General features: G+C 39.3%; 2 long non-coding RNA genes across 2 annotated transcripts; one reads left to right on the plus strand and one right to left on the minus strand.

Annotated features, from left to right (window-relative positions):
* Positions 1–6,833: 6,833 nt before the first annotated feature.
* On the minus strand, positions 6,834–78,087 carry LOC309660834. The gene is made up of 4 exons (XR_014263662.1): positions 78,037–78,087; positions 46,190–46,257; positions 11,662–13,146; positions 6,834–11,220 (listed from the first exon to the last, which is right to left on the minus strand). It is a non-coding gene; the product is annotated as an uncharacterized lncRNA (long non-coding RNA).
* LOC309660851 lies at positions 19,200–87,117 on the plus strand. Its single transcript, XR_014263679.1, has 3 exons — positions 19,200–23,372; positions 23,404–30,954; positions 84,417–87,117. It is a non-coding gene; the product is annotated as an uncharacterized lncRNA (long non-coding RNA).
* Positions 87,118–113,707: the final 26,590 nt, after the last annotated feature.

Genomic DNA, 113,707 nt, shown 5'->3' on the forward strand with positions numbered 1-113,707 from the left:
CCAGCACTGCAGCGACGGGGTGTGACACCAGAGAGGGGTGAGTGAAAGTGCAGTGTCCCAGCACTGCAGCGACGGGGTGTGACACCAGAGAGCTCGTGGGGCTCACATTCTAGGAAAGGGACAAAGGCAAGAGATAGGCACGCAAGGGGAAGATGTCAGATGTTGTAAGTACCAAGGGCAGCAACGACTCGGGGCAGGAGCTGGGGACAACGTACTGGGACAGTGTGATGACTCTTAGAAAGAGGGCAGTCAAATGGCATTTGGGAAAACACCCGCAGGAGGCGAGGGGTGAGTCGCCTGTCTACTCCAGACAGAGAGACAAGCAGTCTCAGAGGCCCTGCGGGGGAGCACGCGTGTCAGGTTTGAGGGTTCCCAAGGCTGACGGAATGCGTGGAGCAAAGACAAGGGAGGGGGCATCGGGGGCCACTCAGAGAAGAAACTGGAGCAAGTGGCCCACGGAGGAACCGGATGGGCACCGTGGACATCGGACTCGACTCTGCGTAAAGCAGGAGGCGTCACAGGGCTCTGTACTAACAAGTGCTGTCCTCCGACTCCAGGGTTTACCAGGATCCCCGGGCTGCCGTGTTGCAGGGAGGGGGGGCCCGGGGAGCGCTCACGTGGAAGACAGTGTGGCCGGGAGCGGGGTGCTACTGCTGGTGTTGACGAGCCGGTGCAGGACTCTGCGTATTTTGAAAGCAGAGCCAGACAGGACTGACTGAGGGATTGGATACGAGCGTCAAACTGTGTGATGTCCTTGAGGAAATCTGACGTCAGACCAGGTTAGGACCTCCCGGTACACACTCCCAGGGGCCTGACCCCTGTCCTTGTACAGGATGCACCCTTTCAGTGTTTGTCTTTGTATCTGTGTATCTTCTCTTGTAACCCCAGCTGTTAAGGTAATGCCTTTCCCGTACTAGATGCCAAATGATATTCTATGAAATTATTAAGAGAAGGAAAAACTACAGCATTTGTACATTTTATTTCTATGTGTAATGCTCTATGGTAACTTGCTGGCTGGATAAATTCCTATTCACCCATCAAAACCTAATGCAGATATCACCTGAATCTTTCATCTGCCACTTCCAAAAGCAGAGTTAATTACTATCACCCCTCTGTTTTTGTATCTTGTACTACTGCATTTATTACCATGTCTTACAATTGACTTTTGTAGTGTAGTAAAAAAAATTTCAACAGATGTGCTCTTAGCAAACAAAGATATCTAATAGCCAAGGGTTGTGTTTCTACAAAGTAATAAACTCTCCCAACACACCCTGGCCTCCAGAGTATGTGCTATGTACACAAATGCCAGTATAAGTGACTTTTAAAGGTGAGAGCAAACAATATATTGAGTATTTATGTGTCACATTCTAAGTTAAGTACCAAACGATCACATTTACTTTTCATAAAACACTAATAATTAAAACAATTGTTATCCTATTTATTTTACAAATGAGAGAATTGAGGTAAAGATCCTTGGCCAATTCACACATGTTGTCAGGGCCACAGCCGAGACCTCAGGTCTTGAGCGGAGAGACTGTCACCTACCAAGCTGTGTGCACTGCCGTCTTTCTGAAATGAAAGGGCTTGAGTTTTGTGCCCCGCCCTTGAGCTGACAGAATAGATGCAGGAGATTAAATTTAAGCTAAATCAAATGTTCAGAAGGAATAGGAACTCAGACCCCAAACCTGAAGCCAAAACTGACCATGTTGACGTGTATTTCCCAGGAGTATCCAGAAATAGGAGAGGCAGGACCTTTCCCATGGGATGTGACAGGAGGGGCCTGAATCCATTTAATTTCATTTCTTAGGGCTTGGACGTTCTTCAGGAGACACAGGCGCTACGTTTATTTTCCTGTTTATCTCTTCTCAGAGTTCACATTTTCTGTAGGTTGTGCTCTCCCTTTCCATTTTATGACCTGCTACTGAGCAAGTTCTTCTTTGACTTAATGAAAGAGACTCATTCAAGTCTCCTACTCTCAGGGGGGAGCCCACTCAAACCTGAAGAGACTAAGTGGCTAGACCATTATCATACAGGTAATTTGCAGCAGGAAATCTGCCTGTCTTCTGACTACTGGTCAAGGACTCCATATCACACACCACATTGAGTCTCACGAAACAGAGTCACATGCAAGAAAATGCAGACACAGAAAGGAAGAAAGGAAGGGAGAGTTTATTATCTTCTCTTAAAACTTACCACAAGCTCGAGACGCAGGTTGTTATTAATTCCATTTAGTGGAAATGCTCCTTCTTACTGATACTGCAAAGTCTATGTCAGCTCTTAGGTGGACAGTATTTTCATCTAATAGTGCTTTGCAATGTGGTCTCTGTCCTGCCCATAAATTATGTCCTGCCCATAAATCATTCAAGTCTGGCACTGCATTGGGACAGTTTAGTCATCTGTGCTCCACTGAATGTCCCTATCCTAAGGTGTGATAGTAATAACCTTTCATGCAAATGACCATTATTAAATATTTGGCAAGTGCTCCTCCTCAGGTAGACACATTAGAAAAGCAGAACTTTTTCTAGCCAAGAATAGCCAGGGAAGTAGATATATACTGTAAAACATAGTAATGGTAATGATAAAGTCAAGCAATAACCAGATTAACTGCCATGGATTCTCAGGTATGAAGGTTTTTCAAATGCAGAGTTTCAAGTTCTGGCAAATTCTTAGAAGGAATATATCTCACAAGTTATGGACCCTCATCTCCAGCCTCCACTTCCTCCACAAGAATAAGCTCCCCGTTGCATCTCTCCTGCCCTCCTGCTACCTCACATGTCCACACATACTCCGTGAAATTTCTTCTCCTGTGTTTAATTAATTGACTTGCAGTTGCATTGCCCTCAACACTAAATCTTTGCCTGAAACAGGCTAGACGTTTTCTACAAACAGTTACAGGCTGGATTAAATGCAAGCATTAGTTCAATGTGCTACCACTTCTATGAGGACATCTTGTTTTATGTGTCTGATAATGACACGTTGAACGATGAATTTCATCGGGTCCTCAGCTAATCTCTGAGACTTTTGGCTACATCCCAGGGCTATTCCTCTCAATCATATACTCTTCAGTCAGATGTACCTGTTTTTGTCTTCTGGGAGGACTATTTGGGGAATAGTCCTGAGCATCTATTTTTCTAGACTCTTAGTTTCTCTGCAGTCAGGATTCCAGCCTACGTAGATCAGACTGTGCTCTCTTGCCACCAACTCAGCCCTGGAAGAAAGAGGATTCAAAAGCACTTCTGAGAAGGGCCTATGGGCATAGTCACTGATGTTCTTTTCTGGCCTAGTGCCTCATGGGTTCACCTTGCTACCACAGAGGAAATCCAGAACTACCACTTAAGGACACGTGTAAACGAATTGCTGACCATGGCTCTCTGAGGCCAGCTATTCTCCGATCCACCCCTCCCTCAGCTCAAAGACATGGCAATCCCAACCAAATTTGATAACAATATCCCCAACACACACCAGTAGCTTTTAAACCATAAGGAAAACCAGAATCACATAGGAAAGCCTGTTAAATGCAGATTCCTGGTACCAGCCACTAGAAAACATTGAATCAAAGGATTTGAAATGATAAGAAATCTAAACTGTTTAAAAGTACCACGTATTTTTTGAGACAGGTAGTCTTTGGATTACAATACTGTGAAAACTACTGGCCTTCCACCTGTAATTCATGTCATCATGTTTTTCTTAGTTTGACACTATTATTCTATGAATTAGGGCGATCAATAGAGGCTCTATCGGGAAAGGCTCAGTGGAGCTTTCTTTCTCAAGTCGCTGGAAAGGAATGTCGAGGAGAATACATTTTCAGGGTACAGTTCTCTACTGTCCTATCAGCACATGTACTGGCAATAAATTGTTTACTGATATTTACTTCCTCAGTTTATAATTACTGCATAATCATGCTCCTAATTAAGTCATATCCTACAGATAAAATTTTTAAACGGCATTAATTTGCATATAAGGCTGGCAGAATTATCACAATATAGAACAAGCCACAAATGAAAATACATAGTAGATATATATTAGTCAGGAAGGAAAATAAGTGTAAAATCATAAGACATTGAGAAACAATGACGCAACAATTTGACCTTTCCCTCATATGATAACCTGACCTCAATTTTATTCTCTTTGATTAAAACGAGACAGCTTCTTGAAAGCTGATTCTCTGCTCTCCTATTTTATCCAAGTTGCTGGGTCAAGAGATAAACCGTGAGGCTAAGAGAAATGGCTCCAACACTGAGATGCACGTCAAATCTTCCAAGAACCTCCAGCATTTACTGAGCCTGCAGGATGGCTTTTGTGATCTTTTTGTGTGAAATCCAGTACTGCGTCAGCCTCCTAGGGTCTAAAGTGTGCCTTTCTTGAAAGACCTCAAGATTTAATCATCCTAGCTCTGAATGAGTGAAAATGTGCTTTGTTGAAACTTCCCAAGAAATAACTTCATTTACTGTGGAATCTTGCGTTGTTTATGGGCCTGATGAAAGTGTTTGGCACTTATTGATTCCCAGAGTATTTCAACTTAAAAAAAAAAAGAGAGAGAAGAAGAAGAAGAAAGAAAAAATGGTGGAAGCTGAATATTTTGAATGCTAAAAACAAAATATGTGGTTTCTAAACACTTACAAATAAGTTAATGCAAAGATTTGCCTACATGTTAGGAAAAGTCCTCATGACTGATGACCTGCTCGATGAGAAAATGAAGCATGAGAGAAAGTGACAGAGAACAAGAGACCCAGGCGGCCCTCTGAAATTCGAGTCTGTTGCTATTAGCTCTGGTATAATTATCTTCCGCTCCCTTAAATTTTCCCCCAAATGCTAATCCTCCCCATGAAATCTCAGCCTTTGCTTCCATCAACACTCTAAGAAGTAATGTATTCTGCTTAACATCTAGCCAATTAGAAACACCATACATGGCACATAGTTACAAGAGGTAGCTTTTGAATAGTTACACATATTTTTGAAATGTATTATAATTAGAGAAAAAATTAACTTTTACGCTTTTCACAAAATTACTGGGGGGTGGGACTAAAGGGTAGCTTTTTCTTACCAGATGCCAACAATTTACAATTGGCTTCAAAATGTTTATTTATATGATAAAGGTGACAATTTATGTGACTGTAACACTTAAATCTCTTTATTACTGAGATTAGGTTATTTCTGAACTATGGAGACGTTTCATATACATTCTGTTGAAGAATTTCATCATCCTAATATGTCCTCACATGTAAAAATAAAATGTCAGGCTTATTTGCAATACTAAAGATTCCACTTTATTAAACAGGAAAGCTGATAGAATTTACCCAATTACGTTGTCAAAATTGCTTAACTTTCAAAAAGTTAAAACAACAAAAATTCTGGAGTACACCGTTACAACCCACATTCTTTTTATTCCTTATTTTCTCATTGCCAAATTCAGAGAATTATAGAACTCTAAATGCACAGGCTACAAGGGCTCATTATTTACTATTTGATAAGTATCCGAAATGCAGTGCAAGAAAAATACACAGGATTTCTCTGGGGCTCTTTCTAGCAACTTGCTGGTTATAACAAATTTTGATTTTCATGCCTCCCTTATTCCTTTCCTCCACCTCTGGTTCCCAAATCCACGGGGTGTCTCCATACTCCACTCAGTTTCTTCAAGATCCCCAATCCAATGGGCTTTCCAGAAATACCCTCCCTGGACAATCACGTATGCCCCATCACCCTCTCCCTCCACTTCTCCTCGTGACAAATGCCCTGATCAAGGAGTTTAAGCCAAAAGAGAATTTACTGGCTGTTTTAATTGGGAAATCCAAGTGACTGTATAACCTTTATGCACAAATGGATCCAGAATTTTGAATGACGTTGTTAGGAATCTCCCTCTTGCATGCATCAATTATTTTATCATTTATTATTTATTTTTAGGCAGGTTCTGCCCATGAAGAGCAAAAATGGGTCTGGAAAGCTGTAACTTTATATGGCACTTATTATCTACAATCACAGAAGGAGAAAGACCCTTTCTCTTTCAGCATACATATAATTTTCCCCAAAAGGGCCTTGACTGGTTCTGCTTGGATCATGTGACCAAGCTAGACAGTCCCCAGGGTTAGTGGGACACGACTATGATTAGTCAGCAATGACTGGTTTCCCACTCCCATGGCAGAGAAGATGTCATGATTGATAACATACCATCTGAGTGAATGGCAGTTCACAAAAGGAAAGAAAGGCCATTTTTTTGTGTCCACCAAGGATTGAATCCACCATATTAGAAGTGTTTTTATTCTTTAAGGATTCTTAATAGTAAAACTGTATTCTAATAGTGGCATTGATGGTAATGTGATTGGGGTGTTGAAAAAAATTATTTTACTAAAGGATCCTTCCAGAATCCACTTGAGGATGGCTCGTCTTAATTCGCTTTTTATTGTACGTCCAAGATGTCCTAATTTCCAAGGTTTGCTGCTCCCTGAAAATATATGTGCACCTATTCCTTTCCAAAAGAAACATGAGAGGTGAATCGAAGGTCAGAAAACCAAAATATGCATGTACTTCTAATACAAATTGTAATCCATACAGACAAATTTACTGAGAAGTTTGTCTCCAGTTCGTTTCTGAAGCATTGTTATAAACAAAACCATTCTCAGTAAATGTAAAATCACATTATTGTTGAAATAATCAGGTAAAAAGGAAAAGAAATGGAAAGAATAGATTTTTTCTCAAAATATAATTCTTCAACCTCAACTCTGATACCCCTGATGAAAGATCATCTTAACTTGTTAAAATGAGACAGAATCTCGGAATTACCTCATACAAAATTACCCTCAAGGTCTCTTTGAACCTAACATAGTCTATACTATATATTTATGATTTCTTGACAAGGAATCATAGCTTGCAGACATATGACATCAGGTAGTATCAGGTAGTATCTTGTCCAGTTTTTTTTTCCTAAAAGACCATGAAATCTGACATTTCACTATTTAGAATCTTAGATTAAAAAAAATACTGTTGTCAATAAATTTTCTCATTGAGCATGTGTGTTGAGCTTGAGTTGGAAGGTGCTATGGTAGCTGAAAAGTCTACAGCTGCTCTTGCCCTGAACAAAGCTGGAGGTAACATGCTCCCTGATTTCAAATTACACTACATAGAAATAGTAATCAAAACAGTATGGTACTGGCACAAAAACAGACACATAGATCATTGGGACAGGACACTGTAGAGTTCAGATATAAACCCATACTTATGTGGTCAATTAATTTACCACAAAAGAGTCAAGAATATATAATGGTGAAAAAAAAAGTCTCTTCAATAAATGGTGTTGGGAAAACTGGACACCTACATACAAAAGAATGAAAGGAGACCACTTTCTTGCACCATATACAAAAATAAACTCAGAATACATTGAAGACTTAAATATAAGACCTAAAAGCATAAAAGTCCTGGAAGAAAACATAGGCAGTATGGTTTGGCATCAGTCCTAAAAGTATTTTAGTGTCTCTGTCTCTTCAGGCAATGGCAACAAAAGCCAAATTTAAAATATGGGACAACAAAAAAAGCTTTTGCACAGCGAAAGAAACCATCAACAAAACAAAAAGGTAACTTACTAAATGGGAGAACGTATCTGCAAATGATACGTCCAATAAGGAGCTAATATCCAAAATATATTTTAAAAACTTACATAACTCAATACCAAAAAAAAATTTAAAACACCAAACAATCCAATTTAAAATGGACAAATAACCAGAATAGACATTTTTCCAAGGAAGACATATGGATGGCCAACAGACCCATGAAAAAATGCTCAACATCACTAATCATCAGGGAAATGCAAATCCAAACCACAATGAGAGACCACCTCACACCTGTCAGAATGGGCATCATCAAAAAGAACACAAACAACAAATGCTGGTGAGGATGTGGAGAAAAGGGTACATTTGTGCACTATTGATGGGAATGTAAATTGTTACAGCCACTATGGAATACAATATGGAGATTCCTCAAAAAAATTAAAAATAGAACTAACACACAATCCACCAATCCCACTCTGGGTATTTATCCAAAGAAAATGAAAACACTGATTTGAAAAGATACATGCACCCTTATGTTCATTGCAACATTATTTACAATAGCCAAAATATAGAAGCAGCCTACATGCCCATTAATAGATGAATGAATAAGGAAGATATGGTTCATGTATATATGTATACATATTTGTAGGAATACTACTCAGCCATAAAAAAGAATGAAATCTTGCCATTTGCAACAATATGGATGGACGTAGAGGGTATTAATGTTTAGTGAAATAATTCAGGTAGAGAAAGGTAAATACCATATGATTTCATTTATATGTGGAATCTAAAAAACAAAACAAACAAATAAATAAAACAAAACATAATCAGACTCATAGATACAAAGAACAAAGTGGTTGTTACCAGAGGGGAGGGGCGTGGTGGGTTGGGAGAACTAGGTGAAGGGGATTAAGAAGTACAAACTTCCAGTAATAAAATAATCACAGGGATGTGATGTACAGCTAGGAAATATAGTCAATATCTCAATAACTTTGTATCGTGACAGATGGTTACTAGACCTATGGTTATCAATTCATAATGTATATAAATATCAAGTCACTATGTTGCAGGCCAGAAACTAATATAATGTTATATGTCAACTATACTTCAATAAAAAAAAAAATTAGTTTGCACCTGGAGAATCATAGAAAGATTCTGGGGATGATATACTACCATGACATAGTAAGTAGTATTAGGAATTCATTATAAGATAAAGCAGTAAAAACATTTAAAAAATTAGATTATTACATTTGTAATTTGAATTAATATAATAGAAAGCTAAAACTTTTCAGTACTCTTCAAATTCTATACGCTGATAAACTATATGTTTATATTTTAAAAAATTAATTTTTTGAAATGTCAGAGTAGTGTTAAAACATCCCCAATCCTCTGGACAGTCACCTTCTCTGCCAACTTTTCTGTAACCACCCCTCACCCTCCACCTCTCTCTTTCTTCCTTTCTTTCTCCCTCTCTGTTTTTCATTGTCTGTGCACACACACACACACACAAACACACACACACACACACACACACACACACACACACGAGGCTTGCATATGCAAAAATGGGTTTCCATTGTATTTAATGGAAAACCTTCTCACACCACATAGGGCTTCAGACACAATCCCTTGAGCAGCTTTGCATTAGACCTGGATCTTGGTGTCACATAGGTTCAACACTCTGCAAAACTTCCCCAGGCTGTGTGGTTCTTTAGTAATCCATTCTCTGCATAGTTGTCAAAGAGCCCAGGTGAAAGAATGCCATGGCAGCGTTCAGCTCTGGATTGTCCATAAAAATATTTGACCATGTGCAGAGTGCAGATGAAAGCAAGAAACCCTGGCAGCTATTGTAAAGCAAGTTGAAGTGAGGCAGATCATAACTTTTAAAGAGTCACTGGGACACAGCCTCGAAAAATGAGGCTTAAAAGTGGGTGGTTGGAAACCACAGCAGTTGCGGGACCTCTTCATTTAGCTTTAAGGGAACTTCATCTTTTTGAGCAAAGTCTTCAGGCTGTCTGGAATTCCTGAAAAGGAAAGTGTGCATGTGCTCTTCAGATGGTGGAGGGGATGCTAAGTAAAGAGTGTTTTATTTGTTCTCACATTTTATCATGAGGTGATGGTGTCATGTTTTTAAGTATATTTATGGATCTTAATTTTCAGTCATATTTCCTCCAAAACTAAAGGGCAAGAACAAATAGTCTAAGGCAAATATGTGTATAGATATGTAGAGAATGCATGTGTGCACGACAATATCTAATTCAGTGAAAAATATCGAGGAACTGGTTAGTCTATTTAAGTGAATATTTTAGATAATAAAATTGAGCCTCTTCACGTATGAAGAATTTTTGAAATGTTTTCCTTTTTATAAGCAAAGTGTTATATACATCACCACATTCAAAAGAAATTTTAATATAATTTAACCTTTTCTTAATGACAGATTGGTCTTAAAATCCATTTAGATGCCTACAACTATTTTTCCATGTACTTTATGTTTTCCACTGCATTCATAATTAATTAGCTTGCTGTAAAATCAACATCGTCGCTATTATCACTCTGCCTACTTCTGCCCAAGGTCACTGCCTCCTTCCTTTCAGCCCTCCTAGTAGTGTGTGCAATGATAAACGAGGTCATCTAGCTATTTCAAAGTGTCACTTAAGGAGACTTTCAAATCAAAAAACAAACAAAAATCAAAAAACGGGCTAGTTATCCCCAAAGCAGCTTCTCCCAACTTCCCAGCACATTGCCTATGACAACTCCAAAACGTATGAAACCCAGAATGAAAGAGATTCCAGGCACCCCGAGGCAGACTGGATGGAACTAAACACACACCTACCTAAAGGAAGGAGGGAAGACCCTTTAGCTACGTTCACAGCCCTGCTCACTGGATCAGTTACACAAGATACATACCAACAAGAAAACAAAGCAGTTGCCCTCCTATTGAATAGATGTCACAGTTTGCTTAGTTCAGAGTTCCCTTCGTGCTCTAATTAAACTTAATCCTACCCTCCACCCCAATACCCCAACACACACATACGCACACACACTCATTAATACCTTCTTCATTCTTTTAGAAATTAAAGCTTAAAGGAAACATCTAGGCAAGGAGAGAGTAAAATGCTTTGGAGGAAAAGGGATTGGGTGTTTGATGTCACTTTGGAAAACATAACCCCTCAGTTAAGGGTTGTAAACAGCAGGAAAAGGCTTAATAAATCCAAAAGTCTGGCGATTATAATTTTTATATATTCCATTGCTTTGCAACCTAATGGCTCTATGAAAGATAGATTTTAGTGCCCTGAGACCTGGGCTAGGAGCTGTGCACAATGACACAGGACAGCACTGGAAAAAAATGCATGTGACATCAGTGAAACGAGGGCACAGGCAGTCGACAAAGCTTGTCCGTGGAAAACACGAGTTCTAGAGAGATCTCTGCTCAGTCAAGTAAGAGTGAGAAAACACTTGCAAATCACTGCAGGGCAAGAAAAAGAGAACCACTTTCTGAAGGCTAAGCAGCTGAGAAGCCAGGAAAATTTCTAGGAAAATATGGCATTCTCAGGAAAACACAAAAAAGATGAACTTAAGGCCCACGAGAAACAGGTGTAAAAAAATTTTTAAATCCTTTTGTTTTAAAAAGATCGTGTATTTTGAAAGATCCTCGACCTATTAAAAGTGCCATGAGTGCTCGCTTCGGCAGCACACGTACTAAAATTGGAACGACACAGAGAAGACTAGCATGGCCCCTGCGCAAGGATGACGAGCAAATTCGGGAAGCGTTCCATATTTTTGAGACTCTGCCTGCTAATGCAGGGGACACGGGTTCGAGCCCTGGTCTGGGAGGATCCCACGTGCCGCGGAGCAACTGGGCCTGTGAGCCACAACTACTGAGCCCGCGCGTCTGGAGCCTGTGCTCCGCAACGAGAGAGGCCGCGATAGTGAGAGGCCCGCGCACCGCGATGAAGAGTGGCCCCCGCTCGCCGCAACTAGAGAAAGCCCTCGCACAGAAACGAAGACCCAACACAGCCAAAAAATAAATAAATAAATAAATAAAAATTAAAAAAAAAAAAGAAAGAAATCGTTTATCATTGAAAGCTCCTAAAATATATTTTAAAAGTGACATGGGTTAGACGAGAAAAGATCACAGTAGCATTAAAAAAGTGCATATTGAAGGTAATAAATGGTAACATTGACAAAGAATAAAAATAAAATCCTAATGTGAAGAGTAAGCTAGATACATCTCTGAATAACACAGAGGAAAAATGGCCCAAGGAAAGGAAAGCAGTAAGTAAAAATTCATAACTGAAAGACAGAAAATGACAACCAGAAATTAATAGAAGTTACTGTGGAAGAAAGCACAATACCTAAAGCAGAAGCAATAAGGAAAGATGTAGTGAAATAAAATGTTCCTATGCTAATAAATGGCCAACGTATAGATCAGAAAAGCTTAGTCATCTTCGAGCATAAGAATTATGGAGAGTTAAAGTATGTTTAGAAAAATGGTGTTAGAATGATAAAAAAATACTAAAAGCACTTGAACATTTTTTTTTATTTACTAAAAGTCAGGTTAGCCCTTATTTCTTCCAAATGGTAAATGGAAGAAAAATAAAAGTAAATTTCTAGAGTCTGAGGCAAAAAAAGTTATCCCCCAAACTGCATTTCCTGTCTAGTTGTCCTCTATGGGTGCAGACCACAAGAAAAAGAATAGTTGCAAATATGAAAAAACTCAGAAGACATAACGCTAACATGTATAGTTTGAAAAAAATAATAGAAAACAGTATCTTAATTAAAGAAAACTGTATCTTAATTAAAAACACAGTATCTTAACATCTAGAGATGATCAAACATAATTTTTAAACAGATGTGTCATCACATAAAAAGACTGACAGTAAATATTAAATATGTTTCAATGGCATATGTTCAAATTTGAAATATTTAAACTTTTTCTAAAAAGAAGATATATGACATAAATAATATTTTAATAATAATCTAGGTAGAAATCTCTAGATCGATGATCACAATTTCACGTGACCATGGGGCCTGGGATAGAAGGCAGATAAGGAAAGAGGCCCCGTCTTGATGGACAGAGAGTGGGGGAAGCCATGCTGAGCTGGGGACGTGTCTGCCAGCCAAAGGCAGCAGACGCTGCTAGAACCACTCACACCATTACCCCGCAATACAGGCAGGTCAACACATTTCAAGGGACGCCAGATATCTATATGCAACATTGCAATTTTTTAATATACAAAGACAATCCAACTATTGAAAAAAAGCACTGGAGGGTGCTAAACAAAATGCGTTTGAGATTTGAGCCAGGGCTAACCAGGTCTTAGCCTAGACATTCAAAAATACTGGAACATCTTAGAATTACAAAGGGAAATAAAGACCAGAGATGGTAGGTGGGAGGTTTGGAGGGCAGAAATGTCTTGCTTTCTGGGTTAAAGGGGGTCCAAAACAAATGTGTGATTGGAAAATTAGTATTATAGAGAGTCTAAATGTTTGGAGAAAAATATACCAACAAAATTTGTAACATTTAAATAATTGAGTAAGATAAAGCAAACAAACCATGGCTAGGCAGCAATGTCCAGCTGTGCTGATTGCAGAATTCAAAAGGACACTAAAATTTAAAAATAAAATAGTGGTTAATTCTTTTTATACAAATACTATAAAAAGAAGGCAGGAGAGGACAACAGTTCAGAAACTGTAATAAGTAGAGTGGCAAGATAAAATGCAGTAGGTAAATCCAAGTAAGTTACTTTATTTTGAAATATGATTTAGTTAACTTTAAAAATAGAATAACCCATTTGCAAAGTAGAAATAGAGACACAGAAGTAGAGAACAAACATATAGACACCAAGGGGTGGGGAGTGGGGTAAATTGGGAGATTGGGATTGACATGTATACACTAATACGTAGAAAATAGATAACTAATAAGAACCTGCTATATAAAAAATGAATAAATAAAATAAAATTTAAAAAAATAAAAAGTAAAAATAGAATAACATGATGTGGTACAACATAATTACCAATAAAAGGATAAATTAATAATTATTAATAAAAGGATAAATAATTAAGATACAAATTTTGTAATAACTTTTGAAAATACCTGTATAAATATAAGCATCTGAGTAAATGTTAGTCCATAAAGAACATATCAAGACATTTTTTTATAGCACAACTTGTACAGCCTGCACTTCCTACTATTAACGTAGTGTAATTGAGTCAAAGAAGCTACCAAAACTTCAAATGTAGGTTATTTAGAAAGTAACAATGCAAATGTGCTTATTAAACATATGGGGTGTGACAAAAGTTGTAGTCAGTGGCAACTGTATACCTTTAAATGCTTTCTTAATATTAACAGAAGGATGAAAATAAGTAACAAATGAAATTGACAGTCAAAGTAAGAAAGAAAACAAAAGTAGACTAAAGTGGTACAGATGAAGAAAGAAAAAACATGAAATTGAGATGTTAGAACAGATTTTTTAAAAAGCTGATTTTAAAAACCCATAAAACCTAAGGGCCAAGCAAATCAAATGATGAGAGGTACACACGAAATTTTGAATGAAATAATTAACAAATAGATATGGCTAAACATTTAAAAAATAATAGTATGTGCAATTCTGTGTTAATTCACTTGAAATTCTTGATGAAATGTATGTTTTACTAAGAACAGATAAATTACGAAATGGTTATGCTTTCCAGTAGTTGAACCTCTGGTTAATAAGAAAAAGTAAACCAGTTTTACAGACAGAACACAAGAGTAACACGTCAAGAAAGCTGCCCTCCTGCTCGGCCATTTTCCACACAGTGACCTTGGCCAGGTCAACTCATGCCATTGTCCTCCTCTTCTCCACCATTAATTGAGAACTTGGAAAGTGGTCACCGTTGGGGTCTCTCTAAGCATCAGAATTCCTTGCTTCTCCCACATGCTAATCTGCACACAGGCATGAGTATGTGAAAGGCTAGTAAAATATAAAAGTAAGCAAAACCTCAAAGCACCATAATTATATTGCAGATCGACCCTCTGCCTGATGCCGCTTTCATCCCTTCACCTGCTATATGTCCCTATTAGTTCAAACACCAGAGCTAAGGGGAGATATACAAACCAAAGAATTTAGTTCAATATTTCATTCATTCACTGTCTTGTCTTGGAATTCTTTCTTCTCTTCCTGTTTCTTAAAATATGTCTCTTTTCCCAAGTAACAAGTCATGCACTGTCTTTTCTTCTGGGGCTGGTTTCCAACACCGAAGTCTCCCTCCAACTCATACTTCAGGTTTGTGGCTTCTTTTTATATTGTTTTATGGAAAATGGCCAAAGTGAGCATCTGTGAGCCTTTCTTCCAAAACTTCTATGTCTCACGCTTTCCTTGAAATTTCTCTGTAGGTTTTCATATCATTTGACATCTCTTTTTTAGTGAGGGTGACACTCTAAATCTTTAGCCATGGCTCCAGTATTCATATAAATTTTACTCCACTCCTGCTGCCAATGTATCAAACTGGTCAGATTTTGAAATACCAGCTGGTTATAATTTGACTGTAATAGGCCCTATAAGTAAATCTGTTCATCATATTTTTTTCAAAATTATTATTCCAACTAATCACAGGCTATCACAATAGCCATGAAATAAACCAAACAAATAGCAGAATTCCCTGTCAGCATGCCTGTGGAGGACGGAGGGGGTAGGGGGAGAGAGCAGAAGAGGGTTCATTCAAATATATCAAGAACTTACATCTAACTAATTTACAGTTTTTACTCTTCCTAGGATTTCCCCCACTGCTAACAATTAACAATATGGTATAACCTAAGTGGTTGTGGTTCTCTTTCGTATCTACTGAGATTAAATTTTCCTTTACCCTGTAACCTTTACACATTTGTTTGCGTTCTGAGAGAAGCTATCTTATAACTGCATTGGGCTCTCAGATGTGACAAAACTATTCATCTGTCACCATGGGTGACATTGACTGGACACTCATGATATACTATTTTCTCTAATAAGTACTTTAATACCCTAAGCTTAAAGTTCAACACTACATCCATCACAGGAAACTAGGAAGAACATCAACTGACACAAGGTAGGCTCTCAATAAATAGTACTGAATGAATGCACGAATACATCATTTCATTAATCTTTACAACACAAAAAGAGTAAGTGCTGAAATCCTTATTCTCACACACAAGGAAACCAAGGCTTGGAGAGGGTGGGCTTCTTGCTTGCAGTCACTTTGCTACTAAGTGGCCAAGTTAGAATGTAAACCCAAGTCTGACTGAGTCCCATGCCCTCACTGTTTTACTGCCCTAAATCCACCACCAATGTATTAAAGTTCTTCACTTGCTTCAGTGGATGTGGGACAAGGTAGCACTTTACAGGCATCTCACTGCATATTCTAAGAATGTCCCAAAACTTCTGGAACAATCTTGGCTGTGTTTGAGCCAGAGAGTTATACGTGTCTGAGAAACAAAGAAGAGGGTCACAGAAAGGGTCATTACATACAGTTTGCACCCTTCAGACCATGGATTCTGACCATTATTTAACATTCATGAGTAGTAAATTCCCTGGACATTCTAAGGATTTTAGGTCATTTCCTGGGCCCTTGCTAAAAACCTTTATCTTTTACACTTAGAAAAGCAAATCTAAACATAAATGAAATTGATATTGTTATAGAAAACATTTGGTGTTTTAACGATCAATCATTATAAATGAAAAATCAAACATTAAAAGATTTTAAATGACTTAAAAATCAACTAGAGATTTGTCTGTTTCAGAGCACACACACGTACATAGAAAGAAAAATCCAGAAGTGAAAGGTAATATATGACTCGTGTGGCAGTACTCGGTCCTGATAGACCAGACCACAGCAAATAAAGTCCACCTGAGTATTCTTTCATTGTTAGAACTTATTCAAACACTATGGAACGAAATAATCAAGATGCAATCTAAGGTAAATCATTGCCTTTCTTCAGAATAAATGTTATGCATCCTTTCCATAGGCAGAAGCCAATTCTGTCTTAAGTACTACCCATGTTACTAAGGATTTTAAAAGGTCCCTCTTCATCTGATGAGAGATATTAGTCATTCATCATAACTCCACAGTATATCCAAAAATATTCCTGTGAAGAATCGTTGTTATATTGCTATTAATATTACAAATGTATAAGTAGCTTTTCATCCAAAAAGGTCAGATTATTCATATATATATATATATATATATATACATATATTATACAATTTATGGAAGCAAATCACGCCTTAGTATCATACATGTAGTAGTTTTGCCATTCTGCATTGATCATTTTTTTAATATGTCGTGTAATAGACATATTATCCTCCATTAAATAAGTTGGATTCCTAAAATAAAAACTTGAGTGTACATCAAAATTGCAAGTAAATATTTTTAAGTTACTCACAATCAAGATCTAAAACCAGGTGATTCATGATCCTAGTTGGATTTTCTCTTGTATAATTGATAGTGATGCCTCACTTACCTGGTTTATAATCTTGACACTCAACAAATTAATAAGTTATTGACAGATTTGCCCCACTTTTCATATATAAAAATATATGAATATATGTATATATTCATATATAAATATATATTTCATACATATAAATATAAAGATTGACAAAATCTAGAGTCAACTTCATTCAATGGGTGAATCAAAATTAAAATTAATAATTCTTTTCACTCACCTTTGCTTACCCTAAGAGCTACTCTGCACATACATCAAATTAGCAAGTACTGGCCCTCAGAGCTTTCCTTAGAGGCCAAGCAGGTCTGGGTCTTTCATTTTTGGCTCTTTGCTAACTAACCACCATAACCATGAAGTTTTAGAAAGACCACTCAGCCTATAACTGGGGAGAATTTGATGTCATCCACACCAGCAGACTCACATTTTACCCTGGGGACAGGACCCTGATGTGGCTTCACATGGTCGCCATCACAATCCTGCGTTTCTCTTGACCTCAGTCTCTGGAAGGGTCAATCCTGGCCAAGCCAGAACGGTCAGTGACCACTTTCTGGCTCTTTGTGTGTCACCAGGTAGAGTGTCCAGCATTCCATATTCTGAAAACTAGCAAATAAGGGTCAATACATTTCTATTCCTATGGAATGCCAGTTTCCATAGATAAATTTGTTAATGACTGCTAGAATTATTCATTATAATTTGGAGGTCTTTTAAGACCAGTTAGACTTCACATTTATCTGTTTAAGTTCAAGCACTGGAAAGAATGAACTATTACCTAAAGAAGGACACCTCACATGACAGACAGAATCTCTGGGGTTGAGCAGATGTCACCTCAATCCCTAATTCCGCTTCTCGTTGGCCATTCACTAGCCATTTGCCCTAGAGGTGACCACTGGAGCCTCAGTCTCTCATCTCTAAAATGGGGCAGTGCTAGTCCCAAGTGCAACCCCTACTTCATGAGGTTATTTGTGGGGATTAAATGAAAAAATGGAACCAAAGAAAGAACGTAGCAGGTACCTGGCACATAGGAATGGCTCAATACATGCTGTCTATTATTTTTATTTCTCCCAACACAAATACAAAAATTGCCTTGATTTCAACAAATATTTATTGAGTATCACTATGTGCCAGACATCATTCCAAGCCTGTGATACATCAGTATACACAACAGACAAAGATCCCCGCCCTTCCTGGTGGGGGGAAACCAAAAATATACAATGAACGTGATATATGAACAAAACTATGGAGATTTAGAAGGTGAATAACACAATGAAAAAGAAAGAAAACAGGAGTAAGGGTGACTAGGAGTAGTTGGTGGGGCTGATTGTAGGGTGGTCGGGGGAGCCTATAAAATAAGATTTGGTTTTCTGAGTTTCTCAGTTTAAGAATTATTAAAATTGTACTATTTTTCCTTGTAAACTGCATGCATTTAACTAAAAACTCACTGGTCAGAGTTACTCAGCAGCATATATTTTTCAAAATCAGAAGCCTCCCCATATGCCATCAACCCTCCTTAAAACTTGCTGAGGTGACAATTGCAGAATCAATTGTTGACAACAGGTTGCACAGTCATGTCTAATGTTATGTATAGGTCAATGTTGTCACAGAAAGCCTCACTCTGATTTTATCATGACTTTTCACACATATTTCTCCTTTCCCAAACTAAAGCTGTTTTCTATCAGAGTTGTGAGAGCTCTGAGATATTCACCTGGCAAACAAAGCCCTTCTGCTTTCAAAAAAGAAAAAATTACCCCCTGTGTTCCAAAAAGTCTATGAAAGTCTACATGTTAAACCAATAAAATACAGGCAGTAGCATATGGAACATTTTTCCAATTATTTTCTTTCTAAAAAATTACTTTCTGCAGGTTAAATCTCAGGTGTTTTAGATATTGCAGATTCGATAGCTCTTTAAACTTTTAATTGGTTCACAGCCTTGTTGTGGAATAAATAACAAACTTGAGAAAGACTGACACTTTTTTTTTTTTTTTTTTTTTACTTATTTCTTTATTTATTTATTTTTGGCTGTGTTGGGTCTTCTGTGTGAGTTGGGTTTCTGCGCAAGGGCTTTCTCTAGTTGCGGCGGCTTTCTCTAGTTGCGGTGAGTGGGGGCCACTCTTCATCGCCATGCGCGGGCCTCTCACTGTCGCAGTCTCTCTTGTTGCGGAGCACAAGCTCCGGACGCACAGGCTCAGTAGTTGTGGCTCACGGGCTTAGTTGCTCCGCGGCATGTGGGATCTTCCCAGACCAGGGCTCGAACCCGTGTCCCCCGCATTGGCAGGCAGATTCTCAACAACTGCGCCACCAGGGAAGCCCCGACACTTTTTAAAATATCTTTTTTGGAGGGAGGAGGAGGATTCCTTAGGTAATAGAAGTTACTCCATTAGATTCTGAACACAAACAAGTCACAGAGTCTGAGTATTATTTTGAAAATGGATATATGTTTCAGTTGAACCTACAGAAATGTTGAGAACTATACAATTTACATTTTTAGAAGAAAAAAAAATGCATGGATCTATTCTGTTTTTCTTCTTTTTTGTTTAATTACTTACCTCTTACTTTGTCTCCTACTGAAAGGCCTCGTGTTTCTGAGGAATAAAATTTAAACAACTTTCCACTGGAAACGCTACCTTCTCTCATCAAAGCAAATATCTTGGAAGCCTGATCCTCAGAGAATACCCTCTAGCAATTACTTCATTTTAAAATCGTTTTTAATTAAATGCCTGACTTGTATTTTTGTTTTATTTCATTAGTAATATGAATACAATTCATTTTCTGTGGAATTATTTAAGTGTGAAAGAAAATGTGACTATCCCAACACACACTGAATTTCCATTGACACACTTCCCTGTGAATGTGATGTTTGATCCGGAAATAGTAATCAAAGGTTTTATTCATTTGCATAAGCTCTGAAATTTTGAATTTTCACAACATATATTTACTAAGAATGAGTATTCTGGAAAAATAGTTCTTCAGTTTTTTATACCACAATCTCCAGCAACTTTTCCAATTACTTTTTAATCTTCTTCTTGCTTGCACCCTCCTTTTCTCCTCAACCCAAATATAGAGCACAACTTAGAAGAAATATAAGCATGCATATGTATACACACACACACACACACACACACACACACACACAAACACCCCTACCTTGATTTCCTGACTGACGATTTTGGAGAAGGCAGTGATATGTAAAAAAAAAAATGAGAGAAATATATGTCTGACTCTTGAAAATATGCATTAGGAAGAATGGTTGGATACATGTTAGCCAAAGGAAAAAAATAAACGTAATGCGAGGAGGTTCGGTTAATGGATCTGACCGCCACCAAAGTGTGCTTGAAGTTTCCATAGCTCTGGTGTTTGCAACCTTTTAGGGATTTGCTCTGATTCTCTAGAGACCTACAAATATCAATTTAAGAATCAGTGTTCCTAAACATTCCACGCAGCCAATAAGGTCAGAAATATCGGGATAAGCTTCTAGAAACAAGGTATCCAACCCAAATTCCACTAATCTCTAAAGAGATCATTGGTTAAATTTTAACTCCAGGATTTACGAGTAGATTCTATTTTTTTTTAAAAAATACACCTCTGCAGTAACCAATAGTTGGCCGCTATGAATGAGTCTTTTCAAAACAATGCATTATTTAGAAAGTCAGATGGGTGGCTGGAAGGTTCGTCAGAAGCAGCTGGTCACATGTAACAACGTTTGCAAACTTGACACACATGTAAATGCAAGTTCCTCAACTGTACAGAGGGACCAGATCATTAGGGTAGATATCATTAGGGCAGGGAAAGGTGTTCCCTTTCCTTGTCTCAGGACAGGCCAGACACGCTGCGCTCATTCCCCCAAAGCAGTATTATTCCCTAAAATAATGATTCTCAAGGAATTTTATTAGAGAATTCCAAAAATGCGGAGCCAGCCTATCTCTATTTTAATCACAAATCCCTAGCCTGTAGAGAAATTCTCATGAAGTTATATGGGATAAAACGATAACATTTTTTATAGGTATGTTCTCACATTCACACATAAAGCTGTCCAAAAGCCTAATGTGGTTCAGTTTCCACAGTGCAGAATCTGTTAAATGGATCTGCCTATGTTTTCCAACTCACAGCATCCTGCAGTGCGAAGTATCTAATATAAACACTCCCCACTGAGACTCCTCATAAACCCTGGATTTTTTTTCTTCCTTGAAGTCAGCTGGTGAATTTAGATGGCCTAAATGCTAAAAATAAACTTGGTTTTTCATTCTTTACTGACATAATCCAACCCCGCACAGAGAGTTTAATAACGATTATCCTCTTTACAATCTTCCCCAAAAGACTAATGCAACGTTCATGTAAAAAGTCCAGAGAGAGGAGGGCAGAACAATGATTTGGCAACCTCAGATATCAACTTCAAGAAATGAGTGCATTTTCTCGTTACAATTTTTATAGTTGTTGTTTTAACTTTAATGCTTACTGAAATAAGCATATATACAAAGAATGCAAGTCTTAAATGTATAGTTTGATGGATTTTTACAAGGTCATCACACACATACCCACCACCAGATCAAGAGGAAGAACATCGCCAGTGCCCCAGAGTACCTCTTATGCCACCATGGAATCATTGTCTCATACCCAAAGTAACTGCCATATTTACCTCTGTCACCACAGATTAGTTCTGCCTGTTTTTGAAGTTTATATGAATGATGTCACACACTTTGTACTGTTAAGTATTTAGCTTTTTTCCTTGCTATTCTCTCTGTGAGATTCATCCACGTTATACAAAACAGTAGTTTGCTCTTTTGTTATTGTATAGTTTTGTGTTACATAAGTAGTTTTAACCATGGATTCAGTTTCTTTAAAAATACAGGAGCATTGAGATTTTATGTTTTGTGTCAATTTTTGAAAGTTGTGTATTTCAAGATTTGCCCACTTCAACTTAATGACACTTGCTTATTACCTTTTCCAGTCTATGAATCTATAATAATATATTTTTGTTCCTTATACTAGCATTGTATGTTTGTTTCCTGCCCTTTGTTTTTTATGACTTGTATTGCTAGAGTGTTCATCAATTTTATAACTCTTTCCAAATAATCAAATTTTGATTTGTTGGTTTTTTTCTATTTGTTTCACTAGGGGTTTTATTGGTTTCTGCTCTTTTATATTTCTTTTCTCTTAGGATTTTTAGCTTTAACTTGCTATGGTTTCTGTTGGACCTTGAGAAGGCTGCTTGGATAATTGTTTTCTAGAATTACTTCTTTATTAATGTATGGTTTAATTCTGTGGTTTTCTTCTCAGCTTTTGTTTAGCTGCATACCACAAGTTTTAATATTTTTAACTAAATGAAAATCATATATTTCCTGACTGCTATTGTGATTCACCTTTGACCAAGGTATAATTTAGAAAAGTACATTTTTATTTTCAACCATTTTTACAGATTATCTACTTTTACTTTTGCAGTTGATTTTGAGGTTAATTCTTCTGGGGCCAGAGAATATGCTATGAATATTTTCAAAATTTTGAATTTTGTGATGATTTGCTTTGTGGTACAGCATATGTTCTCTTTCAGCTAACACCAGTGGGAGACAATTCTCTGTGCTTCTGCAAGTCCTCGGGGCAGAAGTCCTGACTCTCCTTAGTCTGGACTGTACTTTGAAGAATGTCTGTGCAGAGATCAACTTTGGAAGATGAGATAGTATCTCCCTCCAGAACAAAAGGCAGGTTTTCCTGCACACTGGGAAGACTGTCTCTCTCTGGAACAGCAGGCAGGCATGTTTACTATCCAGTGTAAAAAGCTCAAGTTTCTAAGCCCTTTCTCTTCTCCTGTAACACAACTCACGGCATGTGCAGATATTACCTGGCTTTCCTGTCATCCTGTATGAATTGTAGCTTAGGGACCTGGCACAAAATACACTGATGTGTGTGCAGCTTGCTGTTATGTGAGTAACAAAACCCACTGTTTCTGGTTCAAGAAGAATCTCACATCTTCTGCAGGCCTTCATGAATCATAGCACACTAACATTTTAGGTTAAAAAAATGGATAAAATTGAGATGAAGTCAGCAAGACAGTAGAAGAGGAACTCCTAGAACTTCCTTCTGCCAGGAGACACTGGCTCAAAAACAACACAGACCTATTCCCTTCATGAGAGATCCAAGAACTAGTTAAGAGACTCCTGTACCCCCAGGTAAGTGCAAAACCAGCCACAGCAAAGCTGCTAGGAAGATTCACTCACCTGCTGTAGCCCCACCCCCCAGCTCAGTGTGACATAATTGAGAGAAAACTCCCAGCCCCCAGCTTCTTTCTGGGGAGAAAAAGAGAAAGCTGAAACATATGTCCAACATTTTGAGGGGCGCTGTCCAAGGGACTGGTTTCTGTCTTCCCTGTCTTCCCTGTCTTCCCTGTCTTCCCTGTCTTCTCTGTCTTCCCTGGAGTGCTAATGGGACCCGACACACTCTGGGTGCAGGGGTGGGTCCTCCTCCAGAGGACCCACAATATAGCAGAGAGAAGCCAGTACAGCTCAGGAGACAAAACGGCAATAGTTAAGTCCTTCATTATCAAAAACTATTCTAAATGTAAATGGTTAAACTCCCCAATCAAAAGACATAGCATGGTTGAGTGGATTAGAAACAACAGCAATGAGATACAAACATATGTTGTCTACAAGAAATGCACTTTAGATTGAAGAGCAAACATAGGCTGAAAGTGAAAAGATGGAAAAAGATATTCCATGAAAATGCTACGTGGTAACCAACAGAAAGTATGGATGACCATAATCATATCAGACAAAACAGATGTTAAGCCAAAAACTGTCACAAGAGATAAAGATGGTAATTATATAATTATAAAATGGCAAATTCAGCAGGAAGAGCTATCTTTTATAAATATATATTCAGCCAACATCAAGGTCCCAATATATGAAGCAAACATTGACATAACCGAAAGGAGAAATAGACTGTAAAACAGTAAGAGAAGGAAATTTCAATACTTCACTTTCAATAGTGGATAAAAAATCCAGAAAGATGATCAATAAGGGAACAGGAACTTGAATGACACTATAGATCATACGCATTTAATAGATATATACAGAACATCCCCAACAGCAGCAGAAGATGCTTTCTTCTCAAGCATGCACAGAAGTATCTCCAGGATAGATCACACGTCAGTCACAAAACAAGTCTTAACAAATTTAAGAATGTTTAAATCATACAAAGTATCTTTTCTGACCACAGTGGAAGAAAAGTAGAAATCAACAGAAACAGGAAAACTGGAAAATTAACAAATGGTGGAAATTAAACACAACTCTTGAACAACAAATGGATCAAAGAATAAATCATCCAGTAAATTGGAAAATAAGTTGAGACAACCAAAAAAGAAAAAATAAAATACCAAAATTTATGGGATACAGCAAAATAATATTAAGAGGGAAGTTTATACTGATGAACATGTACATTAAAAAAGAATTATCTCAGGCTTCCCTGGTGGCGCAGTGTTTAAGAATCCACCTGCCAGTGCAGGGGACACGGGTTCAAGCCCTGGTCTGGGAAGATCCCACATGCCGCAGAGCAACTAAGCCTGTGCGACACAACTACTGAGCCTGCACTCTAGAGCCCGTGAGTCACAACTACTGAGCCTGCGTGCTGCAACTACTGAAGCCTGCGTGCCTAGAGCCGGTGCTCCACAACAAGAGAAGCCACCTCAATGAGAAGCCTGTGCACCACAACGAACAGTAGCCCCCGCTCAACGCAACTAGAGAAAGCCCGTGCGCAGCAACGAATATCCAGTGCAGCTAAAAATAAAAATAAATAAATTTATAAAAAAAAAAAAGAATTATCGCAAAAAAAGAGAACAACCTAGTTTTAAAGAAGAACAAATAAGGAAAAAGCAGAATAAAGAATATAATAAATATTAGAGCAGAAGTAAATAAAATCAAGAATAAAAAAAATCAAAATTGAGTTAGTTTTTTGAAAACATCACAAGATTGTCAAACTTTTAGCTAGACTAAGGAAAAGAGAGAAAAGACTCAAACAAGATGAGAAATGAAAGAAGAGACAATAACTTACACCACAGAAATAAAAAAAGATTGCATGTCACAAAATGTTTCACCTAGAAGAAATATAAATTCCTAAAAATATGCAACCTACCAAGACTGAATCATGACGAAAGAGAAAATATGAATAGACCTATAACTAGCATGGTGATTGAATCAGTTATCAAAAACCTCCCAAAAACAAAAACAAAAAAGCCCCAGACTAGTTGGATTCACTGGAGAATTCTACTAAACATTTAAAGATTTAATGCCAATCCTTCTAAAACTCTTCCAAAATATTGAGGAGGAGATCATTTCCAAACTCACTTTATAAGGCCACACTTACCCTAATATCAAAGCAAGTGAAGGGCACTACAAGAAAAAAAAATAAAACTACAGGGAAGTATTACTGATGAATATAGATGCAAAAATCCTCAACAAAATAATAGCAATATGAATTCAACAGCACATTAGAAATATCAGACACCAAGACCAATGGGGATTTATTGTGGGGATAAAAAAAATTGTTCAATATCTGAAAATCAATGTGATGCACCACATTACCAGAAAAAAGGATAAAAATCACATGATCATCTCAATAGAACAGAAAAAGCATTTGACAAAATTCAACACCTTTCATGATAAAAACATTTAACAAACTAGAAATAGAAGGAAATTACCTCTCTAATAAAAGCCCAGAGATAAACCCACTCAGCTATGGTCAACTAACCTATGACAAAGGAGGCAGGAATATACAATGGAGAAAAGACAGCTTCTTCAATAAGTGGTGCTGGGAAAACTGGACAGCTACATGTAAAAGAATGAAATTAGAACAATCCTTAACACCACACACACACACACACACACACACACACACACACACACACCCACACAGTGGATTAAAGACCCAAATGTAAGACAGGACACTATAAAACTCTTAGAAGAAAACATAGGAAGAACACTCTTTGACATAAATCACAGCAAGATCTTTTTTGACCCACCTCCTAGAGTAATGGTAATAAAAACAAAAACAAACAAATGGGACCTAATGAAACTTAAAAGCTTTTGCACAGCAAAGGAAACCATAAACAAGATGAAAAGACAACCCTCAGAATGGCAGAAAATATTTGCAAACAAATCAATGGACAAAGGATTAATCTCCAAAATATACAAACAGCTAATGCAGCTCTATATCAAAAAAGCAAACAACCCAATCAAAAAATGGGTGGAAGACCTAAATAGACATTTCTGAAAAGAAGACATACAGATGACCAAGAGGCACATGAAAAGCTTCTCAACATCACTAATTATTAGAGAAATGCAAATGAAAACTACAATGAGGTATCACCTCACACCAGTCAGAATGGCCATCATCAAAAAAATCTATAGACAATAAATGCTGGAGAGGATGTAGAGAAAAGGGAACTCTCTTGCACTGCTGGTGGGTATAGATACTGATACAGCCACTGTGGAGAACAGTATGGAGGTTTCTTAAAAAACTAAACATAAAATTACCATATGACCCAGCAATCCCACTACTGGGCATATACCCAAAGAAAACCATAATTCAAAAAGACACATGCACCCCAATGTTCATTGCAGCACTATTCACAATAGCCAGGTCATGGAAGCAACCTAAATGCCCACTGAGAGAGGAATAAATAAAGAAGATGTGGTACATATATACAATAGGATATTACTCAGCCATAAAAAGGAACAAAATTGGGTCATTTGTAGAGACATGGATGGACATAAAGACTGTCATACAGAGTGAAGTAAGCCAGAAAGAGAAAAACAAATATATATTAACGCATATATGTGGAATCTAGAAAAATGGTACAGATGAACCAGTTTGCCAGGCAGAAATAGAGACACAGAAGTAGAGAACAAACGTATGGACACCAAGTGGGGAAAGGGGGTGGTGGGATGAACTGGGAGATTGAGATTGACATATATACACTAATATGTATAAAATAGATAACTAATAAGAACCTGCTGTATAGCACAGGGTACTCTACTTCACTTGGCTGTACAGTAGAAACTAACACAACATTGTATAATAACTATACCCCAGTAAAAATTTTAAAAATTAAAGCTCACAACTGCCATTGTACTTAATGGTGAAAAACTGAAAGCTTTTCCTCTAAGATCAGGAATAAGACAACATAGTACTGGAAGTCCTAGACAGAGCAATTTGACAAGAAAAAGAAATAAAAGTCCTCCATATTGAAAAGGAAGAAGTAAAATTATCTCTCTTTGCTGATGACATAAATGTTTTATGTAGAAAACCCTAAAGATTTCATTAAAAAAAAAAAAAGTTAGAACTAGAGACTTCCCTGGTGGTCCAGTGGTTAAGACTTTGCGCTCCCAATGCAGGGGGCCTAGGTTTGATCCCTGGCCAGGGAACTAGATCCCACATGCCACAACTAAGAGCCTGCATGTGACGATGAAGATACCGTGTGCCACACTAAAAAGAAAAAAAAAAAAGATCCTGCATGCAGCAACTAAAAAGATCCTGCACACCACAACGAAGACCCTGAAGGTGGCAACAAAGATCCTGCATGCCACAACTAAGACCCAGCGCGCCACAGCTAAGACTCAGCACAGCCAAATAAATAAATAAATAAATATTTTTTAAAAAATTTTTTTAAAAACTGTTAAACCTAATAAACTGATTCAGCAAAGTTGCAGGACACAAAATCAACAAAGAAAATTTAGTGGCATTTCTGTCACCAACAATCCCATTTACAATAGCATCAAAAAGAATAAAATATTTAGGAATAGACTTAATGAAGGAGAAAGACTTATACACTGAAAACTATAAAACATTACAGAAAGAAATAAAGCATGACTAAATGGAAAGACATCTTGTGTTCATAGATTGGAAGACTTAATTTTGTCAAAGTGTCCACATCACTTAAAGTGATCTTAACTTCAAAGTAATTCCAATCAAAATCCCAACAGCATTTTTTGCAGAAATAGAAAAATAAACCCTAAGATTCATATGAACTACTAAATAACCCTGAGTAGCCAAAATAACCTTTTGAAAGATGAACAAAGCTGGAGGCCTTACACTTTCTAACTTTGAAATATATTGTATACCTATAGTAATCAAAACAGTATAGTACTTGTATAAAAGAGAGTAGAGAGCCCAGAAATAAACAGACACATATACAGTTAGATAATCTTCAACAGGGTGCCAACTATACAATAAAGAATAATCTCTTCAACAAACAGTTCTGGGACTACTGGGTATCAACATGCAAAAGAATAAAGCTGGACCCTTCTCCTAAACCACACACAAAAAAATCAACTCAAAATGAACTAAAGACTTAAATGTAAGAACCAAAACTCCTTAGAAGAAAAACATAGGAGAAATGCTTCACAACATTACTCTTGGCAATCATTTCTTTCTGCATTTTCCCACTAATACGAGGTATCTAAAATAGCCAAAATCTTAGAAGCAGAAGGTAGCATGATAGTGGCCAGAGGCTGGGGACAGGGGGAAATTAGATCAAGTATGTTAGTCATTCTGTCTCCTATATCTCTATTGATTTTTTTGCCTTTTGTTCTAACAGTTACTAAGATGATCTACCTATGATATCGATTTTTTAAAATTTCTCCTTTTATTTCAGTCACATTTTGCATTTCATATTTTGAGGCAATGTCAATAGTTACATATCATCTTATTACTGCTCTGTCTTCCTGTAAAACTGACCTTTTATTATTATAAAATGTTGCCCTTTATATTCTGTAACACTTATGTCTTTGAGTCTGTAACACTTTGTATGAGCTTAGTTACACTAATTTTCCTGTAGACTGAGAATCAGCAAAGCATGACCTAAGGGTGAAGCCTAGCACACAGCCTGCTTTACAGTCTGTGAGCAAACACTGATCTTTAAATTCTTAAAGGGATACGACAACAACAATAGCAAAAGACTCATATGTGACAGAGACCATATTTGTCCCACAAAGCCTAAAATGTTTATAATCTGGATCAACCGCTGCTTAGATGATATTTGCATAGCACATCTTGTTCTATGACTTTACTTTTAACTTTTCTATGCCCTTATGGATTAAGTATGCATTTTTTACTTTCAATCCAGTATGGTAAGCATCGTCTTTAATTGATATATTCAAATTATTTATCTTTAATGTAAATATTTATAGATTTTACATACATTATCTAAGTATCTTTCAAATTGTCCCATCTACTCTTTGATCCATTTTTCAACTTGATTATCTTCTATGAGAGGAATCACGTTTTAGTATTAAATTTTCCCCTCTACTAACATGTTATCATTACATGTCTTTATTTTATTTTATTTTTTTAGTTGTTAGCCTGGATATTATAATTTGCATGATTAACATACTGAGTCTATTTTAACTTAGTACTCTTATCCATTCCCAGACAATGCTCATGCTTTGGATTCCTCTGCTCAGGCTGCCATAACACAAGACCACAGACTGGGTGGCTTAAACAACAGAAATGGGTTTTCCCACAGTTCTGGAGATGGGATGTCCAAGGCCAAGGCACCAGCGGGGTTGGCACCTCTGATGAGGTTTCTCACCTTTTTCCTCTGCATCCTCACATGGCCTTTCCTCTGTGTGTACGTGGAGAGACAGAAAGCCCTGGTGTCCTTTCCTCTTTTTACAGGGATACCTGTCCTATCAAATTAGGGCTCCACACTTATGACCTCATTTAAGTTTATCTCCTTAAAGGCCCTATTTCCAAATAGTTACATTGGGGTTTAGGACTTCAACATATGAATTTTGAGGGGGACACAATTTAGTCCATAACAGACTCTATAACACTTTAACTACAATTACTCTTCCTCTCAAACTTGTGCTAATTTGCCATATATTTTAATCCAGCCCCACACAACATTAGTATTTACTTGTTAATAGATGATATTCAGTCATAATTATTCCCTAATATTTACCCTTTCCTTTACTTTTATTCCTTCTTGTGTTTCATTCAGGCTTCCATATACAATTCTTATTCTTCTGTGCAAAATATCCCTTTAGTATTTCTTTTAGTGACTGTTGGCTCACACAAAAGTATCTGATATTATTCACAACAGCCAAGATTTGGAAACAATCTAATTGTCTATCAGTTGAGAAATGGATAAAGAAAATGTGGTGTATATATACAATGGAATATTATTCAGCTTTAAAAAAAGAAGAAATCCTGCCATATGTACTTATGTGACATGGATGAGGCCGGAAGCAGTCTTGAGTGAAATAAGCCAGTCACAGGGCAAATATGGTGTAATTCCACAGATACAAGGCATTTATAGAGGCAGAGGGTATGATGGTGGTTTGCAGGGGACAGGGAGGGGGATTTGGGGAGTTACTGTTGAAACAGTCTGCAACTTTAGTAATGCAGGATGAATAAGTTCTAGACATCTTCTGTACAAGATGGTAGCTATAGTCAACAATACTGTATTGTCAACTTAGATATTTGTTCACTTGTTAAGAAGATAGAGCTCATGCTAAGTGTTCTTACCACTCATTTAATTAATTAATTTTTAAAATATCTGATAAATGAAAATATTTTAATTTTACCTCTTTTGGGGTTTGGGTGGATAACACAAACAGCAAGAATAAAGAAGAGTTCTACCTTAGTATTGTTTAAAAAATCAACACATTTGAGTCTTCAAATTTCTTTTTTTTTTTAATTGAAGTGGAGTTGATTTACAATGCTATGTTAGTTTCAAGTGTACAACCAAGTGATTCAGTTATACATACATTTTTTTTCAGATTCTTTTTCATTATAGGTTATTACAAAATACTGAGTAGGGTTCCCTGTGCTATATAGTAGGTCCTTGTTGTTTACCTGTTTTATATATAGCAGTGTGTATATGTTATTCCCAAACTCCGAATTTATCCCCACCCCCTTTCCCCTTTGGTAACTGTAAGTCAGAATGGCCATCATCAAAAAGTCTACAAATAAGTGTTAGAGAGGGTGTGGAGACAAAGAAACGCTCCTACACCATTGGTAGGAATGTAAATTGGTGCAGCCACTATGGAGAACAGTACAGAGGTTCCTTAAAGAACTAAGAATAGAATTACCATATGACCCAGCAATCCCACTATTGGGCATATACCCAGAGACAACCATAATTCAAAAAGACACATGCACCCTAGTGTTCACTGCAACACCATTTACAATAGCCAGGTCATGGAAGCAATCTAAACGTCCACCGACAGACGAATGGATAAAGAAGATGTAGTACATACATACAATGGAATATTACTCAGCCATAAAAGGGAACAAAATTGGGTCATTTATAGAGACATGTATGGATCTAGAGACTGTCATACAGAGTGAAGTAAGTCAGAAAGAGAAAAACAAATATCTTATATTAACACATATATGTGGAACCTAGAAAAATGGTACAGAGGAACCGGTTTGCAGGGCAGAAATTGAGACACAGATGTAGGGAACAAACGTATGGACACCAAGGGGGGAAAGCGGCGAGGGGTGGTGGTGGTGGGATGAACTGGGAGATTGGGATTGACATGTGTACACTGATATGTATAAAATGGATAACTAATAAGAAAAGAAAGAAAGAAAGAAGGAGAGAAAGAAAGAAAGAAAGAAAGAAAGAAAGAAAGAAAGAAAGAAAGAAAGAAAGAAAGAAAGAAAGAAAGAAAGAAAGAAAGAAAGAAAAAGAAAGAAAGAAAGAAAGAAAGAAAGAAAGAAAAAGAAAGAAAGAAAGAAAGAAAGAAAGAAAGAAAGAAAGAAAGAAAGAAAGAAAGAGAAAGAAAGAAAGAAAGAAAGAAAGAAGGGAAGGAAGGAAGGAAGGAAGGAAGGAAAGAAGGAAGGAAGGAAGGAAGGAAGGAAGGAAGGAAGGAAGAAAGGAAGAAAGGAAGGAAGGAAGAAAGGAAGGAAGGAAGAAAGGAAGAAAGGAAGGAAGAAAGAAAGAAAGAAAATTTTTAAAAAGATACAGATGAACTTATTTACAAAACAGAAACAGGCCCACACACATTGAGTCCTTAAATTAGTTATTCAAACAATGACATGGTATGACTGAGAATTTACTTTTAATTTTGAAAATTATTTTTCCTGAGATTAGAAATAATAGAATAAGCAAGGGTCTGGGAGGGGTCCTCAAAACTTTTGTTTATATTATATTATACATATTTTATGTTATATTATATTAGGGGGTCTTTTTCTAGTATTTTTCAATTGTTTGAAAATGAACGTGTCGTCTACACCTTATTTTTTAATGAAACCTCTATGGCAACTCTCTAATGACAATACAGCAGAGAGCTCCGAGGATGCATGACAGCCTTGCCAGTATGAAGCGTGCTATTGTACTTATGAAAATGTGTCTGCTATTAGAGTCTCCAGGTACATAGGTAACAAGGAATCACTAAGAAGTCAAAGAAAAGGCAAAGTCACATTCCCTTCCCCCTGTGTCCCCGCGCCACTGCAGAAAGGCCAGCAAATCTGCATTTTGCCTCTTCGTTTCCATAAGCTCTTTTGTTCACTAAAATTTATGTCAATGACTGAGGGAGGGGCTCCCAAGCACCAGGAAAACAACTCCCGTTTTAGTTTAAATACTAAAATTTAGCAGTAACCATTTTAATCATGATCAGATTCTACCCAGATACATCACTGAAAATGCTTGCCATCATAAGTACATTCTTCAGCGGGTTATACAAATGGAAGACAGACAGTAAGAAGAGATTCACAGTTAACCAGGGAAATTCAAACTAAAAAGTTACAAATTTAACATAAAATTTTAGAAACTCCTTGAATCAGAAAAGGCTTATTTGCAATTTTAAGGAGTCAATGATTTTAATGTACATCAAATTCGTCTTCTATTATAAGAATTTTAATTTCATTTTTAATTTCCAATATGCTCTTACATAGGCAAGCTTCATTCACTCCAAACAATGCTTTTTGTTCCACTTTGTTACCTCACTTTTATATTTTCCTTCTATTAGACAGTTCCTCTTACTGGCCACCAGACGGTTCAGTGAATCTATTAGATCACTTGTCTAGAATAATTTGCACCAAAGAAGTGGCTTCTAAATTAAACACTTGAAATTGTTTCAAGTGTGTGTGTAGGGGAGTGCATTGCAGAGAAAAAATATATATTAGGACAATTAGAAGGGATGGTAACCTTAGAATCTCTTTAACTAGGGTCCCTGGAGGTTAGTTACATTGCTTTAGGTCACTCATCAGCTCAAGCCTTAAACAAAAGTTTCCTACCCCTGCTGGTGCCTCAAGAGAAAAGGTGGTGAGGGATAGATTGGGAGTTTGGGACTGTCATGCACACACTGCTATATATAAAATAGATAGCCAGCAAGGACCTACAGTGTAGCACAGGGAACTCTACTCAATACTATGTAATAACCTAAATGGGAAAAGAATTTGAAAAAGAACTGATACTTGTATATGTATAACTGAGTCACTTTGCTGTACACTTGAAACTAACACAACGTTGTTAATCAACTATAGTCCAATATACAATAAAATTTTAAAATAAATAAAATATAAAAAAGTGCTTAGAGGAGCATTGTCCTGCAGAGCTGGGCCCAGCCCCCAGTGGAGGGATGTCAGCTGGGTGATGGCCCCTGGAACACAGGAAAACACTGGAAAGGCTCCAACCACAGTTATTCCAGCCACACGCTGGGATGAAGAGCTTCAGGAAGGAGCTCGCCCCTCTTCCTCCAGAACCCCGTCAGCGCCCCCTATTGGCAGAACCTAACAGCGATTCAGGCGGCAAAGGTCAGCTATGGCTTGCAGAAGCCCAGCCCAAGGATCACAAAGCAAATTGTAGGGGGATTGGTTTGGAGCTGCAAGACAATACTTACAACCAGCACACTTAAGGAGGCTTTCAACTTCCCAGAGGATGCAGCCGCTGGAGTTCTAAGTACGTATCCATTCTACTTTTGTGAAAAATGCCATTGGTAGTTTGATAGGGATTGCACTGAATCTGTAGATTGCTTTGGGTAGTATAGTCACTTTGACAATATTGATTCTTCCAATCCAAGAACATGGTATATCTTTCCATCTGTTTGTGTCATCTTTGATTTCTTTCATCAACATCTTATAGTTTTCGGAGTACAGGTCTTTTGCCTCCTTAGGTAGGTTTATTCCTAGGTATTTTATTCTTTTTGTTGCAGTGGTGAATGGGATTGTTTCTTTAATTTCTCTTTAGGATCTTTCATTGTTAGTGTATAGAAATGCAACAGATTTCTGTGTATTAATTTTGTATCCTGCATCTTTACCAAATTCATTGATGGGCTCTAGTACTTTTCTGGTAACATCTTTAAGATTTTCTATGTCATCTGCAGTGACAGTTTTACTTCTTCTTTTCCAATTTGGATTACTTTTATTTCTTTTTCTTCTCTGTTTGCTGAGGCAAGGACTTCCAAAACTATGTTGAATAAAAGTGACAAAAGAGTGGACATCCTTGCCTTGTTCCTGTTCTTAGAGGAAATGCTTTCAGCTTTTCACTATTGCGTATGATGTTAGCTGTAGGTTTGTCATATATGGCCTTTATTATGTTGAAGTATTTTCCCTCTGTGCCCACTTTCTGGAGAGTTTTTATCATAAATGAGTGTGGAGTTTTGTCCAAAGCTTTTTCTATATCTATTGAGATGATCATATGCTTTTTATTCTTCAATTTGCAATTTCTGAAGATCTGAATTTTTTTTAAAAGAAATAGAAGAAATTTTAACCTGAGGGGCAATATTCTACATTGCCCCTAATGTAGGGGCATAATCTGCATTTTAGAATTAATTAGTAAACTATAATGCTTAATCTTAAAAAAAAGTAACATATTCATTAAACAAGTCAAGTGGAGCCTGGCTGTGGGTACCCAGGCTAGAGGGTCTGAGATTCACACCGTGAGTCCACAGATGCAGCTATGGGGCTGGGACACATGCAGATTACAGTCAGGGATCCAAAAGTGACTAAAGAGGAATTTCTTTCTACTACCTCTTGGATGATATTAAAGTGACTGTAATAAAAGGTCTTTAGAAACATCCATTCAAGTGCCCTTTGTCTCCATCCAATCCCCTCACAGCTTTCTTTCTCTTCTCTGTTTCCTCCGCATCGAAAAGGAGAAAGATCGCCCTCTGCCCCCAGTCCACTGGCCTTTCTTTCCTCCTCTTGCCCAACGCTGTACTGTTTGGTCATTCATTACAATGAATGAAGTGTTAATTCGCACCTTTTGCTGTAATGCATTGTTATTCTTCATCGTGATGGGCTGACAGCACTAACGGCCCCAGTTCTCACCCCTCCGCTTTCAAGCTCTTTGGCAGGAAGCACTGTATCTCCCACCTGCCTTAACACAGGTCTCAGCCATGTGATTTGCTTTGGCCACGGAAATTTGGGGACACAGGACACAAGCAGAGGCTTGAGAAAGCATCTGCCCAACTGGATTTGCTCTCATTCCTGCTTCGACAGCATGAGAGTATGGCCAGGCTGGCCTGCTGGAGGGTGAGAGACGCTTGGTCCTGATATCACTCTCAGTCTAGCTGGACCTGTGCACAATTCCACCCAAGACCAGATGAACAGACCCACCAAGCCCAGCCAGACTCTCTGATTATAGATTGGTGGGTAAGTAAATCCTTATTATTATATTAAGTTCCTGAAATTTGAGGTGATTTGATATACATCATGATCATGGCAACAGATAACTGATATGCTTTTTAGCAGGAGCAAAACAGGGCTGGAAATTATAATATTCTCTTTGGTAGGCTGATGAAAAAAGAAATTCTGTGAACTTTTATTCATTAATAATACTTCAGTTAAATTAAAGCACACAGACAAAAACAAGGACAAATGCTAAGTATGAGACAGATGATTAGTGGCCTGTTTACAAGAAAAATAAGATAACTATCTAAGAATTGATTCAGAATAACTCCATTTTTAAAAACTTCAAATATTATAAGTAAGCTTTTCATTACAATTCCATGAAAAGTTTCTAAATCTGACAGAAAATTATTAAGAAGGCTTAATGTACCCAGAGTTTCCTTTTTAAAAATTAGGTGAAATTTTGAAAATATTTTTTAACTTGTTTATGCTCTTATTCAGAATTTTTTATTACTCTCAAAGACTTTCTCATGCTTATATATCAAAGAGATTGAATGATAAAAGATATAAATCATATCAAAAAACTATGAGACTATATTTTTACCGTGCTCAGTCAGTCTCCAAGAACTTTGGATAACTAAAAAAATAATTACTACGATCTGCCTGAAATCTTTCTTGATCAAATATTTTTTGTTAAAAAATTGGCTTATTCTAGGAGAAAAAAAATGGGTAACCAGAAACTCCCCATTCTTAATTTAAGGGAATTTGAGTTTTCAGCAGATTATTCAAAATGAATGCCAGGAAGGGAAAGGTGTACAAAAATGTAGACACCCACCAATGTGTTACCTGTCCGGGTCTCTATATACCTGGCCTCCATAGCGCAAGGTATAAAAAAGAAGAAAGAAATGACTAACTCAGGCCACAGTCCATGGAAGGTACAATGACTCTAAGAGTTCTCCCCTTCCTGGTACCACTGCTTTCTTCCTTTGTAGACCTATCCGCATCCTTCTCACCTGCCACCCACGGCCAGACCTCCACAGTGTGTTAAACGTCAGCTACACTGAGCACCTTTGGACCAGAGGAATTTCACTGAAGTAATAAGTACAGAAGCCAACTTGGCATGAGCTGAACGATAAATGATACTGGCTCACAAACAGGGAGAGAGATCAATGGAATAAACAGTGCGTCTAGAACACTGGAAACACTGTTCCAGAACATCTGGAAAAGTAGAGATGATAAAGGTTGCATTTCAAATCAGTGAGCAAAGTGTTTAATAAAACCGAGACAACCAGGTAGCTATCTGGGAGAGATTAAAGTCGGACCCATCCTTCAAACCTTATCTAAGGTATAGCAATGATTTTCATGTATGAAAAGAAATAATAAAAGAAGAGAAAACAGGTGAGAATTAAAAATATATATAATCTCAAAGAGATCTTTCTAACCTTGTTGCATAAATTGAACCAAAGCAAAGTAATTTTTTTTCATTATGAGAGCATTTGTCAAAAGATAACGACAAAGTAAGAAAAAGCATTATCAGCGCATATCACAGATAAAAGGTAAATTTCTCTAATACATAAAAGGTTACTAAAATCAAAATGAAGACTAATTATGGCATGCTTCCATTTGTATACAAAAGGGGAATTCGACATATAAATTTGTTTATATATAGTTGAAATATCTCTGGAAATATAAATGAGAAATTATTGATTATTGGTTGTCCCAGGGCGGGAGTGTGCTGAAGAATGGCCAGGATTCAGAAGCAAAAGAGAGATTTTTCACACAGTATGCCATTGAACTTTTAAATTATGAACTCTGGGAATGTGTTATTTATTCAAAAATACATAAGTAAAAATTGAATTAAACTTTTTAATTTATAAAAAACTGATATCCTCATATTTTAATCAGTGTTGTTGGTGCTTGCCACACACACAGAAAACTCCTTAAAATCTCAAAGTTTAACACACACAAGGTTTATTTCTCACTCAGTAGAGCCTAGTACATGTTGGATGGCCCTCATACGTCTAGTATTCATGACATCTGGAACTAGCGGCCTTCGAGACTGGTCACAACGAAAGACAGGCATGAGAAGCCCAGAACAGACACACATCATTTCTGCAAACAATCCATGGGCCAGAGCCAGTCATGTGGCCCTGAGTGAATGCAGGACGGGGGCGTAAGGAAGAGCTTGCACGGGGTCCCTGGCAGTCACTGCTGCACTCTCCACTCCTTAGTAAGTTAGTTTTTAAATAAAGGGCTTATTAATTATAAAGCCTCATACTTTATGTAACCTCTGTTTTATGTACTTTTGATTCTACCACATTAAAAAGCCTGTTAATAAAAAATGGGCAGAGGATCTGAATAAACATTTTACCACGGAAGACATACAGGCGGCCAACAGGCACATGAAAAGATGCTCAACATCACTCGTCACCAGGGAAACGCAAATCAAAACCACACTGAAATATCACCTCACACCTGTCAGAATGGCTATCATCAAAAAAGCAACAAAAGCAAGTGTGGAGAAAAGGAAACCCTCCTGCACTGTTGGTGGGAATGTAAACTGGTGCAGCCTCTATGGAGAACAGTATGGAGTTTCCTTAAACAAAATGGTTAAAACTACCATATGACCCAGGTGTTCCACTGCTGGGTATTTATCCAAAGAATATGAAAACACTAATTTGAAAAGATATATGAATGCCTATATTCCTTGCAGCATTATTTACAATAGCAAAGATATGGAAATGACCTTGAATGTCCATCGACAGAGGAATAGATAAAGAAGATGTGGTCCATATATACAATGGAATATTACTCAGCCATTAAAAAAGAATGAAATAATGCCATTTGCAGCAACGTGGATTGGAGATTATCATATTGAGTGAAGTAAGTCAGACAGAGAAAGACAAATACCATATGATATTGCTAATATGTGGAATCTTTAAAAAATGAACAAACAAACAAAACAAAGCTTAGATACAGAGAACAGGTTGGTGGTTATCAGAGGGGAAGAGCGTTGGGGTAAGCAAAAATGGTGAAGGGGGTCAACTGTGTGATGATGGATGGTAACTAGACGCCTGGTGGTGAGCATTTTGCAGTATATACACACATAAAATTATGATGTTGTATACCTGAAACTAGTATAATGTTATACACCAATTTTACCTCAATTTAAAAAAAGCATATTCAAAGGCATAAATTCGGAGTTTGGGATTAACATGTACACACTACTATATATAAAATAGATAAACAACAGGACCTACTGTACAGCACAGGGAACTCTACTCAATATTCTGTAATAACCTACATGGGAAAAGAATCTGAAAAAGAGTGAATATATGTATATGTATAACTGAATCACTTTGCTGTACACGTGAAACTAACAAAACATTGTAAATCAACTCTAATATAAAATAAAAATGAAATTAAAAAAATTTTTTAAATAATAATAAAAAAATGAAAAGGCATATTCATACTTCAAATAAAGATACAAAGATGAGAACTCTAGGATGTCTTAGAACACCGGGTATTTCCTATCTCAAGTGGAGAAGAATGAACTTAGACCTAGAACAGCAATGTGAGTAAACACACAGTTGGTCAATCTAAATTTGTGTATGCTTTGAAATGTTTGGGCCCAGTCCTCTTCAGCTGTGCCAGGTAACATTAAACAAGAGTGGTCCACACAGACATCCACCAGCAGTGTTTGGAGGCAGATGAGCTCACACTGCCCATTTTGTCAGGATGCTTCAGCCGAGTTTTCACATGCACAGCCAGGGAAGGCTACTAAGCGTATTCCTCCTCCACAAATTATAAAGAAAGTCTCGAAGAGAGGCAATGCAATGTTCTGCTGGCTATTTTTATCCAAGAAGGAACTATTTGTATTCATCCTTGATTTTCATCTCTCAGTTCTCCTCTGAGCCCATTTTGCCAAAAGGTTCTTTTTCACTTTGCAGCAAGAGAAATGAGGTCTTCTCCTAAAAAGCTGAAAGCCATGGAGTAGATGATTGGATGGCTTCTAAGCGTACTTTAGGTACCATGGGGTGGCGTGTGGCCATGATTCAGCCAACATACTTTAGCTTATCTCAGTTCACAGTAATGTTTATCTACCAGAAATATCCCTGTATCCGAAGCTGAAGAATGCCAGCTGTCCCAAAGAAGACTCAGGGGAGAAGACAGGAACCTTTGGTGACTGGGACCTGGATTGAGGGATTGCTCCCCAGAAGAAGTGAAGAAAAGAACTGGGGATGAGGTTGGTCCACATTTTAGCAGAAGAGCCAAAGGAGGAGAGGTGTCTCTTAACATGTCATTTTCATGAGGCATGAAAGTGACTGTACGAGCCATGTGTGAACAGGGCATTTTCACCTCTTAAATGTGTGCTGCTTTTATTTACCTGTGTTGAAAACACCACAGGGCCAGAGTGGTTGAACACCAGCAGAATGTTGAGTTATGAGCACACCCTACTGGTTTGGTGTGAGACCACAATAAAGGACAACAGAAGGTCTCAAAGGTTTGGGGGGGTTGTGTGTGTGTGTGTGTGTGTGTGTGTGTGTTTTAAATTATGGACATGATAAAACATACAGTATTTCATAATTTTCATATGACACTAAAATAATAGTGACATGAATATTAAGTGTATATTAATACAGATTAATATATACAATACATATATTCTACAGGATCTAATCCTTTCTGAAGTTTCTGGATGCCTTGCTACGCCTTCTTTCCCTCGTCTTCTATTTTTAAGCCTCTTTTCACGCCGTCAGCTGGCGTTCAGTGTTAGCAGACCTTGAATGCAGCCCAAGGAGGACTCTTCTGAAGTGACTCAGTTTGACCTGGATCCACAGAGACACCTGCACACGTCACACTGACACACTGCTCTTGACCCACCACCTGTTTTTTGCTCTTTCTCCCTCGGTTTTTGCTTTCATCCAGCAAATTCTTCCAACAGCTGGGTGATGCCAACACATGGAGCCCCCGAGGAGGACATTTTTGCTCCACACCAGAAATGCAACCCTAATTGCTCCGTCGCATTTGGGGTACAATTTCTACTCCACGGATCTCTCATCATGTTGGCTGTATTTGAATTAGAAAATAGCAGTGTTTCCAGCCATGCTAGAGGAACACAAATTTACCTAAATATCAATACGTAGCCATAATTATGTGGTCTGTTCTCCTGTGACTAGAAAATAAATGAATGTGTCACGTGATCCTTTCCAACACTTCTCTTCCTGAAAGAGAGACATTATCTAAAAACGGATGCGAGGGGCATTGCAGTGGTGAATGAAGAGTTTCAGATTAATTCTTTTGTTTTTCAGCAGTAATAGTGACCAAAGCCACATGGCTCTTTTTACGTCATGATTTTACTACCTCTCAATAGGTATGTATGGGAATTTCACTACAACTGTATTCTCAGTGTCCAGACAATAAGGGATTAGGAATCATTAACTAAATTCCTATTAGTAAATGGGGACAAAGAAAAGCAAATTTATCATTCTACTTTTATGAAGTCCAAACTTTTTGTTTCAGAGATCAGATAACTATATGGATACAATGGTACGAAAGGAATTTCTTTCCAACTTTTTTATCTCTCAGGCATAAGAAATAATTTTGTGACCAAATACTAAACCTCTTCCAATATAATAAAATAAAACTCAACAAAGCTCATGTAACCACAAAATGTAATTAATATTTGGCAGCGTTTGCCTTCCATTTGTTTTTGGCTCAAAACTAACTCTGAAATTCCAACCACATTATTCATTTTACAGTGGCAGCATTCCTGAATTTGAGGCTCACTCTTGTAAAACTTTGACTCATACTATGTTTTTAAAATTGAAATCTGATAGACAATTGTGTAAAAATGGCAAGGTAAAGTCCATGAGCCCAGGCGCTGCGCCTCTCTCTAGGGACCTCTGTGAAATGCAATATGCATCCTGCTACCAGGTGAACCTAACAAAGCAGAGTTGGAATCATATCACTCAAAAGCCGTTAGTGGCTCCCCAGTTACCTACAAAATTAAATTCTTAAGTCTTGTCCTCACATGCAAAGTCCTCTTCCATCAACATCTCCATCTATACTTCTATTATTCTCTTTTGGACATTCCTAAGTTCCAACCTCACTGAATTACTTTTCTTTTCTTTTTTCTGATTCATAAAGTTTTTTTTTCTCTATATACATGTATTTTTTAAATTGAGGTATAGTTGATTTACAATGTTGTGTAAGTTTCAAAGTCCTCTTCCATCAACATCTCCATCTATACTTCTATTATTCTCTTTTGGACATTCCTAAGTTCCAACCTCACTGAATTACTCTTCTTTTCTTTTTTCTGATTCATAAAGTTTTTTTTCTCTATATACATGTATTTTTTAAATTGAGGTATAGTTGATTTACAATGTTGTGTAAGTTTCAGGTGTACAGCACAGTGTTTCAGTTATATATTCTTTTTCATTTATATATTCTTTTTCAGATTCTTTTCCCTTATAGGTTATTACAAACCACTGAATATATTTCCCTGCACTATATAGTAGGTCCTTATTGGTTATCTATTTTATATATAGTAATTTGTACGTGTTAATCCCAAACTCCTAATTTATCCCTCCCACCACATTTCCTCTTTGGTAACCATAAGTTTTTTTCTATGTCTATGGGTTTATTTCTGTTTTGTAAATAAGTTCATCTGTATCTTTTTTTTTTTTTTTTTTAGATTTCACATATAAACGATGTCATATGTTTGTCTTTCTCTGTCTGGTGTACTTCACTTAGTATGATAATCTCTAGGCCCATCCATGTTGCTGCAAATGGCATTATTTCATTCTTTCTTATGGCTGAGTAATATTCCATTGTATATATGTACCACATCTTCTTTATTCATTTATCTGTCAGTGGACAATTAGGTTGCTTCCATGTCTTGGCTATTGTAAATATGGCTGCAATGAACATAGAGGTGCATGTGTCTTTCAAATGATGGTTTTCTCTGGATATATGCCCAGGAGTGGGATTGCTGGGTCATATGGTAATTCCATTTTTACTTTTTTGAGGAACCGCCATACTGTTCTCCATAGTGGCTGCACAAACTTACATTCCCACCAACAGTGTAGGAGGGTTCCTTTTTCAAATGGACAGCCTAGAAGAAATGGACAAATTCTTAGAAAGGTGAATTATTTTCTCCTTCTTCAAATTCATCTGCTGCTTTCCTCTGTGTGACTCTAATGCCATCCACCAACTACCATGGACCAATTCAAATTCCAGTCCAACTACATTTAATGGTAGAGATGAGGACGGCAGTGATGAGTAGCAGCTGGCACTGGTGCAGGCTTATCATGGGCCAAGCACTGAGTGGAGCCCTTCACACCTGCACTAGGTCCTCCCTTCACACCTGCACTAGGTCCTCCCTTCACACCTGCACTAGGTCCTTCCTTCACACCTGCAGTAGGTCCTCCCTTCCTCTGGACAACTTGGGTGGTAGGCTCTGTTAACGAAAAACTGAGATATTGTTCTAACCTGTCCAAGGTCTCATACCTTATATGCAGAAGAGCTCAGAGGGCAAATACCTTCTTTCTCAGAAGAGTTTTTTGATTTCTCAAACGTTATAAACCGACTTTATCCAGGTATGTCAGGCAGAACTCTTAGGCTGCTTTTGCTAGAAATCGTGGTCACCAGCAGTGTTTAGCCTATGAGCCAGCAGCCATTCATACTCCTGTTCTGGAAGGTCAGGAAGGCCCAGCGTTCTGTCCCCTCAGAGGTCCGGCTACCACCAGGCAGGAAAGCTTCACTTTCACCAGAGCCAGATTCCAGGAGCAAGATTATGTTTACCTTAATTCCAGGAAAGGGCAACCCGAACCCACTGTGTTACTGGTTGGATACAAAAATTTCTTTTTTTTTTTTTTTTTAATTTAGCTAGGCTAACAGTTCTTAGTATGATCTCTAAGCCTCTTTCAGGGAATCTGCAAGGTCAAAACGATCCTGTAATAATACTTAGATATTATTTGTCTTTTATCAGTGTTTCAGCATCTACACTGATGGTGCAAAAGCAGTGGCGAGTAAAACTGTGGGAGTCTTTGCACAGATAAAGACAGAGGTGCCAAACTGTCCCGGGGAGTCTTGTGTTCTCCACTGCCAATGTATTCACGGGGTAGAGAAATTCCACTGAAAATGGCCTTGAGAAAGCAATGAAATTTGCTAATTTTATTACACCTAGACCCTTGAAAAAGTGTCTCATTAGTGTTCTGTGTGCAAAATGGAAAATTTCATGCAAAATTTAGAATTTTAGAACTTTGTCTTCTTCACCATATTGGCAGTCTCCCAATACTTTTAAATTTTTCTCATGAGATTGGTGGTTATATTATTGATTCTATGTATGTGTGGGTTTATTAAAATGAAGTGTATTAACATTTGGAAGATCTGGATAAGTTGGTGCACCTATATTTCATAATGGCCAATGTGTGATGTTACAAACTCATGTGTAGATAAGCAGTCTCTTTGATCTTAATGGAACAGAATACAAAATGTTCATGGATATAGTTTCAAATTTCCCACTGTAACTAATCTTCAATAAACTACCACTTGTTATGTTGTGATATAATATCAAAAAACTCCAAAATTATTTGCAAAGGATACTTAGTTACTTTTTTTCCAGCTACATAAATCAGATGAGGTTTGATGTCAGATTTTCTTCATGTGATCCAACCAAAACAATGTATCTCAACAAACTGAACATGTGAGAACCAGGCATCTTCTAATAATCCAGACACTAAAGAACTTTTCAAAAAAGTAAAGTAATGCCACTCTTGCCATTTTTTGTTTTTAAGAATAAAGTTATTTTTCATAAATATTTATGTTTAGCCCATTATCACTATTTTTAAATTAATAAATACTTTAATTCCTTATTTTCTACTTCATAATATATGTTCTTATGGGATTTTCAATCAATTGTAAGAGTGTACATGGATTCTGAGAGCAAAAAGATTATATACAATTGAGCTAGGTCCTCATTTTTAAGGATAAAGACAATGAGTTTGCTGGATTTTTATGCACTGTTCTCAAAAGGGTGAACATGTCTGGGAAACACCAAGCTGACACATGTATCTTGAATATCTTATTTTCACCAAGAGAGTCCACTTTAACATTTCCTATGGTAAATAGAGAACATCTAACTCACAAATTAGAACCATTCTGACATTCACTGTGTGATGGGAAAAGCCTCATGTGTTGACCACGACAGAGCATGTATAGTCGTCAGAACTTGGGATTTCTCCTTAGAATATTAGCTGACAACACCTGGAGTTTACATTTCCCATTAGAATTCAAAATTCATCAATTGAGTTTTAACTTAATCCAAATGAGAAACATGTTGTACTACGCACCAATGCTGAAGTATCAAAAATAAAATTACAGAAACCACCAACCAGATGCCACCTCTCTTTGAATCTCTTCAGTTCTTTAATGTGCCTCTTCCAGGATACCTAGTTATGTACTCTGCCATTTTTGTATTGAAAGCTCTGTGCATTTATTTTACTTCCTGTTGTTTTCAAAAATCCTGACATGTTACCCATCCAACCACTACAGATAGATATAAGATATGATGACTGGGTAAGCGAGTCCTCAGAAACAGGAGAAATCTAACAAGAATGCCAGCAGGAAGCTGGTCAGGTGGACGCTGCATTTCCAGAAATACACAGGGAGCGACAGGAAATAAATAGTAAAGAAGAGATGGATATTCCAATGGTAAATGAAATGCAGCAATGAGAACCTAGGATCAGACAATATTTGGACACTTAAGAAGTTTTATTTTTAATAACAAACATCCAAAAACAGTTAGGAAAGACTTTTTAACCCATCAGAAACTCAGGGTGGGGTTTGAGTCTTGAGGGAGAAATAAAATGGAAAATGACGTTTATAATCTTAGAGAGATTTGACCATTGGTTAGTTATGAATTTAAAGACTCGGGAAAAGGGGAATAAGACAATATTCCAGTTACCCATCTATCAGAATATATAATTATAATAAAACCATAATTTTAGTTTTAATGAAGAGATGGCTTTAGACATCCAGGACTATGTGAGTCTAACAGTCTGCAAATAAAGTCACAATGCTATTGAAATAACATATATATGTAAATTCAGAAACACGGAAGAACAGCTTCAAAGCTATTATTCTTAAATGCATTTGGGAGAAAACAATTCAACCAAGCACAACTATGGAGGACAAAAAAGGCTGGATTTTAATCCTAGCTTGACCGTATTCTAGAAATATACTCTTGAACAAGATACACAACTTCTCAAAATCTCAGTTTCCTCATTCCTAACATGAAGGATAATATCTTTCTGATAGAGTAGTTATGAGTGTTGGATGTTATGTCTATAAAAAATATAGTACATATAAGTATGTCAGTTCATTCATTTTAAGAGTAAGAGGTCATTGATTTTGATCACAGCACTGTTTTGAAAAACTAGTTATTATCACAATTTCCAAGAAAAAAAATTTTCATGTGCCATGTCATTCCAAAAAAAAAAAGACATGAAAGAAAACAAAACATAAACATCGCTGAAAGTATATTTTAAATGGAAATGGAAACAGCCAACCATAGTACAAAAATAACATGCTTCTCATTACAAATACCCTCAGTAGTTTTACTTACCTAGCAAGAAAGACCTCAAAGAGATGGGACGTGTGTAGCAACCAAAATTCAGAAACATGGGTAGATTTCTGAATGGGAATAGAAATAAAGAAAAAAGTTATTTAGTCTACATAGATGAAGACTGAAGGAGATATAATAAAAATAAAGAGCATAGTAAAGATAAATGGGTTTTATTTCCATGGATTTTCTATGTAAAGAATTTATACAAATCTACTGGTGAATTAAAAGTTAAATATATTCCAGTATCTCCTCTATTTTAGCTTGAAATACAACACAAATCTTTGAATAAATCTTACAAATTAAAGTCATTATTAAAAATTTCACACATAATGCTGCTCTGAAAGTCAAAGAATTTAGACATGTGTTGTGAGGCTACTTATAAAAATGTTAATCCTGTATTGCACCAGAATATCCTGACTAGAGCATTTGATGCTGTCTTAGTTCCTCTTACCTCCCTTGAAAGTGGTGATGCATATGGATGTCAGAAATAAAAAACACCCAAACTCTGATTATGACCACACCATTAACCTAATCTGAATTGAAGAAGAGAAATTCTTTGTGGTAAGTTAAAATGCTCTAAATCAGCTGTCTTCAAAGTTTGGTGTACATACACCTAGGTATATGTAAAGTCTTTTCAAGGAGTAGTTAGGCATGAACTTTCAGATTCTTAACTTCTATGGTTTTTATTTTTTAAATTTTTTTTTAAGTATAGTTGATTTAAAATGATGTGTTAGTTTCAAGTGTACAGCAAAGTGATTCCGTTATACATATATGTATATATACATTCTTTTTCAGTTTATTTTCCATTATAGTTTTTAATAAGATGTTGAATTTAGTTCTTTGTGCTATACAGGAGGACCTTGTTGTTTATCTATTTTATACGTAGTAGTGTGTATATGTTAATCCCAAATTCTTAATTTATCCCTCCCCCCTTCCCCTTTGGTAGCCATAAGTTTGTTTTCTATGCCTATGAGTCTATTTCTGTTTTGTAAGTAAGTTCATTTGTATCATTTTTTTAGATGCCACATATAAATGATAGACAGTATTTGTCATTTTCTGTCTGACTTACTTCATTTAGTATGATAATCTCTAGGTCCATCCATGTTGCTGCAAATGACATTGTTTCATTCTTTTTTATGGCTGAGCAATATTCCATTGTATATATGTATCACATCTTCTTTATCCATTCCTCTGTCAATGGACGTTTAGGTTGCTTCCATATCCTGGCTATTGTAAATAGTGCTGCAATGAACACTGGGGTGTGTGTATCTTTTCAAATTATGGTTTTCTCTGGATATATGCCCAGGAGTAGGATTGCTGGATCATATGGTAGCTCTATTTTTAGTTTCTTGAGGAACCTCTATACTGTTCTCCGTAGTGGCTGTATCAATTTACATTCCCACCAACAGTGTAGGAGGGGTCCCTTTTCTCCACACCCTCTCCAGCATTTATTATTTGTAGACTTTTTGATGATGGCCATCACGGCATGGGGTGATACCTCATTGTAGTTTTGATTTGCATTTCTCTAAAAATCAGTGACGTTGAGCATCTTTTCATGTGTCTGTTGATCATCTGTGTTTCTTCTTTGGGGATATATCCATTTAGGTCTTCTGTCCCTGTTTTGATTGGGTTGTTTGTGTTTTTGTTATTGAGGTGTATGGGCTGTTTGTATATTTTGGAAATTAAGCCCTTGTTGGTTGCATTGTTGGCAAATATTTTCTCCCAGTCCTTAGGCAGTCTTTTCATTTTGTTTAGGGTTTCCTTTGCTGACCAAAAACTTATAAGTTTTTATTTTTGCTTTTATTTGTATTGCCTTGGAAAACTGACCTAAGAAAACATTGTTCTGATTTACGTCAGAGAATGTTTTGCCTTTGTTCTCTTCTAGGAGTTTTATGGTGTCATGTCTTATATTTAAGTCTTTAAGCCATTTTGAATTTATGTTTGTGTATGCTGTGAGGGTGTGTTCTGACTTCATCAATTTACATGAGGCTGCCCAGCTTTCCCAACACCGCTTGATGAAGATAATGCCTTTTCTCCATTGTATATTCTCACCTCCTTTGTCAAAGATTAATTGACCATAAGTGAAAATTCCATGTTCTTAAACTCCCAAGTATACACTGTCTCAAACTGATCTCCCTGAGAAAACACTTTAGATTGAGGTTCAAGACCTCCTTTCCAATCAACCTCTCAAGATATCCTATGCCCATCTCAAAGTTATTACAGTCCATGATTCCGGGGTATAAAACTTTCAGGGAAGCCAAACAGGGTTATAAAAATACTAATGTTGGTGTTGACAGATGATTGATAACAAATCTTTTCATAAGTCAGGTAGTTTACAATTCTTTGTTTTGAACAAAATGGAAGAAAGATGTAACTAGTAGCGATCTATTATCAAGATTATTTTTAACAATCTGTGTGATTTGGAATGATAACAAGGAAGGACTTCAAATAATTATGCCAAATTCTAATAATAAAGCTTCTATTTCTACCTGTTTATCTATGTGACAAGTTTCTGAACATGTACATCTAAGCAAACAAGAAAGAATATGATTAGGATTGTGTTTGAACACTAAATGTAGCAACAACTCAATATTAATACATAAATTAATTTTTTAATTCCATCCTTTCAGAGATCTAGTAAAAGAGATGTGACAATAAAGTTCTTACTGTTATATTTAATCATTATTTTTCAGCATTTTAGTATATATGTTGTTTTTATCAATGGTATATAATTATAAGTTTAATGAAAACTCAATTTAGAAAAAAATTTTTGTCTGAGATTTGCAACCCCAGGAAGTTTTAAAATATTAGATTTCAATTATACATATGTATGTGTAACTTTTCTTGTTTTGTTCTGTTTTTTTAACTTTTTATTTTATATTGGAGTATAGCCGATTAACAACGTTGTGATAGTTTCAGGTGCACAGCAAAGGGACTCAGCCGTACATATACATGTATCCATTCTCCCCCAGACTCCCCTCCCATCCAGGCTGCCACATACCATTGAGCAGAGCTCCCTGTGCTACGTGTATGTTTTCTTGTTGAATAGAAGTATGAAAGGATGATCAGTAGAAGGCATTCAAACAAAAGTGTATTTCATATATTTCTTAAAACAGATGATGGTACATATCAAGTTGCCATAGGGTTTAAAATCAGTAAGATATACTTCAAAAGATGAAGTAATTGTTTTAACTTAGTTGTGATCATTTAGAATATGCTGTGAGACTTTTTAATTGCAATGTTTATATTTATGTTAAAACCTTTAAAATGGTCAGCTAAATATCTGAAGTTGTCCATAGTTTTACAAAATTCCTTTAGGAGTAAAAGAATAAAAGTTTGAAGTCCAGGGCTCTAGTCTAAATCAGAGACCCAAAAGATGCTTGATTGAGACAGTGCTGTGTCTAAAACCTCACAGTGGTCCCTACAAACAATAAGAAAAAGTAGTGAGTCTTTTGGACAGGTTCTGTTATTTTTTCTTTCAGTTCAGTGACCATGTCTGTTGTTGTTAACTCACCACACAAGATTTATGATTTTGAATGATTCATAGACAGTGCCCATAATTTGTTTTTAAAGACTTTCTCTTTGAAATGTACCTTGATCTTGATATATCACTCCAGGTTGATCTCTACAGAAAAAAACTGACACCAAAAGCTGCAATGCTTTGAGGGAAGGTTTATGTGATGATTAGATTTCAAAGCCACTAAGCCCGTGATAATCTTCTACATAAGAGTCCTAAACACGATGGTTTGTGAACACTTCCTCATTCCTCTAAGGTTTCCTCTTCCCCACTTTCTCCAATACCATCGAAAATACGCCTTGATTTTCTTTGAATCAGAAGTTTTAGCACCTTGGAAGCCCTTCATTTGAAACAATTCCTCCAACTATGATGGGAAACACGGGGTAGAAACTAGCTAAGCGCCCATGCTTAATAAAACACATCTCTTCTGGACATTTAAAAATCGGTGTCTATAAAAGTCACATCACATCTTCAATAAATTTTTCCATACCACTTGACTATTTCTAGAGGGCAGTGAGAAGAATTATATTTTCCCTTTTTAAAGCATGACATTTATTACTTTGTACAAATTGAGTGTTTGAGACCCAGAAGACCACTGCAGATACAGTTGAAAAAAAAGTCAGTTGCTTTTCTAATGGCTTTAACAAAAGCTGTTGGAATTCTTTATATTTAACATCTGTACGACTAGAAAGAAGTGTGTGTGTGCGCGTGTGTGTGTGTGTGTGTGTGTAAATGGGAGCTCCAGCTGCTCGTGGAGTGAAGGAATCTCCATGACATCAGCAGATAGAATGATATTTCCTTCACCCTTCGGCCATGGTTGAAAGTCAACAAGCGCCACATGGTTGTTCTGGGTGTTAAAGTGTGTCTGCTTTGTAATCGTTGTCTGAGACCCAAACCCTTGTTTTATGGTGCTTAAATAATTGATTTCACCCAGCCTTCAGTCAGAGCTAGAAAACCCCAAATATTTCCCCATTAATCCTCAGAGTAGGGCACCGCTTATGATGCTATAAGGAGTTTCAAAATTCATGGGTTCATGGGAAATCACAGCGTTCATAAAGAAATCCATTTTGGCTGGGAACGAAAATAAAAGCCTCGCACTGATGATTTCATAATGTGACGAACCAAAGCTGCAGGGTGACTAGATAAAACAAGAATATTATTAAACTCATGAAAGACGCAGGCTTATGCTGGTCTACCACTGGGCAGATTATTCCCCATAAATGCCATTGGTATCTTTTTAAAGAAGTGAATTTACAAAAAAATAGGGGTTCCGTGAAAACATGCGAAGTCAGCCACATGCTATGAAACATTAGGACAACTAACTCTTAGGATCAAAAACTCTCTAATGAAGAGCTCAAACGCGAGAAGACATTCTGAATGCTTAGTCACCAAAAGAAGTTTAATGAAAATGTGTTCCTTCGAGAAGAGCATTCAGGATGGTCTGTCTGCTGTTCTAACCAATGAAATCCAAATTTTATTCCCTGTTGGAGTTAAAGGTAGATACATGTTTATTCATAAGGGAAGTACAAACTTACTTCCATTGTTTGCATTTGGTTGTTTGACATCCTGAAAGAATGTGAAGCACATTACAGACTCAAGCACAATATGAGATAAACCACTGAAGGATAAATATAACAAAGTTTCCTAAAGGAAATTTGAATAACTGCTCTAAGACACCTGAGTTGAGTAGATTAACAAACTCAGGCAATAAATTTGTCTGGAAGGCTTCTGACTGCAAAGTCAAAAGATGTGAAACATTTTGGGTTGCACCATTTTCACATTTTAGCATCAGAAAGTGTAAATATTCATCTAAAGTCACTATTTCCCCTAGAATAAAAATTATGTGTATATATTGTAGCTGGCCACATGGAGGTTGACAAAATCGTATGTGTAGATACATGTAGCAAGTGTAAAAGTGGTGACATGTGTCAAGATGTCAGATGCAAAAAGCTCTGGAGGATACAGGGTGGACATTAATTTAGCTCTAATCATTGGAAACCAGCATATTAATGCTTACAAAGAAATAAGAAGCACACCAATGTTACATCCTGTAGAACAAGGAATTTGATGCATCTTTAAGAGAGATTCCTATGCCGGTGAATTTAATGAAAAGTGGGTGGGGTTTGCTCTTTCTAACTATACCGCAGAAATTTGACAAGCATGTGTTCATCTTAGTGTTTCTCCTTAAGGTCATTCCACAAATATAAGGAAAACTGCCATGACAGATTTTAAGAAAAATACATATTTTAATCCTGTAATCTGTGGTCTTAGCTCTGATCTGTTCAATTTTATGCATAAAAGTATGTGAGGTGATATGCTTTAGTATGTGCATGGCCACGTTTACATATTTGTAAGGAAATAATTAGAAAGGCCTTCACAATCCTGTGAAAGTGGTTCCTCGTCAAGCCCAGGGCGGCTCTCAGCAGAATGGACGGAGGTGATCCCGTGACCATTTACAGATACGGCTGAGGAGGGCCCTGGTGGAAGTTGTCCTCCTATGGATTCCAGATGATAAATCTCCGCGTCACTTTATTGTGTGAGTTATGTGCTTGATCCACTGCCTTGCTTTCTGACAATTCTTTAACTTAGTAAGAAAAAGATTACTATTTGCGTTTAAGTTAATGGAGTTTTTGCATGGGAAGATGTGTGTCATGGAAGATGAGAAGAAATATGTGTTTATTTTTAGCAACACTTGGTGAGAAAAGGCAGAAGCCACATTACTCTGTTTAAAAAGCAGTTTCCCCGTGCAAAGAAACATATGTGGAAGCAGATGCAACAGCACTTTCATTGATTTTCCTAAGGTGATGATTGATTCTAAGAAGGGGGCCCTTTCAGAGGTGCAACTCTATGGTGGGATTCAAGGGCACAGGTAGCTTGTGTGAATGCCCTTCCCATTTATATCTTTCTCAGGCTCCTGGCGGCCATCACTGCTCTATAACAATGGCTTCACCTACATAATCTTTTAAAGGAAATGAGGGCACCTGAGGTTCCCAGAGAGCAAAATAGAAAAAGCAAACCTGGCAGGCAATACCATACCTTTAAGCTTAAAACACAAGAAAACAAAATGGATAATGATAAAACTCTGTCGGCGTCTATTAAATCAGAATTTTCACTCTTTAAAAAAATTACAGAGATGCTCATTTTGCCTCAGATGAGTGACAGAACCACAGAGCGACGCTGAATCGTTCATTCAAACGAGATTTTTTGAGTCCTTCCTTGCAGTGTTCTGGGCATCTCTGGAGACGTTTGGGGGATAACATAGAAGGACACAGACAAACAGGCTATTTTCTAAGGAGGGAGAAAAACAATAAACATTATCTTAGACTGTGAGCAGTGCTCACAGGAAGGATAAAGCAGGAAAGGAGGATGCGAGGTGCTGGATTGTGTGATGGTTGCAATTTTCCTCACCATTGGGGGGTGGTGAGGGAGGGACCCCTGGGGAAGCCAGCTGTGGCGTCAAGAGAGAACCTGCCTGCTTATTCCAAGACCATCATGGAGGCCAATGTCAAAACGGATGGTAACTGACAGATTCGGGTTCTTTTATTTAATTTTTAGAGACATCACATTTTATTTAAAGAGTAGAAGAAACTCCATTTTATATTTTAGCAATTGCCGCTAAGGTGGCAACAAATTTAGTGGAAGGAAATAATATGAGAAGCAGCCCCTTCACTGGAAAACAGGAGGAGAGGTCGCTATTCTATCTCGTGTTTTTCCCTTAGACCTCAGTAGTCTCCGTGGAAGAACTGAAGGGAAGGGAAACTGGTGTATTTCAATTTTTAGAGTGATGTTTATTTTCTAAAATGGACCGTGTCTACAAACTTGGAAACCCTATTTAATGAAAGAAAAAAATATGCAATTGAGGAAAGCTGCAAACATGAAGACAGACTTGACTCCAATAAAGTCCTGGAGGCCAGCCTTGGCAGCGGGGGGCACTTCATAAGCAAAATGTCAAGAAACCTTCCATAAGAGAGCACACAATCCAAAGATCCTTTCCTCATAAATGGACAAGTTGTGCTATCCCCACAATGTTGGTCATCAGTGTATGTTAACAAAGAAACATTTACTTCTTTTACTCCTCCACAAAAAGCAGGCCACCTCCTAAGCCTATTCCTGATAAATACATAGGTTATTTTTAAAAGGTCACGTGAAAAGAAGGAAAATAAGTAAATTTAACAAGAAGTAATGCATTAAACTACATGATAAAAAGAGAGAGGAATAAATGCTGGAGAGGGTGTGGAGAAAAGGGAACCCTCCTGCACTGTGGGTGGGAATGTAAATTGGTGCAGCCACTATGGAGAACAGTATGGAGGTTCCTTAAAAAACTAAAAATAGAGTTACCATATGATCCAGCAATCCCACTACTGGGCATACACCTGGAAAAAACCATAATTCAAAAGGATGCATGCACCCTAATGTTCATTGCACCACTATTGACAATAGCCAAGATGTGGAAGCAACCTAAATGTCCATCAAGAGGTGAATGGATGAAGAAGATGTGGTACATATATACAATGGAATATTACTCAGCCATAAAGAAGAATGAAATAATGCCATTTGCAGCAACATGGACGGACCTAGAGATTGTCATAGTGAGTAAAGTAAGTCAGAGAAAGACAAATTATCATATGATATCACTTACACGTGCAGTCTAAAATATGACACAAATGAACTTATTACAAAACAGAAATAGACTCGCAAACATAGAAAACAAACTTATGGTTACCAATGGGGAAAGTTGGAGGACAGATAAATTAGGACTTTGGGATTAACACATACTCACTACTACGTATAAAATAAATAACCAACGAGGGTCTACTGTATAGCACAGGGAACTGTACTCAATATTTTGTAATAACCTAAAAGGGAAAAGAATCTGAAAAAGAATATATATGTATATGTTTATATATATATATATATAACTGAATCACTTTGCTGTATACCTGAAACAAATACAACATTGTAAATCAATTAAATAAAATTTCAATAAAAATTTAAAAATGAAAATTAACTATGTTTTAAAAAGAGAGGAATAAGAAAATGCATATGGAAAAAGAAGTCACTAGCTCACCATTATTGGATAGAATGACGCCAAATAGGCACTTTTTCATGATAAAATTAGAGTTCTGAGCCATAAAACCCCCAAAATAGGAAGAGATGCAAAATGTAAAATTGAGGGACCCCAAGATTCTTCTCATTTTTTTAACTGAAGTATTATTTAAGATACAGGATCTACACTTTCTTTCTTTATAAAGCTAATTTTCTCTCCCTGTTCATGCAGCAGCATGCATTTGTAGTAGCATAATCCTGAGGTCAGCAATCAATGTACAGTGATCTCTGTTCTAAACTAAAAGACTGTTTTGCCAGATGTTAAGCAGTTCTGACAGGTTATTTTTAATTCAAACATGAACATCTCATTTTGCACCTCATTTAAGAGGCCCTAAAAGAATCAAAATCTCCTATCTCCAAACATAAACACATTTTAATTGCAGTTCTTAGAGATACACCAGGTCCCACACTCAGCAAGTACCTGCAGACCCGGTGCTTTCAAGATAAGTTTGCAGTCTCCACAATTGTTCAGAAAAGAAAAACTGGATTATTAAACTGGATTTATTAAAATTACATTACAGGTGTTTCATTATTCCACACTATATTCAATAACGAGAAAGTGCAAACTCCAAATAAATTCTGCTCAGAACTACCAAATCATAAATATCATTTTCATCATTTTGCTCTCAGACAACTCAAAATATGCTACTACTTGATTCATTTCAAAGACTTTCCAAGTGTTTTTCTTTTTTTTTTTCTAAACTGCTGTTTAAGTAGTTCAAAAATATTTTCTCTGAACTGAGACTAACATTTCAGAAGTTACATCCATACAAAAAGATTTGTTTTCATTCCATCTAATTATGTTGAATGTGGTTTGTAACTACTTTTGGTTCCGTTGGAGATGTGTATACCAAAAACTGCTGACTTGAAAAAAATAGTAGATATATTTTGGCTGTTTGTAGATCGTCAGGAATGGTATTCTAGACACACAATCAAATTCTATACCCCCCTCACTGGCACTCTTTCACTGCATAGTTTCCAGAGTGAGTTCTGAGACGCTCTCAGGCCTGGGGTTTTTCCATACTCATAAACTAGGAAATTAGCCTAGTTTTGTGGATACTGGCAGAGGACACACGTCCCCCTGGGGCAGAGACAAGAAAGCAGCAGAGCCAGCAACCTGGGAGTTTAGTTTGGGGGATTCCCCTCTACGCCCCCCGCACATCCCAACGGGTCACTAGGCCCGTGGTGGGTCTGCATCGATCGCAGAGGACAAACACAGCCCGGGAAATTCAACACCAAGAGCCTGGTCTTTGTCCCTGAGGAATGACAACCCAGAAAAGGGACCCAGTGGAGGGTGGGCGAGGCCTGCACGTGGCACAAAACACTTACCACATGCGAGGTAGGGGGGTTGGTTCCTCTCCCACCCACACTGGGTGAATTTTTACTGAAAAGATGTCCTGATTGAGGAGGATTTGTATTCATCCCAAGAAACTCTATTTGTATTCTCCTTCCCCCACCCTCTTTCTCTCTCTCTCTCTCTCACACACACACACACACACACACACACACACACACACAACATACACACACACCACACACACAACCACCCACACACACACCCCACACACCCCCCCACACACAAACATACACACACACCACACACACCACCACACACACACACACAACACACACACACACCACACACACACACCACACACCACCACCACACACCACCACCACACACACACCACCACACACACACACCACCACACACACACCACACACACACCCCCCACACACACACCCCCCACACACACACCCCACACACACACACACCACACACACCACCACACACACACACAACACACACACACACCCACCACACACACACACCACACACACACACCACACAGACACACACACACACCACCACACACACACACCACACACACCACACACACCACACACACACACACCACACACACACACCACACACACCACCACACACACCCCACACACCACACACACACTCCACACACACACCACACACACACCCACCACACACACACACCACACACACACACCACCACACACACACACCACACACACCACACACACACACCACACACACACACAACACACACACACCACACACACAACACACACACACCACACACACACCAACACACACACACACCACACACACACACACACACACACATACACACACCGTGTGACCACCAGTCGGCAGAGTCCGGCCCACAGCTCTGCAATTCCAGGCCATGAGCCCATATCCACCCCAGAGCTTCTCCTCAGTCTCCTGCGCTGAGATGCCCCAGGATCTCTCCCCTCTGCACACTTTCTTGGCAATCTCACAGTTTCAATAGCAACTCTTGAAAATTCACTTTTTAAAAGAAGTTTTATATTGGACTATAGTTGATTTACAAAGTTGTGTTAGTTTCAGGTGTACAGCAAAGAGATTCAGTTACACATATACCTGTATCTATTCTTTTTCAGATTATTTTCCCATTTAGGTTGTTACAGAATATCGAGCAGAGTTCCCTGAGCTATACAGTAGGCCCTTATTGGTTATCTATTTTATACATAGTAGTGTATATGTGTTAATCCCAAACTACCAAGTTATCCCTGCCCCCGTTTCCCCCATGGTAACCATAAATTCATTCTCTAAGTCTGTGCGTCTGTTTCTGTTTTGTAAATAAGTTCATTTGTATCATTTTTTTTAGATTCCGCATGTAAGCGTTATCATATGGTATTTGTCTTTCTCTGTCTGATTTACTTCACTTAGTACGATAATCTCTAAATCCATCCATGTTGCTACAAATGGCATTACTTCATTCTTTTTTGTGGTTGAGTAGTATTCCATTGTATGTAGGTACCACATCTTCTTTATCCATTCATCTATCGATGGACACTTAGGTTGCTTCCATGTCTTGCCTATTGTAAACAGTGCTGCAGTGAACACTGGGGTGCATGTGTCCTTTTGGACCATGGTTTTCCCCAGATATATTTGAATCCTCCTCTCTTACCCTGGCTTTTGACCCGTGCTTCCATCCTTCGTTTCCAACCCCTGACTGGTTGGAATTTCAGACTCAGTGGCCCCCGTGACCTCCCCTCCACTCCCTCAGCATTTTCCGTCCCTATTAGAGACATCATTACTCCCCATCTCACCCTGGTTGGAAAATTATGGGAATGCTCTGACTCCCATCTTGTAAAACTTCTACGTCCAACAATTGGATCCATTTGCACCACTGCCCTTTTAAAGAGTCAGGAAGTGTAATAATGCTCCCCCAGGTAATCCTTTATGGGCCTGCCAAGGAGTGTAAATTCATCCTAATCTCCCAAACAGCCAGCCACCTGGAGAGGAAATTAAAATGCCAACCAATCTTAACCCAGTGTTTTTGCAATATGCATCTGCTACTGCCCCTGGCAGCCAAGGGACACTCTGGAATCCAATAACCTGTTCGCTAGGGTCCCAGAAGCTGGTGCTTTAAATGTTTAATCTCAACTTTAAAACCTTTACAATGCTTCCGAGAAGTTGGCTCGAAAATAGCACACATGTGCACAAAAATACCAACCGACTGAAACAAACTGAAGGACACACAGAGAAATAGGAAACGTTTTGGGAAAAAAAGAGTGGTCACATGAAGCCCGCCTTCTCCAGTAGGAATGGATTCATGGCTATGAGGACCTGTTCATGCCTACAGTTTCTCTGAATGGAAAATTGGTTCCTTCCCAATCCCACTAAATATTGAATAAGTATGCAGTGTTTGAATCGGAATCAGAGGATTCCCATTTCAGAGTGGGGACGACTCTGCCCTCACTCACCCGGCACCATCTCCCCGCCCTGCCGTCATCACTTTCATCATTACCTCTTATCCTGAAATGGTCACACCTTTAAACTATCAGCGGGAGCGTTTCTGGTGCTTTTAGGATAAGCTTGTGTATATAGCACTGATAGGTAGAAATGATTTTGTACTCCTAATCAATATTTAATTTATGAAAATTACAAAGTCAAGAGCGAAGTTCCCCTGGAAGTTGAAAGTTCAGCTTGTAAATATTGTCACATTTTATAGGACTGTTAACCTTTAATCAATTAAAACCTCTGAGTTATTTCAACATGTATTTATAAAATTACTATATTCCGTTTCCTTACAAATATTGCACTTGTCTGCCATAATCAACGAAACCTTTCCACACGCTTAAAAAGATCTTAAATATCTAGTAAATGGATTTATAAATGTGGTAATTCTTAAGTTCTCTTAAATGTTTTGATATTAGTTGTAATTTATTTTTAACTTGAATGTAAATTAACTTCTCAATTACGTATTTTAAAGCTTCATAAATGATACCCAAACATGAATCACAGTACTTATAATATTCAAAATATTGCTAAACAACACAAAATATAAATATCACAGTGTTGCTTCATTATGTTTCTATACCGAATTCCAAATCTCTCCCGGTTAAAAGTATTCAATTACTGTCTTCACACACTAGGTTGTCCCCTAATGTTGGGGTCACTTTCTCACCATCCAGAAATGGCAGCAGCCCGAAAGCCCTGCCTTTCAGACACCCGAGCAATTCTGTTGACTCCCTAGGGCAGACCTGTACTGCTTTCAAAACAAACTTGTTAACTGTTCTTGTAGCTTTTTTTCTCCTTATAAATAAGAAAAATCAAGTGACTTTCTAATGGGCCATTTGGTCAAAATTATATTGAAAACAGGGAGGGAAGGGCTTTGGGGTTTCCTCTGAGAGGGCTGGGAAGCGTTTGAATACAGAGCAGGATGAGTGGGCACCTGGCAGCTGCCACCCAGGAAACAGATGGAGACGGGCAGGTGGGTTTGCTAGGAGGAAGGACCTTGACCATCCTAAGAAAATGCTCACATCTAGTCTGTGGACAGCAGGGAAACATAAATGGTCAAACAGTTGTTAAAAGAGAGCCATCATTTCCGCTGAATTTGTTAAAAGTGCTTTCAGGCCAACATTTATTGAAAAATATCGTAGTTTATTCAATTAACATTTTAAAAGTCCTGCAATACACTTAGGCCAGAAAGTAAAGATTAAAATGCCATTTCTTCATATTCCCATTTGTGTAAAATTCTGAGTGTGTGTGATTAACAAAGTAGAAATGTTCAGTGTCTTTCTTTCAAGATTTTTATGAAAGTAAAGTTTGCTTAGAAAACACGTAGAATTTAAAAAAGAAAAAATATTCAAAGAGAATTTTGTTAAGATAAATTTCAAAGAAGTTATGGGTGGCCAGAATAAGATATTCCATAGTTTCATACTTCTTTTTCTTTTTAAAAATAATTTCATAATTTATAGAGATCCTATGCTTATCATATATGCCACTTTGAACTTTAATATATTATTTACATTTATTTATAAAATTTTAAAAAACGAAATTAGCATAAAAAGGCAAATGTTAAATCAATCATCGGCAATTTGGCCTATTCTTTCCAGAGAAAATTCTAAACAAAGTTACTGTATGAGTGCGGTCCAGTTGTCTTCCACAATACGTTCACGTGCCCTAATGGAACTCTTTTGGAACCAGACAACAATAGGGGAAAAAATGGAAATCAATTGCTTTACAGGCTACTGGTGGTTTTCTTGGTTCACAGTTTCAGAATCGAGATGGAGCCAGAAGTTATGTGGCCGGAGCCATTTGTCAGGCCCTAAGTATTATTTATCTAACGGCATATAACTACGAGTTGTCCAGCAATAACGGAGACTGCAAATAAATAGAGTCGTTAAGTGTTTGGAAAGCAGGAAAGTACCACACGAGTGGGGTCCATCAGTCACCCTGGAATGTGGAGCATTCACGTCTTAACTCCCATTAAAATCTCAGACTGAAAGGCCTGGGAGTGTGCAAAATTGCAAAAATGCACTCCCTCTAGCTTTTCAGACAGCACTTTTCAAGATATATGTATATGCTTATATATCTATATTACATGTTCATTATACCACATTTAAATCAAATGTAAATAAGGGACCAGAAGAGATACAATTTAAACATTTAAAAGCCTATATGTATATGTATAACTGATTCACTTTGCTCGACACCTGAAATGAACACAACGTTGTAAATCAACTATACTCCAATAAAAATTTTTAAATAAAATAAAAATAAAAATTTAAAATCCTATATAGATAAAATTTCCACTAGAGATGGAACATTAATATCAGAATGCACACAGTAAATTAAAAGTACCAACTACACACACCCACACGTGCGCACGCACGCACACACACACACACCCCCAGAGCTGACATATTACTCCCAAAGGGGACCCCCGTGGTTATGACTGATCCACTGGGGCATAACTTCAGGAGAAAGAAGCAAGAAGAGCAGCTAAGCTCCCAACGGACAGCAGCTTGAACCCTGCATCGTGTTTACGAACACCGGCAACAGATATCACATGCCCTCTCACTGGAAACATCCTGCTAAAACTGTGACATTATTACAGCGTGGCCCCATGCTCTGCCCCGCCCTGCCGACACCTTTGATCTGGGTCCACAGGGAGCATTTATTCCTGTGGGCGCAGCAACAGCTATAAACACGGCGCTAATGCTATCAGGGTATTGAATTTCCCTTTCTGTTCCAACTGAAATCAGGCTTTCTCTGCACTCCATTTCCCATTGGTTATACTTCTAAGTTTCTGAAGTTTCAAGATAATCTACCAAAGGTAGTTGCTTAAAAATTGTGACCATCAGTTTCCATTAGGACAACAACAGAAACAATATTCTTCTTTCTCTTTGGTAAAGAGAACCGACTGCTGCTGATAAATCCCAACCCTCATATTTCTGGTCTTCTGTCCCTGCCCCAGTAGCTGTAGTTCCTAGCTGTTTATTGTTCACAACTAATGAGGCATGAAGTGGGGGAAAAGGTGAGCCTGGCCCCAAGCATGCCACTTCCATACCCACTGGACCATAAAATAGAGATAAAGAGAAAGGACACACAGAGATAAAGAGAAAGGACCATGAACCAGAAAATGGGTGAATGTGCCCACGTACAGTAGGAGGAGCTTTTCCATAAGACCAGTGTCCGTGGTTCTACGCTATACTTTCTATTAAATTCCCTTTCACACCCTAATTCTTCTTCCCCCTCTGCCATCTTCCACTTTCAAAGTCAAACTTCATCAACTTCATCCCGTACCTTCCACCGGCCACCCCCTCTGCTCTGCACTTAGAGCCTCCAAACTGATTGTATGAGTGGCCTCTGAACAGGTTACCTGCCTTCCTTCTTTCCTTCCTGCCATCCACCCACCATGTGATTGAAGATGGATTTTTGTGCCATTCCACTGTTCAAAACGTTTCATTGAATGAGTACCACTGCCCTCGAAACACAGATCAAACAGCTTAAAACTGACTTTACGGCCAACCTGGGGAAAGCAAAGAAAGATTTTAAGGTCCTGATTTGAATTTCCATCCAATAATCCCAGAAGGAGACTATACTTCCTGCCCTCGTCCATCTAGAGAGACCTCTTCAGCTTTTGGACAGCCTTGATCTCAAACAGCCTTCATGACCAGCAGTTGCAGGTTACCTGGGAGCTTCTCAGATGAGAAGGTTCTTGGGGCTGAATCAGGATCTCCATCTTTGACACGATCCACCTATGCACCGGAGAGTGTGAGAAGCCCGGTGTTAGGGATAAGATTCCTTATTTCCTGGCTAATCCTGGGCCACTGCTCTGCTGGCTCCTGGACTGCTTGGCAGGCCTCTGGCCTGATGGTCTGCATTTTGTGAATCTGTCTTCCAGAATCACCCACTTGGTGACTTTCACCAAATTCACTTTTCACTTCCATCCTTGGCCAGAAACCACCAATTTCACATCTCGCGTGCGGTGGATGAGAGTGAAAACTGTTTATGTGAGGCACTTAATAGCATAAGAATAGGAGGGATTGTTTTCAACAAAAAGTAAATGAAATCTGTTTAAGACAGAAAGAGAGCGAGAAGAGCCTTGCGGCGAGGGTCTGGGCAAACGAGCGATCCTCAGTGGGACAGAGAAAAGGATGGATGGGTGTCACTAATCCCGCTAAGGCAACGTTGGGCCCTGTCCTGCACAGGACTCTAGTACCACTGTTTCTGCTCTTACTTTTTTCCTCGACAGACACGCCTGGAGGAAGGGGCTTATTTCCATCCTGTTGTGCCCAGTAGTGTTCCAAGCCCTCCTGACATGTTACCTAAGGCAACCTGCCAGCACGGACTCCCAATCTCTAGAGCTGATACAGTCACACTTGCTGTGACATCCAAGAGGCACGAAAATCAGGCTCCATCCTCTACTCTTGGCCACAAATACCACCAGCTTCCCGATTCCAGACTCCTTGGATGTGACTGAAATTCCATTTCTGAGCTTTTTATCTAAATCCCTCACATTGTTTAAAGCCCAAAGCCAGGAACTCTCTATAATCAACTGTCAGAGAAAAATCTTTCAATTTTAGTCCTGGAATACTACTTGTATACGATTTGGGATGTTTATCACATTTGCCTTGAATAGTAGACAAGTCCATTCTATACCCTAGTTTTCTTGTTCGTGTGTGTGTATCTATTAGGTTTCGTTTGTTTGTTTTTTGCCTAGAGACCATGTCTTATACCAATTTTGAATCCCTCAAACAGATGGTACTGAGTCTTGACATCAATTATGTTCAAAAACTAATAGTTATATGAGCCAATAATCTGAACTCTAATTCCTAAATCCCTAACGTATTCTTCTCTTTTCCAATTGAACCAAAGCATTGTGTTGGAAAGACAGTGCCCTCTATTCCAGGAACATCGTTCATTATATTTCTGAAAATCTCCTCTAGGAATTGTATATTCCTTGTAGAGACAATATACACTTGAAGTTCCTTTTCATAAAAATTCTGACTTTAAATTTCCTAGCTTTACAATTGTGAGATGAGCAATATCTTATTAACTTGGAGTTTAGAATTTTTTGTCACTTAGCAAGTTCTACAAGACAATTTTATATCCTGCCCCAAATATCTTTATGGCCAGAGTAATTCCCAGCCTTGGTGGACAGCCAGGAAGTAGGTCAAGGGCTCAGTGGTGTTATTCACCCAGCAGAGAAACATATTCTTCCTCTTCTCCCACCAAGGACACTGGCTTCTTCTGCAGCCTCAGAAATCACCAAGTTGTGCTGATGTTGGTTATGTCAAATGTGCATTTCAAAGTTAGTGAAGACACACCAAGGACTGATTTTCATATAACAATTTTAGACATTGTAATATGCTAGCAAGAATTATACTAACAGTCTTTATAGACTTTTCTATTAACAAGAAATCTTTTTTAAAAAAAGAAAACAGAAATCAACTGCATCAATAAAATCTTAAAAGGGAGCATGCATTCAGTGAGCTAATTGTTTCTACCCCCAAAAAAATGTGTGCATGAGTTTAAAAGCCAAATACCTCAAGGCACGCAGAAAGATCTCAGGTCCTATTATGAGAGAAATAAAATAAGATGAAGATGAATATACACTCATTTCATGAAAATTATATAATACAGAAAATGCAAAACATGAATTATGAGGCAAGCTTCCTTCATTCTATTTCTACAGACAATTAATGTTGAACCACAAAGAAAGGGAATGACGACTTCCCCCTATTCTCTCCCTCAACCCTAAATCTCTTTAATATTTTCATGTTCACTGGTGTTAATTATCCTTTAATATCATGAAATTAATTTTTTCTATTTCAGATAGTTTACTCACAATAAATTTTCTGAATGATACTATTTTGAGAAAGAAAATGTCCTTATTGACTTGTTGAAATGATCAAACTCTCATTTGCCAACAGACTTGTAAAAATTATCATTAAACTTCTAAGGAAAAAGGAGAATCTCATAGTAGACAACCCACAGAAAATGTCCTAAAGGTAGTGCTTAAATACAGTACTGGAAATCAAAGTGGAATCCGCCAAGTAATCTTACGTATCATAAAATGAGTCTTTCTGAATGAGACTTCATTATAGATGCTAGATTTTTGTAGGAGCAAAAACAAAGGTAAATTTTATCCAATTCATCCTCTTTTTAGGGAAAGCGCTCCCTCATCCTCACTAAGAAAAGAACACCAAGGGACTAACACAACATTGCAAATCAACTATACTTCAATAAAAAACTAGAACACCAAGGCAAAGGTAGAAATATCTCGTTAGCCCAAAGAATGGTCCCTCTTCTGCAACAAATTAAGAAGAAATGACACATTTAAGTCTTCAATTTTTTCTAAAACTTTTGATTAAGTTTTCATTTTTTTCCAAACAATCCATTATGTAAAATTTAGAAAACAAGAAACGAATACATTTACCACCTCAATTTTCTCTGCTTCAGTAAGTGATGAATTTCCAGATAGGAGAGAATGGATGTTAAATAATCTGAAAAGTTGAGTTTCCACCTCCCCAACCTCTACACCCTCCCACAAAGCTTAGCTCTTTATTTTTATAATTTTCTCATTGTTGCTGAAGGGGAAGGTATGTCCTTTGTCTTCTCCGAACTAAATAACTTAGACAAGTGGTTCGATAAGAGGCCCTCAGGATCATTCTTTACTCATCAAATGAGGCAATTATGAAATAGGGAAGTGAAATGATTTTGTTTAGATTGCTGAGCTCAGTGGTAGAGAGCGGCAACTAAACTTTTAAATTTGTTCTAAAAAAAATCCCTAGAAGGAAGAAATTCTTGCAATGAGAATGTCAGTATGAATATGAGGATGTATTTCTTGAGTAACTGATTTAAAGTTGACCTACATGACAAGAGACACCATTTGGGAATGCACTGGGTCACCAAATTAGGTGTTGGTGATATTTTCACTATTGTAAAAAACTGTTATACAGACATAGTCTGGGAAACCCCAAATATTGTACCAAATTATTCATTGGGCATTTCATTTTGACAAAAGTGAACAATATTCTAATATGCATCATCTCAGAACATTGGTTTGATGACCAAAGTAATTTTTTCGTACAGACAGATAGATAGATAACAGTATTTACATTACCAGAGATGGACATTAAATTCCTCATGTACAATTTGTATATAAAAAATTAACAGCTAGTTTATGTCATCTAACTCTGTTTTTATTTCATTTGGGTTTTAAATTGGTGTTACCTTAGAATCACCCAGAGTTTGGGGAAAAAATCCATATACCCAAGCCTTACCCCAACCCAACTGGGTCAGGATCTCCAGAACATGAGGAATCAAATGATTCTGAATCTATCCAAAGTCGAGGAACTACAGCAGTTGTGCAAACTATTGACTAAGATGGTATAACTTGTGTGTGTTGCGGGAGTTGGAAAAGAAATGTGCGTTTTAGGTTTTTTGTTTTCTGTTTTAGAAAATAAGCAAAACTTCCTTTCATTTTTTTCCCAGTAACATTTTAATATACAGTGTTTTGGAAATTGGATGTCAAACATCTTGGTGTTTTAAAACGTAGAAAATGGTAGTCAATGTAAAAGAATGCCTTTTATTTCAATTTGAGTAGGGCATACTCAGAATTTAAACCTAAAACTTCCCGTTCACCATTAAATTAAAAGAAAAAAAGAACAGTAAGACATTAAGTCAATTTAGTCAGACAAAACAGGAACTCTAGCTGTTATGTGAGTAGCTGAGAGGATGTGGGCCTCACATACCAGTTAGGGATCCCCATGCAAAAGCACGTTTATAGCACATAATTATCATTGCAGCACTGTATTACTTGGTGACACATATGGCATTACCAGAAAGAATTTACTAAAATTCTGAGTCAGAAATTTAAGCCACAGATGTGTACTCGACAGTAATATTTCGGTTTTGTGTGGAGGGCTATTAAAAGAGTGCATGGATTACGCTCTAAATTTTGGAGAAGTTGAATTAACATGAATTTGTGTCAAAAAAAAAGTTTTGAAATTTGGAGTGAATAAGAAAAAATATGCCCTAGTGGAGAAAGAAAATTCATGCTTTAATTTTATGAAAACTGAGTTGATGAGAGAAAATGATTTTACATGCTAAATAACATGGTATGCCCACCTCTAAGAGCACAGGAATTTAGAAAATGGGGAAAGCAGTCTTTGAAATTGCTAATATAGAAGCTATTCTTTTTAATCACATTAATTCACTTTAGGATAATAGTCAGATCATGCCTTGTTCGAATTATCCACAGACTTGTTAATGGATGGGTAGGAGAGGACTCTCTTGCCACTCTTTAAAATATGTGGGTCTTAATTTAATACTGAAAACATTCCCCAAGTTACTCTGGTTTATAAATGACCTGAATGTTATCTCCACCTGTCTCAGATTGGGTTCCATGGAAACGGTCTGTGAGATCCAGAGGGGCATGCGGACATTTACTAGGGAAGCTTTCAGAAAAAGGGAGGAGGGCAGGCTTGGCACAAGGAGACACTGAGGACACCGCAGCTTTCACTGAGACCTTGGACAATCCTACCAGAGCTGTGTAGCTTCAGTGGTCCTTCTGAGTGTCCCGAATTGAGGCAAGGGGGTCTGGCTTTGTATGCCCACCAGTCGCCGGTAGTGCCCCCAACCTGCCCCAAGGAGAGAGTGTAACTGGAGGTGAGGCAGCTCCTTGGGGCTGAGCGGAAAGCCTGGGTTGTAAGAAACCAGCAGCTGATACACCAAGGAGCACATTAGCCCTAAAGATGGGTCTGAGTCAATGATATCTCAATAACGCTGAAGAAAGAAATAGGGAAAGAAAGAAAGTGTGAGAGAGAGAAAGAAAGGAAGGAAAGAAGGAAGGAAGGAGGGAAGGAAGAATGGGAAAGAGAAGAAGGGAAGGAAGGAGGGATGGAAGGAAGGAAGGAAGGACAGAAGGAAGGACGGAAGGAAGGAAGGAAGGAAGGGATCTGGGCAGAGCACGATTGTACGACTGGACTCCCTACAACCTGCCCTGGCACTACTGCTTCTTGGAGGGAGTCAGAGTACGTCTGCCCCCCGGGAAGAGCCCCTGGGCGCTTAGAAGAAAGGGGTCCAGCCCAGGCACAGCAGCTGATTCCCAGGTCTACCCCTCAGCGCCCTCCTCCACCACTCCCTCTGAACGTCCCTCATGCTGGGCTGGCAACGCAGGTTGTCTTGCTTGAAGGGGTGACCCAGATCCTCACTAGCAGTGAATCTGAGCCCCTCCTCAGGCCATGGAGGCTCTGTTGTCCATTTACCCCCAGAGTGGACATGAAACACCACAGGAGGCCCCAGGGGACCCCTGGCAGCAAGCGTCCTCCACACACCGTTGTGTCACGGTGGCCCAACTCCTCCTGGTAACCCAGTTCAGTAGCCAACGCCAGTAGGGTCACCCATTTCCTTGCCTGCTGGTCCTTTGGCACGAGGAGCCTAGAGGTCAGGCAACAGATTTTGCTTAAAGTTGCATGAGACTCTTCCTGTGTAGACAGGTTCTGTATACACACAGCGCCTCAGGACTACAGGAAGCGGATAGTGGGTCACGAAAAGTAATCATACCCTTCGTGCTTCCACTCTTGTTTCCTGGATCCACGGGCTCTACTTCTGGGGGCACAGCATCGTGTAAATGTCATCTTCTCCGAGTCTCACCTCACACCTGATGACAGGTGCCCCCTCAACAGACCGTCCTGTTTCTCCATCAGGGCAGTAACTTATGGGCGGTGAAGGATGTGGTAGGTTTCTGTTTCTGCTGTACTTCCTTTGCCCTAAAGTCGGTTCCATGGTGTAATGTGATGCTTTGGGCGATCTTCTGTTGGCAGACCAAAGAATCTACAAGCCCTCCATTACTTCCATTGGCTGAGACCTGTGTGCAAAACAAGCAAACTCATACTCAGAAGGGGTGCCAATCCAGTCAAGATGCTTACGGCCCCTCCAGGTGGGAGGGTCCAATACTCTTTGCACCAGTGGCTGGCTGGTCTCACAAGGTTCTGTTCAGGGGCTCAGTGCTGGTCCCTACAGCTGGCAGCTTGAATGCTGAGCAACTGCAATGGCCAGATTAGACTCGGCGAGTGGAGTCCAGGCTCTCAGGCTCCGTTTCCACCTCCCTGACACCTCTCCAGCCCTTAGGACAGCCCTGGGGTGGTCACTGACACAGGCTAACTGGCCAGGTCATTCAGTCTACTTGTGTGTTTAATGTCTTTTCAATGGCGGGTGCTTTCCAGTGGGCGTTTAGTCTGATCCCAGCACAGGCGTCAGGACAAGAACTTCTTGCTGCCTCAGCATCCCTGAAGATCCGTCCCCACGCCTTTTCCCCAGACCTCCTGGACCAGGTCTTCCAGTCCTCCCTATTCAGGCCCCTGTTTGATCAGCACCAACCCCCATGAGTCTGTGGATAGTCTTACGTTGTTCAGCTTGTCTGTTCACACGCAGTGATGACTAAGGGGCGCCTCCCAGAACCCCAGCCAGGGGGAGGGTTTCCCCTCACCATGCTTTCCGGGCCGTCCTGGATGAGGCTGCAGTGAGCAGCAGCTCCTTCTGGGCTGCCACTGATACGCTGAGCACACTGATGAATGAACCACGCCGGCCTCTTCCTCCTCATCAGACGGCCCTAGGGGACCTCAGCCGCCACACGAAGCCAGAGGGGCGAGGTGGCAGGTGGGATGGGAAGGGGCTTGCGCCACCTGCTTGCACAGCTCGCTTGTGCCACCTGGCCCCACCTGTGACTGGGGCCTGTGGCATCACTTCCTTCTTCCACTGGATCCCTGCTGGGCTTGCCCGATCTTGGTGGTTCAGCATAACCTTGCTCAAGATGAAGGTCTTTGACCACATGAGGCTGGTCACTGGATGTTCCATGGTCAGGTCTCTACAAAGGACCAATGACATTCCAGTTGCTGCTTTCTGAATGATGTGTCATTCGTTGCTGCTGCCTAGGTCTGCTGCAGACCTCTTTCCTGCCTGGGGCCCTGAGGAAAGCTGGCAGCTTTTCACATAACTGGTATAGTTGTTAGAAAAGGATTTCCAAAGGTAGACTATGTTGTATCCAGAACCTGAGAGAAATTGACCTAGAGTTGTATTTCTTCGTGGTGGGAGGTGAGCTATGCCAGAGTTTGTCCTTCACTTTGGAAAGGATGTCCTGAATTCCACAGGCCACTAAGCTCCCTACACACTTGGTTGATGTGGTAGCCCCTGAACCTTCATGGGGTTTGTCTCCCACCCGATGGGGTTCACGTGTCTCAACACAATGCACACACTTTGTGCTCATCTGGTCCTGTTAGCTTGTGGTCTCTAACACAGCAGACCAATGTGACACACCACAGGATGTCAAGCCCAGGTCCCCAGAAGATGTAACATAGACCTAAAGCAACACAGTAAACATCTGTCCTAAGTAAGGTGCAAACAATTCCTATCCTCTTTCGCAATACGGATGGAAAGGAAGGCATTCATCAGATCAACAGCAGCCTAGCAGAGGGAAGAATGTTTGTTAATCTGTACCAGCAAAGGTACCACATCCAGCATAACAACTGCAATGAAAGCTCCTATTTGATTCAGTTTGTGGAATTCCACCATCATCCATCATATTTCTGTAAAGACCAGACTGGTTAACTTAATGGGAATATGATGGAGACCCCCTTGGATTCTGTGAGCAGGACACTCACCCCTGCCGTTCACTCCTAAGATGCAGGATGGATTTGCTGTCTTGGGAAGAAGGGGGCAGTTTCAGGGCTTCTACTTCCCACTACAGTAGCCCTTACGTCAAAGATCAAGAACCAGCTGAGGCTTCTGTCAACTACCAAGGATGCTCACTGTGAGCAGGACCTGGGCCAGGATCCCGTTTCTTTCCCGGCCGCCACCTGCCTCAGTGCTCCCAGGGGGTCGCACTGGCACTGGGGGTCTCTAGCTGATGATATTAACCTAGACCCTTGGGGAAGGGTCTCTGCACGTCTGAGCATCTCTGACTTCCCAGGGCGCCCTTACGTGAGTTAACGTTCATAGTTCACTTCAGGGAAGGACTGCGGAGGGACCACCGAATACCCTGCGTGCAGCGATGCAGGGTCCATCCTCCTGGGAATCCGGCTTCTCCTTCAGTGAGCGGCTCCAGGTGTGAGGACCGGCTCAGGTCCAGGAGCTTGGTGAGGAATCGTGACTTTCTATTGGGGCACCGCCATCAGTCTCCTGCTTAGCCATCCTTTATTTGGCGTTGAAATAGAGTTTATTACATTTTCAGAAAAGGTAACCATTTGACAAAAATCAGTAACCCATTATTTGTTTAGACATCAAATTGTACCAGTTTGCAAGACTTAATCTTTCAATCTCACTTTTTTTTTTTAACTTTGGGTTTATTTATTTATTTATTTATTTATTTATTTATTTATGGCTGTGTTGGGTCTTCATTTCTGTGTGACGGCTTTCTCTAGTTGCGGCAAGCAGGGGCCACTCTTCATCGCGGTGCGCGGGCCTCTCACCATCGCGGCCTCTCTTGTTGCGGAGCACAGGCTCCAGACGCGCAAGCTCAGTAGTTGTGGCTCACGGGCCCAGTTGCTCCGCGGCATGTGGGATCTTCCCAGACCAGGGCTCGAACCCGTGTTCTCTGCATTGGCAGGCAGACTCTCAACCACTGCGCCACCAGGGAAGCCCTCAATCTCACATTTTTCATTAAGAATAAGAACATTTTTTTCATCAAGTAGAGTTCCCTGTGCCTATGCGGTAGGTTCTCATTAGTTATCTATCGTATACATAGTAGCATATCCATCCTTGAGTTTTTTCATTGTATAAAATCAGAAGTACCCTTGTGGACTGTCTTTCCCTCTTGCTTCTAGAAGTCCCACCCCTAGAGCCGTCTGAAGTTTGAGCCCCCTTGGCTGTTCCTGCAAGGTCGCCACCACTGTGACCATTGCACACACCTCGCACCATCGCCGGGCCTTTACAATAGTCTGGAATTGTGTTATCAGCATCGCTGCAAAGGAGCCCGGTTCCGTGACAGCACATCCTACTACTGGCCCAGCCGAGGACAGACATCGCTGGACTTCCCAGTGACGCTGATGCCACTCTGCAGCAGATGTATTTGTTAACAGATGTGTCCAAGAAAGCCTGGTCCCAGTGATATTTCTACTTTGAAGCAGAATAATACCCTTTGGAGAAAAAAAATATTGCTCAGTATCTGAGAGCTCACAGCCGCATTGTCTCTTCCAACCTCGATTATGTGAAACGCAGGTATGTTTCCACTGCTGAGACTGCTACATAATTTCACGGGGAATCAGTTCCTCCCACTGAAAGTGTTTTTTTTTTTTTTTTTTTTTTTTTTTTGATGTGGACCATTTCTAAAATTTTTATTGAATTTTCTACAACATTGCTTCTGGGTTTTTTTGTTTTTTTGGTTTTTTTTTTTTTTTTTTTTTTTTTTTTTGGTTTTTTGGCTGCAAGGCGTGTGAGATCTTAGCTCCCTGACCAGTGGTTGAACCCACACCCCCTGCATTGGAAGGTGAAGTCTTAACCACTGGGCCACCAGGGAAGTCCCACCACCGAACTTTTCTAAGTTCTCAGGTGCACTGGAAAGTTAGTAAAACCTGGTGGAATCTGCATTAAGGCGAGAAATGAGATTTTATGATGAAAGCTGAGATAGTCCTGAAATGAATACATATATGCAAAGAACAATAATGATATCAAGCATCACAGACTGTGGATGAAATCAAACGTGGCATTTGTCTTGGGCAATGCAATTAGGGCATCACGGAAAGTAGAAACTTATGAGGTCATTTAGGTCAATTTTTTTTTTACCATGGAAACCACTATTAGATTATTCCAGGTGGGCTATAATCCCTAGTGTTTTCCCAAATTTCAACTGCACACCACCAGCACTATAGTGGATTGTATGATGAAGGCCACAGAACACTGAAGTTTCATCTTGGAATGCAGGGGCCTGAAATTAATCAGGTAGCAACAAGCTAAGCCGCTTCTATTACAGAGTTGCTTTATATTAATTCCAAATTACTCTGGTGGAAATATGGGTAGAAAAAAACATTAGAAGCCTCTTTGATAAATATTTTCTTTTAGAATCATATTTGCTTATTTTTCACTCAGAATTTTTAGGAAAGTGAAGAATATTAGAGCTAGGCAGATAATCTAATAAACTTCATCTTACACGTGAAAAATCTGGGGCCCTAAGGTCTGCCTTAAATCAGATGTGTCTCATGCAAAAGATTCATTATTCCCAATGAGATATGCAATTTCAAGTTTTCTTTCTCATAAAGATGTGAAATTGACATTCTGACAAGTAAGATGGTAAATGACTTTATTACACTATACCATGTTTTTAATGATTTCTCAGACATCCCAAGAAACCATGTCACAATTTTCTTAAAATTTCAGAATTCAATTCAATGTCAGCCTAATTAAGGAGCACTTACACCTAAGTCAAGAGTGAAGAAAATGGGGTCCTATATTTTAGAAACCATATTTTTAGAAAATAATGGTTCCCTGATAAAAACATAAGATCAAATATTAAAGGACAAAATATTAGAATTTTACTAAATATATAGCTTCATTACCTTTCAGTCTTCTATTCTATTTCCTTGTAACTGTGAATAACTTTAAATTATCAGAGAAGATACAGTAAGGTAACTCCTTTTGGTTTTAGAAAAAATAATGTGTTATATTAGCCTATGTTCAGAAATTTGCTTTTAAAATATACTTGGTATCAATTTACCTCAAAATTTGTCTGGAATATTTCAGAATACATAGTCCTTGACCTGGTTTTTAAAGTTTCTCAATAACAAAAGAGTATAAGAGCCCACTAACCTAATTTCATGTACTCTGTACTACAGATTTGGAATGCTTCTGTAAATTACACGACAAAAATTCACAGTAATACTTTCAAATGAAAGAATAGAAACTCTACCAAACAAAAGAAGAGAAAGTAAATCTCCAGTTGTCATCTTCAAGGGATTTAAAACGATATTGGTTTTCTTAATTTTACAGTTCGACCTCCCTTTAGATTCACATTTGATCAGTTTTCTTTTGATAACTCAGTAGCTACAGAATCCTAGGGCAAGAACCACAAGCTACTCATTGCCCCTATTTTAGCCAGAAGCATTAGGAACCCAAGCAAGACCATTCTCTTAAAAACATTAGTCAGAGTGTGTGTTTTTGCTGGCTTCTCTAATAAAAGTGATTCTGAAACCAGAGGCCTTAGGTGGTGACATGTTGATAAACAGAAACAATTGTACAAGTACTGATAAGTCATTTTTAAATGTGAAAGTAAATACTCACTACATGCTAACAAATTCACGCAGGATTCTAAATCCTAAAGACAAAACCTGGTTCCAAAAACAAACAAACAGGGCTTCCCTGGTGGCGCAGTCGTTAAGAATCCGCCTGCCAATGCAGGGGACACGGGTTCGAGCCCTGGTCCAGGAAGATCCCACATGCCGCGGAGCAACTAAGCCCGTGCGCCACAACTACTGAGCCTGTGCTCTAGAGCCGGTGAGCCACAACTACTGAAACCCGTGTGCCACAACTACTGAGCCCATGTACCACAACTACTGAAGCCTGCACGCCTAGAGCCCGTGCTCCGCAACAAGAGAAACCACTGCAATGAGAAGCCCACGCACCGCGAGGAAGAGTAACCCCCGCTCGCCGCAACTAGAGAAAGCCCGCGTGCAGCAACGAAGACCCAACGCAGCCAAAAATAAATAAATACATAAAATTATAAAAAACAAAAACAAACAAACAAACCCCTAAAACTAGTAGATCAGAAAATGGACTCATGGCTTCAAGCATTAGCAGCAAACTCATTCTTTGGAAGCGATGATCTGTGAAATGGGAGGCAGAGAACAGGGTGAAAGACAGAAACCACAGCTCCATGTACCATGACAGCTGAAACGGACGTGAGGGAAACATGATTCTCAGGACTGAAAGCTGCATTAACTTCTTTCTTCAACACGCACTTCGCTTCTTTAATAATACTGGTTTTTAAATTTTTATTTTATATTGAAATATAATTGTTTTACAATGTTGTGTTAATTTCAGGTGTACAGCACAGAGAACCAATTATATATACATGTATCTATGTTCTTTTTTAGATTATTTTCCCATACAGGTTATTATAGAATATTGAGTAGAGTTCCCTGCACTATAGAGTAGGTGCTTGCTGTTTATCTGCTTTATACACAGTAGTGTGCATAGGTCAATCCCAATCTCCTAATTTGTCTCTCCCCTAATAATATTAATTTTTTAATTTTTATTTTATATTGAAGTATAATTGATTTACAATGTTGTGTTAGTTTCAGGTGTACAGCACGGTGAACCAGTTATATATACATGTATCTATGTTCCTTTTTAGATTCTTTTCCCATATAGGTTATTATAGAGTACTGAGTAGCGTTCCCTGCGCTTTAGAGTAGGATAGAGTAGGTGCTTGTTGTTTATCTGCTTTATACACAGTAGTGTGCATAGGTCAATCCCAATCTCCTAATTTATCTCTCCCCTAATAATATTAATTTTTTAATTTTTATTTTATATTGAAGTATAATTGATTTACAATGTTGTGTTAGTTTCAGGTGTACAGCACAGTGAACCAGTTATACATACATGTATCTATGTTCCTTTTTAGATTCTTTTCCCATATAGGTTATTATAGAGTACTGAGTAGCGTTCCCTGCGCTTTAGAGTAGGATAGAGTAGGTGCTTGTTGTTTATCTGCTTTATACACAGTAGTGTGTATAGGTCAATCTCAATCTCCTAATTTATCCCTCCCCTAATAATGTTAATTTTTTAAAGGTGATCTCCTGGGAATCATTATTCATGAGATAATTGCTCCTGTGCTGTTTGCAAAGTCTCCTTTCCCATGAAAAGCCAAGAACGTAAGCAAGGTAGAGAAGGGATTGGAGAGACTGGAGTGTGTCCTGGGACAGCGAGGCCGCGCTCACAGGAAATGATCCCGGGAAGAGCCCGGGCCTCACCTGTGATGCTTCACACCCCAGAGGTCGCAGGGCAAGGGTAAGGCCACTGCCTTCCTCTGTCACCAAAATGAAGACCAGGCAGAGAGGTCACAGGGCACATGCCCTTTTATGTTAAAAACATTAATATGTTTGATTTCCCCAACAACCCTCATGGGATTTAGAGGTGAGGAAACTGCATTGCAGAAAGGTTAAATAACGCATCCAAGTGGCCCAGGTAGTGTGAAGTGGGGTCAGGATTTAAACTCCAGGAGTCTGGCCCCAGACCTGCACTCTTACCCACTATGGCAATACGTCTCAGGAAAGTGTGGTGTCTTAAAAACAAAGGAACAGGGGCTTCCCTGGTGGCGCAGTGGTTGAGAATCTGCCTGCCGATGCAGGGAACACGGGTTCGGGCCCTGGTCTGGGAGGATCCCACATGCCGCGGAGCAACTGGGCCCGTGAGCCACAACTGCTGAGCCTGCGCGTCTGGAGCCTGTGCTCCGCAACAAGAGAGGCCGCGATAGTGAGGGGCCTGCGCACCGCGATGAAGAGTGGCCCCCACTTGCAGCAACTAGAGAAAGCCCTAGTGCAGAAACGAAGACCCAACATAGCAATTAATCAATCAATCAATCAATAAATCTTTAAAAAAAAAAAAAAAAAAACAAAGGAACAGGTAGACAAAGAAATAATTGGTGAATCAGTCTGGCAAGGGGTGTGTCTACGTGAGTGTGTGTGTGTGAGCATTCATTCACACGCTCACATACATACACACACACATACATACACACACACACATACATACACACATGTACATATAACGAATACATGTCCACTAAGACGTTGGTTAATTCTCTGTTATATTTCAGTGGGCAGGTACTGGTTGAAGAGAGCATACAAGTTTAGATTTCATAGTTTCTAACTCTAGTTTGAGAGAATCCTAAATTTAGATCCAATGTAATATCTTCTCTAAATCCGCATTCTTTCTATTGCATGAAACATCATTTAATCATCCCTCAAGTAAGTCGGTGAAATTAGAAATTACTCCATAACTCCAGGTGAAAAGTCAGTTAACTCTGAATTTAAATCTAGAACGGGTTACATATCACATTGTCAGTGTAGAACCATCATTGTGTCTGGTCTATAGACAAGCCTTTTCAGTAACCCCCGGGTCTGCTGAAAGCATGGCTTCCTTGTGGCTGGTAGGACCCTTTCAACCCTCTCAGCCCCTCTTGTTTGTGACGGGAAACTGTTGAGTTCCTCTTGTGTGATCTCGGGGACCCCAGAGCCCCCATGGAGCTCCCCCAGGTCCCCTGCCTTAGACCATCCAGGTTACCATGCTCTGCCCGCTCACACCTGGGAAGAGGGCTGGTAGGGACTTCTTGGGAGACCAGTACCCCCATCTGCAACCTAGTAGTGAGACCTTGGGTGCCCACCACAATATCTGGGAGATAATCTCCTCTCCTTTACCACCCGGCAGAGCTGACCAGAGTAGCACTGTTTTTTCTGAGGCCACACCAACATCTACCCCTGAGGTGGTTACCTTTTCTCTTATCCCCCATCCTCTCCCAAACAGTAAAATTTTATCTCCTTTTGGGAAAAATTTCCCTCTTATATTATGATTTGAATTCTTCTCAAATCTGTAGGCTATAGATAAACTATATGTTTTGAGTCCTTCATGCTTTTAATCTTTGAAAACACAAAAATTTGTTTTCCTCTCAAAAGATGGGCTCTTTCCGGTAGAGCAAAACTGCTTTGGCAAATTTAATTCTGAAGCTAGACTGTCCGTCCCTCTCTAGCTGTGAGGTCTTAGGTCAGTTACTTAAATGCTCTGGAACTCAGTTTCCTCATCTTAAAAAGATAATAGGGGTCTGGGCAAGATGGCGGAGGAGTAAGACGCAGAGACCACCTTCCTCCCCACAGATACAGTAGAAATACATCTACACGTGGAACTGCTCCTACACAACACCCACTGAACGCTGGCAGAAGACGTCAGACCTCCCAAAAGGCAAGAAACTCCCCACGTACTTGGGTAGGGCAAAAGAAAAAAGAAACAACAGAGACAAAAGAATAGGGACGGGCCCTGCACCAGGGGGAGGGAGCCGTGAAGGAGGAAAGGTGTCCACACACTAGGAGCCCCTTCGCAGGAGGAGACTGCGGGTGGCGGAGGGGGGAGCTTCGGAGCCACGGAGGAGAGCGCAGCCACAGGGGTGCGGAGGGCAAAGCGGAGAGATTCCCGCACGGAGGCTCGGCTCCGAGCAGCACTCACCAGCCCGAGAGGCTTGTCTGCTCCCCCGCCGGGGCGGGCGGGGCTGGGAGCTGAGGCTCGGGCTGCGGTCGGATCACAGGGAGAGGACTGGGGTTGGCGGCATGAACACAGCCTGAAGGGGTTAGTGCGCCATGGCTGCCGGGAGGGAGTCCGGGAAAAAGTCTGGAGCTGCCGAAGAAGCAAGAGACTTTTTCTTACCTCTTTGTTTCCTGGTGCGCGAGGAGAGGGGATTCAGAGCGCCGCCTAAACGAGCTCCAGAGACGGGCGCGAGCCGGGGCCGTCAGCGCGGACCCCAAAGACGGGCATGAGACACTAAGGCTGCTGCTGCCACCACCAAGAAGCCTGTGTGCGAGCCCAGGTCACTCTCCACACCGCCCCTCCCGGGAGCCGGTGCAGCCCGCCACGGCCAGGCTCCCGTGATCCAGGGACAACTTCCCCCGGAGAACGCACGGCGCGTCTCACGTTACTGCAACGTCACGACGCCTCTGACGCCGCAGGCGCGCCCCGCCTCCTCCGTACCGCTCCCTCCCCCCGCCTGAGTGAGCCAGAGCCCCCGAAGCAGCTGCTCCTTTAACCCTGTCCTGTCTGGGCGAAGAACAGACGCCCTCAGGCGACCTACACGCAGAGGCGGGTCCAAATCCAAACCTGAACCCCGGGAGCTGTGCGAACACAGAAGAGAAAGGGAAACCTCTCCCAGCAGCCTCAGGAGCAGCGGATTAAAGCTCCACAAACAACTTGATGTGCCTGCATCTGTGGAATACCTGAATAGACAACGAATCCTCTCAAATTCAGGAGGTGGACTTTGGGAGCAGGATATACTATTTTTTCCCCTTTTCCTCTTTTTGTAAGTGTATATGTGTATGCTTCTGTGTGAGATTATGTCTGTATACCTTTGCTTTCACCATTTGTCCTAGGGTTTGGTCCATCCATATTTTTATTTTTTTACTTAAAAAAATTTTTTTCTTAATAAATTTTTTCTTAATAATTTTTTCCTTATTTTTTATTTTACAAAATTAAAATTTTTTTTTCTTAATAAATTTTTTCTTAATAATTTTTTCCTTATTTCTTATTTTAAAAAATTAAAATTTTTTTTCTTAATAATTTTTTTATTTTTTATTTTAAAAAATTAAAAAAAAATTTTTTCTTAATAAACCTTTTCTTAATAATTTTTTCTTATTTTTTATTATAATAGCTTTATTTTATTTCATTTCATTTTATTTATCCTCTTTCTTTCTTTCTTTCTATTTTTTCTCACTTTTATTCTGAGCCATGTGGATGAAGGGCTCTTGGTGCTCCAGCCAGGCATCAGGGTTGTGCCTCTGAGGTGGGAGAGCCAACTTCAGGACACTGGTCCACAAGAGACCTCCCAGCTCCACGTAATACCAAACGGCGAAAATCTCTCAGAGATCTCCATCTCAACATCAAGACCCAGCTTCACTCAACGACCAGCAAGCTACAGTGCTGGACACCCTATGCCAAACAACTAGCAAGACAGGAACACAGCCCCATCCATTAGCAGAGAGGCTGCCTAAAATCATAATAAGGCCACAGACACCCCAAATCACACCACCAGACGTGGACGTGCCCACAAGATCCAGCCTCATCCAACAGAACACAGGTACTAGTCCCCTCCACCAGGAAGCCTACACTACCCACTGAAGCAACATTAGCCACTGGGGACAGATACCAAAAACAACAGGAACTGTGAACCTGCAGCCTGTGAAAAGGAGACCCCAAACACAGTAAGACAAGCAAAATGAGAAGACAGAAAAACACACAGCAGATGAAGGAGCAGGGTCAAAACCCACCAGACCTAACAAATGAAGAGGAAATAGGCTGTCTACCTGAAAAAGAATTCAGAATAATGATAGTAAAGATGATCCAAAATCTTGGAAATAGAATAGACAAAAGGCAAGAAACATTTAACAGGAACGTAGAAGAACTAAAGAGGAACCAAGCAATGATGAAAAACACAATAAATGAAATTTAAAATACTCTAGAAGGGATCTATAGCAGAATAACTGAGGCAGAAGAACGGGTAAGTGACCTGGAAGATAACATGGTGGAAATAACTACTGCATAGCAGAATAAAGAAAAAAGAATGAAAAGAACTGAGGACAGACTCAGAGACCTCTGGGACAACATAAAACGCACCAACATTCGAATTCTAGCGGTCCCAGAAGAAGAAGAGAAAAAGAAAGGGACTGAGAAAATATTTGAAGAGATTATAGTTGAAAACTTCCCTACTATGGGAAAGGAAATAGTTAATCAAGTCCTGGAAGCACAGAGAGTCCCATACAGGATAAATCCAAGGAGAAACATGCCAAGACACATATTAATCAAACTATCAAAAATTAAATATAAAGAAAACATATTAAAAGCAGCAAGGGAACAACAACAAATAACACACAAGGGAGTCCCCATAAGGTTAACAGCTGATCTTTCAGCAGAAATTCTTGAAGCCAAAAGGGAGTGGCAGGACATATTTAAAGTGATGAAAGGGAAAAACCTACAACCAAGATTACTCTACCCAGCAAGGATATCATTCAGATGTGATGGAGAAATTAAAGCCTTTACAGACAAGCAAAAGCTAAGAGAATTCAGCACCACCAAACCAGCTCTACAACAAATGCTAAAGGAACTTCTCTAAGCAAGAAACACAAGAGAAGGAAAACACCTACAATAACAAACCCAAAACATTTAAGAAAATGGGAATAGGAACATACATATCGATAATTACCTTAAATGTAAATAGATTAAATGCTCCCACCAAAAGACACAGACTGGCTGAATGGATACAAAAACAAGACCCATATATATGCTGTCTACAAGAGACCCACTTCAGACCTAGGGACACATACAGACTGAAAGTGAGGGGATGGAAAAAGATATTCCATGTAAATGGAAATCAAAAGAAAGCTGGAGGAGTAATTCTCATATCAGACAAAATAGACTTTAAAATAGAGACTATTACAAGAGACAAGGACACTATATAATGATCAAGGGATCGATCCAAGAAGAAGGTATAACAATTGTAAATATTTATGCACCCAACATAGGAGCACCTCAATACATAAGGCGAATACTAACAGCCATAAAAGGGGAAATCGACAGTAACACAATCATAGTAGGGGACTTTAACACCCCACTTTCACCAATGGACAGATCATCCAAAATGAAAATAAATAAGGAAACACAAGCTTTAAATGATACATTAAACAAGATGGCCTTAATTAATATTTATACAACATTCCACCCAAAAACAACAGAATACACATTTTTCTCAAGTGCTCATGGAACATTCTCCAGGATAGATCATATCTTGGGTCACAAATCAAGCCTTGGTAAATTTAAGAAAATTGAAATCGTATCAAGTATCTTTTCTGACCACAACGCTATGAGACTAGGTATCAATTACAGGAAAAGATCTGTAAAAAATACAAACACATGGAGGCTACACAATACACTACTTAATAACGAAGTGATCACTGAAGAAATCAAAGGGGAAATCAAAAAATACTTAGAGACAAATGACAATGGAGACACAATGACCCAAAACCTATGCGATGCAGCAAAAGCAGTTCTAAGAGGGAAGTTTATAGCAATACAAGCATACATCAAGAAACAGGAAACATCTCAAATAAACAACCAAACCTTGCACCTAAAGCAATTAGAGAAAGAAGAACAAAAAAACCCCCAAAGCTAGCAGAAGGAAAGAAATCATAAAGTTCAGATCAGAAATAAATCAAAAAGAAATGAAGGAAACAATAGCGAAGATCAATAAAACTAAAAGCTGGTTCTTTGAGAAGATAAACAAAATTGATAAACCATTAGCCAGACTCATCAAGAGAAAAAGGGAGAAGACTCAAATCAATAGAATTAGAAATGAAAAAGGAGAAGTAACCACTGACACTGCAGAAATACAAACGATCATGAGAGATTACTACAAGCAACTCTATGCCAATAAAATGGACAACCTGGAAGAAATGGACAGATTCTTAGAAATGCACAACCTGCCGAGACTGAACCAGGAAGAAATAGAAAATAGGAACAGACCAATCACAAGCACTGAAATTGAAACTGTGATTAAAAATCTTCCAACAGACAAAAGCCCAGGACCAGACGGCTTCACAGGCGAATTCTATCAAACACTTAGAGAAGAGCTAACACCTATCCTTCTCAAACTCTTCCAAAATATTGCAGAGGGAGGAACACTCCCAAACTCATTCTATGAGGCCACCATCACCCTGATACCAAAACCAGACAAAGATGTCACAAAGAAAGAAAACTACAGGCCAATATCACTGATGAACATAGATGCAAAAATCCTCAACAAAATACTAGCAAACAGAATCCAACAACACATTAAAAGGATCATACACCATGATCAAGTGGGGTTTATTCCAGGAATGCAAGGATTCTTCAATACACGCAAATCAATCAACGTGATACACCATATTAACAAATTGAAGGAGAAAAACCATATGATCATCTCAATAGATGCAGAGAAAGCTTTTGACAAAATTCAACACCCATTTATGATAAAAGCCCTGCAGAAAGTAGATATAGAGGGAACTTTCCTCAACATAATAAAGGCCATATATGACAAACCCACAGCCAACATTGTCCTCAATGGTGAAAAACTGAAATCATTTCCACTAAGATCAGGAACAAGACAAGGTTGCCCACTCTCACCACTATTATTCAACATAGTTTTGGAAGTGTTAGCCACAGCAATCAGAGAAGAAAAAGAAATAAAAGGAATCCAAATCGGAAAAGAAGAAGTAAAGCTGTCACTGTTTGCAGATGACATGATACTATACATAGAGAATCCTAAAGATGCTACCAGAAAACTACTAGAGCTAATCAATGAATTCGGTAAAGTAGCAGGATACAAAATTAATGCACAGAAATCTCTTGCATTCCTATACACTAATGATGAAAAATCTGAAAGTGAAATTAAGAAAACACTCCCATTTACCATTGCAACAAAAAGAATAAAATATCTAGGAATAAACCTACCTAAGGAGACAAAAGACCTGTATGCAGAAAACTATAAGACACTGATGAAAGAAATTAAAGATGATACAAATAGATGGAGAGATATACCATGTTCTTGGATTGGAAGAATCAACATTGTGAAAATGTCTCTACTACCCAAAGCAATCTACAGATTCAATGCAATCCCTATCAAACTACCACTGGCATTTTTCACAGAACTAGAACAAAAAATTTCACAATTTGTATGGAAACACAAAAGACCCCGAATAGCCAAAGCAATCTTGAGAACGAAAAATGGAGCTGGAGGAATCAGGCTGCCTGACTTCAGACTATATTACAGAGCTACAGTAATGAAGACAGTTTGGTACTGGCACAAAAACAGAAACATAGATCAATGGAACAGGATAGAAAGCCCAGAGATAAACCCACACACATATGGTCACCTTATCTTTGATAAAAGAGGCAAGCATATACAGTGGAGAAAAGACAGCCTCTCCAGTAAGTGGTGCTGGGAAAACTGGACAGCTACATGGAAAAGTATGAAATTAGAACACTCCCTAACACCATACACAAAAATAAACTCAAAATGGATTAAAGACCTATGTGTAAGGCCAGACACTATCAAACTCTTAGCAGAAAATATAGGCAGAACACTCTATGACATAAATCACAGCAAGATCCTTTTTGACCCAACTCCTAGAGAAAGGGAAATAAAAACACAAATAAACAAATGGGACCTAATGAAACTTAAAAGCTTTTGCACAACAAAGGAGACCATAAACAAGACCAAAAGACAACCCTCAGAATGGGACAAAATATTTGCAAATGAAGCAACTGACAAAGGATTAATCTCCAAGATTTACAAGCAGCTCATGCAGCTCAATAACAAAAAAACAAACCACCCAATCCAAAAATGGGCAGAAGACCTAACTAGACATTTCTCCAAAGAAGATATACAGATTGCCAACAGACACATGAAAGAATGCTCAACATCATTAATCATTAGAGGAATGCAAATCAAAACTACAATGAGATATCATCTCACACCCATCAGAATGGCCATCATCAAAAAATCTAGAAACAATAAATGCTGGAGAGGGTGTGGAGAAAAGGGAACACTCTTGCACTGTTAGTGGGAATGTAAATTGATACAGCCACTATGGAGAACAGTATGGAGGTTCCTTAAAAAACTACAAATAGAACTACCATACGACCCAGCAATCCCACTACTGGGCATATACCCTGAGAAAACCATAATTCAAAAAGAGTCATGTACCAAAATGTTCATTGCAGCTCTATTTACAATAGCCAGGACATGGAAGCAACCTAAGTGTCCATCATCAGATGAATGGATAAAGAAGATGTGGCACATATATACAGTGGAATATTACTCAGCCATAAAAAGAAACGAAATGGAGGTATTTGTAGTGAGGTGGATGGAGTTAGAGTCTGTCATACCGAGTGAAGTAAGTCAGAAAGAGAAAAACAAATACCGTATGCTAACACATATATATGGAATCTAAGGAAACAAAAAAAGTCATGAAGAACCTAGTGGCAAGACGGGAATAAAGACACAGATCTACTAGAGAATGGACTTGAGGATATGGGGAGGGGGAAGGGTAAGATGTGACAGGGTGAGAGAGTGGCATGGACATACATACAGTACCAAATGTAAAATAGATAGCTAGTGGGAAGCAGCCGCATAGCACAGGGAGATCAGCTCGGTGCTTTGTGACCACCTAGAGGGGTGGGATAGGGAGGGTGGGAGGGAGGGAGACGCAAGAGCGAAGAGATATGGGAACATATGTATATGTATAACTGATTCACTTTGTTATAAAGCAGAAACTAACACACCCTTGTAAAGCAATTATACTCCCATAAAGATGTTAATAATAATAATAATAATAATTACCTAACTATTAGTATTACCTGACTCATAATCATGTGTGGAGGATTCCGTGACTCAGACATGTAAAGCGTTTGGAACACAGTAGGTACATAAAAGTTTTAACTAATATTATTATTATTACTATTATTTTATCATTATTGTTATTTTTATTAAACAAAGGGGAAGAATCTCAGACCCAGAAAAATGCAGGGAAGAAAAGGCTGACTCAGTTCTATCCTGACTCTATTAGCTGACTCTAATAATTCTATCCTGGCACAGATTTTTCTCGCTTACTCAGCGTATCTTTGTAAAGAAGAAGAAAGCTTGTTTATTCCCCAGGAAAAAAAGAAATAAACAAATTTTAAGAGATTTACTGATGTTGTCCATGTCACTAATCTGGAGAAAGACAAATATTAATTCAATTCCTTGATTTCAAGTCCACTCTTACTGTCAGCTAATCTATGAGTGGGCAAGGGAAAAACTTTATAGACTCAATAGGATAAAAGGAAGTAGATTTTATAATGCTATACAAACTAAGCCTAGAGAAATAGTCAATTTTTTGACAAATATTTCCTGAGAGTCTTACTGTGTAGATCTCTATGCTAGACATGCTGGGGCATGTCTAGCATAAAGCTAAACATGGGACATGCTAAAATTAAGATATATAACACTTTATCCTCTAGGAGTTTACAACATAAAGAGATAAACAGATATATGCACAACTAACTACTCTTTAGCGTAAAAAGCACTTCGAAGAGTCCCAGCTTGCTATGGGAAACAGAGGGTGAATTTCACACTGATTTAGGCAAGAAGTCTTCATGAAGGATGTAGCATTTGAGCGGGGACTTAAGAGAAAGATATATGCAAAAGAGTGCTGGTAAATTTTTAACAACTAGTCCTCTAGAAAAAAAGAATAAATATATATGTGTGTGTGTACATAATTTTATTATAAAAATAAATGATATAATATAACTGAATCACTTTGCTGTACACCTGAAGCTAACACAACATTGTAAATCAACTACACTCCAGTAAAATTTTTTTTAAAAATGAATGATATAGATATACATAGCCCACAATTAACAAAGAATGAATTGAGTAATCCTCTTTATTGTAATTTCCATATAGAATGTTCTCACTTCCATTGATTTTTGCTATACGCTTGTGTCCGTAGACAACCAATGTTTGCAATTAATGAATGAGTGTAATTGCAAATGTCCTATGTTGGAACTTCATTAGTTTGTCAATGATGTGAGCAACTTTGCAGGATTAGTAATAGTTTTTATATTTCTTCAATCTTTCATGCTATTCATTATGCAAGAACATGACACAATTTTAAGCTTAATCCACATTCTTGACATTTTCTTCAATATTTTCTTAAGTCTAGAGACAACCAACAAAATGATCAATCAGACTCTGATTTTTCATGCTTGCTGATTTCCATGGTATGAACACTTCACCATGTCTGATCTCAAGCTACCGAACTACATGAAGTCAGTGAAAATAGAGTTGAGAAGATATTTGTGTTCGCACAACTTTATGCTATACACTTAAGGGGCAGAGAAACCAGAAAATGGGAAAATGTAGTAAAATAATCAGGAAGTGATAAGTTCTGAGTATTGCTTGCCTTTGTTTTTCTATATAATATGATTCTTTTAACAGCTGTTAAGAACTGTCCCATAAGACTCCTGCAAATTTGGACTCCACCACCCCAGTCCCACAGGGGGCTCCAGCACCCACTGGATGTCTTGTTTAGAGAATACGTATATGCCTGGATCTTTACCCTAATTTACAGATGAAAAAAGAGGGGATCAGAAAAGTAACGTGTCAGGTTCATTCAAGAACTAAATGGTGGTGCTCAGATTTAATCCATATCTGTCTGATTTCCCAGGATTTTTGGTGGTCCAGGAATTCATGGGGTTGTGTCCAAAAGAGTTCTTACTTTTTTTTAGAATCCTGGCCCCTGGAGGATCACCCCAAGGATATGCTTTTCCCACATCATGCCATGAGCCAGATTGTTTTGATGTCTGTAGTTTACAGAGAGTGACATAAAAATGGGGTATTTGGCCACTCTGGGCAAAAACCCACCTTCCAGGGCTGTTCAGCCAGCACTGTGCCAGGAAGAGCAGACTCAGAGCCGGCCACCACAAATGCTCCATCACTGCCGTTTTAATCAATACTACACATTTTGCTAAGTAAAGTAGTGAATATCAGGAAAGGGTTTGCATCTGGGAAAGCAGTAGTGTATTAGCGTATGGATGGAAGGTGTGTGATGTCATAGCTGGGATGGTGTGGGTTAGCTACACGTGGGCCCTCCCTGCTCTTGGGTGAACCAGGTGTAAGGCCCCCACGGTGCCCAGGGTGGCTCCTCTACTGTCCGATGGAGTTCTGGAGCCTTCTTGCTACTCTACACAGAGCGGAGCCTGTGCTGGGACACGGCTGTCCTTGCCTTGAGGGAACTTTTCTTGCAAGACAGTGGTTGGAGTGCTGCCCTAGAGATGGGATATGCATGTACGGTTTCATAACTCCTTGCTAACCAGTGTGTGTACGTGTGTGTGTGCGTGTGTGTTAAGTGTACGTGAGGGACAGCATTTGGTCTGAGACTTGTGTTCTTTAAAGCCTGGACGTGGCGTGGGTGGGTGACATCTGACCGTCTTTCACCTCAAAGTTCCCTATGGCTTGTGCCAGCTCTGAAAAAGAACACACAAGTTGGCTTAAATTGGTTCTCAACAATGAGCTTCAGGATTGTAATCAGCAGGGAAAGAAGGAGAATTTCACAAAGAGGAAACCAATGCTGCCAGAGTCCAGAGGTGCCCAGGGGCAGCAAGGAACAAGCCAGCATGCCTCGGAGAGGCTGTGCCCTCCTTGGGGGAGAGCCTGTCACCTGTCAGGGGAGGGGAGGCCCCAGAACGTTCAAGGGGATTCTCCCAGGCCAGGCCGAGCCTAAATGCCGGTTTGCAGCAAACCACTTAATTCAGTTCTTTTCAATGTGTGAAAGTATTCTCCTGTTTTTCGGTAAACAGGGAATTCGCAGGCGTGTCTCCAAAAGAATTGTTTTTCACTAGGATCTTGGCCGTTGAATGTCACCCTGGTCTTTCTATTCTAACTCACCTGTCACTTTGCTTCCCAAAGAACATCCTGCCGGGGCTGTGCCGTCAACCACTTCATGCAGCTGTTTTTTCATCTGTTCCACTGAGTTTCTCAGACATCAAATAGGGTGACCCCTCCCTAGATCCTAAACCCGGTGAATCTTAAGGGCCCCTTTGTCCAGCACCCGTTTTCATCTGATAACCAACCCCTTTCTTCTGCCCAAGGATGGAAAACCAGGGACTACAGGGCAGCTTGAACCTTTCCTCCTCCATTCAGACTTGTTCAAATTTTACTTTCATTAGCAAATTTATTCCTCAATGAATTAGAGTTCCTTCTCTGAGAGCTTGCTGAGGGCCTGGACCCCATGGGAGCACAGAAGGCTCTCCAGTGGAACGACGTGACCAAGCTGGATTTTAGAGACAATTAGGACAGCAGCATGATCCATGCTTTGGAGAAATTAGAGGCAGAGTCTGGGTCAACGGGCTGATTCAACAGTTCAGAGTGAAAATGATGAGGCCTGAGCCAGTGTCATAACACTGCATCTGGAATGAAGGGCGAATATCAATACTTAAGATTCATTCTGCAGTAGACAGTCAAGGGCTCCGGGATTGATTGGGAGTAGGATGAAGCCAATTAAGGGGTGAAGCCAGGGCACAGAGGGAGGAGCTGGCGTCCATCACAGGAGAGATGGGTGCAGGTACCGCGTGTGTGTGGAAGTGGCAAGCGCTACCTTGAAAAGGCAGATCTGGTAAAAATAGAAACAGAACTGAATGGGAAGGAATTAAATTTTTTTTTTTTTTTTTTTTTTTTAGTGCAGTAGCGTAGTCATCTCCAGCTGAGAGTAGATTATTGGTATTTTAGGAGGACCTCTAATGGTTGCCTACTCCATCTTCAATATGTAGTAAACTAAATGAAACATTTATAGGGACACAGGGATGTGTCTAGAGGAAGGAGAAATGAATCTGACCCCATCAGGGTCACTGAGAGACTGAGAAGGTCACTAACAATGATATTGAAGTTCAGAAAATCTTTGCATCTCGTTACTGTTTTCGATATCAAAACTTTGAACAAAACCAACCTGTTAGGATTATAGCTTTAATTATCCTTGATGTAAATTGAATCATCTCATCTTTCTACTCAGAATTCATTAACTGTGTTCCATCACCCACCGCAAAAATCTAAACCCCTTAGCACTTCCTACAAGACCATTCTTGATCCCGTCCCTGTCAGCCGGTCCCACTTCTCTGCCCACAAAGCCCCTTGAAGGGCTGCGGGGCATCAGGTACAAATCCTGTCTTCAAGGATTAGCCCATGAAGGAGGTTCTAAGGTCCTCATTTTCTTACCCGGTGGCTTGTTCATACTCAGACTCAGAAACGTGCTGAGTGAAAAAGAATTAGAAGGAATAAAGGACAGAACAAAGGAGCATTTTGGTAAACGAAGCCAAAAAGATAAATCCTTTTGCTGAGCCACAGAAGAACAAGGCGGAATTAACTATCAGAACTTAAAAAAAAGAAGGAAAGATGGGGCTCTGATGTCCAAGGCAGAACCACCGCAGGCATCTTCCCCACTTGAGGTGCTCCATTTGCTAGCTCTCAGCACTTCCTGTGGAGGGTGAGAGCAATTAAAAATAGAAAGTCGGGAGTTTCTGATTAGATGCAAACTATTATATACAGGATGGATAAATAACAAGGTCCTACTGTAGAGCACAGGGAACTATAGTCAATATCCTGTGATAAACCATTATGGAAACAAATATGAAAAAATATGTATATATATGATTCAGATATATATATATATATCACTGTGCTGAATCACTGTGCGGTACACCTGAAACTAACATGACATTATAAATCAAATATACTCAATAAAATAAATTTTTTTAAAAAGGACTCAAAAAAATTAGAAAGTCAACAATCTTTCATCTGAGAGAACTTTTAGTTTGGTAAATAATGTTGAAATAAATGTATTCAAGTTTTGTGAAGTCTTTGAGGAGTCACATATTATTAATGGGGAGAGGTAAAAAGCCAATGACCATTAAAAAATGACTGACAACAAATAAGTAGTGATTATTTATTATCAATAGTAATTGATAATAATTAATTAGTTAATTAGTCAGGCTTTTTTTTTTTTTTTGCTTCAAATGTTGTTTTCTAACAAACCATTAAAAAGTTTGTAATTCTGAGTGGTAAAGTTGCCAGCCCACTTGGCAACACCAATTAAACCCTCTACCTGTAGACTCCAGTTTCTTCTTGGGCAGGCTACTCTCATCAAAGAAGAGTTTTATTACCAGCAACAGACAGAAGAATGATTTTTAAGTTAATAAGAAAATACAAAGTTCCTAATGTTGATGTCAATTGTTATTGCTGTGGAGTTTGATATTCCATGGTCGGAAGAAAATAAACTCCAGCTCCCTCTAAGTGGACTCTATTAAAATTCTCTCACTTAATTTTCACCCCATGATTGTTCTCATTTCTTAGAACAAGGAAACAGAGGCTTCAAGATGTTACTGTCCAAGATCAGACAGCTGGTAAGTAGTAAAACTTGTTTTGAACCCTGTTTTAATCCTTAAAAATCTACCTCCAAAGTCCATGTTATTTATTTTCCGATAACTTTACTTCCAAAAACTACTTTGAAAAACAGAAGCTAGAGGAAGGTGGATAGAGAATGCAGCTAATGTCTCCCTGAAGGGTAGGATTTCTGATAACCCCAACATTATAATTTAAGTGATTTCCAGTCATTTATACATTTTTTACACAATTTTACTAAATTCATTTTTCTAAGGTGATGATGGAGTCTAGGATCCATTCGGCTGCACATTTTTTAAAGGCACTAACTCTTTGTGGGGGGGTACCATCCCACCCCAACCTGAAGCCAGGTTCCACCCCGCGGCCTCTCCAGAAACTGCCCTCCACTGAAATGGGCAGGATTACTTCCTGGGGGCGGCCACACCTAATGGCTGTTGGTTCAGTGCAGGAGGATATGAGCCTGGTGCCTACAGGGTCTTAATGTAAGTCTGCTCTGAACAGCCATCTCCCCTCCAGAGCTTCCCGCAGCATGGGCTGGAGTCTCTGTTGAGTCTGCCCAGCATGCAGTGCCCTCTTCCCAGTCCTGCTTCCTTCCTTTCCCCTTAGGTGTTGAGCCCAAGAACTCTCCCCAGTAAACTTCCTGCATGTCTATCTCTCTGGGAATCGGCACTCCAGGGACCAGACCTCCAATATAAGTCAATCTAAAATACCCAGTAAATGAATACTTTTGCTGGTAACGTTACTCTAGCAAGAAGAGTTAATATCACTTTCAAAAACATTCACCAAAAAAAGAAGTTTAATGAGAAAATTTAAGCTTATTTATTTTAAATTATGTAATAAATAGGGACATAGGTTTGGCAAGTTTAAGAAACTCTGGCTCAGAGAGATAGTTAGGACAAGAGTCAAAATTTCAAATGTTCTTTTCCATTATGGTTTATCCCAGGATATTGAATATAGTTCCCTGCACTATAAAGTAGGACCTTGTTGTTTATTCATTCTATATGTAATAGTTTGCATTTACTAACACCAACCTGTATATATGTGTATTACTGAGTCCCTTTGCTGTACAGCAGAAAATAATGCAACTATTGTAAATCAACTATACTTCAATAAAAAAAAATTAAATTCAAATGCATACAAAAATATCTTAACTTTTATAGTGACCATTATTTTTAGAACAGAATAAACCGGGTTGATTATTTTAAAACAAAACCTGAATATTAAAGTATTCTTTGAAAACAGGATTGTATAAGAAAGAGGGAGATGCCAAATCATTTTTTTTAAAAAACTACACTTTTTGGAGAAGCAGGATGTGAAAAATTGCCACGCAAAATTCCAATCTTGTCTCTGTTGGTAACTAATTTGTTATCACTGAGGAATAAAATGTGCCATGTTTCAGTTGAAACCTGTTGCATTTGCAGATTGAGAACAGACTTCACAGACTTAGAGGACAAACTTATGGTTACGGGGTGGGGGGGGGAGTGGTGGGAGGGATAGACTGGGAGTTTGGGAACGACACGTACACACTGCTATGTCTAAAATGGATAGCCAACAAGGACCTACTGTATAGCACAGGGAACTCTGTTCAATATTATATAACAACCTAAATGGGAAAAGAATTTGAAAAAGAATAGATACATGTATATGTATAACTGAATCACTTTGCTGTACACCTGAAACTAACACAACATTGTTAATCAACTATACTCCAAGATAAAATAAAAATTTTTTAAGACAGAGCAGTCCTGACGGGGGAGCATAGCTGTGGACATGACCTCACCCATCCCGTCCAGGACACAGTCACGACGTGGATCTTGGCAGTAACTGAGCCAAATCCTTTCTGTTCTCATCTGTCTCAACTGCAAACACCTCCCTAGGATGCAGAGAAGTCAATTAATTTGTTTTCATGCAACATAATACTTCACAGAATTTCCCATTTCCAAAATTTAACTCCAAAGCAAAGAAATTAACCACAAAGATATGCAATTCTATTTCTCGATTCTGATTTAATATTCAGCAAAATCTTTACTACGTTCATTGAGATTTCCGAATAATTGTCCTCAGCGAACATGCTATAAGCAGTGACATAAGCAAACTAAGTTATTTGGGTCTCAGAAGAGCCCAACTTTCCCTTAATTTCATTTTATTTTTTAAATCCAGTCCAAAATCTTCATTTGATATATCAGAAGCACACTTGGAAGTCCCAAAGTATAAAATGGATGCCCTCTGGTATTTGCCATTTTAGCAAAAATACATACATGATTAAAATGTAAATATATATCTATGCCAATGAATTAATGCTGGAAAAAGAACTTGGGCTCAAAACATACTTACCAATTTCTGCAAATGTTTCCTTCTCACAAATAATCTTTGGTGTTGACTTATACTAATTCAGAACTGAGAAAGTACCAAGTAAATTTATGTCATTTTCTGACTTAATCTTCCAGACAATCTATCACCACAGCCTAGATGCATCCACAGGTCCAGGCTTGTGAAAGCACGCTCTTCCCAAGACAGAAACCAGGGTGACAAGGGAAGTGACAGGGGCTCTGCCAGGTGGCCCAACCTTCCAGGAGTTATTTCTCAAACTATAATGACCTTAAGAGAATTTAGAAATGACTTAAAGCTAAACATTATTTTAACTAGTTTAGACTAACTAGAAAGTTTTTCAAAAATACTATTACAAACGTGGTACAGAGCACGATCGATTTACACACAGGCAGGCAGAAATGTCCATTTACCGGATGTTATTTGAGGAGGAGAAAAGCTCCTTCGCTCTCCTGCCCTCTCCCCCGAGGTTTGAAGGGCCTTATTAAAATGCAAATATTCTCTGGGTGGATCATCTTTCTCAGAAAAGCCTGGAGGCCGAAGGAAAACAAGTGGCTGTAAGAGCTAAACTGTCTATCGTCTATTTCAAGCAGGGAATTTCATGAGCCCATCTCCATCCTAAAAGGAAATATCGGAAAAAACTACAACAGCAATAATATCATTTACGTACGGATTGCAGTGTGCCAGAGATCGTGCTAATGCTTTATGTAATTTATCTTATTTATTTCTAACAGTACGCCACCCGTATAGGTATCATCAGTAGCTGCAGGTCTGGGAAGCTCTGAAATGAAGAAAGGTGAGTATTTTGCCCACAGTCACAGAAGTAGCAGGAAAGACAGTGAATGAACTCCACTTCTGTGACATCGACCGTGACACAAGCTGCCTGTCAAGACATGTCTTCGTCTTCTCTTTGTTCTCTCCTGACTCAGAGGGAAAGACGCCAACATGTTTCCTCTCCAATGGCCATCGCCACTCGCCATCCCATCCTTCTGACCTACAATGGGCTAACCATCCTGTATCTCTTGAATTTCCCCTCCTCACTCCATCGTACTAATTCAGTGCCTTCAGCTGATCCTGTGAACACCTCCCTCCTCTCTGCTTTATGGACCAGCAAACATACACGCTCACCTCCACTGTCTCTCTCCTTTTTTATGAATTTTATTGAAGTATAGTTGACTTACAATGTTGTGTTAATTTCTGCTGTACAGCCAAGTGATTCAGTTGCACATATATATATTCTTTTTCATATTTTTTTCCATTATGCTTTATAACAGGATATTGAATAGAGTTCCCTGTGCTATACAGTAGGACCTTGTTTATCCATCCTGTATATAATAGTTTACATCTGCTAATCCCAAACTCCTTTTTTTTATTAATTTTTATTGGAGTATAGTTGCTTTACAATGCTGTGTTAGTTTCTGCTGTACAGCAAAATGAATCAGCTATAGGTAGACATATATCCCCTCTTTTTTGGATTTCCTTCCTATTTAGGTCACCAAGCTAATCCCAAACTCCTAATTTATCCCTTCCCCATCCCTCCCCCTTTGGCAACCACCAGTCTGTTCTCTATGTCTGTGAGTCTGTTTTTGTTTCCTAGATAAGTTACTTTTTGTCATATTTTAGATTCCACATGTAAGTGATATCATATGGTATTTGTCTTTCTCTGTCTGACTTACTTCACTCTGTATGACAATCTCTAGGTCCATCCATGTTGCTGCAAATGGCCTTACTTCATTCTTTTTTATGGCTGAGTAATATTCCATTGTATATATGTACCACATCTTCTTTATCTATTCCTCTGTTGACAGATACTTAGGTTGCTTCCACGTCCTGGCTGTTGTCTTTTACAACCACCTTCCTATTTCTGTACTTATTTCCTTTGATGATTTCTCAGATAAGTATTCTAAAAATGTAATCTCCATTTCTCATGGAAGTTTAAATGGTTTACAGAGTGATTTCCAGTGACGGTGGAAAGTGAGGCTGAGCCCTTGCTGACGATTCCTGACTCCTAGTGAGTCGGCTGCAGATGATCGGGAACTACGGTCTCTGTCATTTCCTTCATAATCACTGCTTCCCTTTATTTCCACTGTGGTCACTGGCCTTGATGTGTTGCAGCTGAGTTTCCATCTCAGCCTTTAATGGTGCTTCTGCATCTTGTATTTCCCTCTTCCAACACATATATAACACCTCTGCAGAATGTGACCCCCTAGAATAACACTTTGCTCACCTATCTGCCTTGTATCTGAACTTGCCATGCACTCGTGTGGCCTCAGGACAACGTAGAAACTCTTCCACCAAATCCCCAAAGCTGTCAAAGTGCGAACTCCGGCTCCAAGTTGCTTTTCCTTTCCTTCCTTCCTTCTACTAAAGCTCCTCTTCTCAAAGTGCTCCTTCTCTCCTGGTTTCTTCCACCCAGCAGGACACCTCCACCCTTCCTGGTCTCCTGCTCAGACCCCTGCGTGCTCCACGTGGTGTCACTTCCTCAGCATTGCTCACGTCCCTTCTGCCACCTCGCCTCCCCTCTGCCACCTCACCTCCCATGCAACTTGCTTTCCTCTGAGGACTGTTGCCTCAGTATTTCATCCAGAAGGCTTTCCAACATCAGGCTTTTACAATTCATTCAACATTTTTTAAATTTCCTGTTATCACGTGGTCATGAGTGTATATCTTGCCTCTTGAACCAGACTTAGCGTTTTCTTGAGAGCACTGTAGGATGTGAGCCATTTCCTTTATGTCTCTGTCTCTACCCCATAGTGTAGAATACAATGCTTTGCCCAAAACTATGTATTTGGTGAACAAATGGTAGGCAATATTTAGTTAGGATTTTATACTAACTCACTAAAGAAGTGGCAACCATCTATCAATGGAATCCTGTAACAAGAAAAATCAACTTCTTATTAAAATACTTTTCAGGTTACAAATGGTTGGATTTGCTCCACCTTCCTCACCCCCACCAAATATGGTGTGTTTCTTTCTTTTCCCACATGTGCACTTTATCAGGAGACCTTCTGGGAGCTTAGTCTCTGGTAAACAGCTTACTGGAATATTAAAAAAGGAAACAGACTCAGATTGCTAGAAAATTAGAAGTCTCAGTTACCTAAAAGATAACTCCACTCTGGTAGTAAAAATAAAATAAAATGCAAACCTATAAACTTGTTCCATGAAGGCTTATATGAATACAAGAAACAATGGTCTAAAAGTGAAGCATGAAGCCAATTTCTCCAAAGATAGGTTAATACTATTACAAATGTTTCCACTTGTTCCTTAAATAGTTCTCCATTTCATGAACTGAGGTGTCCAAGTGCTAACATCACGCCATCATAACAGTGCCAACTTACTCTTGGCATGGTTAGAGCTTAATTTTTGAAAGACTGCATTTTATATGCTCCATTTGTAAGGCAAATTTAGACAAAATTAGGATATGAAAATTAGCACAATGAAGAAGAATATGAAGAATAAGAGATCCATGCATTCAAAGAGCTGCAATAGATCCACAGGTATTACTTCTCAAAATGAGTTAAGCTGAACCAAAGAGTAGAATTCTCGATGGAACTCTGGATGAAAAATTAGGAGCTATTTTCTAGATTTTCAGCTCACCATGAGCTCACGAGGAGATTTACTCCTTGTAAATCACTCTTAGGAGAGTGTTAGAGAACTTGAAATAGAATCAAACATTACCACAAATAGGGATGTGTCCAATGAGACCATCAATTCTTTTCAGGCAAGTACATTAAAATTAAGTCTTACAGAGTAGTGGGACCACCGGCTTCTTTGACTGAATGATCTATACTGATTCTGCAAATTATAAAAAGTACATTAGATAACTATTCAAACTTTACTAGTAATTGGCATAAAATAGAAAGAAATATTAAAGTAATCATGATTAAATAATTAAGATCATCATTTTTATTGAAAAAGTTTTTTTCTCACTTCTGCTTCTGGAAAGATGGAGTACATATAATTTCTCAATTCCTCCCAGTAAGTACAGGTAATAATCCTGGATATTGTATATAAACAAATGTAAGAGTACTCTGAAAGGTGGAAAGAAGAAAGCAAAGTAGATCAGGACCTCAGAGTCTGAAGAATGACACAGTGGTGAGTGCCCTGGATTCTCTTTTTGCCTAGAATCCCTTAGACGGGGTCTATGAGGTACTGGAGAAGCAGACAACATGGAAATGCCAACAGGGACAGATCAGAAAAGCCCAAGCAAAACCTGCTCTCTCAGCAAAGGAATAGGAAAGGGACATCCCAGAAAGATGGAGATCTTCTATAACATAGCCACTCTGCTCCAGGCAAAACCAGAGACGAAACTGTGGCCCTACCCCATCCCTGTCATCACAATCCACATGGAGAGGGTAGACTCCACCCTCACCAGACCCTAACAAGACTCCTTCCCCCCACCCCCCTGTGTGGTGTCAGAGAAGCAGAGAGCCTGGAATCCCACCCACCAGTACTAATGAGGTGCCCCCTCATCCTCACCAGGTGAGTACAGGAGGCCCAGTGGAGAGTCAGGACCTCAACCACAGCCCAGTGGTGAGGTGATGGAACCTCCCTCCACAGTGTAGGGGACCATGTGAAAAGGGACATGAGGCGCCCCCTCCTTCCCAGCCAGGGTGTTACAAATGGAAGCCCTGGAAATGTGATTGCCCACCTCCTTCCAGCAGTAGAAGGAGCCCCCTTCTCCAGGTGTCAGTGGAAGCCAGTGGAGGACCTAGACATCCACTCCAACCTGGCAGTCGTGACGCAGCACCCTCTTCCTTGCTGAAGAGGAGACCTGAGAGGTCTGCTAAAACACATGATTTAAATAAGACCCAGACTCTCATAACATTATACCAAAATTGTCCAGATTCTAATCAAATGACTCATCTTACCAGGAACCAGGAAGATCTCCACTTGAATGAGGTAAGGTAATCAATAGGTACTAACACTCAAGTGACACAGGTGTTAGAATCCTTTGGCAAGGATTCCCAACAGCATCATAAAAACACTTCCAGAACTACTTATGGACATGCTTGAAACAAATTTAAAAAACAGAAAGTTTTAACAAAGAATTAGAAGATATAAGGAAGAACAAAATTGAAATTTTAGAATTGAAAAATACAAAACTAAAATAAAAGCTCTCAATAGAACAATGGAAATTACGCAATCTGAGAAACAAAGATCAAATCAACTGAAAAAAAAAATGAACAGGGGCATGGGAGACTATAACAAAAATTCTAACTTTTATGTCATCTGTGTCCCTGAAGCAAAGAAAATAGAGGATAGGGTTGAAAAAGTATTCAAGTAAAAAGTGGCTGAACACTTCCCAGGTTTGGCAAAAGACATAAGACTACAGATTCAAGAAGCTGAACAAACACTAAACAAGATAAACCCAAAGAAACTCACACCAAAGTGTATCATAGGCAAACTTCCAAAAACTAAAGACAAAGAAAAAGTCTTAAAAATAGAAAGAAATTACTCATTAACCCATAGGACAAAAACAATCTGAAGGATAGCAGATTTCTCTTGTGAAAGCATGAAACCAGAAGGAACTAGTATAGCCTTTTCCAAGCACTGAAAGAAAAGAACTGTCCACAGCAATTCTACATCCTGTGAGAATGTCCTTCAGAAATGAAGGATAAATCAAGACAGTCTCAGATGAAAGAGAACTAGGAACTAAAACTAAAACCATCAACAGCAGACCTACCCTAAAAGAATGCCTAAAGGAAACTCTCTAACCAGGAATAAAATGATAAAGGAGAAATCTTGGAAAACCAGGAAGAAAACCAGAACAACAGAAGGAGTGAAAATATTTCATTCTCATGAGTTTTCTAAATTGTATTTGATGGTTGAAGCAAAATGTATAACACTGTCTAATGTCTCAATGTATGTGGAAGGAATACTTAAGACAATTATATTATAAATGGGGGAAGTAAAGGGATGTAAAGACAAGTAGATTTCTACCCTTCTCTTGAACTGAAAAATGTTGACACCAATAAGCCATGATAAGTTATATATATGTGTATATATGTATACATATGCATATGTACAGTATAATAGCCTACAGCAACCTAGAGCAAAAGAAAAATGCTTAGAGCAACAGCTCTACAGAGAAATACTATAGATTTTCTATAGTAGAAATACTATAGAAATACTCGAAAACACTATAGATCTCCAAATGTCAAAATCGTATGGATGGAGAACAGATTAGTTGTTGCCAGGAGCAGGGAGCTGATGGAGAGGGGTGGTGGGGCGACCATGAAAGGGGAGCAGGAGAGAGGGCTCAAGGTGATGGAATAGTTCTCTGCCTTGACTGCAGTAGTGTTCATGTGGATCACCACGTGTAATACAATGACATCAAACTAAGCACACACATTGTGCCAATGCATTTTCTGGGTTTATACCGAACTCTAATTATGAAAGGTGTAACCACTGGGGGACCCTGGGACAGTGTATATGGGACCTCTCTCTATTTTTGCTGCTTCCTGTGTGTGTATAATTATTTCAAAATAAAAAGGGTTTTGTAAAGTGCAAAGTTATACAAGACAAGCTAAATCAGAACTAACTGGCTACAAAAATAATTAATAATAATAATAATAATAATAATAATAAAAGAGGTTAAAGCCAAAAAAAAAATGGACAAAAATTTTTGGCAACACACATGTGTAAAACTTCATAATAATAGCTTGAATGTTAATGACACTGGCAAATGTACCTAGAAAACCATATTTTTTTAATTCTGTAAGGCCGCCATTAATTAGAAAGTGCCTTTGCGAATAAGCATTTGATTCCTGTTCCTCTGTAATGTCATCAATCCCTACTTACTGCCTTGTATCTGTCAGGATAGGCTAGGTTATGTTGCTGTTATAAGCAGACCCCGAATCTCACTGCCCCAAAGCTACAAATATTTCTCTCTCTTTCACGTTACCATAGACACTGGGGTGCCTGGCATCATCTTCCCGACACATCTTGCTGATGGAGAAGCAAGGTTCTCTAGTGCTGCTGGTCATTGTGACAGAGGGAACCAGAGGGGAAGGTCACCAGTGTCTGTGGCCCAGGCAAAGCTTTGGCTTGAAGCCGTTTGTAAGCACTATCACCAATGCCCATCACTAAGCCCTGTGTTAATTTCATCCTCTGTTTGTTTCTGTGCTGACTACTGTTGCTGGGGAAATAGAGTAAACAGGGTCCATCCTTGGAGGTGTGATTGATATCACTTCCAACCAAACCTTAAAATGTAGATGAGGAAGGCCCGTCCCCCAGCATAAATCCAAGGTACTCTTGCCATAAAGAAGGGGGGATTGATTCTAGGGCGTAAGTAACAGACGTTCACTGCAACAAAGAACTATGGTGAATATTACACTGCAGAGGGATAGCTCTTCCAATTGAATAGGAGGCCCTCTACACCTGAGGTGAGGTGTTTACTTACGTTTCCCAGGATAGATCTCAAGTCTGTACATAGTAGGTAACCAAGAAGTCTTTGTTGAAGGGTTGACTGAGTGAAGTAAGGAATGGAAGGAGGGAGGGAAGGGAGGGAGGGAGGAAGGAAGGAAGAAGGGAAGGAAAGAATGGAGGGAGGGGACTTGCCTGGTGGCACAGTGGTTAAGAATCCTCCTGCCAATGCAGGGGACATGGGTTCGAGCCCTGGTCCGGGAAGATCCCACATGCCGTGGAGCAACTAAGCCCGTGCGCCACAACTACTGAGCCCACGCTTTAGAGCCCGTACTCCACAACAAGAGAAGCCACCACAATGAGAAGGCCACATGCCTCAATGGAGACCAACACAGCCCTAAATAAATAAATAAATAAACTTATTTTTTAAAAAAAAAGAATGGTGGGGGGAAGAAGTATAAAAGGGAGGGGAAAACTGACAATAATTCACAACTGAATTAGAATTGCATTTTTATTTGTCTACTTTTTTCATCTTTTATGTCTAATTTTATAAAACAAAAAATATTAAAACAATGTTAGTAGAAAACAGAAAACGTAACAAGAAATACATGTTAAAAATTAATTTCATTTGAAATTAATCCACTAAAACGTATAATTTGTGTGTTACATCATATGTTTAAGGTAATAATTATCAGGATACTATTCATTTAAAAAATGAGGCTTAAATAAGCAAATAAATAAAGCATCACGTTTGCAGGACGGAATACTTTAACCCTTGGATTTTTGCATGCAACAATTGCTCTAATATCACAAATACAATTAAAATAAGTATCAAAGTTAATAACTCAAATACACTTTTTTTTAAAAAATTGGTACCACCCAGTAGAGGCTACCTGCAGAGGAAAAGGTAACAGTGAGACAAGCAGAGAAGAAAAGAACATGAATCTGTGGCCCTTGAAGAGGGTTCGTGAACAACCTAATATCCTTTGATTCGATCCTTTTCTGCTTACACTAGTCAAAAAGGATTCTGTGGTTTGCAAGGAAGAATCTTGTGGGACACAGAGCCTCCGTGAGCTCTGAGAACGCACGGGGCCGGGCCACTCCCAGCGCACCTGGACCACCTTGGTCGTGCACATGCACGTGCTAGTGTCTTACATCCTTGCTTCTCTTTCTTTCCTCCTGAGAAGGAGAATGAAGGAGTCAAGTACATGGAAAGTATACCTTCCAGGCATCAACTGTAAACCCTTTTGTGTTTACAATCATTTAAACCTCAGCTACCACACTGAAGACAGTTTCCAAACTCCAGCCCCATGATGGAGTGTTGTTTTTATAGCTGTGACATGTCAATGCTGGTGCCACGGAGCAAAATATTTATGCAGTGAGTCTTGTTCATGGCTTTTGTGTGGAAGGAACGCTGCCCTTACTTCTTTAAGGGCCATCTCAAAATGCCCAGGAAGGGAATTACGCTGTACTTTAAACAAACACCGTGCTTTACATTTTCAGAGGGGCAAACATATGCATTCGTATGTTTTAAAGGGCAAGCACCAAAGGGACTGTTTTAAATTAAAGAGCCTTTTTATCTCGGATCAGTAAAGCATGCTTTGACTTAGGTGGATTTAACTCAAGTGTGCGATTATAGGGTGATTAGTGTAGAAGCCGACTTTGCACCTCTTTCCATGCCCTAAATGTGCAGAACTCCAGGCAGGTCTCACCCTGTTGTATACATATAATGACTCCCAAAGCATCTTGCAAAAATTATTTGTCCTTCCTAAACTGTTTTCTGACTTTCCATCAGACCTCTCACGAACCTTATTGGCCACCGTTTCTTTCCTTCCCCACCTGGAGAGATCTCGAGAGACTGCTCTTCCTAGAGACCTCTCCAGTCTCCCTCCTCAGGGACCGAGATGTGTGACCACCTGAGTGCTGATAGGCAGAGGTCCCGGGTCCGTCCCACGCAGGCTGGGCTAGCGGCGGGGCATCTGGTCTGGACCTGCGTTGGTGGGCGCTGTGGTGAAGCACCAGACCCACAGCCTCAGGACTGAGGCTCGGCTGAATTCTCACCCTGTACTTGTTGGGAGCTAGAGAGCCATCCCCAAGAGCGCCCCTCCCTGTCCTGCACCCCTGAGATACGGGGCGTGACGGCTCAGGCCCCCGCTCCCAACTCAGGACAGCTGGGAGGGCACCGCAGGTCTAGGGCTCCCAGAAGGGTGGCGAGGCTTTGACCGTGACCGTCTCACTGCCTGACCCTCCCCTCTGCCCAGCGCTGCTGCCTCCTGACCCTCAGAGCTGTTGAGTCACCTGCCAGTGAGCCACTTTTTATGAATCTCTGTCTCCCAGTTTGCTTCCTGGAACATGATGGAATGAATCGCTGACTTGGGTGGTCTGATTTCACATAGAATCTAACCTTATTGGGATGTTTGTGTCTTGGGAATTTAAAACAAGAAACAAAGCAGGAAATAAGGAATCTGTGATGGACCAGAGAGTTTATGAATATAGAGAGAGGCATGGGGACAACTGCATTGAACCACGTTTTAGAAAAATAAGCTGAAGAAGTCATTTGAGAAAAAAGAAAAAGGATGGACTGGATCCACCGAGAGAGACAGTGATGGGAGAAGTCGTGTGTCCCCGAGACATAGAAAGTATCTTCCCCTTTACGTCCCTGGGACTCCAGGATAATATTACATAGTTTTTCAACAAATACCTATGAGATCCTGTAACTACATAACTCCTTCTCTTCACTTGAGTTAGCTTGAATCATTTTTTTAAGAAACTTTTCAACCAAAGTAACTTTGAGTAAAATACTATCCATACGTACATATTGAGTTTAAAATTTTTGCAAAGCTCAGGGCAAAGAGAACATTCCATGCTCTCTTTTGGGGTCAACAATTAACTGAATCAATGATCCTGGTGCAGGTAATTTATGAAGGACCATCTCTCAGGAGAGGCAGTCCAGGAGGGAAGGAAGAGGAGGCAAGAGAGGAAAAAGCCACGCAAAGGGGTGATTTTAGATGACGCCCTGGCTGTAGCCTGAGCTCAAAGGGTAGGAATATACCGTAGAGTTTATTTTGCCACTGGCCACAGATTGCGTGTGTGTGCGTGTGTGTGTTGGTGTGCGTGTGTGTGTGTTGGTGTGCGTGTGTGTGTGCGTGCTTGTCACATGGAGGGACTTCCCCTGGCACCCTGGCTTTCCGTATGTGTGAGTTCAGTGACCAAACATGGCAAGTGCGAGCCTTCAGCAGCAAAATGGGAACTGGGAATGATGCACAAAACTAGGAAAAGGGGTCTGAGGGGTTCTGGGTGGGGCCTCAAGACTGGAGCTGTTTTTCTAGTGAAATAAGACACCAGACACAATTCTCAGCCCTGGAGGGACCTCTCTGTCAGTTTTTTAAAAATATGCCCACAGTTGTTGCTATTCCTTCCTTCAAGAAGTGAAGCCTGGTGTTGCCATGTGTATGGAAAAAGGGACGTTCAGTTCCACAAACATCTTCATAGTCAAGCCAAAAACTATTGGTTTGGCCAAAAAGTTCATTCAGGTTAAAGAAAATAAAATAAAATACACATTTTTCATTTTTACCAAGAACTTCGTTGAACAACATATTCACTAACCGAAAGAACTTTTTGGCCAACCCAACATATTCTCCTAAGCCACCTGGTCCTGGTCTCACCTAACCAGACACCAATCTGGGCTAAGTCACCAAGATGGCAGCCGTGTTTCACCTCATAAACCAACTGTAATGCATTGGTATGGGTGTCTGAGCTGTTCTGGGAAGCTGTGCCGAGAAGGATCTTGAGGCCAGATTCGGTGGGGTGGGAGGAGTGTTGTGATCTCTTAGCAGTGTCTTCCAAGGGGATTGAGCATGACAGGTGTGCCCCGTTCCTTGCACTACCTGGGGAAAACGAGAGGGATGCGTTGGAGGAAGTGTTATCCCTGAGCAAGGGAAGCAAGGGCAGACACAGAAGCCTGGAAAAGTGTCGAGTTCAGAGGACCCGTCTTCAAACCACCCACGTGTTCTTTGGTTCTATGAGTCAGAGTCTTATTCTTTCTGCTATTAGCTTCTCTATCAAAGCTCTTTCCCTTCTGAACTTTCTCCGAACCAAGGCATTCGTTCACATGCAAATCATCTTGTTATCGTTACCATTAAAACTGACAGTCTTAAAATTCAAAAAAAAAAAAAGGGAAGCTTAATTCTCTTTTCTGAGTCTGAGTATGGCTGGAACTGGCCACTGTGTTCTAGAAAATACAACAAGGCGGAAGTGATGGTTTGTGATTTGGGGTTGAGGCCACAAAAGGCAAAAATGACTTCCTGTGGTCATTCTCTCTCTCTCTCTCTCTTCCCCCCGCCTCTCTCTCTCTCCTCTCTCTCTCTCGGATTATTTGCTCCAGGGAAGCCAGCTATCATGTCATGGTCAAGAGAGGCCCCGTGGTGAGGTGCTGATGGCTCCATGAGGCTGGGCTGGGAAGTGAACTCTCCAGGCCGTTCACACTCAGACTCGGCCTGTGTCCTGACCGAAAACTTGGAGACACCTGAAGTCAGAGCCTCCCAGCTAAGACACTCCGGAAGTCCTGATCCCCAGAGACCCCCAGAAACCACAAATGTTCATTGTTTTCAGATGCTAAGCTTTGGGGGAATTTCTTCTACAGGAAGAGATAATACAACCTCTTGGTATCTTCTTGGTAGGTCTGGCTTTCTTTAGGTCAAGGCAATGGCTAGGTCATTTATTTTCAAATAAAATGCAGCAGAGCTGCAAGAATAGGCTGAATATTCAAAAACGCAAATAACTCCAGGTCTTCTCACACCTGACAAGTCAAGAGCCACTTTCTCCTCCAGCTAAACATCCCGGAGCAGGTAATGTCAGGCATTCAGCGCCGTCAGGAAGAGGAGAGAGAGTACAAGGCCACGGAGTTACCTCCAAGCACGTGGAAATGAGAGAGAAGAAGTAAGGTTCGACATCCGGCAGTGTCGCCTCTCTGGTGACAAGACAGCTGGACTTGAACTTGAAAGGTCTGTGTTGGGAGGAGTCCTGCCCTGCTGCTCAGTAACATCCTTTGATAACGTCCTCTGTTCCTCAGTTATCTCCCCTGCAGAATGGGACCCAGAGACCAGGCTGCCAGGCCGCTGTGAGGATTGGAAGGGTCGATGGTTCGCACGGGAATCGGCCAAGGTGTGGTGGCGGGTTTTGTCGACAGCATGACCAGGGGAGCCCTGCCGACTTTTAGTGGAAAGAGCCAAGGGTGACGGCCCTTCCGCAGGGGCAGGAGAGGGCCCTGCAGGGCAGGTGGCAGACCTGGTCCACAGGGATCCCAGCGCCCAGCTCATTCACGTGGAGGGAAAGTCAGCTTATAACGATCTGACCTTAGAACCACTTACATGTTACGTACACTCACAAAGAAGTCTTAACTGATTCATGAAATACTACATTGTTCAGGAAAACAGCTATTGTAAAAATTATACGTAAATATACTTTTTAAAGGAATTTTACCAAGGGTTGTTGGGTATTTTGGAAATCGTGCCCCCTTGGGAACGTCGTTCTAGGTGTGCCTATAACCAATAAAACATCTTTTTTTCTGTCTACATTTGCAGCTGGCACAAACATAGTGGTTCTAACCATTTGAGCAGATAGCAGACTACTCGTTGTATTTTGTACGTGTTGTTACAGATATTCGTTTATTATGCATTTATTTCCTTTTATTTCTGCCTTATACGTTTGGCCACTGCATTGATTTTTTAAAAATATTCCTGTAGAGAGATGTGTTATCCATGCTTTATTTCAGGCGTGTAAAGAGAATATTATAAAGTAATCATATTAGAAGAGTCACTGTATCTACTAAAACTGAGACACAATGATTCTGGCGGGAAAAAAGATTTTAAAACAAGAAAAAGCTATGCGAAGTATCTATTATAAGAAAAAATCTGAAACCCAGAGGACTTTTAAAATTCATTAAATTCCCGAAACCTGACTTGAACGTAGCTTAACGGGTAGAAACACATAACCTGAGCTGACATTTGTTTATTTAGAGAATTTGTTTATTTATTATGTACTTTTTCATACATTTTGCTACAGAAATTTTAAAGCACTTGAGTCTGGTCCGGAATATGTCTCACCAATTTGCCTTCCAAAAATCTAAAATGTTCTGAATTCCAAAACATGACAGGCTTCTCATATTTCAGAAAAGAGATTGTACACGTTGCTAAGGTGCTGCCCGGATTGCTTGTGTAGGTTTTTACCGACAATATGTAATCCTGAATTTAATCCTAACTTGATGATTTAATTAGAGAATATCTAGAGTACCTGACATCTTGAACAAAGCTACTCAACAGCTTGCAGGAATGGAACATATTCAAAAGATAATAATAGATGTAGCTAAACTGTTGGTATATTAAGATCATAAATTAGAAAGGTACATTTTCCATAATTTAATGAGTAAATAAACCACACAGTGTGATTTCAGAGTTTTTCTTTCTGTTTTGTTTTGCCAACCAACTCTCTGTTATGTGTCAGGCCCTGGGGACCAGGCCCTGGGAATAAGACCTAGAAATCATTTCGAGAAGCTTTTAATCTAATAAGGGATGCATCACGAAAACAAAGGCCTGCCCTTGGATATGCTCAAGGAAAACATGGGTCAGGTAGGTCATGAGCTGGTGCATCCTGGAAAAACGAAGGACCAGGTAACTTAAAACACACGATTCTCATCCAGAAAAAAATGTGGACTGCTTTTTTCAGTTTGAATCCTTATTTTTGGAAATAAGCCTTTTTGACATTTTAATACATCCTAAAGAATTCTTTTATGCATCCTAGTTAAAGAAATTCCCTGTTCCAGAAACCATCTATAGTTCAATATTAGAAAAGTAATAAGATGTAAGGTTAAAAGTGGGGATTTTTCAAACGGGCTCTGAGAACGTAAAGGTTCTCAGGGAAGCCAACCATGGTGTGCCTGGTAACGCGACCGACCCCTGTGCTTTGTACATCTCCGCCTGGCTTTCTCGGAGGCCACAGCCAGATCCCTCCTCATGCAGTGGTCCTGAAACACTTCCCCGGGGCTCTCAAGGACGCATCTGCCCTTGGCCTTCCTTTTCCCTCCCAACAGATGTGCTTGTACACATATCTTGTACCCAGGCCTCATTCCTCCATTCAAATTACCCCATGGCTTGTCTCCCTCCAACGTGACTTAGAGCTCTATGGCCACTTGGAACAGAGTTGATTATAAACCAAGATTAGAGGAAGGCGTCTAAAACCCTAGAATGAAGGCTCAGGTGTGTTGAACTTTCACCTTCCTATTGACCATAGAGAGCTGAGATGTGGGTACACAGGTCATCATCTGTGGTCAGAAGAAGCCCCTCCAGGGATGCATGGAAAGGAAGCACCTGCATTAAATGCACCAGACCCCCAGGGTTGAAGGAGGAGATCTGCAGTTCACAGGGAGGAGAGCAAGTATGAGAACATACAACCCTAAGGATAACACTCTAAGAAAAGACAGAGTAAAGACAGCAATCTGAATCCAATTAATAACAAGATAATAATAATAAACTATCATTCTATAACCATATAATTGTTGTAGTAAATACATACATTTTGCATACTTATATACTGATTATGAGAAGAATAATCGTTCGTGTTTACTGTCTGCGTACTAGCATTCCAGGCACTAAGGGTTTCTCGTGAGTGTTCTCATTTAATCCTTAAGCGAATTGGAAAGGTAGGTGTTGTTGCTATTTCTCTCCTCTTCTTAGCTGAGTACTCTGAGATAAAAGAGGTGACAGGAGCTTCCCGAGGTAACCTGGCCGGTACGCGGTGTAGCTCGCTCTAAACCAATTCTCTTTGGTCCTTGAGCCCTAACTATAAACCTCTATGCCTGTGGCCTTTCACGATAAGTCACTGGAAATACCTGCTTGGGATGCAGAAATTACTACAGGAAACATATTTTCAGAAACACAACAATGAGAGAGTAATACACAGACAGATACCAGAAATCACTTTTATGGAAATCAGACAGGAGTGAGCAAGGCAGTGAATGCAATTCCACCCTGAAAGTGCATTAAGAAGGTAGCTTCGTACATGAAATGCAGATTTCAGAGCTCAAAACTGTTTAACAGAGGCTCTTTCCTGCTTCCAGACTTTTCTGAAGGGAAATGAAGCAATCCTATTTCTCATTTGGGTACGAAGGAGCAAAGGAAATTCTCTTAGAAATACAATATTAGCAGTTTGACTCCCTATGGTAATATGTAATAATGAGCTGCTATAATGGAAAAAAAGTATCCATTTTTTTCTAGTTAGAAAGAGTCCCTCCCCAAACTAGAGCACTGAGAATCGGGAGTAAAAGGAGTTAAGTGGGTCCAAAACTTGAAAAATGTCTCTCTTAGGTCTTAGAACGCGCCAGCAGGATTTAAGATAGGATATAAACACATTACAGGAAAGAATGTGAGATCTAGTGGGAGACGACAATATGAAAAATGCCAAAGAGATAAATCTTGGATGCAAAGCGAATCTCAAACACTTGATCTAATCTGTGCGTTTGATCCAGGGCAAAATTTAGTTACTTAAGATAAAACACAGATTCTAGAGGGTTTTGTCAAGGAAACATAAAATATGAATGTTTTACAGCATTAAATTTATTTACTTTGGGTGTTTGCATTTTTTTATTTTGTTAACAGTTTTTCGAGGTGTAATTGATGTACAAGAAAATCGCACAGGTTTAATATCTACAATCTGATGGGATTGAACAGATGTATACGCCGAGGAAACCATCGCCACGATTAAAGTGATAAAGATATACATCAGCTCCAGAAGTTTACTCCTGCCTTCCCGGTTGTTTTTAAAGACGAATACGTTGGAGCATTAAATTTATTTACCTTGGGTATTTAAATATTTAAACTTTTATAATATTCTTGGTTTATGTTCATATTTTAATTTACTTATTGGATTATTTATTCAATGACACATACTCATTAAGTGTCCGACACAGTTCCAAGATGTATTCAGCACTTTTAGAAAACAATGCTCCATATTGAATCCCTTCTTTCTAAACTTCACAGTATGTACCTTTTGCTATCGTGTACACATATATGCAAGCAGTGTGTATATGTGAGCATGTATGTGCACACGTGTGTGTCTGGTCGGGTTCTATGCATGGAAAGTTAATAAATTCACAAGGTCATGATGCAGTTCTTATTCCTCACTGCTGCTTCTGCAAAATACTGAGATTTCCTTGGCATGAAAAACATAACAATGTGTGAGTGCAAAGTTGCCAAGAATTTTGAAGGGAGTTTTTCACAGCCAGCGCCTGTTTCTCATTGTGGTTGAAACCCTCTTTCCCCTCACTCTCTTTGAGGTTTTACAGTTCTTCTCTGTTAAGCTATGATAGACCTTTTAAGTGTAAGTTGTGGGTCTTTAGTATAACTGGCTAGATTAGGTCTATCCATTGCTACAAATGCTACACAAATACAGAATTAATTCCTTGCATGACACAAAAGGCGAAGAAAGCATCCTCAATAAACTAGGGAGAATACAGGTAGTTTTACTCCTGTATTAATGGAACAATGTCATGAAAAGGTCATATCGCCAGATAATTTAATTTACCCGATTTTATTAAAATAAGAGTAAAATGATATAAAGGAACACACAACAGAAATAGACCCACAGACATAGAGAACAGACTTATGGTTACCAAAGGGGAAAGGAGGGGAGGGATAAATTAAGAGTTTGAGATTAACATACACACTACTATATATAAAATAGATAACTAACAAGGACCTACTGTATGGCACAGGAAACTATACTCAATGTTTTGTAATAACCTATAAGGGGAAAGAATCTGAAAAGAATATATATATGTGTGTGTGTGTGTCTGTGTGTGTCTGTATATATATACACACACACATATATATATATAACTGAATACTGCACTGTACACCTGAAACCAACACATTGTAAATCAACTATACTTAAATTTTAAAAAAAGAATGAAGATGTGAACCCTAAAAAATTATTTTCACCCTAAAAAATGTAATAATAAAAATCATCGAGCTGAACAGACAGCAAAATCAACCTAAAGCTCATTTTCTAAGAGACAAAAGGAGGAAATCATGTATCTGGGTTAACACTCTGCATACAAGAAACATGCAGATTATTAAAAATTTAAAATTATTAATAATAATTTTAAATAATATTATTAAAAATTTATTTTAAAAATTAACTTCCAATATAGATGGAATCTTTGTGCAAAAAAGATCCTCAAAAGAGATCAGACATATATACACTAATAAGTATAAAACGGATGACTAATAAGAACCTGCTGTATAAAAAAATAAATAAAATTGAATTCAAAAATTTAAAAAAAAAGAGATCAGACAACTTTATTTTATTTTCTCCTTGCTATTGTGCTGATATCGTGCACAATTCAAGCTGTAGAAAAAGGGGTTCTGCCTATGAGTAGCTTGGACTGATAAAACAGTCAGTAAAAGATACCCTCCCCTTCGAAAAACTACCTGGATTATTTGTTTCATTATTACTACCAATAAATCACACAAGTAAGTTTTGCTATAATTTATTTATAATGGATTTAAGATCCAACCACTATCATATTTCTCATAGGAATAGATTCACCAGCAGACTCAAAGATGCTTACCTAACAACAAAAAGTTATAAATAAAATTTTAATGGAAGGAGAAGATATAACTAAATTTTCATATATCACTGCATTGGAATATGATGAAACCATTCCCTTTAATTATGAAACTTTGATGACATGGGAAAAACGTGCATCATACAATATTACAAGCAAAAAGTAAGGGTGACATGTATTAACATTATGAGACTGAATTTATAAGATGTGAAAAGAATTACGCCCAAAGATACCATTAGGAAAAATAGTTTGTTAATAAAATCTAGCCAACACTTCTAAAATTTTAGAAGGGAAACTCTTCTTGCCATTGTCATGTTCGCTTCACATGTTGAAAAATGAAATATCACCTGTAAATTTTATGATTCAATGGTTTTGAAGGATGTGTGTGTAATTTTTGAAACAAATATGGAACCAAATTCTAACTGGGAAAACATCACATCAGGGACGCAGCTTACTTAGGAGTGAGAAGCCTACTGGGGTCGTGCTCCAGGCAGGAATTCTTTTCCCATGTTACCCTAGTGTAAATCAGGGCTATGTTGCTCGGGCCGTATGCTTTCTCTCTGAGCACCTGGTGAGGGTTACTTTCTTAGGGTTTTGGAGGCTGGGAGGGGAGGGTCTCGACATCTGAACATGTGCATGTTAGGTGGTCGCAGTGCTGGAGGTGAGTCCAAAATCGACCAGAGGTTAATGTGCTTAAGCTTTTGGTGTCCTCTCTGTCATCTTTCCCATAATTTCCCCAAAGAAGGTTCTGTTTTCCTTCTGAGTAATTATCACTGACATACATCTGGCAACTTAATCCATGAGAGTCTTTCTGTAGTTGTGTAAGTCAAATTCACCTTGCACTGAAGCATCCTTGAACTTAAAATGTTAGATGTAGTCAGGCTGAGAGCCTGGTTCCCACAGGCTCTGATTTGTAGGACAGCTTTCACTGGTGCTAAATACAAGTTAACAACTGCAGTGCTGATAAAAGAGACGATCTCTAAGTAAAACATCCCACCTCCCCCTGTGTGGCCTTTTCCAACAGATCAAGTTTACCGCATGCTTTACCCACAGATTCCAGCTTAGCCCTGCCAGTCACTCTTCTGCAGAAACTTAGCAATGTAAAAATCATCACCACATTGCCTTCCAGCTCCCTCGGTGATGTCACTGATTCTTAACCTTTTTTGGATCAAGTCCTCTGACAGTGTATGTGTGTTTACAAACTGTCTACATACAGCTCCGTGAAGTTCACAGGGAATTTTAAGTGCATTCATGGACCTCAGTCTAAGAGCTTTTGCTCTAAGCACTAAAATATATAACCAGATTTCTGTAGTAGACACTTGGAATCGGGACTCTTTCCAGTTGAGAACTCTGTTGATTTTCTGAGAAAATTCTATTACTGAATTCTATTTTCCCACTGATTTACATTGTTATTTCAGAGATGCATATCTAAATAACTTGTTTTTACAGAAAGATATAATAAAATGAACTCAGACACAAGCATCCCTGAGAAACAGGGACTTTCCAATATCACGTGATTAATAAACAGCAAATTCTGCAATTAAAAATAACCGTTGAGATGCAAGATGAGGAAATGTATCTTAATGGAGAAATTCTCCATGGATTCTTTTTAACAGAAATCAAATTTGTTCACTCTTCGCCTTCATACTTCCTAGGAGATCTACCTCAAAACACATGTGGCTAAACACCTCTCACAAGGACTGGAAAGAACTCTGGCAGGTGATGTGGCAACACCGTTCGAATAGCTTTTTGCAGCCTGAGACAGCAGCAGATTGAATAGAATCCTTTGACAAGTTCCAGGAAAGGGACACGTATGCCTCAGAAGAAACGTCAGTGGAGCAAGTGCCTGGGAACACAGGACAGAGTATATTTTTTACTGAAATACCTGTACATGAATACAGAGAATACGGCCAATAAACAAAATGAGGATTGAAATCCTAAAGGACTGGGAAACACAATTTTATGACTATGACAAAAGTGAGCACAATGGGTGAAAAGCACCTGGAAAGGGCAGGGTACACTTTGTTTAAAGAAGCACAAAGGAGAGTACTTGGGTGAGAAAAAAGAATGTCAAAAGGAGAGCATCGCTGGACTCTGTTAAGGATGGCTGTGCCGTCTATGGTTCTGAGAATGTTCCCTCCTGTAGAGCGGTCAGGGAGCACTGAGGCAAAATGCAACGTTGAGGGGCTCTCAGTTCAACAAACATTTACTGACTGTCTCTTCTGTGGTGAGATCAGTACAAGCTGCAAATGCTGTCCATTGAGTGAGACCAGTGCCTCCCTGAGGTTGGCCCCCGACCTGCTAAGGGAGAGAAACTCAGCTATGATGGTCGCTGGTGCCCAGAAGGGACAAACGACTGCTCCACACCTATCGTATACCAGCCACGTGGCATCACACCTTACTCACCTAATCTAGTTCCCAGCAGTGGTCCTCTGATCTCTGCATCACACAGGAGCAAAGGGGGAAATCAAAAATATTAATAAATGGTCTAAGGTCATGTAGGTAGGGGGGGACTGACCCCAAAGCCCTGGCAGAACAACACAACCTCCTGTTGGATAAAGCAAGGGGTGAAGCACACATTTTTGGAAGCAGTAAAAATCTGTGAAGCCGTTGCAGGGCAAGTGGCATTTGAGCTAGGTCTGGAAGGATGAATGGGATTTTGCAATAAGTGAGAAGGGGAAAGGAGTTGAAAGCAGAACAAGGCACCTATGAAGGTAAGGAGCTGAGGCAATGCATGGTGAGAGAAGCAATGGAAGAGCAGGTAGAGTGGACTGTCTGGACCAGGGTCACCAGAAAGCCGTGGGAACTTTATTGCACCAGGTGACAGAGGAGATTTTTGAGAAGGGGACGGATCTGTGTTTTATTTAGTTGCCTCTTTACAGAAATACAACGTCCTTTGTGTTTGGTGGGGGGGGGTGCTGGAAAAGGAATAGAGGTAGTGCAGAGAGAGAAATCATGTGCAAGAGGAAAGCTAAATTAAGAAATTGACAGTAAAGCTTGAAAGACAACGGGAATCTAGGCTGGAGCAGTGGGAGTGGGTCCAGAAT

The sequence above is a fragment of the Balaenoptera physalus genome (assembly GCF_965194825.1).
Source record: "Balaenoptera physalus genome assembly, chromosome: 5".
NCBI classification, from domain to species: domain Eukaryota; kingdom Metazoa; phylum Chordata; class Mammalia; order Artiodactyla; family Balaenopteridae; genus Balaenoptera; species Balaenoptera physalus.